General features: G+C 37.7%; 13 protein-coding genes, 3 long non-coding RNA genes, 1 other non-coding gene and 1 pseudogene across 19 annotated transcripts; 6 read left to right on the top strand and 12 right to left on the bottom strand.

Annotated features, from left to right (window-relative positions):
* Nucleotides 1-3,606: 3,606 nt before the first annotated feature.
* LOC124437294 lies at nt 3,607-5,670 on the bottom strand. Of its 3 annotated transcripts, none has more exons than XM_046987283.1 (3): nt 5,368-5,670; nt 5,147-5,195; nt 3,607-3,853 (listed from the first exon to the last, which is right to left on the bottom strand). In XM_046987283.1, the coding sequence occupies exons 1-3, from the start codon at nt 5,604-5,606 to the stop codon at nt 3,725-3,727; spliced, it is 417 nt and encodes a 138-aa protein (XP_046843239.1). In that variant the 5' UTR covers nt 5,607-5,670; the 3' UTR covers nt 3,607-3,724. The 3 variants fall into 3 exon arrangements, 2 of the variants coding, with proteins under 2 accessions (XP_046843239.1, XP_046843240.1); XM_046987284.1 differs by lacking the exon at nt 3,607-3,853 and adding an exon at nt 4,112-4,331; XR_006945636.1 differs by lacking the exons at nt 3,607-3,853; nt 5,147-5,195; nt 5,368-5,670 and adding exons at nt 4,112-4,331; nt 4,717-4,784.
* A 6,460-nt stretch (nt 5,671-12,130) lies between these two features.
* Nucleotides 12,131-13,409, top strand: LOC124436207 (pachytene checkpoint protein 2 homolog). Its single transcript, XM_046986154.1, has 4 exons — nt 12,131-12,205; nt 12,361-12,467; nt 13,130-13,198; nt 13,275-13,409. Exons 1-4 carry the CDS (start codon nt 12,131-12,133, stop codon nt 13,399-13,401), a joined length of 378 nt encoding a protein of 125 aa, XP_046842110.1. The 3' UTR covers nt 13,402-13,409.
* A 7,189-nt stretch (nt 13,410-20,598) lies between these two features.
* On the top strand, nt 20,599-21,442 carry LOC124436205. The gene has a single exon (XM_046986152.1). The coding sequence runs from the start codon at nt 20,642-20,644 to the stop codon at nt 21,437-21,439; it is 798 nt and encodes a 265-aa protein (XP_046842108.1). The 5' UTR covers nt 20,599-20,641; the 3' UTR covers nt 21,440-21,442.
* A 1,382-nt stretch (nt 21,443-22,824) lies between these two features.
* LOC124435915 lies at nt 22,825-23,917 on the bottom strand. The gene is made up of 3 exons (XM_046985845.1): nt 23,744-23,917; nt 23,480-23,613; nt 22,825-23,119 (listed from the first exon to the last, which is right to left on the bottom strand). The coding sequence occupies exons 1-3, from the start codon at nt 23,915-23,917 to the stop codon at nt 22,825-22,827; spliced, it is 603 nt and encodes a 200-aa protein (XP_046841801.1).
* A 6,865-nt stretch (nt 23,918-30,782) lies between these two features.
* On the bottom strand, nt 30,783-31,628 carry LOC124435914. Its single transcript, XM_046985844.1, has one exon. It carries the CDS (start codon nt 31,626-31,628, stop codon nt 30,783-30,785), a length of 846 nt encoding a protein of 281 aa, XP_046841800.1.
* A 7,961-nt stretch (nt 31,629-39,589) lies between these two features.
* On the bottom strand, nt 39,590-40,673 carry LOC124436208. The gene is made up of 3 exons (XR_006945227.1): nt 40,603-40,673; nt 40,068-40,181; nt 39,590-39,625 (listed from the first exon to the last, which is right to left on the bottom strand). It is a non-coding gene; the product is annotated as an uncharacterized LOC124436208 (long non-coding RNA).
* Nucleotides 40,674-40,804: 131 nt separating this feature from the next.
* Nucleotides 40,805-41,905, bottom strand: LOC124436210. Its single transcript, XR_006945229.1, has 3 exons — nt 41,870-41,905; nt 41,032-41,120; nt 40,805-40,865 (listed from the first exon to the last, which is right to left on the bottom strand). It is a non-coding gene; the product is annotated as an uncharacterized LOC124436210 (long non-coding RNA).
* A 1,931-nt stretch (nt 41,906-43,836) lies between these two features.
* Nucleotides 43,837-50,486, bottom strand: LOC124435913 (annotated as a pseudogene).
* A 6,639-nt stretch (nt 50,487-57,125) lies between these two features.
* Nucleotides 57,126-57,522, bottom strand: LOC124436209. Its single transcript, XR_006945228.1, has 2 exons — nt 57,313-57,522; nt 57,126-57,219 (listed from the first exon to the last, which is right to left on the bottom strand). It is a non-coding gene; the product is annotated as an uncharacterized LOC124436209 (long non-coding RNA).
* An 882-nt stretch (nt 57,523-58,404) lies between these two features.
* On the bottom strand, nt 58,405-60,128 carry LOC124436206 (P2X purinoceptor 7-like). Its single transcript, XM_046986153.1, has 4 exons — nt 59,914-60,128; nt 59,629-59,844; nt 59,380-59,551; nt 58,405-58,845 (listed from the first exon to the last, which is right to left on the bottom strand). The coding sequence occupies exons 1-3, from the start codon at nt 60,093-60,095 to the stop codon at nt 59,386-59,388; spliced, it is 564 nt and encodes a 187-aa protein (XP_046842109.1). The 5' UTR covers nt 60,096-60,128; the 3' UTR covers nt 58,405-58,845; nt 59,380-59,385.
* On the top strand, nt 58,505-79,415 carry LOC124435912. The gene is made up of 3 exons (XM_046985842.1): nt 58,505-58,510; nt 74,808-75,899; nt 79,174-79,415. Exons 2-3 carry the CDS (start codon nt 74,900-74,902, stop codon nt 79,413-79,415), a joined length of 1,242 nt encoding a protein of 413 aa, XP_046841798.1. The 5' UTR covers nt 58,505-58,510; nt 74,808-74,899.
* Nucleotides 79,416-79,759: 344 nt separating this feature from the next.
* LOC124435911 (52 kDa repressor of the inhibitor of the protein kinase-like) lies at nt 79,760-80,068 on the top strand. Its single transcript, XM_046985841.1, has one exon. The coding sequence runs from the start codon at nt 79,760-79,762 to the stop codon at nt 80,066-80,068; it is 309 nt and encodes a 102-aa protein (XP_046841797.1).
* Nucleotides 80,069-102,525: 22,457 nt separating this feature from the next.
* On the bottom strand, nt 102,526-103,314 carry LOC124435910. The gene has a single exon (XM_046985840.1). The coding sequence runs from the start codon at nt 103,312-103,314 to the stop codon at nt 102,526-102,528; it is 789 nt and encodes a 262-aa protein (XP_046841796.1).
* A 17-nt stretch (nt 103,315-103,331) lies between these two features.
* Nucleotides 103,332-104,219, bottom strand: LOC124435908. The gene has a single exon (XM_046985839.1). It carries the CDS (start codon nt 104,217-104,219, stop codon nt 103,332-103,334), a length of 888 nt encoding a protein of 295 aa, XP_046841795.1.
* A 171-nt stretch (nt 104,220-104,390) lies between these two features.
* On the bottom strand, nt 104,391-106,952 carry LOC124435907. Its single transcript, XM_046985838.1, has one exon. The coding sequence runs from the start codon at nt 106,950-106,952 to the stop codon at nt 104,391-104,393; it is 2,562 nt and encodes an 853-aa protein (XP_046841794.1).
* Nucleotides 106,953-112,321: 5,369 nt separating this feature from the next.
* Nucleotides 112,322-112,396, bottom strand: Trnaa-ggc. Its single transcript has one exon. It is a non-coding gene; the product is annotated as a tRNA-Ala (tRNA).
* A 7,565-nt stretch (nt 112,397-119,961) lies between these two features.
* On the top strand, nt 119,962-125,539 carry LOC124435906 (putative ammonium transporter 1). Its single transcript, XM_046985837.1, has 7 exons — nt 119,962-119,977; nt 120,119-120,490; nt 122,161-122,375; nt 123,479-123,608; nt 124,348-124,454; nt 124,680-124,818; nt 125,520-125,539. Exons 1-7 carry the CDS (start codon nt 119,962-119,964, stop codon nt 125,537-125,539), a joined length of 999 nt encoding a protein of 332 aa, XP_046841793.1.
* An 84-nt stretch (nt 125,540-125,623) lies between these two features.
* Nucleotides 125,624-127,004, top strand: LOC124437280 (putative ammonium transporter 1). The gene is made up of 2 exons (XM_046987272.1): nt 125,624-125,838; nt 126,769-127,004. The coding sequence occupies exons 1-2, from the start codon at nt 125,646-125,648 to the stop codon at nt 126,906-126,908; spliced, it is 333 nt and encodes a 110-aa protein (XP_046843228.1). The 5' UTR covers nt 125,624-125,645; the 3' UTR covers nt 126,909-127,004.
* Nucleotides 127,005-133,474: the final 6,470 nt, after the last annotated feature.

Genomic DNA, 133,474 nt, shown 5'->3' with positions numbered 1-133,474 from the left:
AAATACTTTACCACCCAAACTATTTCCTTTTTTCTCCTATAAACCCCACCCCAGTGCAAATGCTCTCCCCTCCCCCCGGCAGTGAAAAACCCATCACAATCATGACCATCATATCATTCCATAGAAAAATCCACCCGTGCTATAGTTCATACGCGCACTTAAGTCCATATGATTAATAGTGAGATGTTCACAGATCACTTCAGTAGTTCACAGATTCCATCCAAATTCCGGAAAATAAGATACTATTGAAAATTTTGTTTAACGTTGAGAATAATTACAGCCAAATATTTGTATATCTTGGCAAAGTTCGGTGTTCGTTGATATTTAATGGTAAATTTTTTTATTGATATTTTTGCATTGATGTAAAAGATCCTTTTAGGAAGATTGTTTTCCTCTAGAACACAATACATATAAACCCATATATATAAGGATTTCTGGTTGTATTTCATAGTTGATACATCTTGACATAGAATGCACTGACTGACAACGTCAATCAAAACATGAACGACTTATTATAGAGAATGTAAACGGTCCATATAAAACATCCGTTTCCCAAAAAATTAATGCCATTTCCAACCACCCAATCTTTCTCCAAGAATGAACAAACAGTGAGTTCTTTCAATTGTATTCAAATTCTATTAGTTTACATCGAAGTTTTGAATACTTGGCTTTCATTTGAAAAATTGTTTTGATTTAATCGTTTATATTACATACGTATGATCTTATTTTAATACAAAAATTTCTATGAGAATATCAAGTGTACGCTGCTTGAAATTTTGTGTGAAAGTTATTCCAAAATAGGTGGCAGAAGTCTATTTTGGAATACTTGAATTTCTTTTCTGAAATTCTTCACTAAATTAGTGAGCGAGGGAACTCTCAGTTTAGTTAGAATATTGTAAATAATCTTTTATGTGCATGTTTTTGTGTTTTGTGCATGTTTATGATCATCTGCAAACACCGAAGAATGAAAGTCGAAGATTTTGTCTTCGAAACATGCCTTCTTTAAATTCTAATATTTAGTCCAAAAAAATAAGGAATAAAATTGGTTTAACTTACACCAAAAGCGTTGCTTGACAAATGACAGGTTATAGCAGGGGCGGATCTAGGATTTTGGATACCATAGGTAAACATTATGACGTCATTCAGCTAAACCTATGACGTCATACTTTGCAAAACATACTACACTATTTATGCTTTCGATAAATTGTTTAAATCAAACAGTCTAATCATTCAGCTATGCAGAATCTTGTAGATCTCAATCGTATAAATACATAAAAACATTGTATATTTATACTTACATATCACAAGGTCGTTGATTTTCACTATTCAGAATATTGAATGCACACAAGACTGTTTCGCCCCATATCAGGGCTCATCAGCATGCCTAGGAACACTTTAACGCAAAACAAAAAATCGTGATCCGGCATGGACAGCCCTGTGAGAGCCGAATTAAGCAGACTGGTTATGGCGCCAGAAGTTCGCCTACACACCTTTGAAAAAGGAGTTTGGTTAGAAATGGGTGACTATATGGGATATTTCATGGATGTGATATTGCTCAATTTTTCACACCATCCCAGTCAATTCCAACCCTTTACCCCCCACCTAAAATGTGCACTCTGGTTTTTGAAGGCGCCAGAAACTCGCCTTTCACACCTTTAGCAAATAGCAAAAGGAGTTTGGTTAGAAATGGGTGACTATGTGGGACATTTCATGGATGTAAGATTGCTCAGTTTCTTACACCATCCCAGTCAATTCCAACCCTTTACCCCCCACCTAAAATGTGCACTCTCATTTGCCAACAAATGAGCAGAATGTAAATGTAATGTAATAGTCAAAATAGAGCTTTGTATAAAGAGTCTTTGTGAAGACTAAAATTTGGTGTAAGGAAAAATTATTCTATTTATGCTTAACAATTTTGTGAAAGTAAATTTATGTCGACAACGGCCGAGTACCATACACGTACTCAGCAGTTTTAAGATTGGAATGTATATAGGAAAAAAACCTTTATCGGGCGAGCTATTAGTTTGATGCAAATTCTATTGACGTTACTATTGTGTACAACGCACAATAAATGGTTAACATATGGACATTTCAACAAAATAAAAAACTAGGATATGAATAAATTCATGCAAATTTTAGCCTTGTATTTCCAACAGCAAAAGTATTAATAACCTCACCAATATCTGGTACAATTTCCTGATGAATTTGCATCAAGGCCAAACCATTTAAGCGTTCCCCAACCATGGTACTTCGCTGATAGTTTTAAGTGTCCTAAGGGAAGAAATAGATCGTTCACATTCACAAGAGGTAATGGGAGCGTTCCTAAAATACGTAGTAAAATTTTAATGTTTTCAAATCCGGCGAAATGAACAGATTTTAAAGTCTGGGCAATGTTATCAGGAAGGAGGCCGCAGTGGGTCTCCCAATAAGTGTACCACAACCTAAGTTCAGCATCTAAGGCCAAAGGATTTGGCAAATCATCATAATAAAAGTTAGCCACAGTTTTGAATGGCTCTTTCCAATCCACCCCATCTCTTGTCATGGACATCATTTTCGTCGGTACAATGCTAAGGCCTTTATAGACATTCACACTCTCAAGGTCGAATCGTGATTCTAAAGAAGATTGCAAATGATCTAGTAGAGGAAGAGTAATTGCACGTTTATAATACTCAGAAATGGTTGTGTGGGGAATATTTTCCCTGGTCGTTTGTTTGCGCACTGTTCTTGGTTTCCATTCTTCAATGCCAACTTTTGCTGCCAGTTCAAGCGCTTCGTCATACCAGGTGTCATGATAAAAATCAGAGGAATTCCTCATGTTCACCACCTCAGTTTTCAAAGTTGAAATTAAATGAATACCATCCATTATATCGATACTCTTACCCTGTAATAACTGTGTTACTGGAAGAGTTGAATCAAGAATATTTCTCGTGATAACTAAAGCAACGACGAAATCAAACCTGTCAATAAGTTGAAACAAAGATGAGGCATCAGACTGAAGCGACGGTTTGAACTCACCATCTAGATTTTCAGACATATCGTTAAGGGTGGTGTATACAGGTACAAAAGCTCTTGGAATGTATCTAAACCTTCGATACGTTCTACCCATCTAGTTTTGCAAACGTCTGTTAATCTAGTCTTTTCGAGTTTGTTTCTGAATTACGTATATGTTTTCAAAGGAATATTGCGAGTTTGGGAAATTTTAATAAAATTAGTGGCATTGTTAACATGTTTCAACATATCATTGACAACACGTATACTCAAAGAATCGCAAATGGATAAGTTTAACCTATGACTATAGCAGTGTGTATAAAGAGCCTTTGGGTTAAGCTTTAAAATTTGAGCTGCTAGACCATTAGTGCAACCAGCAACTGAACCAGCCCCATCATAACCTTGCCCCCTACAATCATCTATTGATAAAGTCAGTTCCTTTAGAGCCTCTAAAAGTAGCTTGGCAAGTTGAGCACCACTTAGTCCCCACTTACAAAAAGAAATGAAATGAATTCTTCCCTGATATTCATATCGGTATCAACAAAGCGCAAAACAAGAGACATTTGTTCTTTATGTGAAGAATCAGATGCTTCATCAGCAATAACAGAAAAAACTTACTTTTTGATATCAGAAATAATCTGATTACTGATTACCTGGCCACAACATTTAATGATTTTATTTTGACTTGTTTTAGAAATATAACTTCTATTCTTACCACAATTCTTTAAATGATTTTCTAAAACTTTATCCCCTCTCCTAACTCCATAATTGAGTGTTTCAATGAAATTACCAACCCCTCCAGATGAATAACAACCAACAGTAGGGTGATACTTGGAATCATCACGATGCCCACGAAGAGGTAAACCTAGACGTCCACAAAAAATGACAGAATCAATAATTGGAGATAGTATTTCCTATTCTGTTCTATTTCTTTCTTGATACCAGCATCCATGATCATCTCGATAGGCTGCAGAGTACCTGATATTTGGGAACGCAAAGCATCAAAATTGGTGATGTGGATGCATGCAAACCGACTCTCCTCCCTTTACTTTTTCCAGCATGTTGAGTGAAAGAGCATTTAGCATTCTTCCAATCTTGAAGAGGTTCAGTAAACAACTTTTACTTTACTGGCCTTGCCTGGGAATCTATTGCCAAACAACACACACGATAGACAATACGCACCATTTTGTGAAGGTGAATAGCAAAGCCATTCATGCTGGTCTAGCCAATCATGCCTAAATGATCTGCCATTAGATTTAGGAAAATGATACTTTTTATCTGGTTTATATACATTTTTTATCAAATGACATATTTCAGAATTATCCATACCCTTAACTTTCTCCCTATACAAGGAAACATCAAAATTATGGGTTAAAACAGCAGGTTGCATATCACCAGAAGTTGGAATACCAGGCAATAGTTCCTGGGATGATGTGTGAAGCAAAAGACTATTGGCTTTATTTAATGTCTGAGCAAGAGCTGCAGCAGAAGAAAAACTCTCATTGGGCATCCTTTAAAAGTTGGTTGGGCAGCAGGCCTATTAGTTGAAGTAAAAAATTTGAAATGTCAACTGTTTTGGTGCAATATTTGGAAAAATTTTGACAAATTTTCGTTTCTCTGTTGTTGAGCTGCTAGAATTAGACTGTGTACAGGAATTAGACAATTTTCGCTTCAACCTGTGGGCATGGAAAATGAGAGGCACAAAATGATTAGACTGAAAAGTCTCACCTGGTTGTACAGATCCTTCATGACAAAACAAAATATTAATAGCATCCAAACCTCTTTGGCTTAATAACGGGGCTGAACAATACGATTAAATAACAATTTATATCTACTTTCACCAGAATCAGGATAAAAGTATGAATTTTTCTACCTAAAACAGAAGATAGGCCCAAAATACAAAGAAAAGATGACCATTTCTGGTCATTACAATTTAAAATAGCCTCCTGTTTTACCAGTTCATCTGTTGTATATCCAGTGTCTAAACATTCTTTAGACACTGACAAAGGCAAAAGATTGTTTAAGCTTTGGGCAAAGTAATCACTGTGCTCACTTATAACAGACAAAAAGCATGGGTGTTGAGCATAAAAGCAGCATGAATAAATAGCTCAAGCGATGTTAAAATTCGCAAAGTAGGGACCAATGCATTGTTACCTACCAGAACTAGGGAAGCTGAACTGTAGAGGCAATTGCCAGAAGCTTCAGATCTTAAAAAATATTCAAGAAAAGAAATTAATATTTTGTTTGGTAGATTGATTGCATTGTATGAATGAATTGCTGACTGTAGACAAAGATATAGCCTAGCGAAATTGAGATTTAACCATTTTACACGTATATATAAATACTACAATACGATATATATAATTATAATATATTTACCTTATTGCAGTACAAGTCTTTCCGTCATGAGCGTGCTTTGGCACATATATTTCAGCTCCAAAATTTCGACACAGAGTATGGTCGGGGTCATAAATTCTATCTAACAGCTGCTCGTTAGTAAACATAGGTCGAACGTCGACCAATAAACGAGAATAAAGCTCATTAAGGCATTTTAAATCGTTTTTGGCCAACGCAGACTGAGCAGTCTCGTATAAATTACCACAACACAATGAAGACATTATAAAATATCACAAAACCGTAAACTGAGCACAGAGGCTGTTCAGAAACAATACGAGTGTATGTTAATTTTCAATTGCCTAATTTGCCTAGCTCAACTATGCTTATCAACAGCAATGATTGGTTGGAATTGCTTAGTTAGCAAAAAAATTGACCAATGAAAGCATACGGTTGCAAAAAATTGCCCAATCAGAATACCTATACACGATGTCAAGTTAGGCAAATTCATCTTGTTTAGGCTAATTGCTAACAACCAATCAAATGGCTAGATCGCTTTCTTGACTTAGGCAAAATGGCTGCTTTGCCTAACGACATGGAGCTTTATAGATAATCATACGCATCTGGACTACGATTCATATCAAAATTACGTCGTTTAATTGCACAACATTTCTAAACAAAAGTCAGATGATTTGACTGCGATAAAGTGCTATTCATAGTTTCATAATTCGATAAATTCGTATCGAATCTAAGTCGAAGTATATTTTGGTAATTTCACCATAGGCACTTGCCTATGGTGCCTACCCCTAGATCCGCCCCTGGGTTATAGCAATGTGGTTCTGAAAGAGATTGAAGCAAAGAAGATTTGATGAACGATACAAACAAATACATGCTTACATCTCTGTTCTGCTCTTCTTGATCTTATCGTCCTCTGCATATGAAAAATACTGAGAAAAAAGTTGTAGTATGATGAAGCAAACAAGCAAACAACTGACAAACAAACACATACCGCAGTCTCAATCTTCATCGTTCAGTGCCATGAATAACTGTAAGAATAATGTTAAAATACAATCGTGACAAACTGAAGGAGCATATAAATTTTCAAAAACCAGTGTTTGCAGACGATCTGTCGGAATTTCTATCAAAACTGGTACTTTACGATTATTTCAGAAAACATCATTAAAATGCAAACATTTACAAGAAAGGTTTACTTTAATGGCACAAAAAATTACTGTCAAATTTTTCAAACGAAATCAACATCTGAAACATAATGGACAGACGAGCATTCATGACGAGCATTCAACATAATGGACAGACGAGCATTCATGACGAGCTCTCAAGTTTGATTCGAAAATTTGGAAACAGTTTCCTCTCCCGAGGAATTATCTTTATGATTGCAATAGTTCTATACAATCATACAAAATAGCTATTTTGGCTAAATCATTTACCAAATATTAGAACATCACCAGAAGTTAAATTTTTTACTGCTTTGTAGACGCTGTTATAACATCCCTCAATATTATAACAGTGCAATCATAGGTACAACTAAACCCCTAAATATTCAAAGCAGACGGCTAGTTTGACTGGCTCGTTATAATCATTTCACATAGATGTTGAGTTTAAAGATTTTTGTATTACTCTGCCAGCGTATTGCAATTTCTCTTTTCAACCATGATGATTGATTTAATGTAAATTAGATTTTGTTTTAATTTTATGCAAGATATGAGCGCAAGAAGCACTCTTATATTAACATGCTCTAAAGCATGGTAACTGATTTGTGCTAACATCTACAAAATTACTCCATGGTATATAGAAGCGCCAGTCAGTTGTTGCACAAGTACAACACATCTCTTTACTACCAAATCCCCAAGTTAATGCCAAATCAAGCACGTGTCAGAACTAGGCAATAAGCAAACATAAGCTAGCTCTCTGTTGGTCGGTCGAATTATTGATATGGACAATGAAGAAGGATGTTTTGGGTCGAAGGATGATCTGTTTCTTCCGTTAGCAACATCTTGAAGTCAACTCTGTTGTCTGGAAATATAGAATACGAGAGAAAGGAAATTGATTTTTTCAGTATCGGAAATCATCGCACCATGAACTAATTATGTTCGTTAATAAATCACTGACTATCTCTACCTGCTTTGGTTACTTCTTAGTACTTTATCATGGCTCTCTGATCAAATAATTTAGTATGTTCAGTATCATAAATTCTTGTGACACCCTGGCTCTGGCGTTCACTTCATTGCCATCTTTTATCTTTATCGTCAGTGATTCTCAACCGTGTACACTTTTAAATTATTTGTTTTAAAATTGAATTTCTTAGCCTGTGGTTGTCATAGAAAAATGATTTTCCTCTTTTCAACTTCCAATGGCAAAGTTACACAACTAGAAGGTGCTGTTGGTGCTGTCTTTGGTCATACTAGTCTTACAGCACAAGCAAAAGTGATTATAAATTGTCAAACAAGACAGTATCAATGAAGGATTAGAGTCAACATGAGCATAAACAAAACAATATTCAAAAGAATTTCCGTTTTCCTGGTCTTTTAGGTCTCGCGAGAATACAAAATTGAATGCATGTTACACACGAATAGAATAAGCATAAACGATAAAACTTTATTTCTTTTTCTCTTCAGAGTTTACTGAGAAAGACATGGAAATCTTCTTTCGTTTTTCTCTTGTTCTTTTTGTGTTCTTCTTTCAACTAATGCCTAACACATTTCCTGAAACCTGTGTAATGGGGTAACTTCGCTCTTTTGAGTGGGTGAGAGGAGCTTTAGGAATAAATTTGCCCATAAAAAGCGTGGTGTTTTTTTTATGTTGTTTCGTAAGCTGAAAGAAGTACAAAAGATTGAAAAGAAGAATATGATTTTTGATGTTTTTTTCTGTAAACCCTCGAGAGAGTCTTTAGCACGCTCGTTGCTTATGCTTGTGATTACGTAGATGTTAATGTTCCAACTTTTGCTTATTGTTTTTCTTTAACACTTTATTGACACTTGACAGAACATTCAAAAATAGATATATTCTATACAAATAATTTATGAAAAAAACTATTGCTTTGTTCCTGCAGTGGGATTGGCTGCATTTGAACAGGTCGTTCTATGCGAGACGGGATTACGTTCGTTTTATCCAGTTATTTTGGTGATGATTGACGTATTATCAATGTACCGTATGTCAAGAAGCGTCCTATGGTGATACAAGTGTGCCACCCTCCACCACCCCTCAGATTAAGCTCTAGGATATGTTTGCTACAATGACGGAATCGTTGTAACAAAGTCTTCTGTTCTTACTTCATATGATTCATCTTGTTTTATACAGTTTTCCAAAATGACTCAACTGTAAATATTGTATTACGAGCAATATTAAAAAGCGTGTATATAAACTTGTAAAAATTTAAGAATTGTCAGGAATTTGTCGAAACAATTCATTTTTCGAGAAATTTCCTTCAAATAGGGCATTCTTTTCTGAGAAATTTCCTTAGAAAGAAGGCCACATTTGACCATCATTATCAAGTCAACTACTTCATGTAAAAGCTATATATCGTCTTCCAAGTAAACAACATGACAATTTTTTAATTTTTAAGCCTCACAAGTATTCGTTCTCGGCAAGAATATTTCTTTCCACATATCTGTTGTAAAAGAGTGAAAGACTAATAATATTTTAAAGAACTTATAAAGTTTTTTTATGTAAGCTGAAACAAGGTAAAAGATATATATGTTATTGTTATGTGTGAGTCTTTGACTTTCATAGCGGGAAATTCAAGCGACATCTATTTTTTATTTCTACATATCAAAGATATTTAAGTTTTTTTCCCTACACAGTCAATATTGTGAATTATCTTTTGTATAACATCTCTAACTAAAGCAATATCGTTAAAATGGATCAAGTTCAAGAACTTCTGAAGCACTGCTTTTACCATGTCAGCCATTCTTAAACGTCGAAGTAATTCAATGCAAAGAAAGGTTAGTTCATGAAATGAACAAAGGACTGTATGCAGAAAGATAATGTATTGCATTTCATGTAATAATCTAGTTGAGTGAGTCTGTGTTAGTGAAACCATGCTACAGGTGAAACTAGGTAATGAGCAAATCATGTTTTTGTTTTCTAAAGAAACTTGAAAAATATTAATATGTTACTAGATTGACATCACTAGTCATAGGTTGTGCTTCAACAGACTCACTTCTTCAAATACCAATGTGCTGTCAAAATATGAGAACAAAACCATTTATTCAATTTGATAATAAGCATTAACATCTTAATAGTATTTACCACTTTATTTTAGCACTATCCCGGAGTATAGAATTATAAAGGTTGTCGAAGACTTTCTTATCAACATGAAAACACTTCATGGCGACTCATGTTTCATGGAATTTGTTGATCCTTTTTTGAAGGAACATGTCAAGAGCATAACTATTGTGTGTGACACAGATAATTTTCAAAATATGGCAAGGTTATTGATCCTATTATCAGACAATATTTACTTTTGCATGTGTGAGAGTAGGTTGTTCACACCCCCTGGTACTTCACACATCCCTTTTTGATGAACGCCCCACGTAAAAGATAATGCAAGAACTCTTAGAGGATTGACTTAGTTTGATAATGAAGATATACATGAAGTACATATTTCTGTCAAACCTTCATAATTTTTTTAACAGATAATTGATTTGAAAAGGTTATGCTAAAGTATCATGTCTATCAACTTCATGATGGGGGGCATGGATATGAAGAACTTGAGGATGATATATCTGCTGCAGACAACTGGCTTTTGCCTACAGCTGGGTAAATTTTGCCTACAGGTGGGTAGCATTTGCCTGCAGGTGGTCAACTCACTTCAGTCCCAGGTCTTTTCGCTTTAACGAGTTACAAGTATTAGCAACTAATACAATTAATTCATCATTTTTAGAGGATTTTCAGGGCTTGTGGGAAAGCTTTCTCCTTGACTCGGATGTAAAATATCAGGTTGTTCTTCACAATGAACGTTTAATGTTTTGTCCCGTGAGCGAAGTTTAAATTGTAGCTTGTTAATGACGTCTTTAGCGCCGAAATAAGTTAACGTTTAAACAGTTAGCTGTCAAAACGTCAATTAGATTTTTTAAGGATTTTCCTAGTTTCTCCTATTCTCCAATGTACATTATGTACTCGTTTATCTCCAAGCAAAGTTCAACGGAGTTACTGATCTACTAACTTATTAATCTCTAATGTTTTAAAAGGTTTACGCAAGCGATGACATTGTGTTTTCTAATTTATTTACGAAAGTATATGTCGTGCCATGACTATGATATTTCATGTGTCTCATTTTTATCTAATTTTTTGTTGCTAAAATATGCGGCAACGACACTTCTTTCTCCGACAGGTTTGTCGTGTGAAAGGAAACTATTGAACTGATGACTTTTTAGAGAAGTCAAATTGCAAAATCGTCCGTTTTTCCATCTTTCTAAAATCACTCCCAAACAATGACATTTCAAAGCATATATAAGTCACGTGTTTGAATCATATTTTAGAGGCGTGGATTTCAACATCATCTCGTGGAATAAAGTTATCTTACTGCATTTTGAGTTATTTTCCTTGGTAACCAGACTAGAGTACTTACGTCATCGTCCGTCACGTGTATCTTTTTACGAATCAAATTAGATTCTATTTTTGCGTATGTTGACTTTGTAACAACTCTCATCTTAATGGAGTAAATCTCTTATCACTCATAACATTCAAGATTGAAAAATCACATATCAAAGTATTGATGAGAGTAAGTTAGCTACAATGAGATAGAATAAAACGCGAGAGACGTGATGGTGTTTTAACGAGCCAACCAATGAAATGACGTCGAAGTCACCATGTTTGTGTACCTCTGTGACGTCACTCGAAAACAAACGACGAAGCCAATCAAATTCCAGCATTTACCACTCATAGTATATCATGTTTGTCTTCACATGATATACAGCAAATATCCAGAAGAATGAGTTGAGCTTTTCTTTAAAACTTTCACAGGGCCACCCGGTTCTGGTAAACATCCTTTTGCAAGGCGCTTGCTTAAAAATTATCTATACGACTTTCTAAAAGGTAAAAACACTACAATTTATTTTGATGTTACGTAAATCGCAGTCCATTACTATCCATGTGTGTACTGCAACTAATATTGCCACGTAATTTTATTGTTATGTCGTGAATTATAAATACAAAATATAATCCGAAAAAGGAAATGTTGTAAACTCAACATTCAATTTAGAAAACAAGACGATTAAAAATGTAAATATTACACTTTCAATTGTTTTGCTTTGTAACTTTTATTTAAGTTTACAAGATTTTTTTTTTGCATTATCTTTTACTTTGTTTTTAATGAAATTGTCGTCTGCCTAAGGATTATGAACTATAAATTAAAGTGTGTTTCTACTTTTGAATCCTTAGATTTAACTATGGCCAGCTTATTGAAATAAACAGTCACAGTTTATTCTCGAAGTGGTTTTCCAAATTAGGCATCATTTTGAATAGCTCAAAGCAACATCACCGAGTTCGAAAATCTTCTGGAACCACAAAACATTGCCATAAATTTTCCGTGATTTCAATCATCTATCAAACTGTCATCCACTTTTGTCGTAACCCCCTGTCAATGTAAAATGCACGGCTCACATCAAAATATCAATTTAGAGAACTGACATTTATATACTGACCTGGGATTGAGATGTCGTTCCAGTTAATAAATCTAGTTTCGTACCACAAAATGATCATATCCAATTGAAAATTGCATCTGTAATTTAAAATGTACATTAACATTATCTTTCTCTACAAATAGAGATGGAAGTTAGGGGTGAAAATGTTCCAGAAAATTCAAGAGTTTATTGACGACAAACAAGCTTTAGTTTGCGTTCTTATCGACGAGATAAACTTTGCTTAAACATTTCTTTCTTAGTGCTCATGCTCAGAGAGATGAAAAATCATTTACTATTTCTGTTTCTTGTTTCACGAAATACCCGAAGCACATGTACGCTTGTCGATGATGTTTGAGGAAAATACCTTTGCTATCCATTGCTTTTACTTCTGAAGGTTGAAAGTTTAACATCGGCAAGAAAATCTGCGTTGAACGAACAAGAACCTTCAGATGCCATTCGTGTTGTGAATGCATTTCTCACTCAAATTGACCATATGAAAATGTAAATGCAAAATGTAAGCAGAATATGCATTTCGGCGAACATTGCGTCCTCATGGATTTTTTAGTGAACTAAGAGATTGTATTCGGTTATATGAACGGCGAGGGCAGCCGGCAGCGTTGTTGCGTTATGTATTATTTAATAAAATAGAGACTTTGTCGTGGTGACAAATCTGAAAATATTTCTAAAGATAGAAATACCATAGTAAATGGTAAAAGTAATATAATAAGTTAATGGTTCTTAAAAGAACTGTTATAATTAAAGAGCACTAACCCAATAGTTCCAAATTAAACGACACGATGCATTTCGGCAGACTACTCCTCAGGTGTCAACGTCTGCTAAATGAAAATTTACAATCTACTGATATTTTAATGCCAAGACAACAGTCTTTATCAACTTATTATATTACATTTACCATTCACTATGGTATTTCCTATCTTTAGAACTATGTATTATTTCTTTCTCTACAAAGTTGTCGCTTTTACAGGGAGTAAAAGCACGAAAATATTTATATGACATGAACAAACTTGCTTGATGACAACTTTGCTCAGTCAAATACTTATTATCTATCAATTACGCATTTACAGAAGTCTTCATTTGAACTACATTTATGCGTTTATTTGCTAAACCTTGGCTTCCCCAATGTTGTTTTCTTCTTATTTCAGACATCCTAATATAATTATATTGACAACATCGAACATAACTGGAGCCATAGACGTTGCATTCGTGGACAGGTTGAAAAATATGTTTATGACTCGAAAGTTTTTTAATTCACTTTCTCATCTAACTTCGCTATTTGTTCGCCCACAGAGCCGACATCAAACAGTATATTGGTCTGCCATCAGCCAAAGCTATTTACAAAATTTACCATTCTTGCATCAAGGAACTTGTAAGGGTAGGGTATTCAATGTTTTTACCACAGGATACGAAAATATAGTTGAAACACCACTATTTGTTTGTATGTAACTTATTTCTTCTTGTACACGTGATCAACGAAATGCCTGCGGTCAATTATATTTTCTGACCAAAAGGAACGCCAAAATGGCTTACCCCAACCTTACCGAAATTTTACGGTTTGTGAGAAATTTTTTTGTTCACTTCTATGTTAATGACATCATTTTCTTTTCCGATAGCCGAGTAAGTGAAGTAGATGTTTGTAGATGTAGATCATCGAGGTTAGTGGAGTCCTGCAAAGCACTGTTGATGTTGATGTTGACTGACTTCTCGAGACCTTAGCGGTAGTCATCTTCAGAGTCAACATCAACAACAACAGTTCTTCTCAGGTTTTTACTAACTTGGACGATCTACATCTACAAACATGTAAGGATACTGCCATGTTCAAACCTTTCAATTTAAAGTAAAGTGATGTCACGGAGTAAAATTAACATGTCTTGTCTTAGTTTATGGTAAATATTATGTCACCCAGTTTTCATGTTTTCAAGTTAGTATTCTCCTCGTATTTCAATGGAAACGAAACTACTCCCCGGGGGGTTTTCAGAAGTTGTCTGAACCTTGGCAGTATGTCCTAGTTTCTTTTATGAGAAGAATTCTTTTAAAGAAAAAACCAAATTTTGAAAGCAAAAAAGGCCCGTTTTCGGTCAATGCTTCCCGATACCTTCTTAAGCGTAAGGCACTAGAACGCCGCTTGTTAACGTTTCGGTAGGAGATTTCGGCCCCTCCACGCTATCCTACTTGGGAGATGCAACAGCAAGCTTCTGCCCATCAGACCCCGAGATCACCTCGGGAGAGTGCGGTCGCCACCGAAGTGTGGGCCCCTAAGCCACTGCATACTATATCGCACCCAGCTTCCACTGCTAGTTGACATCTACTATATGAAGTTATGGATTTATATATATTTACAAAAATTTACAGGCTTACGAAAGTTGTGGTATTATTAAAGTCACTATCTTTTTATATTTTTTGTGACCAAGCGATTTAATTACTCAGAAAGCGATGGAAATCGATCCAGCTTGTTGTTGCCATCACTATGAAATTGAAAAGTTTGTTAAATGACTAAATTGTTGTTGCCATCACTTTGTCGTACATGCATGTAATTATATTGTCCCTCAAACCTACGTAATAAGCACAAACGATAATCTTAGAACAGGTTTTGAATAATCTTTCAATGGTTGTCTACAAGCAGTTCAAAGAAAAAGAGAATCTTTGCTCAGTTGGTGAAGAAAAAAGCGTGCAAGCGTGATCTTTTTAACGATTGTATACTTTTTATACATTAATAGAAATCTTTTGGATATGCTTTGTTGAAGGCTGATATGGCTGCAACGTTCATGTATCGACTTTACAATAGGTGTTTTTATGCTACATTACGTACGTACTGACTTCTTCGTTTTCGCGGTTAACAACGAGAAATTTGATGCAACAGTTGCTCATAACAGGATGTTTTTCTGCGCACATTGAAAAAGAAACATAATATCCTCAGCAGTAAAGTGGATTTGTTGCTAGCATTTGTCGGGGTAAGCCTCTTCTCAATGTTAGATTAATTTTAATGAAGTATGCCTCTCCTGTTGTAGCCCACGCATTGCCTCAAACCCTTACAAGCTTGCGAGAATTTTTAATTTTGTTTACTCTTTAAGAGAAGAGAAAATTTTGAAAACAGAAAATCCCGTTTTTGGTCCATTTCGATACCCTATTAATTGAAAGGTGGCATGTTAACGTTTCTGTAGGAGATTTCGACTCCTCCGCGCCATCCAACTTTGGGATGTCAATAGCAAGCTTCTGCCCATCAGACCCTTGCGATAGGCTTTTCTCGGGGTACGATGCTGCTAAAATCGGATTTGTTGGTTGGGTGGCTTCTTGCAATGAAATGCATACTACATGCATGTACGTAATAAATTGGATGGCTGTCTCTTTGAGATCAAAAGAAGTCATATGAATCCGAAATGTGTGCTGTTTAATCGTAAAATCACTTGAAATGTGAAATTAATTTATAGATTGAACCATGAAAATAAGGTAAAGATGTCGTCGACATATCTTTTCCATAGTCTGATGTTTGTGTTGTTTGTGACTGATAGTGGTGATCCCATTGGTGACAAATTTCAGGCACACCAATGGGATCACCACTATCCACCTTCCTCGCAGAAGCTGTCATGCAGCACCTCGAAACACAATCAGTAACATACCGCAAAACCACCCACACAGACCAAATACTCGATTTCAACAGCAATCATCCAACACAACACAAATAAAGCTGCATTCGAACACTTTTCAGCAGGATAAACACTCATTGTAATACTGAAGAAGCCAAAAAAACAGACCGCAACTACTTATACTCCACATTTACTAAAAACAATTACCCTAGAAACTTCATAAACAAAACTATATACAAAATACAAAACAAAACACAAACCGACAAACAACAAAAAACCGGACGAAACAGTAAAAATCGTCACATTACCATACATAAACGGAACATCAGAAATGACTGCCAGACTTCTTCGGCCATTTAATATTAACGTCACCCACAAACCTACACAAAAACTCAAATCATGTTTCACCAAACATAAAGACAAAACTACAATTCATGATACAACTGACGCGCTCTACATGATACCATGTAAAGACTGTTCAAAGCAATACATAGGACAAACATCTAAGAAAATTGAAACAAGACTCACCGAACACAAAAACGCCATAAAACGAAGAGATCCGAACTCACTTCCGGCAGAACATACCCACGGAAACAACCACACATTCGACTGGACAGAAACTAAAGTACTCGGACGCGCACAGTCTAAACACGCACGCGAATTTAAAGCTTTGTGCAGTAAAGACAACGACACAATAAACAGACATATCGACATACCCATCATATACTCACAACTAATGAAAAAGGACAAAAAAACTACAAACAACACCAAAACTAAAACACTACACTCTAATATTTTTAACACCAATCATATTCACAATACACCAAAACCCATGGCAACGCATTTCACCCCATCCAATCACATTAATCCACCCACTAATCCAATTAGACGCTCTAAACGTTTCCAAGATAAAAGCACGTGTAAATAAATATCCTCATTCTGATGAAGGCTCGAAGCATCGAGTCGAAAGCTCAATAAAAATCATTTAAAATCTGGAGAAACTTTTATCGTTTATGGATTTATATATATAGAAAAATATAGAGGCTTACGAAAGTTATGGTATTATTAAAGTCACTACTGCATGCCCAGATAATTTCTTTCATCATTTGCGACTAAGAGAGCTAATTGCTACAAATATTGTTCAAGTACATATAATTAGTCGTTGCCATGACTATGAACAATAAGTCGAGTGTGCGCATGCGCAGATTATTTCTCCATTAAATTGTTACTAACCATGCTTTTACTTCAAATCGGTGCTAGTAGATTCAGCTGGTCGTTGCCATAACTATGAAGTCAAAAAACTGTTAAGTGAAATGCGCATGCTCAGTTGATATCTTTAATAATTTGCTAATAAGCAAGTTATATACTCCTTAATTGATTCTAATAAATGCAGTTGGTCATTTCCATGACCAAGTACTTGAACAATTGGTCAAGTGGGCTTTGCACATACTGCGCATGTCCACGCGTACTGCGCATGCTCAGATGATCTTTCTTACATTTATGTGATTAAGCGATTTAATTACTCAGAAAGCGATGAAAATAAATCCAGCTTGTCGTTGCCGTGACTATGAAATTGAAAAGTTTGTCAAATAGACTGCGCAAGTTCATATGATTTCTCTAATATGTGAACAAGGAGCCAATTACTCTGAAAGCTGTGCAAGCTTGTTCTGTTGGTCGTTGCCATGAGTGTAAACTCGAAAGGTTTGTTGAGTTGTTTGTGCATCTTCAGATGAGTTCTCAATTAATTTGGGGCTTCAGCAAGTTATTTACTGGTTCTTCCCATTGGTTCATCCACACATTAGCGCGTTGTTTTGCTTACTCAAAAAATTTAAAATAAAATTTGAACTGAAGTTTAAAGCCTAGTGCTAAACACTATTATTCCCTCACCCAATATTAAAAGAAAAGATAGTGCAATACATTATGAATAAATTTCTTTAAAGTCTGTAGCAACTTGCAATCTTCCGTAGATTCTCTGGGAAGAGAGTCGTGACGAAAGAGGAAGAAGGTCGAATGTCGGAGTGGCAGCGATTGAAAGACGATGAAAACGAACGTTTACACAAAGAAAGCAGAACTATTTCTGATATTCTTTTTGTTTCAAATGTCGATGTTTACAGAAATCTTCCATCCCAGTTGCTTCAGTTTTTCGCGTGGTAAGAGAATATCTGAGACTTTTTATATATTTTTTCATGCAACTGTGAAATTTCTGGCGATTTTGGCAATGTCAAATCAACTTAAAACGTTATTTTGCCCAAATAACTTGCATTAGTGTATCATTCGTCTCGCTATTATCTCCTTACCTACGACATCAGTCGTCATATGTCATTTTGATCTTTCTTCATCTCAGCTTTTCTTTTTAAATAGGCTCTCGGCGACTTTAAGTTTTTCCTTTGTAATGAAAACTGACGATGATTGTTTTGTTAACCTGGAGACCATCTTACAGGATTTGGAAAGCTCTTCAATAAATAATAGAAAAATACATGTTAGTATCTTGGGAGTTGGGAGTACGTAGAGTATCTTGGGATCTTGGAGTATATCAATCTGGTGGTTTAAGGGTGGTTTTAAAAGTGGTTTATAGGTGGTTTTAGGTTAAGGTAGTTTAAGGGTGGTTTAACCGTAGTCTAGGGTAGCGAAGCGCAGCTTGAAGTCTTGGACCCACCTTTAAAACACGCTGAAGCCACCCTCAAACCACCCTTAAAACACCTTACGCTACACTTAAACCACGCTGTGGAGATGATTTTTACACCATTCCAGACCTCTCATTGAGAGCTTTGGAATGAGCTTCATCCCGAGTGTCTACAATTGCGCATGCTCAGTAAAGAGTCGATTTTAACATTAATTACCTCCGGAAGTATACAAGCTTTACAGATGATTTTCAACTCAATCTAAAGATTTTACTCAATCAACCGATTGGTAAGTGTCTTTAGTTAAACTTTATATATCTAACATTGTACCGAAGAACTTCTCCACTTAAAAAATATTTGATATTTTTAGGAACTGGAAATTTAAAAAACACGTCCAAATTGTGGTGGGGAAGGTGAGTTTAGCTCAACTCCGTCAGTACACAATATACTGAGTACGTGTTTGAGATAGATCATCCAGGTTAGAGTCCAGAGAAGGACTGTTGGTGTTGATGTTGACTGACGTTTCGACAGCGGTAGTCATCTTAGAGTCAAAAATACTACTGCTAAGATTGTTGAAATGTCAGTCAACATCAACATCAACAGTCCTTCTCAGGACTCTACTAACCTGGACGATCTACATCTACAAACATGTAACGATACACCCGGGCTCAAACCATTTACTTTATACTGAGTCCATTTTAAAGATTTTATTTACGTAATGCGAATCCTTTTGAGATATCATGTTTTGGGCACTTGGAATTGCCAAATTTGATAATTTTTTTCAAGTAAAACAGAAACGAGATTGCGAACATACGAATTAGCGTTTTCCATGCGACTAAACTATGAATAAGATATGAAAATATGAGTTGTAGTTATTGCTTCCAAATGCAATTGCTTCTTCATATTTACAGCTTTCGTACTGATTGGTTGATCGATAGACAGGGAAAATGGGCCGAGCCTTAATATCCGGAAGTGACTTATCCGACATTTGCCTGCGGTGCGGGCAGCATTATATCTTCGGATATTGTTCACGGGCTGGCAAAAAACGAGAAATCTCTAAAACGTTATCAGGTATATTAAAACCACGACGAGATTACAATGTTGAAAGTGACCTGTTGATGTAAGGATGTAGTTCTCAGAGTACTAGATATTGACACATGTTTATTTTCTTTCTTGTGTAAACGGGGAGGATGTCTCTATGGGTATTTGGTTATCAGCTATTGCTCCTGAAATTTATAAGGTAAGATCTCCTGTTCTTCCCTGCAAGTTTGTGACAGTTGTTCAACAAGATCGTTTATGGTGATCGTACTCTTATGAGCCCAGGTTCATATGAACCAGCAGCCAAACATGTGACGGTGTTTCCTTTTTATTTTAAATACTTCAGGATGGGCGATGGTCGTGTTTCGGGGATTGTCATATTCCGAAAATTGACCTCCGTCCCAATGTCTTCGGAACACGAAGAATAATCACAATAACAATTTTGGTTTCTTAAACAATTTTTATTCTTATTCCTTAAAGTACCTCGCTTCTCTCCCTTGTCTCGCCCCTCTCACTTCCGTTCTCTGCTCTCTCTACTTCCGTTCCACTCATGTTGTTTGCATTGTTCCCTATCGTACGGTGGCCCACAAGGGACATGCAACTTACATAAGGCAGATGACGCCAAATTAAGTCGGTTGCTGCAAGTCAAGTCTGTTGCTGCAAATTAAGTCGGTTGCTGCAAGTTAAGTCTGTTGCTGCAAATTAAGTCGGTTGCTGCAAGTTAAGTCTGTTGCTGCAAATTAAGTCGATTGCTGCAAGTTAAGTCTGTTGCTGCAAATTAAGTCGGTTGCTGCAAGTTAAGTCTGTTGCTGCAAGTTAAGTCTGTTGCTGCAAGTCTGTTGCTGCAAGTTAAGTCCGTTGCTGCGATTTGCAATTGTCGTATGCTGCTGAATAAATAATAAAAATGGCTGCTGAAGATAACGAAAACGATTTAAGGACTTTAATAGAAAATTATTTTTATTCAGGATATAAATACAACGAAATAGTTTTACTTCTAGACAAGCATCATGCCGTAAAATGTGTTGTAGAACTTTAAAAGAAAACTCAGAGAATATGGTTTCAAAAACGAAAAAGTGATGATTGTATTGATGACGATGGGCTAAAAGAAACTATTAGTCAGCTAATAAATGATGCTGGAAGCTTGTCAGGATATCGAACAATCTGGCATACCCTGCGTCATCGATTCCACGTACACGTTTCACGTAAAAAAGTGGCATTAATAATGAAGGAAATTGATCCACAAGGTGTCCAGCAAAGGAAAACTCACTGTCTCCAACGACGAGTATATCGATCATACGGTCCAAACTTTGCTGGCACATGGACGGTAGGAAAATTGAAATTTACTAAAGTACAAAAGATGGCTACGTTGATTTATTTGGTTTGCCTGTTTTGATTGGTTATAAAACATAACATAATGTTTTATTTCATATTAATCACACCATTGCTAATTGTTACAGGCTATGACAAATTAAAGCCCTATGGATTCCCTATTCATGGGGCTATAGATGGTTACAGCCGACGGATAATTTGGCTTGAAGTGGTAAAATCCAACAACGACCCAAAAGTGCCTGCAAATCTTTTTCTTAAAAGTGTAAAAGAAAACCTCGGATGTCCACTTCTATTATGGAGTGACTGTGGCACAGAGAATGGATTGGCGGCTTCAATGCAATGTTATTTTAGAGATAATGGGACAGATGACTTGGCAGGAGAGAATGCTCATCGCTATGGTTCTTCTCACGCAAACCAGAGGATAGAAAATTGGTGGTCGTACTTTCGTCGTAGTCGAAGCAACTGGTGGATTAATTTTTTTAAAGGTCTAGTTCACGATGGGGTTGTTCTTCTTGGAAACTTAATTCACATGGAGTGCCTCTGGTTTTGTTTCCAATCTGTGCTACAAAATGAACTCAATGATATAATTGACCACTGGAACACTCACTATATCCGACGTTCGCGATATGATACTATACCTGGCGTGCCAAATCTTCTTTACTTTTTACCAGAATTAACTGGTGGAGCTGACTACATTGTCCAAGTGCCAACAGACAAAATTAACGAAATGGAGGAAGAATGTGAGATGGAAGAAGGACTAAATGACTACAAAGAGTATTTCGAACATGTAATGGAAATAAAAGGACTACGTCTTCCAAATAATGCAACTGAAGCATTAGCACTATTTCAATGCTTAGTAGAAGCTGCTAATGATAAGGATTAAATGTTAACGGAAAATCGACAAAAAACATGAGTTTCACGTCATGGACAAACCAGGCACGACGTTTGACTTTGCTGTAAATGTTGTTTACGTACATACGCCTCTCATAACACACTAGAGTGTAAGCGAATAACCATAACATCAACAAAACGATTTCGCAATGATCAAGTCGATTAAAGTATTAGTTTCAATTGTCAGATCTGCTTTTCAGATAAGTCCAAAATCACACGAATCCCCAATGGCAGAAACCATTAATTCTTCCATTTCACATTCCGAAGCTATATGAACAGGTAACTTACCAGCAAGTCACATGGTGACGTAGATGGTCTACATTTGCAGCAATCTTTGCAACCATGGATGAAAGCAACATTGAACTTATTGGGAAAACCTAACGGCGGTACTTCCTTGGAGCCACTGCACCATTGCAGGAAATCTGTCATAGTTAAATTTTGCAAACCTGAAATGCATTAACATTATTACCTCAGTGGCAAAAACATAGCTTATAACACACGCTGTAGATGTTTAAATAAAATTGCACCGCACATATAACATTGCAACTTTATTTGAAACTTTATTTGAATAATGATATGGAACTTTAAGCAATCGTCTCAGGATGAAAATATCAGGTGACTCAACGATCGAGCACGATTGCTTAAATTGTGTAATGAAGCATTTAATTTACACTGCACTGTACAAAACATCTATGACATTATTTGAAAATATGAGTGCATTGACCTGCTTCACCACTGTGACTTCATACAGTGGTAGCACTACAGAGGTCATGTCGAACTTAGTCACCTGATATTTTCAGGTCCTGAGACGATTGCTTAAATTGTCCAGCTAACTGCGAAGATCATATCTCATTTAATTAGCAAATTTATTTGTTAATGAGCTGATTGTTGTGTTGCAGAGTTTTGGTAATGAAAGCGTAGATCGATGCACTCCGAATTTGGTAAATTTTTCTCTTCAAAACATCGAAATGGATCTATAACATCACCATTAAACTTATTTTGTTATCCTTTAAGCTTAGCAACTTCTGCACGGATGAAACATGCTGTAGAATATCTTATTTTTACTCTAGAATACAATTTATATGTGCACTATACATATTGTGTTCCTGCACTGTTTATGTAAGCCTTATTGTATATGTAAGCTAACATATTGTTTATGTAAGCCTTATAAGCCTTATATGCTTATATTGGTATCCTTACCAATATATATTGGTATCCTTATAAGCCTTATGTGCTTATATTGGTATCCTTACCATCTTCAAACTTTTGTATTACATCATTGAAGAATTTAAAGGTATCCACTTCCTTCATCTTCAAACTTCATCTTATGTGCTTCATCTTCATCTTATATGCTTATGTGCTTATGTGCTTATGTGCTTATGTGCTTATATTGGTATCCTTACCATCTTCAAACTTTTGTATTACATCATTGAAGAATTTAAAGGTATCCACTTCCTTCATCTTCAAAGCTTGAAAGCTACTATATTGAGGTTGCAGATGGTCAAGAAACTCATCAGCAGTAAACTTGAAAATATCACTCGGCACAAACACTGCCTTCCATACATGTGGCTGTTTTCTTATCGCGTCAAGAAGATTACAGTTAGACAAGCCTTCTTGAAGTTGTTGCAGCTGGGCTACGCTGTTAGAGATTTGATCTTTTATACAAATAGATCTAGTGAAAAAGAACAAATCAAAAGCAATTAATGCATGTGAGCAGAGGCAAATAAAAGGGTTATTTTCCTCTAAGTGAGCAGCACACTAAGCTAGCAACCCATTTATGCAAGAGTGGAGAGTAAACAATTTTGCAAAAATTCGTCATTTTAACTCCTGATGTAGTTATGACTATCATGCTATGATTATGTAGCAGGAGTGTTTTCCAGCAGCCACTCCCAGGTGTATGAGAATGAAGGTTACTTTGATTTTTTACACGATGCCAATTGAAAGTACATTGATACATTAATACTAAGATGAAGTACTTTTGAAAGCAATTTTAGATAGAAAAATATTAGCAGAATAAAAAAATTACACATACTGCACTATGTCTTTGGATGATTTGATACTTTCTTTTTGAGGCACACCGGTGTATCTAACATTCTGCAAAACATCTAATATCTCATTTGCCAATATGGTTTCATGAAGTACATCATCTGTTATACAAGATGATAACTAAAATACAAAAAAGAGCAATTTAAACTTTCTGTAATACAGAACATAAAACTAAACTTTATGCAATAAAAATGAACATAAGAATGAAAAAGATCAATAAGGTTAGGTCATCTTCTAAAATACTTCATACCTTAATAGCTGCTGATTTAAATGCCTCATTTTGACAATTTTCTGCAGATAAATCTTGCTTTGCAATATATTGGAATATACTTTCATTTAAGAAATTTGGAGCTGGACCACCCTGTATGACAGACATAACCATAGCCTCACCAAGTAGTCGGAAGTCATTAGCCATCAGTGCCATTGTGGAATCATTGGGAAATCCACGAGACATTAACTTCCTTTTCCTGCTTCTAACAATTCTACAAAAGCAACATTAATGAACATAAATAATTTTAAATACCACTGTTTTACAGTGATTGTGGAGGTTAAATATGAAAAACATCAAGTTTACCTGTGAAGAACTCTCTTTTTGGTCCTCCATCATCAATCGCACATTCGCCAATAAACACAACCTTTAAGTTGTCATCAGGTTTGATCTTTGTAAGACGTGCTTGTTTAAAGTCAATCCATAGAAACTTTCTTCGAACATTTATTCTTACTCTGTCTTGCTTCAAAATATTATTATTCATAAGTTTTATAGACTCTTTCAACACAGATTTTATCTCCTCTGGACTTTTGTGTGCTTGTTTTTCTGATAATAATGATAGCTCAAAATCATAATAATGATAACATCTTTTACAGAGCTCTCAATATTGCTAAGTACTGTCTCTTTCTTATGAGAAGTGTCATCAAGTAACCAGCTATTACATATGTCAGCATGTTCAGCAATATCTTTCACTGAAAATGGCAAGAAGCATATTGGACACTGTATAGCTGAACTAGTAGCTGCTGATGCCAATCCATCATCTGCTTCCGCATGCAAGTTTATGTCAGGTTTAGAAAAGTCATCAAATGAAGGAGTAGATGCCAATCCATTGTCTATTTGTGCAGGAAAAGTTAAGCCTTGTTTGGATGATTCATCAAATGTAGGATTATTCATTATTGCAGATGTATTGGTAGAATGATTAAAAGAATCCTTTGATAAGTCAATAAAACAAGTTTCTTTATTGTTGTCAAATGATGTATTGATGAAACATGAAGTGCTACTGTTTCCATACCTACAAGCCCCTTCATTCAAAAAAGAATCGTCAGAGTCAGTGTCTGATGTAAAGTCTTCTGCCTTAGGCAAAGAATCAAAAAGAACATCTTTTCTTGTCGCCATGAACATTGTTATCCTTGAGTAGGATTTTCCTGAAGCCTTTTTGTACTGACTCAAGACAAATGGATCCGAAGTTCCAGGAATATTAACAACTTCAGAACCATCAGGGTAAAGGAGTGCATACTCACAATCTTTGACAAATGACCGCTCAAAAGCACTATACTTTTCAATTGCTGCATTTAAAATTACTGATGATGAAGCACTGGCTGAGATTTCAAGCGCTAAACGGCCACGAGCTGGCTTGAGTTTCTTTGTCTTTCCATCATATTTCATTAAACCTATTTGTATCACATGTTTCTCATCCACACTCTTCTTTGATTTTGATAAAAACGAAGATCTACTCTCGCACTTTCGCTTTTTGTATTCCGTAAATGTCAATACCTTTTTCTCGCCCGAATGAGCTTTGTTTAAGCCTTGTGGCGGGTAGACGTAAGGTGTGCACTGAGTCCTCTGACACTGTTGCTGGAAATTGAAATCCCATCACTGTTACCACTATTCTTCACCTTTTGTTGCTCCTTTCCGCAATGGCAGATAAATTTTGCCCCTTCGGGATTCACGCCTCCACAAATGTGGCAGTACATTAACAAGTATAGCAAATAATATTAAAACGCTTTTGGATGTTGATGTTCTTTACTTATTCAATGATTCAACTTTAACTTAGTTATGGTAATACTTCATGATATATTTGCTAAAGTACATTTATTTTGCAGCAACCGACTTTATTTGCAGCAACAGACTTAACTTGCAGCAACAGACTTAACTTGCAGCAACCGACTTAATTTGCAGCAACAGACTTAACTTGCAGCAACCGACTTAATTTGCAGCAACAGACTTAACTTGCAGCAACCGACTTAATTTGCAGCAACAGACTTAACTTGCAGCAACCGACTTAATTTGCAGCAACAGACTTATGTAAGTTGCATGTCCCTTGTGGGCCACCGTAATTTGCAGCAACAGACTTAACTTGCAGCAACCGACTTAATTTGCAGCAACAGACTTAACTTGCAGCAACCGACTTAATTTGGCGTCATCTGCCTTATGTAAGTTGCATGTCCCTTGTGGGCCACCGTACTATCGTCCCCGAGGTGCTCGAATGTACAATTGAAACCCAACACAACTTTAACACAATTTGCAACACCCTCCCCCACATGCGACTACGAATGAGTCACATGTTATATCACTTTGTCTCGAAGTTTATTTCATTCCTGTTCCATTAGCTCCTGATTTATCGCCTCCGCAACCACAGCAGCTTGTCATCTTGGTATGAATTCTTTGGCGTTCACTCGCAACTTCTTTTGATGGTTGCTGACGTCACATTATAATTCTAAAGGATAGATCAGTTGGATTGCCTCTCAAGAGATATTTTCCCACACTGAAGTTTGACTCCTCTCACAACTCCATCCCTTCCACGGATCAACATAGTTACCTTTCCGATATTCCACATATTTCTGTTTTTCTCATCACCCTTAATTGAAACGATATCCTCCTCTTTCGGATGAGATTCGGTTGCTGATTTGTTAACTTGATTGCGTTGGCGTAGACTTTTTAAATATTCTCGCTGCCATCTGTTCCACAATTGGGTTTTGATTTTGTGCAGATACTTTGCTCGCTTCCGTAATTCACCGTCCTTAATGTGATGACTCTCCACTTCAGGGATGACATTCGTCTGTTGCAGTACGAACGAAGATAGCGTCAGTACGGGGAGTTCAACATCATCCTCTACATAGCTCAGTGGTCGATTATTCATACAAATTTCTACGTCCAGAACAACTTCTGCCAGTTCATCGAATTTCAGAAGTCCTTTACCAACGACTTTGTAAAATGATGATTTGAATACACCGATCAATCGCTCAAACTGGCCTCCCCACCAGGGTGCGCGGGACAGATTGAATCTCCATTTAATGCTATTTCTACTGAGCTCGCTGTGAAAACTCTCGTCTTGCATTGCTCTCTTTAACCATGCCGCTGCAGCTTGGAACGTTTTCGCATTGTCCGAATAGATCAGCAAAGGACGACCTCGCCTTGCTATGACCCGTTTTAGACTTTGCAGGAAAGAAGTTGCCTCAAGACTCTTCAACAATTCAAGATAGACTCTTCGCGTCAAACTACAGGAAAAAAGAGCACAAATAGCCTTTTCCTTCTTGATTTTTCTTGCCTTTATACTTAATCGGACCGGCGAAATCAACACCAATGACTTTATACGGTGTGGTTCCTTCTGTTCGAGTCTTTGGTAAAGGAGCAGGTATTGGAGCTTGATACGGTTTGGTCGTGAATCTCTTGCATCTGCAGCATCTCTTCCTTTGCTTTTTGACTAATCGACGAAGCCGAGGAACCCAATACCTTTCACGGACCTTTGCCATCGTAAGTATAACTCCCCCATGGAGTGTTTCCAAGTGTGCATCTTCCACTAACTTCACGGTGAATAGAGCGTCATCAGGCAAGTAAATAGGGAACTCTCCTTGTATCCGACTGTGACATCTTAAAATCTTGTCATCGTCGGGTCGTACATTTAACTGAATCAGATCCGTTTGAGACTTTGGGTTTTCTGCGACTCCGGCTTGTACCATTTTTATCCATGACATGTGTTGCTCTTCCACTTCTTCAGATGTCAGTGGCCCGTGTCTTATATCATCGCTGTTTTGTCGAGCATTATTAATAAATCGTTTCACCCACGCCCCAATACGAATCGCCTTCCGCAATGGATGTTTTTCAAGAACATCACTCAATATTGCAAAGTCTGACCGCTGGATAGCCGTGCTCAAAACTACTCTCGTCGTTTTTGCTTCACTTTGGGAGTCAATCGACGGTTTGACTGTAAGATCTGGTGGCCAAAGACTACGCTCTGATAGCCAGGCAGGATCTTTCATCCACATCTCGGTCAGTTTGCCACCTCTGCTTCCGAGGTCGGCCAGATTGTCGGTTGTTGGCACATGATGCCACACGATCTCATTAGAAGCTCGGATTTTTGCCACTCGATGCGACACGAATTGTTTATAATCACCCTCTCCTTTAATCCACCATAAAGCTACAGTATTATCTGACCAGCAGTGTTTTCTGTGTGGAATGTGTCTCAGCGCATTGCTAGCATTCGAGACCAAATTTGCGGCCATATGACTTGCAACAAGCTCTAACCTCCGGATAGTCAGTCCTCTTTTGGCAAGTCTTGATTTCGCTGCCAGTTATTCCTGAGTAACTCCAGATGGTTGTTTAGCGACCGTGTAGACGACTGCGCACAAACCTTCACCGCTGGCATCCATGAATCTCTAAGCTACAGTCGGGTTCTTGGAACGACAGAACCGCTCTTGGCACGGTCACTTCGCTTGGTAACGTGCATTCCCACTTCTTCCAGCTCTGCTTCATTTTACCAATTAATTCCTCGTCCTAAGGTAATTTCAGGTCACACACCTCTCGATAGATTTGTTTGCCTTGCAAAAGCAGAGGGAATGCAATTCCCATTGGATCATAAATCTTCGCCAGTCGACTGAAAATGTTGCGCTTCGTTGGCAATTTCCCACAATGTCCTATTTGTACACTTAACGTATCTTTCTCTTTATTCCACGTTGTACCCAGGATCTTCGTCTCAGTTGGCTGCACCCCAAATTGTTGTTTGGCAGCTGTTTGCTCTTCATGATTTTTGTTAACACTACCTTCATCCAACTCCTTTGCATTTGACGCCCACTTATGAAGGATAAAGGTTGCGTCACCCAGAATGTCAATAGCTTCCAATTTCCTTTTTCGTGCTTCATCCATCCACAGTGCATCCTCCTGAAATGATGTCATCAACGTACAGACACCTTTTCAGAGCCTCAACTGCGTCTGGAGCTTCGCCTTTCCAGCAGGCGCGGATCCAGCTCCTTAGCTGACCGATGCATTGCGAGCGCCGAAGGCGCGAGCCACCGCTAGGGGGGTCTGGGGGCATGCTCCCCCAGAAAATTTTTGAATTTTCACTATCCGAGAAGCATTTTCCAGCGATTTGGGAAAGGTGACAGAAAAATCTTAAGCGTAAATTTTATCGAAAAAATAACATGAGCCGTCTTTTGTTAGATAACAGCATTGATAAAAGCAATGTTCAAAGGTGGTCTTCCAACGGTAAAAAAGATGAAAAGTTTAATGAAAGCAATGTTCAAAGATGGTCTTCTTCTAACGGCAGCAAAGATGACAACAATTATAAAAGCAATGTTGAAAGATCGTCTTCTTCCAACCACAGCAAAGATGAAATGTTTAAGAAAATCAATGTTTAAACGTGGTCTTCGTCCTCTCAATAACGGCTGAAAACAAGATAACTCTCAAAGAAAATGTAGGTTGTTTATCAGCATTAAGAATTTCTCATGGAGCTCATCGTCAAGCATCTGTTTCTTTATCCTCCAGGATATCAAGAAATTGCATCCTCGTTGGGTTTTGTCTAGCAAAGGTATTAATCACTTCTTCGACATCACACTTAATATCATCATTAATATGCATTTGGGCTAATCCATTTAACCTTTCGTTGATCATTGTGCTACGTAACCAAATTTTCATTCGACGAAGGGCAGAAACGGATCTTTCACACTCACATTTTTAATGTAATCCATACAATACATAAACTAAAATGCAACTAAAATCGCACCTACCCCTGCATATTACAGTTTGTATTATATTACATATGAATACAAGTATAAGTGCTGCATAAGTAATATGACATCGTGTATATTTTATGATGATTGTTCGTCGTTATCTACACGACTACACTCTGAGTCTGAAATGAGTACACTATTTACATTTAAAACATGCAAGCATAAAGGTAAATTTACTTACTTTAAAGCTCTTAGTTCTCCACTTTGCCAATGAACTGTCAAGTGCTTAGGTATTAACATTTCACTTGACATATCTCTCCCATTTTTACCCTTTGAAAAGGGATTCCAAGGAGAGGATTTTGAAATAAAAGTAGCAGCTCTCGTTTCATAGGTTCGACGCACTCCATTAATATCAAATGACTTCTCTTCTCGAAGCAGAGTACACAGATCGTGTTTGATATTTTCGACAGCCATGACTTCGATCGATGATTGCGAGTTATATCAAGTGATCAAATAACAATGCATTCAACTTTGAAGTTCAAAGTTGAATGCATCGGTGCCATGTGCCCACAATCACAAAATTATGGAAAATGCATCGCTCAGCCGCAAAATCTACCGTGACGTGAGGCCCTAAAACAATGGTTTTGCTGATGTCACAGTAGATTTCACGCGGAAAAGGACTCGGGACCGATGCATCGACCGATGCATCGCAAATCTACTGTGACGTGGCGATGCCTCTTCCATCTACCGTGACGTGCTGGCAGAATACTATTAAATTACTTACTAATTATGTATTCACGACAAAATTTCGCTAAATTTTATCGACTTTTCTTTCGCTATTTGTGTCATGGAATACGACAAAATTATCGGAGAACACAAATGTTATTTCTAGAACAAATTTTAGCTTAAAACTGCTAAATCTATAAGTTAACTAAACAATATATCACTGTCAAATGTGCGTTTTAAATAACTCGAAAATAATATTTGCTGTTTATTTCATTAAAACGCAAACTCGCAGATTTTAATAGCTAAATATTTTGACCGATGCATTCGCATCGGTTGCATCGGTCTAGATCCGCCCCTGCTTTCCAGTGATCCAAATGCGTTTCGAGAACTCCCCCAAGTAGGAATGGAGAAGAAACCAATCCAAACAATACTCTCGTGAACCGTAGTATTTCTACATCAGCCTGTGGATTTGGTCGCCAGTGAAATCTTAATAAATCCCGTTCACTTTCGAGTACACGAATTTGGAGAAATGCCTTTTGCATATCCCCAGTGATTGCAACAGGAAAACTTCGCGCTCTTACCAGCACTTCCCACAGCTTGTACGTAGGTCCCGCGTACAGGAATTCGTTTCAAGAAGGACTTTCTGGTGAAGCTTTTGCTGATGCATCGTACACCACTCTCAGTTTAGTGGACTGCGCTGACTCGCGTACGACTTCTTTGTGAGGTATGTACAATTCATTACCTTTTGCTACGTTAGTTGCTGGTTCAACTATGCCATTGTGCTTTTGGTCTTGGATTACTGTGTTGTAATCTTCAGTTAATTTCTTTCGCTGTAGTCGTCGCTCTGAAGATTCCAACCTTCTGATGCTTCCTGTTTTGTTCGATGGGAGAGGTGGATGATTTCCGCGCCATGGAAGACCGGTCTCGTACCAGCCCTCCGGTGATCGCGTTAATTGCTTTTTGAATTCGTTATACACCATTGATTGGTCGTGTTGAGCAGTGTCTGCTAGGCCCAGCACATCCAACCTGCAGAGATCTTCATAATCCTTCTGCGAAATTTGGGTAAGCAACATCCTTTTACTGTTTGGTTCCACACCAGGGCTCATGGCAAACCATCCGAGTTTTGTTTTTTCTGCAATTGGTTGCCCCTCAGTTTCCACTAGAGGATTCGTGCGAGTTTTATCCGCGCATATTCCCGCTTCACAAAACCATATGTATAGGTAATTGAGCTTTTGATCATTATCAACAAATTTTGCATTCTTCAGGTGTTCAAACTCTCTTTGTAAGTTTTCAAGGTGTGGATTGTCCACTGTGAGTAACTCTTCTTTCTCCACCTTGATCAACTTCACCTTCATTAAATAATCACTGTCTATTGCTTCAACTACCCCTTCATAGATTTCCAGTCTTGTTGTTTTTGAAGTCAAAAGCATGTCAACTTTAGTGGTTTGTGTCTCAATTGGTTTCACCCTCAGCATAGATGCAGGTTTACCAGATATTTATGAACTTCCAGCCCCTGAGTCGATCAATGCACGACATGTAATTCCATTTATCTTGACAACAAGAATGGGGAAAATTCCTTCACCAATACATTCATCTGTAGTCAACACAGTCTGACCTGTTTTTGGTGTTTCTTCTCGATTGGCGACATCACATATGCTCGTATGGTGTCGTTTGTGGCAATTTCTGCATGATGACTTGCTGGGGCAAGCGTTAGCATGGTGCTGTCCTGCTGTACAGTTGAAAAAAAGTTTCTTTTTGACTAAAATTGCTTTTCTCTCCTTGACAGTACTGATTACTTTACATTCCCCCGACTTATTTCTGACTGCTTCAGTAAGCTTGGAAAAGTCCCAACTTTCCCATTCTGGATCATTTCTAACAATGTCCCCACGTATGGCTGGGAGTTTGTCTAGAGTCATGGAAACATTTCCTTGGACATCTTTCAGTTTACCCAGCGTTTCCAAAGCTTGGACACTGTGACTTAACTTCTCACTAAATTCGGCAATCTTTCTTGGGTTTGCTCCGGAGATATTAGGCAAGTCCATGATCTCTTTTATGTAAGCTTTTATAATTTCGGAATTCTTCCCATGCTGATCTTTTAAAATTGACTTCACTCTATTGTATCATTCGGTGGTAAACGGTAATGATTCTACTCGTCGCTAAACTTTGGGCCCAAGGAAACCACACAGATATGTGAATTTGTTGATGGCAGCTATATTTGACTTGTGCACCGTCTCCGTAAATTGCCCCCAAAATCTGGGCCAATCCATGTATTCCCCTCAAATTTCGCAATATTTATTTTGGTAATCTCACCGACATACCTTCATCACTTATTTTGAGTCCCCGGACTTTGAATTTTGAATTTTTGCATTTATTTGAGCCTTTGTTTCTTGAAGCTTTTTTTCAAATTTAAGTTGCTCCTCGCGAGCGTGATTTTCCTCTTCTAATTTCCTATTGTTCTGCCGGTGTTGTAGCTTGTTTAGTTAGTCTTCGGCTTTGCTTATTTTGTTTCGATTGCCGCATTCCAATCGCTGATTTCTTCAAGGTCGTCTTCTCTTTCGATTTTCGCTGCTTCTACAGCTCTTTTAAAATTGTCAGCCTCGTTTATAGTTGTTTTGAGTGCGTTTAGTTGTCGTTCGATAGTTTCTCGCTTCCCGAATCTAATATTTTAGCTGTTCTTTGAGCAGATAACTTTAGTTGAGTTAATTTTATATTGAGTTTTGCTTCGTCGTTTGCCATGCTTGTATGGGACGCGTAATATCTCGTACGAAATTTTCACAATTTGTCACAATAACAATCCTTCGTTGGTAGGTGCCATGTATTCCGAAAATTGACCTCCGTCCCGATGTCGTCGGAACACGAGGAATAATCACATTTACAACTTTGGTTTCTTAAACAATTTTTATTCTTACTCCTCAAAGTATCGCGCTTCTCTCCGTTCTCTGCTCTCTCTACTTCCGTTCCACTCATGTTGTCTGCATTGTTCCCTATCTTCCCGGACGTACTCGAATGTACAATTGAAACCCAACACAACTTTAACATAATTTGCAACAATCAGATGGAAATGTTTACTTTGCCCGAGCAGGATACCGATGGGTGGAGAAGAAAAATTCCAAATCCACACAGAAAGATAGAAAACTACAGCTTGAATTAAACTTTTTATCTTTTTTTCCACTTAATTAAACCTATTTTCTCTATGTTACAAATTTAATGTTTTGGCTTTTTACGAACGACATTAATTTAAATTGACTAAAATCTATAGCTCGGTGTAAACGTTTTTGTATAAAATGGTTATTGCTTGGAATATCGACATTACTCCTGCTATGCAAATATGTTTGTGTTCATTAACTGCAAAAACAATCGAAATAATTCCGAATAATTTTGCTGAAAAATTTGCCATGCAGGTGTAAAGGTTTTGATTAGCCTCGCTTATGCCCTCGCGTACTTCATGTAAAATATTTATTGTAATGCTCATTGTGTGATTTGTATAAGTACAGACTTGAGTGTTGCTGCGATCAAATTACGTCATTAGCGACCAAAAACGTCATAAAATCAGAGATCAGCATAAAATGTTTCACATTTTCTAAACGAAATGCATGTCGTTTTTTTGCGTTTGAAGATTTTCTGTGGGAGAGGTTTAGAAACTCAATTCGATCGTTTATAATTAACTGTCTTCTCGTAGTAGTTAATCTTTATGTGGAAACATCTTCATGGTAGTCAAGTTGTACCACAGTTCATTGTCAAATCTCATCTTTCCTGAAGCAGGATCCATAAATATTCTCTTCAATAAAACACACGGCCATATTCCTCCAACAATCTTTTTTCAACATCACGAGGATTCAATAGAAACGTTTGACATGACCGTTAACGTTTCTTCATCGGAAACGCTACTACCGTTTGGTAGGACAATAAAAAGATCAGCGTTTTTAATATCTTCTATTAAACTTCCACCTCTTTCCTCGCTACCGTTGCTTGTCAAGCTGTCGGCAACGTTCGACTCCTTTCGACCAATTTTGTCGGGAGATCCCGACTCCCGACCCCGAGCGCTCTCCGTCTCGCTGTTGAATCTGGAGTGACGAGTCTCGCTACTCGTGGAAATGTGGCTGTTCTCTTGTGGACTTCCTTGTTTTCGTCAAATCACGTATTTCTTCCTGTGAAAAGTGTAAGGATAATGATTTTAATATAGGAATGTCATTAATGAAATATCAAATCGGCTTATTTCATAAGTGTTAACGGATTCTTTGCTACAATTTCAATGGTTTTAATTGAGGATAATTACTCTATATTGAAGATGATAATCTCTCTAAATTGAGGATAATAATCTCTCTAAATTGAGAATAATAATTTCTCTAAATTGAAGATGATAATCTCTCTAAATTGGGGATAATAATCAACTATAAGTGATAATGATGACTTTTGCGTGTTGCGTGAGTTGAGATTTTGACAGTTGTTTAACAAAAGCATATTTTACACGTTGTTTGACGTGCGCCTATAAATGGTTTAATGCATTATGTGCCGTCACAAGGAGCACACATTCAATTTTCAAGTTTTGAGAAAGAGAAAGACTGTAATTGGACGTGAATACCATTACAGGGACCAAAGTTCAACATATTTTCCCCATACCTTCCCGTCAGACCCTGGTGCATCTCACGATCGACTCGTTCTTTAGCAACTCTGCGATGCTCTGACAAATCTCCCCTAACCATCAAACCTAGGCCACCCACTTTGCAAATGGAGAGTCGTTCTTTGTATTTAAGACAATAACCGTTGACATTGTTTCATTGAACATTCTTCGAAAAATCCTCGTTTTTATCTGTACTCAAACAGTATTCCCAAACATCTTACCCTCAGTTGTATATTCTCAGTTTAGTCCCTCGCGGGTTTTCTCTTCATCGTTTTCGCACACCAAAGTACCTTCCTCCAAACGGTTAAGATGAAATGGTGATTTGCGAAGATCCGTCATCGTTGTGGCTATAGACGAACTACCCCGAGAACGCCTTCTTTGATTTACATTGAATTTTTTCAAGAAGTTACCTTTAAAACAGACAGGAAAAATTTCATATTGAGAAGGGCAGTTATAGGTCAGCAAGTACCCAGACTGACTTAAGCATTAAATGTTATGTACTGGAATACTTGAGTATGCTTCAAAACAGAGAAATGTCCTTTGAAAAAATGCGTCAAGTAGTTTTATAACATTCATACTTCCACATTAGTCAATATGTGTCGTAATGTATCCTAAAACATTTCATAATTTAATTAAAAACGAATTCGCGTGACCTAAAGTATAACAAAGAGATAAGTATCTTTGCTGCTGCATGATTCCTTTCGATGAGAGAATGTAACCCTTGGCTAATCTCTTTTGATATTTGAAACGAACGTCCAAGACATATTTGGCGATTTGTTTTCGCTAATTTGTTCACCATATGGTGTTTCAACGACAATATTCAATTTAAAGTTTTGAAAAATAAAATTTAATGAAGAAAACATAAGGCATCGAGGATAATCTGATGTGTTTATCTTCGAAAGCTCTTCAAGTTGGGCTTGGCCGTTCTATTAAAAAGCTTTTGTTCTATTTTCTTTTTGGGCTCATTGCCAAGCGCATCATAACAAACTTCATAATCAATCGTAAAATGCTTACTTGTTCAATGATGGAAAGCCAAAACTCAACGAAGAAAAGGTCCAGTAGATAGACGTATGGACAAAAACCCGAAGCTCTCTAGATTACAAATTTCTGCTTTTTGAGAGGTTTTAAGATCCTCTTTCATCGGCAGTAATTAATACTAAGTTAACAATACAACCATTACCTTGAAAGCAAAGAGCAAAACCAACATAACAGTGGCAATGACATGCGTTGATAGTTATATATTTGAACATATTCATATTCATTATTCATATTCATATTATTCATATTAATGTTCATATTCATATTCATTTAACATATTCTATATTCATTGACGTTAGAACATTTTGATAGTTATAATTTTTGTTCTAATTTGAAAAAATATTAAAAGTAGTAATTTTTCTTTTATATGTAATGAATACCATAGTAACACAATAAAAATGTTAAAAAACCTAAATTTGGAATTTATGTTGACCTTAACCCTTAACCCCCAAAGAAAACCACCTCTAAACCACTTTTAAAACCACCAGATTGATATACTCAAAAATCCCAAGATACCTCTACGTACTGCCAACTCCCAAGATACCAACACGTATTTTTCTATTATTTATTGAAGAGCTTTCACAAACCTGTAAGATGGTCTCCAGGTTAACAAAACAATCATCGTCAGTTTTCATTACAAAGGAAAAACTTAAACTCGCCGAGAGATTATTTAAAAAGAAAAGTCGACATGAAGCAAGATCAATATGACATGTGACGACTGATGTCGTAGGTAAGGAGATAATGGAGAGATGAATGTTACACTAATGCAAGTTATTTGGGCAAAAATAATGTTTTAAGTTGATTTGAGACTGGCCACTTATCGCCAGAAATTTCACAGTTGCATAAAAAATATATAAAAGTGTCAGACATTTTCTTACCATGCGAAAACTAAAGCAACTGGGATGGAAGATTTCTGTAAACATTGACATTTGAAAAAAAAGAATATCAGAAATAGTTCTGCTTTCTTTATGTAAACGTTCGTTTTTATAGTCTTTCAATCGCTGCCACTCCGACATTCGACCTTCTTCTTCCTCTTTCGTCACGACTCTCTTCCCCGGAGAATCTACGGAAGATTGAGAGTTGCTACAGAAATTTATTCATAATGTATTGCACTATCTTTTCTTTTAATATTGGGTGAGGGAATAATAGTGTTTAGCACTAGGCTTTAAACTTCAGTTTAAATTTTATTTTAATTTTTGAGTAAGAAAACAACGCGCTAATGTGTGGATAAAAACCAATGGGAAGAACCAGTAAATAGCTTGCTGGAGCCGCAAATTAATTGAGAAGTCATCTGAACATGCACAAACAACTTAACAAACCTTTCGAGTTTACACTCATGGCAATGACCAACAGAACAAGCTTGCACAGCTTTCAGAGTAATTGGCTCACTTGGTCACATATTAGAGAAATCATATGAGCCTGCGCAGTCCATTTGACAAATTTTTCAATTTAATAGTCACGGCAACGACAAGCTGGATTTATTTTTATCGCTTTCTGAGTAATTAAATCGCATGGTCACATAAATGTAAGAAAGATCATCTGAGCATGCGCAGTACGCGTGGACATGCGCAGTACGTGCAAAGCCCACTTGACCAATTGTGCGAGTAAATGGTCATGGAAATGACCAACTGCATTTATTAGAATCAATTAGGAAGTATATAACTTGCTTATTAGCAAATTATTAAAGATAGCAACTGAGCATGCGCATTTGACTTGACAGTTTTTTTGACTTCATAGTTATGGCAACGACCAGCTGCATCTACTATCACAGATTTTGAAGTAAAAAGCATGGTCAGTAACAACTTAATCGAGAAATAATCTGCGCATGCGCACACTCGACTAATTGTTCATAGTCATGGCAACGACTAATTATATGTACTTGCACAATATTTGTGGCAAATAGCTCTCTTAGTCGCAAATTATCAAAGAAATTATCTGGGCATGCGCAGTAGTGACTTTAATTATACCACAACTTTCGTAAGCCTCTAAATTTTTGTATGTATATATAAATCCATAACTTCATATAGTAGATGTCAACTAGCAGTGGAAGCTGGGTGCGATATAGTATGCAGTGGCTTAGGGGCCCACATTTCGGTGGCGAATCGCACTCTACCTGCGTACCCCGAGCAAGGCCTATCGCAGGTGATCTCGGGGTCTGATGGGCGGGAGCTTGCTAATGCATCTCCCAAGTAGGATAGCGTGGAGGGGCCGAAATCTACTACCGAAACGTTAACGTGGGACGTTCTAGTGCCTTACGCTTAAGAAGGTATCGGGAAGCATGGACCGAAAACGGGGTTTTTTGCTTTTGAATTTTATCTATTTGTTTATCTCATAAAAGGAACTAGAACATCCAAGGATACTGCAAAGGTTCAAAAACATCTGCCTTTTTGAATTATAATTTAAACCAACTCTAAATATGTCTAAAAGCTTTTTACATGTTACCTTTTACAATGTAACTTTCTCATAACTCTCTCATGATGAACGACAGCCTCCTCACACAATATAACTCTCTCATGGGTTCGAATCCCGTTGAGTCACCTGAATTTTTCAGGTTCATGAGACAATTGCTTAAATTGTCCAGCAAAGTGCGAAGATCATATCTTCATTTAATTTCGAACACCGCACTGCATAAAACATTCTTCATATGACATTCCTTTCACGAGAAAACATGAGCCCAACAAAATTGACCTGCTCACCACTGTGTTACTTCGTATCTCAGTTGGTCAGAGCACTTTACCGGCACCGCAGAGGTCATGGGTTCGAATCCCGTTGAGTCACCTGAATTTTTCAGGTTCACGAGACAATTGCTTAAATTGTCCAGCAAAGTGTGAAGATCATATCTCCATTTAATAACTCTCTCGTCATGAACGAAAGCATCCATGGGCTTCATGGAGAAAAAGGATTATCTACTTTTTTATAATACTTTTTACGAAGATAGCATTTCATAAGCCATGCCATTTGTGTCGTTAAAATTATACCCTTATGTCATAAATTCATTTTAGATAATAACTTTCTTTTTACCTTATTTTCACGGTTCAATATAGAAAGTAACTTCACATTTCGAGTGATTTTACGAGTAAACAGCACACTTTTCGGATTCATATGACTTCTTCTGATCTCAAAGAGACAGCCATCCAATTTATCACGTACATGCATGTAGTATGCATTTCATTGCAAGAAGCCACCCAACCAACAAATCCGATTTTAGCAGCATCGTACCCCGAGAAAAGCCTATCGCAGGCGTCTGATGGGCAAAGCTTGCTATTGACATCCCAAAGTAGGATGGCGCGGAGGAGTCGAAATCTCCTACAGAAACGTTAACATGCCACCTTTCAATTAATAGGGTATCGAAATGGACCAAAACCGGGATTTTCTGTTTTCAAAATTTTCTCTTCTCTTAAAGAGTAAACAAAATTAAAAATTCTCGCAAGCTTCCAACGGAAGACTCACAGCTTGTAAGGGTTTGAGGCAATGCGTGGGCTACAACAGGAGAGGCATACTTCATTAAAATTAATCTAACATTGAGAAGAGGCTTACCCCAACAAATGCTAGCAACAAATCCACTTTACTGCTGAGGATATTATGTTTCTTTTTCAATGTGCGCAGAAAAACATCCTGTTATGAGCAACTCTTGCATCAAATTTCTCGTTGTTAACCGCGAAAACGAAGAAGTCAGTACGTACGTAATGTAGCATAAAAAAACCTATTGTAAAGTCGATACATGAACGTTCCAGCCCTATCCACGCATCTAGCATCAGGAACTGATTCCTCAACTTCGGGAAGGACGGCGAACTCGTTGCTAATCCGTCTTATCTAGGAATCAAGATTAGGTTTGGGTTAGTATTCACCATAGATTTGTAATCGTAACCAACAAAACATAAAATTCTAAATCAAATTATTTAACATTGAATTGGAAAACCCTTTATATACGTTCTAGTAAATTTGTAATGCTTACAACATCGATTAATTAACGAATTGTTTATTAATTCACATGAATTTGCTACATCAAAAGCGAAATAAAGCCTCGTGCTTAAGAATCTGTTGTAAAATAAACAATAAATATCCATCGAAAAACTTTTAATTAGCAATATTGTAAAATGTCAATAATTTAGTCCAAATATCGATAAGAGGGCACCGAAGAAAAACATTTATTACTAGATAGTAATTCTTTAGGAAAAAACCGCTTCACTTGCTCTAAATCATAACAATTCACCTCCAATTGGCTATGACATAAAACTTCTTTATGGTTTTATACCTTGTGTACATTGAAATAATCCTCTCCGTTTTCAATGTTGGCAAAATACTCGCATTTTCTGCATTGAGAACTTGAACATTTTACGTTTTCAGACACGACGCTGCCCTTGAAGTCCTATAATGGCATTTGAAGCGTACCAAATGTTCAAACTCTATCGAAAAGGTCAAAGTCATAATTAACCTTGTTACTTATATATCTTACATATCTGTGGATGTAGATCGTCCAGGTCAGTAGAGTCCTGTGAAGGACTGTTGGTATTGATGTTGACTGACGTTTGGACAACTTTAGCGGTAGTTATCTTCAAAATCAAGTGAGGAGTAAACGTCAAGCTTGCCATATTTGTTATCTGCTTACAGACGTTTACTCCTCACTTGACTTTGAAGATGACTACCTCTAAAGTTGTCGAAACGTCAGTCAACATCAACACCAACAGCCCTTCTCAGGACTCTACTAACCTGTACAAACATGATAACGATATTCCCGGGCTCAAACAGTTTACTTGAATATTTTGATAAATTATCGACTTGTTACTAACCTTAGGCAAAATAAAGTTTTCAATTGCTTTAAACGACGAACCGTTTTCTGTTGTACCAGCGTCTTGGAAAGAGAAATGAACAGATATAATTTTGGTCTGAAACGAGATAAAAGAATTTAGATCAAATTACTTGTAAACGGTATTTATAAACTGCATGGTTTAACCTAAGTTGTTCTGTCGTAGAGTCGAACAGAAGAGTTACTTTTTGAATTCAACGATGATAAAGAGATGCCAAGACGAGTCAAAATAATGGGACGGATGATCTGTATAAAAATAATTGTATTGTATTGCCAAGCCAAATTTTTAGTCATGAAGCCAAACAGCCACTTTATGCAACAGGCTTCAGACTTTCTTCAGAAGGTCCCAAGTTCGATGCAACAGTGCCGATGAGCAGTTCTTAATAGCTACAAATAACTAACTAATACTCACATCAAAGTCCAATCCGATACATCCACTGTGAAAATATTTAAAATTTTCTTCATTTGGTCGTTTGTAAGCAATGACTTCATTTTCGTAGTCTAAACATCAATATGACAAACATATAATCACGTTTGATCATGCACTCGTTCCAGCCTCTATGAAGGTAAAATCTCTATGAGAGATAGGAACATATATTTTCATCAAGACTGTCTGATCTTCGCTACAAATACATACAGCAATGATAAATTCGCAGCAGTGGCTATTTAATAATTACGGAGCATGTAGGCTAAGACAAAATTACGAGGCCTGGTGATATTTAATCCCTCCACTAAGCTCAGTCTCTTGACAACGTTTGCGTTCTTTACGCTCCTTTGCCTTTGCATTTCCTAGCTTGCGTTTGTAACACATAGTGTGAACGATACAAAAGAAATTAATAGTTCAAGATAAATTTTAAAAATTATCAAAACGGTCTGCAGAAATTGGGAAATCCTCTTGAGTTCTTATCATCACGCATTTAAACACTAGATGGTACGAAAGTCTTTTTCGTCAATATTCAATCGCTCTTACGGTTTTCAACATCATAAATGGTCTAAAACAGGCACTTTTAGCAAGTTCCAAGCAGCAAAAAGTAAAAACTAACTATGTTTTGGTTTACTTTTCGTAATGAGTAATCCGCAACTGATTAATTTTGAATATCACAAGTATAGTTGGTTTTGTTCGACGTTGGTAAATATGTGCCTCGTTAGTTTATTGCCTGCATCGGAATTCCAACGTCATATTGGTTTTTATCGGCTTTTTCCAAGCGCCAAACCTCACAACTATCAAATCAAATGTAAATTTTAAAGACCTGGAGATTCGATGTTCTTTCTTTCGCATTTGTAAGGATTAATCCTTAACTATGGAGGGACATAACATGCATTATTTGAAACGACGAACTTCACCAACACTCTAAAACAACAATGCAATAGTAACCAACACTTTATTTTTTCAGATTTAGTCATTGTGCTTAGTTATATCACTGGTACTATTGTTTTTTTGCGACAGAAACGGTTGTTGGAAACTCTAGCCAAGAAAACCACAGCAAAGAAAGTGATATTTTGGGCAAGTGTACCGTGAACCGTTATTTCTTGTGAATATTCGAGTTTAGCCTCAATACAATGACGTTAGTCAACACAGTTAAATTTATCATATGACAAAGAATGTAGTTTGCATAAGTTGTTCCTGTGTAGAACAAAACTAATAAACGAAACTAAAGACCTTGTTGTCGGTATATTCTATAGGCCATCATAGAAACGCACAACGCTACACTACTTAAAGAATGGCGGTCAGCCAAAAATGTCCAATTCGATTCTACGTAGATCTGACAATTGCTAAAACGTTGCTTATTATGGTAATCAGATTATTCTACCAAACATATCTCTGGTATTGAAGAAATACTTTGTAAACGTTCTCTTGTATTGAAGAAATACTTTGTAAACGTTGACTGGTATTAAAGAAATACTTTTTAAACGTTCTCTGGTATTGAAGAAATACGTTGGAAACGTTCTCTGGTATTGAAGAAATACGTTGTAAACGTTCTCTGGTATTGAAGAAATACGTTGTAAACGTTCTCTGGTATTGAAGAAATACGTTGTAAACGTTCTCTGGTATTGAAGAAATACGTTGTAAACGTTCTCTGGTATTGAAGAAATACGTTGTAAACGTTCTCTGGTATTGAAGAAATACGTTGTAAACGTTCTCTGGTATTGAAGAAATACGTTGTAAACGTTCTCTGATATTTAAGAAATACGTTGGAAACGCGACAGGCCAATATGAAACACTGTTCGACACTTTATCTTCACAAATATTGTGTTTGCTAAAACGTTTCACACGCTAAGTAGCTCTAATTGAACACAAAATACACTACAGCTACCCTCAATAAGAAAATTAAGTGTTTTCCTGTGCTTACCTTTTATTGAGCGATGAATGTCGTCTTGCATAGCCAACCCATGATTCACGTAAACTTTGCCTCAAATCAAAGTTGCCGCGCGATGAAAGTATTCCAACGACCAAATCATAATGAGAATAATTTTCTGCTGTCAAGAAGAACACTATCTTAAAATAGTAAAGAAAACAAGTGGAAACCCAAATACAAAAATGGACTATGGAGGATAAAGTTTTTAGATAACATGGTTAAATAACACTGGCGAAAGTTTCAATAAAAAATCACTCCTGACAAAGACATAAGACAAGAGCATATAGTGACTCAAGTTTCAACATTAGATCACTCCTGATGAAGACACTACGCTAGAGTATATGTAAACTTATCTTTCAACAACATATCGTTCATGCTCAAGATATTAGACTGACGTACGACAATCTCTAATGTCATATAAATCTCGATAAAAAATCTGGTCCCCGGAGTTGACATGCTATCAGATAGGCAACAAACAAAGATGAGATAGCTGTACAAACTTGTATTATCGCAGCAAAGCTTCAAATCTTTAACAAGATGATTATAGATGTATAACACAAAAATAGCGATCAATATTTGTAAAGTTGGCTTAAGGATGTCATTTAATGTAAACATAAGTTGAAATTAAACAGTTACAATTAACTATATCGTATAAATATCCTTCCCTATTTAAAATAATCTACACATTATCCTCAATAACGAACTATACACATTGCTGCATTTTAATACATAGGAACTTTGACCTCGGGTGTGTTGCGGAAACGTCATGTAAGGAGTCTCAAAGTACCAATATAAATTAGCAAACTTTGTGATCTATTTTACCAAATGCACTTAAATTGAGCAATAAAAAATCTTAATTTTCAACAAAGCATATCAAAAAGACTTTTATGAATGTACAGCGCATGTGCAAGGAATGCTAGTTTACGAAGAGTTCGACCACTTAGTTGATAACTTTTTCTAAACAAGAAAATGAGAGAAAGAATACTTCGTAGGTTAATCACAGTGAGACGCTTGACTGCTCCTAGCAATTTCGAAAAGAGAAAGGCCTCCCAAAGAAACCTAACCAAAAGTTAACCAATATTCGTGATTATTTGAGAGTGGTCCATTACTTGATAACTACTGACTACGATAACAAAAACAAAACATCTTTTCGCCTTAAATGTAGATGTAATACAAAGTTAAGTTTTGATTATGTTGCAAGTAGAAAGACGGTATAATTTAAACCTCAGTCCCAAATTATTTGAGAACTCATCTGAACATGCAAAAACAACTCAACAAACTGTTCGAGTTTACAATCATGGCAATGACCAACAGAACAAGCTTGCATCTTTCAGTGGTTCACTTAGTCACATATTGGGAAATCATAAATTTCAATCATAATGAGAAATTTAGTCACTTAACAAATTTTTCAATTTCATAGTGATGGCAACAACAAGCTGGGTCTATTTTCATCGCTTTCCGAGTAATTAAATCACTTGGTGACAAAAATATAAGAAGATCATCTGAGCATGCGCAGTGCGCTTGGGCATGCGCAGCACGCTCAAGCAAGCAAAGTCCACTTGACCAATTGTCCGAGTTGATAGTCATGGAAACGACCAACTGCATTTACTAGCATCAATTAGGAAGTATATAACTTGCTTATTAACAAATTATTACAGAAATCAACTGAGCATGCGCAGTTAAATTGATTGCTGCCCATGTACATGGTCATGGCAACAACCAATTGCATCTACTAGCCCCGATTTTGAAGTAAATAGCATGTTTAGTAACAATTTAATGGAGAAATCATCTGCGAATGCACTCGAGCATGCGCAGTTTACTTGACTAATTGTTCATAGTCATGGCAACGACTAGTTAGATGTACTTGCACTACATCTGTGGCAATTATCTCACTTACTCGCAAATTATCAAAGAAATCATCTGAGCATGCGCAGTGGTGACTTTAATAATACCACAACTTTCGTAAGCCTCTAAATTTTTGTATATATAAATCTATAACTTCTTATAGTAGATGTCAACTAGCAGTGGAAGCTGGGTGCGATATAGTATGCAGTGGCTTAGTGGCCAAAACTACGGTGGCGACCAAACTCTCCCTGCGTACCCCGAGCAAAGCCTATGGTAGGTGATCTCGGAAGCTTGCTATTGCATCTCCCAAATAGGATAGCGTGTCGGGGCCGAAATCTCCTACCGAAACGTTAACATGCTGCTTTCTAGTGCCTTACGCTTAAGAAGGTATCAGGAAGCATGGACCAAAAACGGGGTTTTTTTGCTTTCAAAATTTGTTTTTTTTCTTTACAAGAATTCTTCTCATAAAAGAAAGTAGAACATACTGCTAAGGTTCAGACAACTTCTGAAACCCCCCGGGGAGTAGTTTCGTTTTCATTGAAATACGAGGAGAATACTAACTTAAAAAGATGAAAACTGGGTAACATAATATTTACCATTAACTAAGACAAGACATGTTTATTTTACTCTGTGACATCACTTTACTTTAAATTGAAAGGTTTGAACATGGCAGTATCATTACATGTTTGTAGATGTAGATCGTCCAAGTTAGTAAAGTCCTGAGAAGAACTGTTGTTGTTGATGTTGACTCTGAAGATGACTACCGCTAAGGTTGTCGAGAAGTCAGTCAACATCAACATCAACAGTGCTTTGCAGGACTCCACTAACCTCGACGATCTACATCTACAAACATCTACTTCACTTACTTGGCCATCTTCTTTAATTCAAGACTACAGTGTGTTGCATCGTTGTCGACAAAGCTACAATGGAAAATAGGGAGGAAAAGTTGTACATCGGAAATGAAAACGATGTCATCAACATAGAAGTGAACAAAAAAATTTCTGACAAACCGTAAAATTTCCAGAGCTCTACATACACAATTAAGGACAAATATAAGAAGAGAGAAAACACCGCGAATTTTCGTCAAAATAAAATTTCGTGGATTTTTTCAGTTGTACCTTAAATTCAAAATTTGAGTGGCTGGTGATATGATACTGGTCCGTGATGAAAAGATAGCATTAATTTTGATTATTAAAAAATTATCTACAATGCAATTGTTTGCAATCAATTTCTATACAGCTGCACACCTCTCTATTTAAGCAACGTGTTGGTATAACTTAGTTTACTGCACAAACGACAATATTTTGGTATGGAGTTAAAGCAGTAGACGTAAAGGTACAAAGTACTGAGAAGAGGGGATATATTTCACGAGGCAAATTGTTGTTTCATATTGTATATGATGACAGGTTGCGGTAAGCCATTTCGGCGTTCCTTTTGGTCAGAAAATATAATTGACCGGCAGCCATTTCGTTGATCACGTGTACAAGAAGAAATAATTACATACAAACAAATAGTGGTGTTTCAACTATATTTTCGTATCCTGTGGTAAAAACATTGAATACCCTACCCTTACAAGTTCCTTGATGCAAGAATGGTAAATTTTGTAAATAGCTTTGGCTGATGGCAGACCAATATACTGTTTGATGTCTGCTCTGTGGGCGAACAAATAGCGAAGTTAGATGAGAAAGTGAATTAAAAAACTTTCGAGTCATAAACATATTTTTCAACCTGTCCACGAACGCAACGTCTATGGCTCCAGTTATGTTCGATGTTGTCAATATAATTATATTAGGATGTCTGAAATAAGAAAACAACATTGGGGAAGCCAAGGTTTAGCAAATAAACGCATAAATGTAGTTCAAATGAAGACTTCTGTAAATGCGTAATTGATAGATAATAAGTATTTGACTGAGCAAAGTTGTCATCAAGCAAGTTTGTTCATGTCATATAAATAATGTTGTCATGTCGCTTTTACAAGGAGTAAAAGCATTTTCGTGCTTTTACTCCTTGTAAAAGCGACAACTTTGTAGAGAAAGAAATAATACATAGTTCTAAAGATAGGAAATACCATAGTGAATGGTAAATGTAATATAATAAGTTGATAAAGACTGTTGTCTTGGCATTAAAATATCAGTAGATTGTAAATTTTCATTTAGCAGACGTTGACACCTGAGGAGTAGTCTGCCGAAATGCATCGTGTCGTTTAATTTGGAACTATTGGGTTAGTGCTCTTTAATTATAACAGTTCTTTTAAGAACTATCAACTTATTATATTACTTTTAACATTTACTATGGTATTTGCTATCTTTAGAATTATTTTCAGATTTGTCACCACGACAAAGTCTCTATTTTATTAAATAATACATAACGCAACAACGCTGCCGGCTGCCCTCGCAGTTCATATAACCGAATACAATCTCTTAGTTCACTAAAAAATTCATGAGGACGCAATGTTCGCCGAAATGCATATTCTGCTTACATTTTGCATTTACCTTTTCATATGGTCAATTTGAGTGAGAAATGCATTCACAACACGAATGGCATCTGAAGGCTCTTGTCCGTTCAACGCAGATTTTCTTGCCGATGTTAAACTTTCAACCTTCAGAAGTAAAAGCAATGGCTAGCAAACGTATTTTCCTCAAACATCATCGACAAGCGTACATGTGCTTCGGCTATTTCGTGAAACAAGAAACAGAAATAGTAAATGATTTTTCATCTCTCTGAGCATGAGCACTAAGAAAGAAATGTTTAAGCAAAGTTTATCTCGTCGATAAGAACGCAAACTAAAGCTTGTTTGTCGTCAATAAACTCTTGAATTTTCTGGAACATTTTCATCACTAACGTTCCACTTTATTTGTATGGAAAGATAATGTCAATGTACTTTTTAAATTACAGATGCTATTTTCAATTGGATATGATCATTTTGTGATACGGAACTAGATTTATTAACTTCAACGACATCTCAATCCCAGGTATATAAATGTTAGTGTTCTAAACTGATATTTTGATGTGAGCCGTGCATTTTACATTGACAGGGGGTTACGACAAAAGTGGATGACAGTTTGATAGATGATTGAAATCACGGAAAATTTATGGCAATGTTTTGTGGTTCCAGAAGATTTTCGAACTCGGTGATGTTGCTTTGAGCTATTCAAAATGATGCCTACATCGGAAAACCAATTCGAGAATAAACTGTGACTGTTTATTTCAATAAGCTGGCCATAGTTAAATCTAAGGATTCAAAAGTAGAAACACACTTTAATTTATAGTTCATAATCCTTAGGCAGACGACAATTTCATTAAAAACAAAGTAAAAGATAATGCAAAAAAAAAACATCTTGTAAACTTAAATAAAGTTACAAAGCAAAACAATTGAAAGTGTAATATTTACATTTTAATCGTCTTGTTTTCTAAATTGAATGTTGAGTTTACAACATTTCCTTTTTCGGATTATTCTTTGTATTTATAATTCACGACATGACAATAAAATTACGTGGCAATATTAGTTGCAGTACACACATGGATAGCAATGGTTTGCGATTTACGTAACATCAAAATATAATGTAGTGTTGTTATTTTTAAGAAAGTCGTATGGATAATTTTTGAGCAAGCGCCTTGCATAAAGATGTTTTACCAGAACCGGGTGGCCCTGTGAAAGTTTTAAAGAAAAGCTCAACTCATTCTTCTGGATATTTGCTGTATATCATGTGAAGACAAACATGATATACTATGAGTGGTAAATGCTGGTATTTGATTGGCTTCGTTGTTTGTTTTCGAGCGACGTCACAGCGGTACACAAACATGGTGGCCTTGACATCATTTCATATTTGGCTCGTTAAAACACCATCAGGTCTCTCGCGTTTTACATCTGATTGCAGCTAACTTATTCTCATCAATACTTTGATATGTGATTTTTCAATCTTGAATGCTATGAGTGATAAGAGATTTACTCCGTTAAGATGAGAGTTGTTACAAAGTCAACACACGTAAAAATAGAATCTAACTTGATTCGTAAAAAGATACACGTGACGGACGATGACGTAAGTATTCACGTCTGGTTACCAAGGAAACTAACTCACCATGCAGTAAGATAACTTCATTCCACGAGATGATGTTGAAATCCACGCCTCTAAAATATGATTCAAACGCGTGACTTATAAATGCTTTGAAATGTCATTGTTTGGGAGTGATTTTAGAAAGATGGAAAAACGGACGATTTTGAAATTTGACTTCTCTAAAAAGTCGTCAGTTCAATAGTTTCATTTCACACGACAAACCTGTCGGAGAAGAGAAGTGACGTTGCCGCATATTTTAGCAACTAAAAAAATAAGATAAAAATGAGATACATGAAATATCATATGCACGACGTATACTTTTGTAAATAAATTAGAAAAACACAATGTCATCGCTTGCGTAAACCTTTTAAAAATATTAGAGATTAATAAGTTAGTAGATCAGTAACTCCGTTGAACTTTGCTTGGAGATAAACGAGTACATAATGTACATTGGAGAATAGGAGAAACTAGGAAAATCCTTAAAAAATCTAATTGACGTTTTGACAGCTAACTGTTTAAACGTTAACTTATTTCGGCGCTAAAGACGTCATTAACAAGCTACAATTTAAACTTCGCTCACGGGACAAAACATTAAACGTTAATCGTGAAGAACATCCTGATTTTTCACATCCGAGTGAAAGAGAAGGCTTTCCCACAAGCCCTGAAAATCCTCTAAAAATGATGAATTAGTTGTATTAGTTGCTAATACTTGTAACTCGTTAAAGCGAAAAGACCTGGGACTGAAGTGAGTTGACCACCTGCAGGCAAATGCTACCCACCTGTAGGCAAAATTTACCCAGCTGTAGGCAAAAGCCAGTTGTCTGTAGCAGATATATCATCCTCAAGTTCTTCATATCCATGCCCCTCATCATGAAGTTGATAGACATGATACTTTAGCATAACATTTTCAAATCAATTATCTGTTAGAAATATTATGAAGGTTTGACAGAAATATGTACTTCGTGTATATCTTCATGGGGGTTCATCAAAAAGGGATGTGTGAAGTACCAGGGGGTGTGAACAACCTACTCTCACACATGCAAAAGTAAATATTGTCTGATAATAGGATCAATAACCTTGCCATATTTTGAAAAATTATCTGTGTCACACACAATAGTTATGCTCTTGACATGTTCCTTCAAAAACGGATCAACAAATTCCATGAAACATGAGTCGCCATGAAGTGTTTTCATGTTGATAAGAAAGTCTTCGACAACCTTTATAATTCTATACTCTGGGATAGTGCTAAAATAAAGTGTTAAATACTATTAAGATGTTAATGCTTATTATCAAATTGAATAAATGGTTTTGTTTACATGTTTTGACAGCACAGTGGTATTTGAGGAAGTGAGTCTGTTGAAGCACAACATATGACTAGTGATGTCAATCTAGTAACATATTAAAATTGTTCAAGTTTCTTTACAAAACAAAAACATGATTTGTTCATTACCTAGTTTCACCTGTAGCATGGTTTCACTAACACAGACTCACTCAACTAGATTATTACATGAAATGCAATACATTATCTTTCTGCATACAGTCCTTTGTTCATTTCATGAACTAACCTTTCTTTGCATTGAATTACTTCGACGTTTAAGAATGGCTGACATGGTAAAAGCAGTGCTTCAGAAGTTCTTGAACTTGATCCATTTTAACGATATTGCTTTAGTTAGAGATGTTATACAAAGATAATTCACAATATTGACTGTGTAGGGAAAAAACTTAAATATCTTTGATATGTAGAAATAAAAAATAGATGTCGCTTGAATTTCCCGCTATGAAAGTCAAAGACTCACACATAACAATAACATATATATCTTTTACCTTGTTTCAGCTTACATAAAAAAACTTTATAAGTCCTTTAAAATATTATTTGTCTTTCACTCTTTTACAACAGATATGTGGAAAGAAATATTCTTGCGGAGAACGAATACTTGTGAGGTTTAAAAATTAAAAAATTGTTATGTTGTTTACTTGGAAGACGATATATAGCTTTTACATGCAGTAGTTGACTTGATAATGATGGTCAAATGTGGCCTTCTTTCTAAGGAAATTTCTCAGAAAAAAATGCCCTATTTGAAGGAAGTTTCTCGAAAAATGAATTGTTTCGACAAATTCCTGGGCAATTCTTAAATTTTTACAAGTTTATATACACGCTTTTTAATATTGCTCGTAATACAATATTTACAGTTGAGTCATTTTGGAAAACTGTATAAAACAAGATGAATCATATGAAGAAAGAACAGAAGACTTTGTTACAACGATTCCGTCATTGTAGCAAACATATCCTAGAGCTTAATCTGAGGGGTGGTGGAGGGTGGCTCACTTGTATCACCATAGGACGCTTCTTGACATACGGTACATTGATAATACGTCAATCATCACCAAAATAACTGAATAAAACGAACGTAATCCCGTCTTGCATAGAACGACCTGTTCAAATCCAGCCAATCCCACTGCAGGAACAAAGCAATAGTTTTTTTCATAAATTATTTGTATAGAATATATCTATTTTTGAATGTTGTGTCAAGTGTCAATAAAGTGTTAAAGAAAAACAATAAGCAAAAGTTGGAACATTAACATCTACGTAATCACAAGCATAAGCAACGAGCGTGCTTATGATTCTCTCGAGGGCTTACAGAAAAAAACATCAAAAATCATATTCTTCTTTTCAATCTTTTGTACTTCTTTCAGCTTACGAAACAACATATAAAAAAACACCACGCTTTTTATGGGCAAATTTATTCTTAAAGCTTCTCCCACCCACTCAAAAGAGCGAAGTTACACCATTACACAGGCTTCAGGAAATGTGTTAGGCATTAGCTGAAAGAAGAACACAAAAAGAACAAGAGAAAAACGAAAGAAGATTTCCATGTCTTTCTCTGTAAACTCTGAAGAGAAAAAGAAATAAAGTTTTATCGTTTATGCTTATTCTATTCGTGTGTACCATGCATTCCATTTTGTGTTCTCGCGAGACCTAAAAGACCAGGAAAATGGAAATTCTTTCGAATATTGTTTTGTTTATGCTCATGTTGATTCTAATCCTTCATTTATACTGTCTTGTTTGACAATTTATAATCACTTTTGCTTGTGCTGTAAGCCTAGTATGACCAAAAACAGCACCAACAGCACCTTCTAGTTGTGTAGCTTTGCCATTGGAAGTTGAAAAGAGGAAAATCATTTTTCTATGACAATCACAGGCTGAGAAAATCAATTTTAAAACAAATAATTTAAAAGTGTACACGGTTGAGAATCACTGACGATAAAGAGAAAAAATGGCAATGAAGTGAACGCCAGAGCCAGGGTGTCACAAGAATTTATGATGCTGAACATACTAAATTATTTGATCAGAGAGCCATGTTAAAGTATTAAGAAGTAACCAAAGCAGGTAGAGATAGTCAGTGATTTATTAACGAACATAATTAGTTCATGGTGCGATGATTTCCGATACTGAAAAAATCAATTTCCTTTCTCTCGTATTCTATATTTCTAGACAACAGAGTTGACTTCAAGATGTTGCTAACGGAAGAAACAGATCATCCTTCGACCCAAAACATCCTTCTTTATTGTCCATATCAATAATTCGACCGACCAACAGAGAGCTAGCTTATGTTTGCTTATTGCCTAGTTCTGACACGTGCTTGATTTCGCATTAACTGGGGGATTTGGTAGTAAAAAGATGTGTTGTACTTGTGCAACAACTGATTGGCGCTTCTATATACCATGGAGTAATTTTGTAGATGTTAGCACAAATCAGTTAACATGCTTTAGAGCATGTTAATATGAGAGTGCTTCTTGCGCTCATATCTTGCGTAAAATTAAAACAAAATCTAATTTACAATAAATCAATCATCATGGTTGAAAAGAGAAATTGCAATACGCTGGCAGAGTATTGCAAAATCTTTAAACTCAACATCTATACTATGTGAAATGATTATAACGAGTCAGTCAAACTAGCCGTCTAATCTGAATATTTAGTGGTTTATTTGTACCTATGATTGCACTGTTATAATATTGAGGGATGTTATAACAGTGTCTACAAAGCAGTACAAAATTTAACTTCCGGTGATATTTTAATATTTGGTAAATGATTTAGCCAAAATAGCTATTTTGTATGATTGTATAGAACTATTGCAATCATAAAGATAAATCCTCGGGAGAGGAAACTGTTTCCAAATTTTCGAATCGAATTTGAGAGCTCATCATGAATGCTCGTCTGTCCATTATGTTGAATGGAGATGATTGACTTCGTTTGAAAAATCTGACAGTAATTTTTTGTGCCATTAAAGTAAACCTTTCTTGTAAATGTTTGCAGTTTACAGCTGTTTTCTGCAAATCATCGTAAAGTACCAGTTTTGGTAGAAATTTCGAAAGATCGTCTGCCAATACTGGTTTTGAAAATTATATGCTCCTACAGTTTGTCATGATTGTATTTTATCATTATTCTTACAGTTATTCGTGGCACTGAACGATGAAGATTGAGACTGCGGTATGCGTTTGTTTGTCAGTTGTTTGCTTCATCATACTACAACTTTTTCCTCAGTATTTTTCAGATGTAGAGGACGATAAGATCAAGAAGAGGATGACAGAGATGTGAGCATGTATTTGTTTGTATCGTTCATCAAATCTTCTTTGCTTTAATCTCTTTCAGAACCACATTGCTATAACCTGTCATTGTCAAGCAACGCTTTTTGCTGTAAGTTAAACCAATTTTTATTGCTTATTTTTGGACTAAATATTAGAATTTAAAGAAGGCATGTTTCGAGAAGACAAAATCTTCGACTTTCATTCTTCGGTGTTTGCAGATGATCATAAACATGCACAAAAACACAAAAACATGCACATAAAAGATTATTTACAATATTCTAACTAAACTAGAGAGTTCCCTCGCTCTCTAATTTAGTGAAGAATTTCAGAAAGAAATTCAAGTATTTCAAAATAGACTTCTGCCACCTGTTTTGGAATAACTTTGCACAAAATTTCAAGCAGCGTACACTTGATATTCTCATAGAAATTTTTTGTAATTAAAATAAGATCATACGTATGTAATATAAAATGTGATTAAATCAAAACAATTTTTCAAATGAAAGCCAAGTATTCAAAACTTCGATGTAAACTAATAGAATTTGTATGAATACAATTAATAAGAACTTACTGTTTGTTCATTTTTGGAGAAAGATTGGGTGGTTGGAAATGGCATTAATTTTTTGGGAAACGGATGATTTATATGGACCGTTTACATTCTCTATAATAAGTCGTTCATGTTTTGATTGACGTTGTCAGTCAGTGCATTCTATGTCAAGATGTATCAACTATGAAATACAACCAGAAATCCTTATATATATGGGTTTATATGTATTGTGTTCAAGAGGAAAACAATCTTCCTAACAGGATCTTTTACATCAATGCAAAAATATCAATAAAAAAATTTACCATTAAATATCAACGAACACCGAACTTTGCCAAGATATACAAATATTTGGCTGTAATTATTCTCAACGTAAAACAAAATTTTCAATAGTATGTTATTTTCCGGAATTTGGATGGAATCTGTGAACTACTGAAGTGATCTGTGAACATCTCACTATTACTCATATGGACTTAAATGCGCGTATGAACTATAGCACGGGTGGATTTTTCTATGGAATGATATGATGGTCATGATTGTGATGTGTTTTTCACTGCCGGGGGGGGGAGAGCGTTTGCACTGGGGTGGGGTTTATAGGAGGAAAAGGAAAATAGTTTAGATGGTAAAGTATTTCCTATACAGTAATTGATAGCTAAATTCTTCGCGGAATGATGGATGTATGGAAAATCTTATAGGCAATATGAATCCATGTCTATATTTAATTATTAATATTATAAATTCTGCCTGATCGGAAGACAAATAATAGTTTATGGTAATAAGCTCTTGGGAAGGAACAGCCACCTCCCCACCGGGAGCGTGAAATTATGAATAAAAATACTTACATGAAGTATCGACCTGCATCATTGTGATGTTTGCAAATGGAATGCTCGAATAAATTTATCACATTAAAGTGATAATAATTAATGCTCGAATAAATTTATCACAATTAAAATTTGCTTGATATTTGGTACAGGATTCTCGTTTTCAACCTCTGACACAAAAAAATATGAAAAATATAGTCTTTATCGACATTCTCCCTCGAAAAAAATTTTCTAAGTTAACGGCACCCCCTGTCTAATTTTTGCCCTTTTAATAACCCCACCGTATATTTCTCTATCAATAAAAGTACACCGACATATCTATTTATGATAGCAAAATACTGCTCTCCTTTTCATATGTGAACTTTCATTTAAACCTTAGCATTGATAATCCTTGGCTGGCTACAAAATCGAAAGTCTCCTTAAAGCTGAAAACGATCTCTCACACTAACAAGAGGTTACGGGAATGATTCCTACAATTCTCAACAAAACTTTGATATACTCAAACCCCGGAAAGTTAATGGCTTTTTAGGGTTGAACTCAGGGGCGGATCTAGAGTATGTCAAATCCGTCGCGCGACTGATGTTTGAAATTGAAAAATTACCTATTCATATTAATTAAAAATCATTAATTATTCTTACTTTATTATCGCATTTACTTCGTGATAAAATCCAACTTTATTTGTTATTGAAAACTAATGACTAATCCAATGAATATCTCTTTGTTAACCAGATCAGTTGAATTTTAATTGACCTGGAATAACCGACTGATAAGCGGGGTGACTTGACTGGTTCGACTGATAAAGGAGTCTATGAACGCCGAAAACGCTTATTTCATTGGTCAATAGCCAGATCAGTGGACGATCTGGAATAATCTCAAACGATAAGCGGGGTGGCCGGACCTGTAAGGGAGTCCAATTGCTATCGTGTAATTGGCTCGTTTAAAGGTCACCTGAAATGCAAAATTCATATTTCTGTTTATTTGACATATAAAATGTATATATTGCGTAGACTATTCAAAGAAAATTTGAAAACAATCCCATGATTATTTTAAGAGATATCAACGTGTGAATTTGTGTTTTTTTGAATAGAAGTAAAAAATATTCCGTCGGTTTATCGTCGGAAAGTACTCGGCGTGACGTAATAGTTGCCATTGACATTTTGATCGGCTATTTTAAGATGGTTTACTGTGTGGCATTTAACTGCAAAAACAGTTCTTCTAAGAACCAATCTAAGGCGGAAAAAGTTGGGTTTTTCAGTTTCCCCGCTAAAAATCCTTTACGCCAAGCATGGGTCGATAAACTGAAAAGGAAAGATTGGAATCCTTCGAAAAGGTCAAAGCTCTCTTCGGCACACTTTGAAGCCTGCTGTTTTGTCCAAAACCGCGGAGTCCTGAAATCTTTAGGATGGCGACCAACCAGGTTAAGGTTAAAGAAAGACGCAATACCAACGATCTTCGACTATTCGTTTTCGAAAGTTGGTGATAAACGGAAACCGGAGGCAACTAGAAACGCGTATGCAAAGCGCAGAAAATTAGAGGTAAAGTCTTGTAGCCAAGCAGTTTTTAAGTAATAGTGCATTACTTTAAAAAAACGCATATACAATTCAGATAATAAAAGAAGCTCTTGAGAACTCCGTGGAAAACATTGAGCAGCCTGACGAGGACGAAAATACATCAAAAACATGTTCGTTTTTTTTGAGTGGACAACTGGACTCAAGAGATAAATGTAACATAAGTGACAATGGAACACAAACTGACAAAGTGGTAAGGGAATGCAATGCAGTTTTGTTTTGTGCAAAAGCCTAAACTGTTGCTTGATGATGTAGAAACGCAGACATGTAAAGTGTCAATCTGATATAAAAATCCCAGTCGAAGCAAAAAGCAAACGCACTCAAACGAATGCACAAGTGACGTCTCAAGGTTAATTTTTTACATGAACTCAGCGGAAAATAAACATTTTGAAAAGTGTTTCCTTAATTATGTTATTCCGTTGCACAGGGACAGAAACCGAAATTATCACGACAAATGCAAGAAGCACTCAAACGGAAGGTAGTTTATCCGTAGATGAAAACGACAATGATGATGATTTCCTATCAGATGCTGAAATAAGCACTTCGGAAAACAACAGTACCGCAGATGAATATCTTAGTTTCAGCGAATTTGAATCGTCAGATGATGAAGCATCAATTGCCGAGTAAGTTAGTCTGCATCATTTTGAAATAAGATAACCCAAAACATAAGTTCATTTCAAGTATTTTACAGAGCAAGATAACATTCATATAAAAAATAAGTAATTTTCCATGTTATAGGGAAAATGATGTTTACTCAAAAAAAATACATAGTTTTTGACAGCTGTCTAAGAAAGTTGTTCTCTCAGTGTCGACACTGTGGTGGTCACTGCAAGATATCAACCAGAAACATTGGAAGCATGGTGAACATCATCGCTAAATGCTCATGTGGCTTTCTTAATAATTGGAATAGTCAACCTACTCATAGTCAGATGCCATTGGGTAATCTCTTGCTATCTGCCAGTATTCTATTTAGTGGTAACAGCCCATCCAAAATCCTGCAATATTTTCAACAAGCAAATGTACAGTTCATTACTGAAAGGTGCTACAACTATATACAAAGTGGATATCTTATTCCAAGTGTTTTGAATGTTTGGAAAAAGCACCAGACTATTATGATGACAGAGCGTCAGGGAAAGCAGGTTGTTATTGGGGGTGATGGACGATGTGATTCACCAGGCTATTGTGCAAAATATTGCTCATACAGCTGCATGGATTTAGAAAGCAATTAAATTCTAGACACACAATTAGTTCAGGTAACTAGCTCAATTCATTAGTTTATAGTATTGTATTCAAAACAGTATTGTATGCAAACACATTTTAGGAAATGCGTAATATGTACTTATACAACATGAATACAATGTGTGTAACTAAATCATATGATATACACCAACATACATGCATACTTGCAGACATACATATCCCAAACACTGTATGATTTTACTTACATTAACATATCTATTACAGTCAAATGAAGTTGCAAATTCAGGGGCAATGGAATTGGAAGAACTGAAAAGATCTTTTAAGCTTATTCAGTCACACAATCTTCAAGTGAGTCATCTTATCACAGACAGGCATTGCCAAGTTAAAAAATACATGAAAACCCAACAGCCAGGAGTGAAGCACTATTTTGATGTTTGGCATGTGGCAAAAGGTAAAATTAAGGCTAACAAAAGCTGCTCAAAGTACAGCAATGGGTCTTAAAATAAAGTACTTCCTGATTTGATCAAAGAGTATCTTTATAATCATAAATTACCAAGTGATTAAGAGGTTTTAGAATTTTTCTAATTGCATTTAATTTCATGATATTTTGATCAATTATTGCTATGTTTTGCATTACAATTTTTTAACCAATGTACAGTGTCTATTTTTTCTACAGGTATCAAAAAAGGTAATGGCAGCCGGTAAGAAGAGTGGATGTAGATTGCTACTTGATTGGGCACAGTCAATATCTAACCATGTCTACTGGTGTGCTGCAAGTAGTGGTGGTGATGAGAAACTACTTAAGGCTAAATGGCTATCATTGCTGAATCACATTTGCAACATTCATGATGGTCATAGCGAATTATTTCCAAAATGTGAGCATGGTACTCTTGAGCCTCGCTTATGGATAAAGAAAGGTACAAATTAATCCTAAATGCTCTGGTATAAGACATAATAGTTATTTACAGTAATTGATACTTTCTTTATCAACAAACTTCAATTGCCAGCCAATGCCACAATGTGGTGTTATTTGTCAACATATGACATAAATGGGCACCATAAAATTTTCTATCTTTTTTCCAAGGATCTAGAGCATTTACTGAATTGGCATCGATTGTTGAAAGCAGGTATCTCATGAAAGATATTGGGAAGCTCAGCCATGAGAAACAAACATCAGCTCTTGAAGGTTTTCATCGAGTTGTTATACTATATGCACCAAAGCATACACATTTCTTTTACAAGGCAATGCAAGCTAGGTAAACAAACAATAAACAATGTTGTTTTCATACTGAAAATGATTGCAAGGTGGCACACTAAAAAGTAAAATTAAATTTTTAGATTACTGATTGCTGCTCTCCATTTCAATGAAAATGGAAGTAAAAAACAAAGGCATACAAAAGAAAATGGGGAATTAATGTGGAAAGTGTCTCACCCCAAATCAAGACAGTCATGTGGAGTCATCAAAGGTGTTAAAATTGATAGTACTTATGGTAAGGACAAGTTTTAGCACTCAAAAGCCAAATAATTGTTCTACTGATGGTACATTTCTTGCACTTCTCAGTTTAATTCTTCTCCCCTTGTTTTACAGACTATGTGAAACAACTAATGGAGGAAGTGATAAGGTGCAGACATGCTAATTCCAGTTTAAACCAAGCAATTGCAACAGAAAGACAACAAAAAATACCAGATCCACTGACTAGTAGAGTTGAAAAAGTTGATAAAGTAACAGCAGTGCAACAACATACTTCACGATTCAATCTTAACTAAACTGAAGTCTAACACTCACAGGTATTTATAAATGCTGTGCATATTCAAAGCCTTTATATATGCCAGAAGGTGAAGGAAATGCTTTCCTTATTTCTTTAACAGCACAGGATGGTATAGGAAGTCGATATTTCTTGCCAAGCTTTCCATGTATCCATGCTGTCCATTGCCTATAGGCAGTGTAACGCAAAGTTCTGGGAAACAAAACAAAATCAAACATAAGCAAATTATTGTCGATATATGAGGAGATATCAAAAAAGCTGAAACTGACTCGGTTTCTGGAGCGTCTGGTATTGCCCCGTGATCGTGAACGAATACAACCATAGCTGTTCTAACGACTGTTTCGTTGATGCAGGCCATGTGAAACTCTTGTTCTTCTGTGATGCATAAATGGTCACCATGAATTTTAGGGTCTGTCTTCGGTTCTTCATGGCAACAAATGCTTTCCCGGACGGTTGTCATCGCCACACAGTGTCCACACTCACACCTGCCATTAAAATGAAGAAAAGAATTTTATGACGCGATCTGAAATGTTAATCATGAAAAAGCAACGCACCAGTTTGTATTTCCAATCCTGTGAGTATATTCGTCAGATGAGCTGTCCGTTGACGACGACGAAGACAGATCTTCGTCAGTTTCAACATTATTGCTACTAGCTAGCGGTTCAAACATGTAAGGCTGGACCTCCGTAGCAATATATTCGATGTCAAATTCGACTTCTTCCTCCGTTGAAGACATCGAGATAAACACGCATTAATAGTAGCAGCAACAACAAAAGAAAATTGGCGAAATTTAATTTTACTGCTACTGGCTGCACTGAGCAAAACATGCAATGGCAACTATTACGTCAAACTCGCCCCAGCTTGGGTAATTCAAATTCGCTCGCGCTATTTGAATTCGGCCTTCGGAAATCGTTAATGTCATGAATTCAGAAGACCATATCTCATAAAATATAAAACATTGGACTTTCAAATTTGGCGAATAGGCTAATCATTAGCTAAGCTTTCATATGAAGCAAAGTTATATCAAGCATTTCAGGTGATTTTTAAATTTTTGTCTAACTGTGATTGGTTTGACCGATTTCGACTGATAGCCAACTGAACTAACATAGTCAAGCTCACTGTCTGAATTGAATGTTTGATCGTTTCATAGTAATTTTTATAAGCATGATAGAAACTAAACTACAATCAGATGTAATTTATGGAAATCTTTCACAAATTCATATAAAGACGATCTCGCGAGCGACATTTCAGTCATTGATGTTCAAAAGCAAGCCAACATTGTTTTGAGTTTTATCAGCAGAAATATACATCCAAAATCGTAAGTAAAGGACAACTGAAGTGTATGCATGAATGTAATATATCAAAGTCAATTTATGCAAGTGTGTGATGCGATTTATGTTAATATGGTAAGCAGATTGATGCTTCTAAAATTGTTGTTGCCAAAGGACTTTTAGCTATGATTTCTTTAGTGCTTAGGGAATCGTGACCGTATATGGCAGCGAAATCCTACATTCCTGCAAATATATTTCAATGGACAAAAAATCTGTAGCCACAAGGCGCCATACTGTTATTTACTTTATCATAAACAAATGTTTGGGGCTTTTCAGTTTATGATCAGTGATCATTCAATCATTAGACAGTTATACTACTAGGCCGTATTCTGTATCAAGAAAATGTGCTAAAAAATGATTTATAAATACCGAAATTCATGACTACATAAAAATCACAGAAAACTACTTATTTTTACTGACTGAATATGATTTAAGTTGTTTGCATCTCTTGAAATTGCAATCTTTGGTGTTTCAGCACTCCAAAGTTTCATAATATTCGTTTAAAATTTTACCTGTCGCCATCTTGTTTCATTTGTGAAACTGCTGACAATATAGCAAAAATTGCGGGTGCACTGTTACATGATAGCAACTATTATCATGTAATATCATTTATCATGTAATATCATTTATTATTATATTATATTATATTACTAAGCATTCCATATTTTTTATTTTAACATATTTAACACATTATAGCAAAATGTTGTTACATGATAGCAACTACTATCATGTAATATCATTTATAAACTATTATTATATTATATTATATTACTAAGCATTCCATATTTTTGTATTTTAACATATTTAACACATTAAATAAAAACACATATTTAACACATATAAAACACATATTAACACGTTTAACACATTACATATTTTAACACATTTTTTAACACATTTTTTTTTAACATTAAAATCCATTTTGCAATGTCATTACTAATTAGGACATTATCTAGAAGCTTGCTTACATGCGTAAACATATTTTAGAACCGCAACCGCATTTGTTGTTATTGTAGTTAACTATATCTTGCTGTAACATACTGTATAGCGTATGGGATGTAGGTCACAAAACCACAATACTTCCCATTAGATATTATATATATATGAGTATTTTACACCACTGAGTACAACCTACGAGGACAACCTACGAGCACAAGCTACGAGGAGACAAACTTAGGAGGCATAGCCTACCGAAGTAGGTTGACAAGCTACAATCTACCAGACAACTATCTTGGCTTTTGTGCCATAACTATCTTTTGGCTTTTGTGCCTTTAATCAATTTGGAAAACTATTGTGAGTCATTGTTGGACTCACGAACGCTCAAGAATAAAGACTCACGGTTGTACTCAGACAGAGGAGATAAGTTTTACTCTTATTGATATTATTATTAAGACACTTATCTACTTTAATATTTACGCGTTAATTAATAAATTGTTTGATAAATGTAACTGGTTCACACTATTTTTGTTGCGTGTGGAAATAGAACTAAAATTAATAGTTATTCTTTCGGGACCACGCACGTAACTTGCACAATGATCAAAACAACAAAAAGGTGAGCTTGCGGGGATGTGTAATCCATTTTAAAGGTGAAAATGGGCCATTGACTGATTTTACCGAGACATCTTTGAAAAAAGTTTTAAATTGGCATGAGCTTTGGTTACTATACAATGGTGAGCAGAATGACATCGCTGAAAAGAACAAAAATTTGATGAAAACAATTCAGTCCATGAAAAGTCCTTTGGCTGAGTACCGTGGAGAGTTAAAGTACAATAGAAATTGCTATGCAAAGTTCACCAGTGTCGGCCCGATTAGACGGGCTGAAAAAAGAATGAGCAAAAAGTTTGAAGCTTCAGCAGCCACTGTCAATGAAAACTATATACAAGAAAATAAGTCGACAGATGTAAATGAGACTCACACGAAACTGCTACGATCATCCTCGTTTTGTCATGACAGTTCTAAACCTCCGATCAGAACTAAAGCAGTTTTACCATCAATATGCATAATATGCAAGCAAGAAAAGTCCTTCGTCACTCAATCGGTATATAATGTAACAAATAAACCAACATTTTACAGGTATTCCAATACCTGTTTTGTAACAGCGTAATGTTCTGTACTTAATCTACCTACAATATGATTTTACTTTTGTTGTCTTACTGATGGTGAGGAATGTGCAATTACAATTTTTCTTTCAGGAAACTAGAAAACGAGTTCTAGACAAACTAGTTACCGCAGAAACGAAAGATGGCGGAAAACTACGTGAAGCTGCAACAAAGAAAGAGGACCGCAGAAACGAAAGATGGCGGAAAACTACGTGAAGCTGCAACAAGGAAAGAGGACCGAAGAATACTGGTCCACATATTAGACAAGGAATGTAATGCACTGGAAGTAAAGTATCATAGTAAATGCTACAAAAGCTACACGTCATTTCTTTATAATACTACCTGTGCAAAAAAGTTAAATGAATGTAGTTCTGGTCGCAAATACTTATATGAAGAGTCATTCGTAGATTTTTGCAAATTTATCAAGAAAGCAATCATAGAAAATCATGGAATCTATTACACGAATGTTCTTAAAGATAAGTTTGCAATCGCACATTAATGTTCAACCTTCTGTTAGCCATGGATGGCACATGAAAAATGGTCAGTTAGAGATTCTTTGAATGACAGGACCTTCTGCTCCAGATACACTTATTGAGTGCGTGACATGCAAGTGTAAAGCTGGTTGCAACTTGGAAGAATCTTCGATGCTCGTGTGTGAAGTCTGGTTTGCAATGTACTGACATTTGCGGTTGTTCTGACTGCAGTAACTACGCCTCTGAAGATGACGTCCCAATAAAAAAGCCGGATGAGTGTGATGATAGCGATTACGATGATACCGACGATACACATGAAAACTTCATAAACGATTTCAATGAAATGTTCTATTAAGAATGCACTGCTCAGCAGTGTGTACAGCAGGAGCTAGATGGTGACCAAAGGCTTCTGAGAACGCAATCTCATGTGCCAATTTATTATCGTTATATTATTTACACAAAAAGATGAAGGACTCTTTCGCAATTCAATTTCAAGAATTGTTTTTTCATTTTTTAGTCTTTTTGTCCATCAAGCAGCTATGGAAGATTAATAGCTAAACATATCATTTCAAATTAACTTAGATAGATTGATCCTTAATCATTATTTAGCACCGTTTTTTGACTATGAGCCAGCAAATTCAGCGAATTTCACACAAAACAATATGGCGGATATAGAAAATAAATGTCGAATTTTTGATGGCTCTAGCTCTCTTGATTGCAAGTTTTCGGGGTGTAAACAGGCAGATTTATATTAAGTGAGTACATATTAGTACATCTATGTTGTTTTTACTTAGTCATGAATTTCTGCAACTCAACCTGAACAATAATCCACCATAGAATACGGCCTAGATTGCAGGTTGGAATTTACGAACATATTCCACATATTCCGAGCATATTCATGGCGTATTCGGCAAGATTCGAGACGCTTTCGGTGATTTTACAGTTCAGAGTTTAACTGGATGATAATACTATTTTAACAAGACGTTTAATTTGAAGTTTTTGTTCTGTTAACACAAATTTTTGACAAAAAATTACAAAATTCATTCAATTTTGCTTTTGATCGAATTTTGCTGTATTTGAGCAAAATTTTTAATCATGAAAAGTCAATCCTGGAAAAACTAAAGTGGTAAAATTCTGACCGTGGCTCAAGCCACTTTCGCCATGGCCTAGATCCGCCCCTGGGATTAAAGTAATATTTGGTCACGACTACTCCAAAAACAAGTCATTTACTTCACTTGATTCACTAAATTTTGAAAAAATTAAAGCGATGAGCAACTAGAACAAATTTTCAAGAAAAATAACCAGCACTGTTACGTCACTGCATAATTAATTTGGTACTAACAACCAAACACAGTTTACTACTTTTAAACAATTTAGTAAAAAGTGAATTGTATTAATAATTTTTTGTTCACTCTCTAGATTTTGGATGTATTTAAAAAATTCTACCGCGTAGTTTTTTATCTACAGGCCTTTGTTTAGCAATGACTTGAAATTCTCAACTTAATTATATAAGATCATATTACGCGCATTCGTGTCATCCGACTTTGTCGATAATTTTCTACAACTTATTTTTTTGTGCCACCTCCAGATTTTAGATATGTTATAGACAATAAGAATATCTACAATATGGCCAAGTTTAAAAAAATTCTACCGTGTGGTTTTTTATTTACAGGCTTTTGTTTAGCAATGACTTGAAATTCTCAACTTAATTATATAAGATTATATTACGCGGATTTGAGTCATCCAAATTTGCCGATGTTTTTCTATGATTTATATTTTTGTGCACTTTCTAAGTTTTGGATATATTTTAGAAAATATAAAATGCTATAATATACTTGAATTAAAAAAAAAATTCTACCGTGTAGTTTTTTATTTACAGGCTTTTGTTTAGCAATGACTTGAAATTCTGAACGTAATTATATAAGATCATATTACGCGCATTCGTGTCATCTAACAATGTCGATGATTTTCTAGAACTTGTTTTTTTGTGCCACCTCCAGATTTTGGATATGTTATAGACAATAAGAATGTCTACAATATGGCCAAGTTTAAAAAAATTCTACAGTGTAGTTTTTTAGCTATAGAGCTGTTCGTCGAATGTGGTGCCAGCTTCACAGTTAATACCAGAGTACATTCTCAAGGAATATTATTCCTTTTATATTTTTGTGCCACCTCCAGATTTTGGATATGTTATAGACAATAAGAATATCTACAATATGGCCAAGTTTAAAAAAATTCTACCGTGTAGTTTTTTATTTACAGGCCTTTGTTTGGCAATGACTTGAAATTCTCAACTTAATTATATAAGATCATTTTACGCGCATTCATGTCATCCGACTTTGTCGATGATTTTCTACAACTTATATTTTCTTGCCACCTCCAGATTTTGGATATATTTTAGACAATATAATTATCTATATTCTGGCCAAGTTTAAAAAAATTCTACCGTGTAGTTTTTAAATTATAGGCTAATTAAGAGAAATGGAAAGTACACTGTGATATAAATCTTAGTGTTTTCTTCAATTTCTTGACTTTTATACATTTTTTGTGATGGTTAAGGACAGTAAAATAGTAATAAACAGTTAAGAATTGTTTTTACTGTTGTATTTGATAGAAAACGTGTTTTAAAGACGATTTTTCGATTTATCATTTTGAATGTTAAATTTTAGTTGAATGTGGTGATGAATGTTGTGATGAGTGTTGTGTTGAATGTGGTGCTCAATGTGGTGCTAATTTCACGGTAGTATATACACAAGCCACTTTTATAGCTTACATGCAAGTATTGAGCTGGTTATTTAAATTCTGTTTTAATAGAACGGTTTCACATCCATAAAGGCCATTATCGCACAGTTTCCGCACTACATATAGAATTTAAATATCGATTAATATTATTTTTTAAAAAATACGAAAGTTTATTTGTGTGGAAACTGTGCTGTAATGCCGTTTGCTTCGTTTGCTTGTCCTCCGAATTCAACCTTAACAACAGTTTCTACTGATGTGAAACCAGTCTATTGCCATGAATAACATTGAATAATAAAAAAACATGGTTGTGTAATTTAGATTCATTATGGTTAGAAAATAATCCATTGTAAAATTAGCCTTTCGTGTATAGAATTTAGGTGTAGTTTCTTTGACGTAAAGTATGAACTTATAGTTTCTAATTATTTGTACATAATTTCCCTTTTTAAGTCACACTTGGGACAAAATTGCCAGTGCTATGAAAACAAACACCCTCATATTGATCACCAATATGATGTGTGGCATTTGTCTAAATCTGTCACAAAAAAACTAACAAAGGCTAACATTAAGGGAAATGATGACTTGACCCATTGGATTAAGTCCATTTCTAATCATCTTTGGTGGTGCTCTGCAAGTTGTAATAAGAATGCAGAAGAATTGGTGGAAAATTGGAAGTCTATCCTTAACCAACAACAAGCATTTCTGGAGAGGGAACACATATTTTCATAAATGTTGCTACCATCAATTAACAGAAAGACAAACAAGCAGAAGTGGCTATCTCTTACTTCACAAGCATATATTTCTGCAGAGAAGGTGATTTGTGACAAGAGGCTTCTAAAAGACCTGCGGAAGCTATCTGAGTTTTGTCACACAGGAGAGTTGGAGGTTTACCATTCCCTTTTACTGAAATACTGCCCAAAGCGAGAGCATTTTTCATTTCCTGGAATGGTAGCCCGCACTCAGTTAGCAGCATTTGATCACAACAACAATATTAACTGTGATAAAGCAGTCATTAAGTCAGGGACAAACAAAGGGCAAGACCGTTACAAAATGATTTTTGCTAAAACAAAGAAGAAATGGGTTGTAAAAGCAATGAAAGAAAAGAAAGAGTACCAGTACGTTGATGTACTACTTGCCGAGGTTGTGAATGCAAGCAAAACTGAGGAGATTGAACTTGTACATCATGGCGAGAATCTTCCAAAGAACAATTCTAAATCATGTCCACCCAGGAAAGAAGTACTTGTAAAGGAGCATCAGTCTAGACTTGCATAAAATGTCAGTGGTGATGTTAGCTATGGCAATAGGTTTTGCCATGCATATATAATATGATGTTGAATCAGTAAAGACAACTTTTGTACATTCATTCTTAAATATTAATATATTTTTGAAAAGCTTAGAACCTGCTCTATTATGTGACACTCTGTAATTTTCATTTAATATCTTAAATAAAATTTTAGAGTGAAATTTAGAACTTTTTCAGTTATTGCACGTTTTTATTGCAAACATTTGAAAGAAATTTGGCTTTAATTCATTAAATATAAACAGCATTAAAAATTCAAGAGTGTCACATAATAGAGGATAATATAGTTAGTAAGTATGCCAAATATCAAGCCTCTGCATCAAATATTTACAAATTTATAGTGTCACAAAAATCACTGACTATTGCAAAAATGCGAAAATAAGAAAATCCAATGTAAAGTTTCTTCCAGTTCATCTGCAACTTAGAAGGCTTAGAAGCTACCTGCTTCATAAGTTACCCCTTCCAAGTCCTCAGCATTGTCCAGAAACTTCTTTCTGAGATGCCTCAGTGACTTCCTCCTACTTTTCACTTGCTTGGAATTCTTTTGGACTGATAACTTTATCCTGGCTTTGTCTGAGTCTTGCGCACCTTTGGTCGTAAATACCCCAAGCATTATCTCTAAATCATGAAAAATGTTAATATAGGAGATGTCTCCATCATTAAACTTCAACACTGCCAAATATGTTGCTTAAGCGACAGTTTCTTGCTCAACATATGTAGTCTTGGAGATCTGTCCCAAATGAGTCCATTCAAACACTCGTTCGGATTTTGTGTCAATCCATGTGTACATTTCTTCAACAAATCTGGGTCAGTTAGATCATTGAATATTGGCTCAATCAGTTCTACTACGGGCCCAGGAATACCAGTCTTGTGTTGGTAGGTGGTGTGATCTCTTAGGTAGCCACACCAACTATCTTTTCCTTTTGGACACAGGTGATGCTGAGGATTCTTCTCTGAGGAGGCAACATGGAAAAGAGATGCCCTACAGCCCTAGCAGCTTTGGCCATTTCTTCAACACTATTAAGGTTTCCCCTTATTGCCAAACCATAATAGTTTTGAGGAATGTCCATCTTTTGCGTAGTTAGCCGACCTTTTCCAGACAAACCTTAACCATCCGAAAGTTTTCTCCCTTTGTTCGAGGTTTTTAGTTTCCGCAGTCTGCTTCCGAATGTGAGTTCATTGCTTTCCCACAGTCCGTACATTTCAGAATCTCATTTAAGACTATAAATATAACTGATAAGTCCATAAATATAGTACCTTCTGTTATAATGTTGGAATGGACAGCAAAATTTGCTGTCTGATTACCAATTTTCGCACCGGAAGATCCAACCTCTTTGTCACAAGGTTCGCCATTTTTGCATTTCTTTGCCATTTTTTCTGACCCGTTTTCTACCTCTATTTTGAGGATTTCCCATCATTTAACTTCAAATCCCCCAACAAAATAACAAAAATAATAGTTGGGAAATAAAAGCAGCAAATTTAGCACTTCAAATGTTACAAAAAACTAAGAAATTTGTAGACAATTTCGCCAGAAATGCAAACGCATCGATCTCGAGACAGACAAAAGACTTTCATTGCCATGGCTCCCCAAAGGAACCAATTAGAATACAGTTATGTCAAAAGACTCTGAACTCATTGCACCAAAAGGAGAAACAAAAATGACAATTTTTTGACCAATATCTCGACCAAATTTTGAGGAAATCTCAACCTAAACGTGTTGCTAGGCCGTTGCTATGGAGTTAATTTTTAAACAACATAGCTTTGAAAGCTTTTTGGCCGTCGTTTATAATGTTTTTCAAAATATAAACGACAAAGTCTTAAAATTAAATAGTTAAGGCTCCCAAAAAATTAATAATTTTTTTTTGAAAATTTGGTCAAAATACAGTTTATAAGAGGTGATGACCACCTTAACATAGCAAAACCAGCATACTACTATGCCTTCAATTTAAAATTCCTCTCCAGGGCCAGGTGGAGGAAATGTTTCTCTAATGCGAGTAACTGCACATGATGGCAAGACGACTCTTACTTCTCTACCCAAGATACCCCAGCACCATCTTGTCAACTGTCTATATGCAATATGGCGGTACAGTTTGTCTTCGGGCCCATCTGTGACATTGCATGCCTAATTATATTTATATACTGTAATGACGTAGGTAATTCCTTATCTAATATGCATGTGTAATGTATATAAGAACCTGTGTTTATCTAAGCCTGGCATTAAATACAAGACTTATTACATGGTGGTAGCGATTAGGAAAAGTTTGTTCTTATCGAATGGCAGAAGGATTTTCCAGGCCAACACGACTCTCGTTTGAAGGCAGCGTTGCTGAGAATTGGCGTCGCTTTAAACAGAACTATGAAATATACATTGTTGCTGCAGGACATAGTCGGAAATCAAAGAAAGAAAAGTCATGCATCCTCTTAAATCTAGCTGGCGAAGATGCAGTTGAAAGATATAATTCTTTTACCTACAACGAAGAGGAAGACAAAGACGATCCAGAAATTCTAGTGAAGAAATTTGAAGAAATTTGTATGCCGCTTAAGAATTTAACATTCGAAAGACATTTATTTCATACAAGGAAGCAAAGTCCGTCAGAGTCGATTAGTTCCTTTGTTACAGATTTGAAAACATTGCTCGAAAGTGCGAGTTTGGTGACCTCGAGAGCGAACTTATTAAAGATCGTATTGTGTGTGGGATTAACAGTGATGCAGTAAGAAAGATTCTCCTTCGCGAAACAAGTTTAACTTTAGACAAGGCTCTAAACATATGCAGTGCAAACGAATTGTCGGAACAACAAGTAAAAGATCTTACTAATTATCAAGATGTCGATGAACTGAAGGCTAGGAAGAATTTGAAAACCTCAAGAGGAAGTTACACAAACTTAAGTCAAACAAAAGAAGATAAACATCGAGGACAAAGATTCGTATTAAAGAACAATTGCAGAAACTGTGGAGGAAAACATCTTCCAAAGCAATGCCCAGCTTTTGGAAAAATTTGCCACAAATGTCATAAGAAAAACCACTTTGCTCGGGTGTGTCTAACGTCTACACAAAAGTCACAAAGAACAGTTCATGAAGTTAGTGATGAAGAATTGTTTATTGGTGCTGTTAATGCAATCAAACCTACGCAACAACGCACAAGCTCGAAAGTCGACTATCGAATGAATATTGAAGCTGTAGAAAAAAAGCAATGACGAGTGGTATTCTGAACTCAAGTTTGGCAGACATTTGGTGAACGTGAAGGTGGATACAGGCGCAAAATGTAATGTGCTTTCTAAAAAAATTGTTCGATAAAGTCAAAGAAGCCGAGCAACAAGTTACCAAAACAAATACAAAGCTAATGTCGTATAGTGGAGATTCAGTTCAAACCTTGGGACAAGCAGTGATGACGTGTTCTTACAAAGACAAACGATACAATCTTCTTTTCTACATAGCGACACACGATGTAAAGCCTATTCTTGGTTTACCTGATTGCGAGCGTTTGGGTATGGTGAAAAGAATTAAAGATGTCAAACCTATTTTCACTAGGGACGATATTCTCAATAAATATGCAGATCTCTTCGATGGCAAACTAGGATGTTTACCCATTAAACATCATATCAGTGTCAATCCAAATGTAAAACCTACAATTCATCCTCCTCGACGCGTTCCAGTAGCTATGAGAACGAAAATTAAAGAAGAGTTAGAACGAATGCAACAGATGGGTGTCATCGATCCTGTAGAAAAACCTACGGAATGGGTTTCGTCAATGGTAACAGTGGAAAAACCAAACAAGTTACGAATATGTATTGATCCTAGACATCTTAATGAAGCCATTCAGCGAGAACATTACCCTCTCTTAACAATAGAAGAAGTCGTATCAAGACTACCTGGAGCTAAAATTTTCTCCGTATTCGATGCAGCCTCTGGATTTTGGCAGATACCTCTAGATGAAGATTCCAGTTATCTTACAACATTCAATACGCCTTTTGGCAGATACAAATTCAATCGTCTCCCATTTGGTATATCCTCAGCACCTGAAGTGTTCCAAAAAGCTATGCACCAGCTGTTTGACAGAATAGACGGTTGTGAAATTATAATGGATGATATCTTAGTATGGGGAACAACAGAGAAAGAGCATGATGAAAGAATTATCAATGTGCTGAATAGAGCTCTTGAAATCAATCTCAAATTAAAGAAAAAAAACAAAAGTTAAAGTAACAAATGTAGATTACATGGGACACAAAATAACATCAGATGGTCTTCAATCCGATCCTGAAAAGATTAAAGCAATATTAAACATGCCAATTCCTAAGGATAGGAAAGATCTTCAAAGATTTCTTGGAATGGTTCAATATTTGGCCAAGTTTATTCCTTATCTTTCAGAAATGGCAAGTCCCCTTAGAGATATGTTAAAGAAGGAAAATGATTGGTGCTGGTTAGATCAACATCAAATAGTGTATGACAGAATCAAGAAATCCTGTGGAGAGCAACCTGTATTGCAATTGTACGATGTATCAAAAGATGTGACATTATCCGTAGATGCAAGTATGTCAGGTTTAGGAACAGTTTGTCCTCAAAATGGCAAACCAGTTGCTTATGCATCGAGAGCTTTAACTGAATGCCAAAAGAAATATGCACAAATTGAAAAAGAGTTACTTGCAATTGTATTTGGATGTGAAAAATTTCATGATTACATCTATGGAAGAGATGTCAATGTTGAAACAGATCATAAGCCCTTAGAGCAGATTTTCAAGAAGCCCCTTCATCAATCTCCATTGAGACTCCAGAAAATGTTGCTGAAACTTCAAAAGTACAGTTTGAAAGTCTCGTTTAAGAAAGGAGCAGAACTTTATCTCACGGATCAATTAAGTCGAGCGTATATCCAAGAAGAATCAGATGATCACTTAGAAGATTTTGAGATAAATGTTGTCTTGCCAGTAAGTGAAGAGAAAAATGAACCAATTGAAGGAAGAGACAAAGAAAGATAAAGTAATGAAAATGCTACAACAGTACGTAGAAAATGGATGGCCAGATCTACGCAGTAAAGTCGATTTGGATGTTTTGAATTACTGGGTCTTTAAAGAGACTCTTTTAGTATAAGATGACCTATTGTTTAAAGGGGATCGAGTAATAATTCCTGAGTCATTAAGAACTGATATGTTGAAAACTATACATCAAGGACATTTTGGATCTGAATCACGCAAACGTAGGGCTCGAGAGTGTTTATATTGGCCAAAGATGAGCTTAGAAATAGAAGCAGAAGTTAGAAAGTGTGAAATCTGCAATGCCCATAAGAGACATCAACAAAAGGAGCCTCTACAATCACATACTGTACCACATCGACCGTGGAGTAAAGTTGGAGCAGACCTGTTCGAATTGAATGGTAGAAGCTATCTTCTTATGGTAGACTACTACAGTGTATTCTTTGAAATTGGTTACTTGTTAAATACAACATCAAAGACAGTTATCACAAAGATGAAATCTCAAATTGTGAGGTACGGAATTTTCGAAGATCTTATAACAGATAATGGTCCACAATTCAGGAGTAAAGAATTTCGTGCATTCTCGTCACAGTATGGATTTAAACATACAACAAGTTCACCTGGATATCCAAAAAGTAACGGCATGTCAGAGCGTGCTGTACAGACAGCAAAAGCAATCATAAAGAAAGCAAAATATGATAACACCGATCCTTATTTAGGACTCCATAATTATAGAAATACACCTAGAGATGAAATTATTGGCAGTCCAGCTCAACGACTAATGGGACGAAGAACTAGGACATTACTACCAATATCAGAGAAGTTACTTGACTTTCAACCATTAAACCCTGTTAATGTTCAAGAAAAATTGGGAATGTATCACAAGAAACAAAAAGAGTTTAATGATCGCATTGCAAAAACGCTTCCACCATTAAAAGAAGGAGATAAGGTACGTATAAAAACAGAAAAAGGCTTCCAAAAGAAAGGAATCGTGGAAAAATCGTTACTTGAGCCAAGATCGTATTTGGTTACGTCTGATGGTACCTACTATAGAAGGAATAGAAATCATTTATTAAAGATTAATGAAGAATCGAGAAGTCAAGATACAGATAAGTCTTATAGTGAGAACAATAGATCTTATAAAAATTGTAATGAAAGTACGAACAACAGTAATATAAGAACTCGGTATGGACGTCTAATCAAAAAACCTAATAGATATTCTTATTAGATAAAAAAAAACCGAAGAAAAAGAGATGTGACATTGCATGCCGAATTATATTTATATACTGTAATGACGTAGGTAATTCCTTATCTAATATGCATGTGTAATGTATATAAGAACCTATGTTTATCTAAGCCCGGCATTAAATACAAGACTTATTACACCATCAAATGCTACCTCATATTGCTGCTTGTACTGGTACCAAGCTGTTTGTAAAATCCACCTGTTAAGACAAACAGGCTCAAAACTAGGATGTTGTGTTATGCACAAAGGGACTTCGGTGGTCTCATTCGTTTCTACTGCCTCTACATTTTTTGTCACAAATATTGGAAATCTTTTTGCAGCATAAACATTCCTCGTTATTGTCCATTATTTGGCAGTTACCACATTGACACCTGAATATGTTAAAAGAAAGGATCTTGAAAAGTAAATGTCAAAATTTCAATAAAAATTGTATCTTACAATAAAAACTTTAAAATCTGAAGTATTATCTGAGAAGCGGCAAACGTTCTTTCGAGATCGAAACAATGGTCTAGAATAATATAACATTTTATTACTCACCATTCAAGATTGTCGCGCCGAGATTCATCCTCAATATACACAAATTCCTGTTCTTCGTTGTCCTCAAACTGGTGAGCTTCTTCGTGTTCATCAGCCGGCCATTTGGGCTCAAACTGATATGGCCGAATATTGTTTGCTGGATTGTCTGTTGTAAATTGTCATGTTATGTTATGCAGTGGGTGACTGTGTCATACTTTTGATTATAATATATAACGGATATTATGTTGATGTAAAATAGTATAGTCATGGTGAGAGAACACTTCCTCACCGCAATGCGTCATTGCGGAAGGATGTAGGTAGAAACGGGATGGCAAAGTTGTGCGTCATATGCAAACGCCGAAAAACCACTTCCGAATAATTACACATAAATATAGCTTGAAAGCGTTGGTACGGGAGTTCGGAAAAGTTGTAGTTATTGGTGTATGAACTGGTCATACAAATTTGATGAATTAAGAGTTGTATTGCAGAAGGCAATAAATTTCGAAAACGCAGTTCTAGGATTGACGGTTGTCCGTAATCTTAACGAGATCAAATTTAATCATTCCGTATCGCGAAGAACCAACGCTTGGAACGTAAAGTCGTGCACAACACTGTAAATATCTTATTGAAGTGTTAAAATTATATATTCAAAATACAGTCCCATCGTTAGTGTGAAGTTTTAGAACAGTGAACCAGCACTTTGCGCAGATTGTGCGAAACGTGGTCCTTCGAGCCGGATCTAGTAGAAGAATTCAAGAAGAACACAGAAATAGAATACAGGGTTGTTCACGATATCAGAGCTGACAAGAAAGCGACAGTCGAGGAGTGGGCACAAATCGTACGCCACAAAAGTTGTGAACAAGGTGAGAAGTATGGTAAACGATAATGCGCCAGTAAGGAAAGTCGAACTGGAACAAATGCGGCTTGTACTCGTACAGAAATTAGATACAATTTCGAAGTTGGACGATGAGATTCAGAGCTTGTTGGAAAAGGATGAAGATATTGCAGCAGGTATTGATGGCTCATCGGAATACGGCTGCGAAGTTTTGGGCGCGTTGGCCGAAATCAACGAAGCGCGGAGCACGATAGAGACAAACAAGCGAAATGAGGAACTCGCCAATACATCGGCAAGTACGGTATCTAGTGGAGCACGCTGTAGAGTAAAGCTGCCTAAACTAGAGGTGAAAAAGTTCTCGGGCAAGATACAAGATTGGCGTGAATTCTGGGACTCTTTCGAAAGTTCAATTCACAACAATGACGGATTGTCTGAGGTCGACAAATTCACCTATCTGAGGGGACTGGTGGAGGAGCCGGCCAAGTCAGCAATTTCGGGATTTGCTCTGACTTCGATCAACTATGCAGAAGCCCTGAAGGTGCTAGAACGGAGATACGGGAGCAATGTGATGGTGCAAAGGGCACACGTAAATGAAATGATGAACCTAAAGCCCGTGTACAACGAGAATAATACGACGAGGCTGCGCAAGTTCTTTGACGCCGTGGAAACAAATTATCGAGGACTCGAGGTGCTCGGTGTAAAGGAGGAGACGTACTGCGAGATAGTCTTGCCCAATCTTCTAACAAAAATACCGGACTCATTTAAACTGACGATTACCAGGGGAAGAGACTACTTAGAGTGGGGCATGAAAGATTTTGTCGACGCGTTGCAAGTCGAAGTGGAGCTGCGGGAATGCCACAAATTAGCAGTTGGGGAGAAGGAAGAAGATCAACGAAGAAGACGACGGGAACCAGGAACAGCTAGCGGGTTGTTTGCCAGCCGCAACAACCGATTGTTTTGTGCTTTCTGCTGTGGGGAGCACAAACACGAGGAGTGCAAGAAGATAACAGGACGGACAGAACGTATGCAACTTCTTCGTAAGTTTAAAAGATGTTTTATTTGTCTAAATAAAGGTCATTTAGCTAAAGATTGTCGTGCACGTATTAAATGTAGTGTATGTGGGGAGGGTCATCATGTTTCTATATGTGATAAGATTAATAATAACCAGAAGGGAGGAGGTTATCAGAAAGATGAAAGAAATAGTCGGGAAGAAAGTGGACAGGTTAGTGTAGGTAATGTCCATGTTAGTACTAGAAGCAGAGTGGCTCTTCAAACTGCGCAGGGAGTACTTATAGGAAAGACAAGAGTGCGAGTGCTTTTCGACTCAGGAAGTCAGAAATCCTTTTTGACGTGTGACGCGAAGAGGTGTGCCAAGCTTAACATTGCTAGGCGAGAATGGTTGGAAGTTAATGCATTCGGTGGGGGGAGTAACAAAGGTAGAATGACAGAGGTTGTTAATTGCGAGGTATCGGCAGTTCGAGGAGATCGTAAAATACGCGTAGAGGGGTTAGTAGTACCTCATATTTGCACGATCAAAAATGAGCATCTTGAGGTAGATAAGAACAAGCATTCGCATTTGAAGGATTTGTGGTTGTCAGACGTTAATTTGAAGCAGGACACGTTAGATGTTGATGTTTTGATAGGTGCGGATAACCTTTGGACATTTCAACAAGGTGAGATAATTAGGGCAAGGATGACGAACCCGTTGCCATCAATACTTGTTTAGGTTGGGTAATAAGCGGTCCACTGAAAGGGAGCTCGAACTTGAAAAACGCACACGTTAATTTAGTTTCGCAGATTGCAACACAAAACGCAGACAGCATTAATGGGGATGTGAGTAAATTGTGGGATTTAGAAACGCTTGGAGTAAGAGAGACTAATGACGTGCATGAAGCATTGCTTGACAAAATAGAGTTCAATGGGTCAAAATATGCAGTAAAATTGACCATGGAAACAGGGTCATGAGCACTTACCGTCAAATTATTCAAATAGTTTTGCACGCATGAAAGGGCAGATAAAGAGGTTGTCGAATTAGAAACGGGTGTTATAGAAAGGGTAGATGAGTTTGAACCTGGGGTAAATGTTCATTACCTTCCCCATCAAGCCGTAATACGTAAAGAGGCCAAAACAACCAAATTGAGAATCGTTTATGACGCATCGTCAAAAGAGGGTAAGAGAGGGACTTCTTTGAATGACTGTCTTCATGTAGGACCACCACTAACGCCGTTGTTGTTTGACATATTAATTATATTTAGGGAAAGCAGAGTGGCCTTGGTAGGAGACATAGAGAAAGCCTTTTTGAACGTAGAAGTAGACGAAGCAGACAGGAACTATTTGAGATTTTTGTGGGTGAGAGATGCGACTAATGGTAATTTAGAGGTTGTAGTGTATAGGTTTTGTAGAGTAGTGTTTGGACTAAATGCCTCGCCCTTCTTGCTACTCTTAGACATCACATTGCGCAATTTGCAGAATCAGATCCAGTGCTTGCTCAGAAATTGAATGAGGGGTTTTACGTGGATGATCTAGTTTAGGGGGGCAAGAGCGCACAGGAAACAATCGAGTTGTACGAGAAAGCGAAATTTAGGATGTCCTAAGGCGGGTTTAAGTTAAGAAAATGGCTAACGAATGATGGAAACGTGCGAGCGCTTATAAAGCAACGTGAATGTGGAAACAAAGTGACGACGACTACAGATTCAGACGACGAGACATTCACACAATGGAGTTTGGGGGCTCTAAATAACAATGACTGCGCAAAAGTTTTAGGTATAGGCTGGGATTGTGACAATGACCTGTTTACGTTTGATCTACGAAAGTTTGTAGAAGACTTAGGTGATAAGACGAAACTAACAAAAAGAAGCCTGCCTTAGCGCATTAGCAAAGATATTTGATCCGTTGGGTTTAATTAGTGCCGTTATCATTTTGATGAAGATTTTGTTTCAACAATTGTGTGTTGATAAGGTTGATTGGGATGACAAAATAGAGGGTAAGCATGCAAAGATATACTTAGAGTGGATTGAGGATTTAGTTAGGGTTCAAAGAATTAAAATTAAAAGATGCGTTTACAGTGAGGTAATCGAAAGGGTCGAGTCGTGCGAACTCCATGGATTTGGCGACGCAAGTGAGAAGGCTTATTGCGCAGTAGTGTATTTTGTTTGCAGCACAAGCTCTACCGTTCATGTAAAATTATTGGCAGCGAAAACTAGAGTTGCACCCCTTAAGAAACTGACGATTCCACGCTTAGAGCTTATGTCTGCGGTTATGTTAGCTAAATTGGTAGAGTCAGTAGGGAAAGCTTTAGAAGGGCAGGTAGGAAAATTGAAGTCAAGATATTGGTTAGATAGCATCACCGCTTTGTATTGGATTCAGAATAGAGGTGAATGGAAGCAGTTTGTGAGACATAGAGTGAATGAGATGCCTTAGACGATTTTCAGCTAGAAGGGGGACCCCATCATTAATGGTATCAGACAATGCAAAAACATTCAAAGCAACAGTCAAGACTTTAGAAAACCTCTATAATAATGTAAGTGTGCAAGAGTATTTGGGAAACAATAGGATAGAGGGGAAATTCAATCTAGAAAGAGCTCCCTGGTGGGGTGGATTTTTTGAAAGGATGGTTAGGTCATTGAAGAGGTGCTTAAAGAAGGTATAAGGAAATGCTAGATTGACATTTGACGAACTACGGACAGTGATGGTAGAAGTTGAGGCAACATTAAATTCTAGGCCATTGACTTACACGTACGATGAGGTGGGTAGTGAACCCCTAATTCCGTCGCATTTGGTGACGGGAAGAAGGTTGTTGTCCATGCCAGACGAAGTGTAAAATGAAATCAATTATATGGGGTTAGATTCTAATTTAAAAAATAAGATTTTAGAAAATCGTCGTAAACTGGCTCCTGTAGTTTGCACGGTCATTCTTTCTGGTCAATTAAATCTGCCTCTACGCGGTCATTGGGATGATTCCAAATATCACCCTGAAATAGGTAAATACTCGTGTCCAGGTGTAGGAAATTTTGTAAGGTTGCTTAACTACCGTGTTTGAGGTGGCGATGTTACTGTAGAGGTTCACTTAGAAGACCACCCTAAGAATGCTTCCTATGTTTCCAAAACCACTCAAAATGAGTTCAGAATCAGATGCTGTGGACAATACATAACTGAACAAGTTTTCTCTGAGGTTAAGAAAAGCAAGTATTATGCGATCATTGCTGATGAGACCTGCGAAATTTTTCATAAAGAACAAATGTCACTTGTGCTTCGTTTTATTGATTCTGAGCTCAATATCAGAGACGAATTCTTTCGTTTTATTCGTTGCAGGTTTAGCTGGAAAGAATCTTGCCTCTGTCATTTTAAAATGCTTTAACGAGGATGTTTTCTTCGACATAAACGATTGTCGTGGACAAGGTTACGATGGTGCTGGTGCTGTTTCTGACCACATAAACGGACTTGTTGCACATATTATAACAAGATGCTTCGTCGACCTTACTCTTCCTGTTACCCAATTACTCCAATCTTCTAGTAACGATATTGCAGATGGTTTGCATTTGATAATTCTTTAAAAAATCTAGGTCGTGCAATACGTAATGACATCGATAACTATCATACGAGATGGTATGAAATTGCTTTAGCGAAGGTCAATGTTGAAGAAGGTGAACCTCGTACATGTCATCGACAGATAAATCGCAGCAAAATCCCTGCTGACTGCACTTCAGATTACTATAAGAGATCTATCACGATTCCTGTAGTCGATCATTTAAATTTGGAGTTAGCCAGAAGATTTGAAGAATCTTCTACTAATGTTTACTATGGTTTATATCTAATTCCATCCAAATTAATTTCTTTTCTCTCTCATTCCAAGTCTGGATCCGCACGTTGGCAGGATAGGTTCACTTTATTTGCTACCATGTTTACTGATGATCTTCCAAATCCTATTGCTTTGGATGGTGAGCTTGAATTGTGGGAAACATATTGGAAATCTAAGGAGCAAGATTGTCTTCCTGATAATATTAGTTCAACCCTAAAAGCCATTAATTTTCCGGGGTTTGAGAATATCAAAGTTTTGTTGAGAATTTTAGGAATCATTCCCGTAACCTCTTGTGAGTGTTTGAGATCGTTTTCAGCTTTAAGGAGACTTAAAGAGGAAAGTCGAAGTAGGATGGTTAAGACTTGTTTAAATGGTTTGGCGTTGCTTTACATTCAGAATGACATATAGTTTCATATTCAAAAAGTTATTAATTTGTTTGCAAAGGATAAGAGAAAGATTGAATTGGCTTTTAGCTGAAAGAGAAAACCTTTTTTTATTTCACTCCATTTCATTCCATTACATAAAACATTAACTTATATCGACAGCTCTCACTTCTAACAATGTACATCTTGCTTGAAAATAAATTACTACCTCACATACTTCAACCAGCATAAGCGTTTACTATTTTACTCGAAGTTTATTTCATATGAAGTATTGTACTGGAAAATCTATACTTTGTTTTGCTTAAAGATGTAGATTGTTTTTTCTTCTATTGTTGCAAGATCTGTGTACTACATTCCGGGTTTGTCATGGACTTAAGCATGTTTTGTGTTTTGATGGTGTGTCTTCAGTAATAATCAGCATGCTCACAACTGCTTATTATCGTGGCTCATCATAAAGAATTTTTTTAAGGTTTGGTTTGCAAAGACCTGGCAGTCCATGTCGGATGCTACAGTGAATATAAAGTGCATTGATCAACTGTATTCTAGGCATGCTGATGAGATCTGATATTGAGCGAAACGGCTTAAGTTCTATAGTCTTAAGCTATTTTTGGAAAAACTCCTTTTCAGGGGGTGCATGCCCCCGGACGCCCCTAGGCAACGAACGCCTTTGGCCATTTTGACTAACAAGAAAAAAATCTTGGATCCGCCCCTGTCCTTTACTTACGATTTTGGATGTAAATTTCTGCTGAGAAAACTCAAAACAATGTTGGCTTGCTTTTGAACATCAATGACTCTTTCGCGAGATCGTCTTTTACGATTGATATACGGTCACGATTCCCTAAGCACTATAGAAATCATTGCTAAAAGTCCTTCGGCAACAACAATTTTAGAAGCATCTATCTGCTTACCATACGCCATATTAACATAAATCGCATCACACACTCGCATAAATTGACTTTGATATATTACATTCATGCATGCACTTCAGTTGTCCTTTACTTACGATTTTGGATGTAAATTTCTGCTGATAAAATTCAAAACAATGTTGGCTTGCTTTTGAACATCAATGACTCTTTCATGAGATCGTCTTTGCCAAGCATTTACAATTCATCCATAAATTTTCCACCCTCTTGAAAAATTCACAGTCAGCATTCATGTCAATATATGAATTTGTAAAGATTTCCATAAATTCCATCTGATTGTAGTTTAGTTTTTATCATGCTTTAGAAAATTACTAAGAAACGATCAAACATTCAATTTAGACAGTGAGCTTGACTATGTTAGTTCAGTTGGATATCAGTCGAAATAGGTCAAACCAATCACAATAAGACAAAAATTTAAATGAACCAATTACACGATAGCAATTGGACTCCCTTATCGTCCGGCCACCACGATAATCGGTCGAGATTATTCCAGATCGTCCACTGATCTGGCTATTGACCAAGGGAATGGCTTAAATAAGTATTCTTGAACTCCGTTATCGGTCGAACCAGTCGAGCCACCCCGCTTATCAGTCAGCCAGTTAATGTAATTCTAGATATGCTTTTATCTACTGATCTGTTTACTAAGGTGGTACTTGTTTAAGTTTTTATACATAACACAGAATTTTGACGATGAAATCCAAACGATTACAGAACGAAAATTTAATGATCAAAAAAATTGTAATCATTAAATTTGGTAAATAATTTTTTAACTATAAACTTCAGTCGTGCGACTGCTTTGACCTAGATTGCAAGCATACCTTTGTACGATAAGTGAAGACGTTTGGGTGAGTATTTTAAGAGAAGCTGCTGGTAAACGTCAAGTTCCCCAGTGTGGTGAAATTCTGTTAGTTTGTTAAGTCTTTAAATAGTTTTTCGTTGTGAAGCAAAGGGTGTGATGTACAATTTTAGTTATGATTGTTGTTGCACGTTGTTCTTACTGTAACCTTGCTGCCAGTTGTAGATTTTTCAATATCACAAAGAGAACTGCATGTTTTGCAATTGATAAACAACTGTTCAACCATACCTTCAAACACAATAAATGTTTTCTCATTGTGTCATATTCATTATCAGTGCCAGTTTTGGGGCATATATAGTCCTCATCACTTTCTGATGACAAACAACTTTCTGAAAATGTTTCATCATTGTTAACTTTGTTGAGTAATTCTGCTTTTTTACGTTCAATTACTTCATTTCGGGCCATTATTTTTTCACATTTTAATTAAGTGTTTAAGCTCATATAGTGATTTTTTAAGTTTTAGCACAAGCTTAGGCCTATTTTCGCGTGTTTTGAAATATTTTTTGTTGCTCAATATATATTTCACGTTCAAGTTGAGCATGAAGGAATGCAGTTTTAACATCCATTCGATGTATGATAACATTATAATGTGATGCAAGTTGCATTTTAACTCAACACTTGCGGATGTTATTTTTGCAGTAGGAGAGAAAGTTTTTTCATAGTAAAGCCCATGGACTTGACTAAGCCCTTTAGTAAGACAACGAGCTTTGGATGTGTCTCCACCCTTGCTATTTACATTTATGTTATATACATCCATTTCACCTCTACTAAATTTTTACCCTCCGGTAGGACTGTCAATTTAAATGTGTTCATCGACTACTCCAATTTAGGTGCCTTTTTAGATTGCATTGCATCAGAAAAAGTCTTTGATAAACCAAACTCTTATAACAATAGTCTACATTTACATGGCACGCGGAGTTATTGTATCTAAAATATTCAGGGAACTTACTATTCCTGTATGAGCAAGTCCTAATTGGCTACTCATTTTCTTCTCTCTTGTCATTATAATCAACGGAAGCAGAATCAGAGTCATTGGTAAACTTCAACTCATACCAAGTTTCTGATGAATCTATAACTAATAATGTACATTTGTCTCAGTTTTGGAATCTACAGACATAATCTCATTTGTTATCTCAAAATCAGTTTGTGTAGCATGTTTTATACTTACATATTTTACAAACTTCACAAGCCTATGTCTGAAAGCCTTTCTACTAATAGGGTTGTAGACAAGATAAGCAGGACTATTTTGTCATATTCAACAAATAACCCCTTTGAAAATTGTGAATCTAATTTCTCATGATTGTGCTCATAAGAAAAATATTCTGAACCGAATACCAACATTTTTGCTAAATTTGGTTTGTTACCTGTGAACGCAGATCACGGTGTAGTTTTGTTTCTATTGTTAATTGATCTATTTCAATATGAGCCGCTTTTTGAACAGCATATGGCCATAATTATATTGGTAACTCTGTTGCAAACATTAAACACCTAGTCAATTCAAATAATGTAGGCCATTGCCTCTTAGCTGTGCCATTTTGATGTAGTGAATCAGAACAACAAGTTTCAGGTTTAATTCTTCTTTCTCTCAGCAATGATTTGAACTTAATACATGTGAATACTATACCATTGTCATGTCTTTAACATTTTATTTGACCATACGCTGCTATAAAACATGAAGTTTCTTTGTTACAACAAGAGTTTTAGTCTTCTCTTTCAGGAACTACACAAGACACAACCAGAGTAATTGTCAGTGAATGCAGTACAGTATTTAAAGGGGTAGTCAGGCCTTAACACAACTTTCGCTCATATGAAAGTGTATATTGTTCTTACCTCTCTCTGAAATCCTAGGTTTCCAATTCAAATTTAACTCGAGAAACAATGCCTTAAATGTGTGTATTTTGCCTGTTCGATCGCCATTGTGTACATGCAAGCGAAGCCGCAGTCCAGCAGCGGTTTTCGTCGTGACGTCACTGCGCGGTGATCGTTGTCAACATTAGACAAAATATACTAGCAAAGTAGAAATTACGCATAAGCATATTCATCGTTGCATTTTATTTTCTAAGTTTTTAAATTATTTTGCGCAATGGATACGGATTACTCAAACGATTCCTCTAGTAATTATTCTGGAAGCAGTGTTTTAAACTACGAAGAAATGATTAACGATCAAAACATGATTCAACCATATGCTTATGAGCCAATTGAAACAGACTCTAGCGACGAGCCTATGGATGACTCCGACGAAGTTCAGCTGTTGTAACAATGAATGAAGACTCAGCACAATTTGAGGGAATAGATACTCCGGACTGTATTACAGATAATCCTGTTTTTCGAAATCTTTGTTTAAATTATTGGGTATTACGACTGGCATGGAGTGAGTACAAACAACACTATGGTTCAAGAGCTGAAGAAGGACCGGAACACAAAAGACAAAGACATGTGGCTTACAGGCAACTGGTTCGATGGTGTTGGAATGTATTGGGCAAGGAAATTAGAGTACCACTACCATCTTTTGCTGTTAGCTACATTCGAGCACATTTCCAACCACCAGGTCTAGAAGAGGACTTTGTCTTTGAGGGTTTTAAATTCGCTGATGAATAATAATGGTAATGTAAACTATTATAGCCATATTTATAAGTGTCGTTAATCATGAATTGCTAATAAATAAAAACATAAATTGGATTTAGTAAATGAACAATAAATACAAATTATAATGGCAAAGCCAAACCAATTCTTTATTTGTGCTATGCAAGGATTTTGGTGTACATAATTAAAAGTGCCTTTGCTAATGAATTTGCAAACAAAAAATTGTGCTACTTTACTATTAGAGATTCTCTATTATTAATTATAAATATTGATATATACATAACTATTTTTGGGGACTGTTTACCCATTCTTGATTTGTGTGCTTGTAAAACACTTTCTTTGTTTGGCTTTTCTATCGATACAATATTTCTTGGAATGTTTGCTGGTAAAGAAATCTTGTTATGTACATTTTTTACATTAAAACAGCAGACATCTTCCATCATACCTTGCACAAAAGAATATGACTTACTCACCATAATTGGCTTGGCTACCCAATTTTTTTCGCCCTTTTGGGAACACGATAAGCACAAGTGGAAGGAGGGAAAATACTTTATTAAAAGTGCTTTTCGTATAAAGCTATGCTTGCAAGAACCAAGTTGGCAGTGATAGACCACAATGTAAACACTGGCAGAAAACAAGCACAAGTTCAATGTGGAAAGCAGCAAGGGGAAAAGTGATATAATATCGTGTTCCCAAAAGGGCGAGAAAATTGGGTAGCCAAGCCAATTATGGCGAGTAAGTCATATTCTTTTGTGCGAGGTATGATGGAAGATGTCTGCTGTTTTAATGTAAAAAATGTACATAACAAGATTTCTTTATCAGCAAACATTTCAAGAAATATTGCATCTATAGAACAGACAAAGAAAGAAAGTATTATACAAGCACAATAATAAGAGAATCTCTAATAGTAAAGTAGCACAATTTTTTGTTTTGCTATGCAAATTCATTAGCAAAGGCACTTTTTGATTATGTACACCAAAATCCTTGCATAGCACAAATAAAGAATTGGTTTGGCTTGTCCATTATAATTTGTATTTATTGTTCATTTACTAAATCCAATTTATGTTTTTATTTATTAGTAATTCATCATTAACGATACTTATAAATATGGCTATAATAGTTTACATTACCATTATTATTCATCAGCGAATTTAAAACCCTCAAAGACAAAGTCCTCTTCTAGACCTGGTGGTTGGAAATGTGCTCGAATGTAGCTAACAGCAAAAGATGGTAGTGGTACTCTAATTTCCTTGCCCAATACATTCCAACACCATCGAACCAGTTGCCTGTAAGCCACATGTCTTTGTCTTTTGTGTTCCGGTCCTTCTTCAGCTCTTGAACCATAGTGTTGTTTGTACTCACTCCATGCCAGTCGTAATACCCAATAATTTAAACAAAGATTTCGAAAAACAGGATTATCTGTAATACAGTCCGGAGTATCTATTCCCTCAAATTGTGCTGAGTCTTCATTCATTGTTACAACAGCTGAACTTCGTCGGAGTCATCCATAGGCTCGTCGCTAGAGTCTGTTTCAATTGGCTCATAAGCATATGGTTGAATCATGTTTTGATCGTTAATCATTTCTTCGTAGTTTAAAACACTGCTTCCAGAATAATTACTAGAGGAATCGTTTGACTAATCCGTATCCATTGCGCAAAATAATTTAAAAACTTAGGAAATAAAATGCAACGATGAATATGCTTATGCGTAATTTCTACTTTTGCTAGTATATTTTGTCTAATGTTGACAACAATCACCGCGCAGTGACGTCACGACGAAAAACCGCTGCTGGACTGCGGCTTCGCTTGCATGTACACAATGGCGATCGAACAAGAGGCAAAAATACACACATTTAAGGCATTGTTTCTCGAGTTAAATTTGAATTGGAAACCTAGGATTTCGCGAGAACGGTAAGAACAATATACACTTTCATATGAGCGAAAGTTGTGTTAAGGTCTGACTACGCCTTTAAATCCACTCTTGGAGACAGGTGACCCAGGACCAGTTAATTCAACATGAACCTTTTCTAAAATTTCTAGAGCTCTACTTATCTGGCTTCCTATTCCTTATATTTGTAAATTTTCCTTTAATGCAAGTTGTACATTCTAACTGGGATCTATAAAATTTTCATGAAATTTTCATTCTCGTCACTTCACTTTCTAGTTTAATAACATTATCAAAATTACATTGACCTTAGATTTCGTGCCATTATTTGATAATGAATTCAAGGCTCATCTTACTTGAGCTAACATTTACATTACCACCTTAATTCTTCTATTTGAAACGTGATGCCATCTTGATGCTTTCATTGACTTTCAGGGGTTGAGAAATCAAATTGAGCCCCATTTGAAACAGCTGCCGTATCAGACTATGCATCTTGTGGGTAGGAGGGAATAAATAACGCATCTCTAAGAATAGCTTTCACATATTGGTCATTGTTATCGTTAAGAATAATTTTAGCATCTCCACGTTTTTGAGAAATATTATTCTGCTTGGTTCCATCAGCCAATTCCATGTAGGGTTAAGTTTGAACATTTTGAGCGTATTTGGTATACTTTAGTCGTGGCAAGCATTTCTGGTGTAACAACTTGCCGATCACATTCACATTAATATTTTGTGATAAAATATGCTGAAACGGTACCTCAAATGGAAACCATTGAGGCAATTAGAACAAAGCGCCTTTCCTTAGATATATTTGCAATCATTTAAGCGCTTCTTTTGTAATTTATAGTTTTTATTCGGTTGAAATGTTTTTGTTTATTCAAAACGCAGCTGACGCGACGTGTGCGCAATGTTTGCGATTTCTGGCCATGAACTTAAAACAATGTTTAAAAAATCCCATCTTATCAAACATTTTAACAATCAAAACTAGATTATCAACTTTGCAACTGTATATGAACTCAGGAAAACCAAATATTAGTTGTAAATACGTCAGTTTTGCCACCTTTCAAGATGGCGCCTTGCATCACTTCATTATTATACAATTTTCGCGAAGTCAAATATCTATAGTAGATTGGATTCCAGGTTATTGTATAAAACCATGTCAGGATAAGTATTGTGAATATTCACCGTCCCATTTACTGTTGAAACATTTATCATTTTGATTTAGAATCTTCTTGCTTCCGAATTGCCACTCATAAGTCCAAAAAAATTAAAATTTTAGTTTATGTTTCAAGATATCTTTGAAAATTGAAGACTTACTGCAACACTACTACTGCATGAAGCCATGTTTTTTATGAAATCTGACTACAAAAGACAACAATTGCACGCGCGCTCAAGCCTATGTGACGTCATTTTGCATAAGGCCTATTTATGATTTATGACACACAACAATTAAAGTAATTTAATTTTGACATAAATTTTTCATTATAAGAGTTGGCGTAAGGATTTTTGTTTCATTTTCATTTAATCAACATCAATTCGAAATTTATAGAAAGCCTAGTGTGAACGCGAAATGATGTGATCGAGCTGTTTTATGAATCAATTGGGTGAGTTTGAATTTGAAACTATATTTTACTAAAATGATAAGGTAAAATCACAACTAGATTGTACAGCACTGTTTAACCATTGCTTCTTTCTAACTTTCTATAACTATCACAAAAGACTTGAATCTTTATTCTTGACTGAACAAACTGAAAGAACTCATACCAACGACAGTAAGTGACACTTTACTTTCTACCATACAAACTATTGCAGAGAAACGAGCAAACAAGACTGAGCCACAACACCAAATTAAAAACAAACAACAAAAACTTAAAAGTTTAAAACGCACTAAAACACTTACAAGACATAAACATGACGATAACTGGGTGAAGAATATTTTTTCCCGCTCATTAGAGAAACTGAAACACGACTACTGTCTTACGGACAAAAACATTCCACAACACCTAATCGTATCCCGACTGAGACGATGGTATCAAGTGTCGCGGCTGTCCTAGCGAATCAAAGAGACTTGTCAGAGACAACCAACAACAATATTAGAAGCAGGGTACCCTTTGCTTCACAATCGGCCTCTATAAGTGACAACAACTTGACAAAATACGAGTAACAAGTAAACTCAAACGACTAAAACACGACAACAACATCATCATTTTATCAGCAGACAAAGGACGCGTGACTGTGGTCATGGACTGGACTGATTACTTCCACAAAAGGGATACCGCTGACGTCTACTCCTCATTTGACTCTGAAGATGACTACCACTAAGGTTGTCGAAACGTCAGTCAACAACAAAGACAGTCCTCTGCACTATAGCAACCTGGACGATATACATCTGCAAACATGTAAAAATGAATCAGTAGTATAGAGACTACCGGCTCTGGCGCACCTCATACCTTGGGACCTAGTATACGCACATTTAAGCGCACCAGCAGTAGTTCGTTCACAAAAAGACGTATAGATGTATACATGTGTATACATGGGTCCCGATAAAAAAATCGCACCGGTTCTGGCGCACTTCACAGTTTGAGAAGGAGTATACACAAATCTAAGCGCCTCAGCCCTAGTTCGCGTATGTGGTTCACATACATAGTAAGCACATAGTAAGCACATAGGTCGGCACAAAAATCACAAGACAGCGAAGGCTAAATCCTGGAAAACGGCATGAACCAAAGACGGCCGGCCCACCCCCCGCACGGCCGGCCGTCGGGGGTCTATTAGTTCTGATGTGATAATTAGGTAGTTAGTGTTCGTCAAGAGGGCTCCCTCCGCCGGCTGTGGGTCATTTGAAGAAAGACGATTCACAGCGTATATCCAAACGTTCGACAGCCATGAGGCAGGGCAAGAACAAGTGCGCGTGGGTGAAGGTCCACACCGTGTGGAAAGTCATGTATGGGGAAGTATTGCGGAGTGCATCTGCAACAAATCCGGCCTGGCTCGCCGGTGCCGGTAGCATGTCGGGGTTGTGGTATCAGCACGCAGGCAGAGGTGCAACGATGCGCAGATTGTGGCCAGCAAGCCGAAAAAGCTCGCCTTGGTAGAAAAGAGGCCCGAGCACGAAGGCAGATTAGCCTGGTCCTCGGCGATGTGGAGGCCGGGAATTACTATTTAAAGAAGGGCGTATGGTAGGTTATATGCTAAGCTACATCCATTTAGAGAATAGCGTATGATAGGTTATATTAACTGAATTTTCATTATATGCTAGACTACATCCATTTAGAGAATAGCGTACTATAGGTTATATTCACTGATATGGATACTGTTAATAAACTTCTGCAACTATATGACCAAGGTGTAATCAGCGGAGACGCGCTGAACGCCTCTCTTAAGGCTCTTCAACCGCCCGCTGCCTCAACACCCACACCAAGAAATGTCACTCCGCCAATCCCCAAACCGCGAAAGCGCAGGCCTATTCTAAAACCGCGCAAGTGCAGGCCTATCCCCAAACTGCGCAGGCGCAGGCCCGCCGAGCCTACCGATGATGACATGGACGCATACATCGATGAGCTTCTGGCTGGAATTAAACCACAACGCCCCGCAAGGGCTCCTCCCTCACCACCCACGGAGCTTAAGTGGGATGAAACAAAGGCCTTCAGCTGTCATCTGAGAGCCTGGAAAATGCAGGTGCCGAAGGGACACCCTCTGAACCCGATTTGATGGCTTTACTCAAAAGCGCTCAACCCTACATCAAACGCAAACTCGTTGAGGAGCTACTAGCTCTACGAGGAGTTAAGTTCCAGTTGGCTGTAGAGGTTGAGTTCGGAAGGATGAAGGAAATGGTACTGAAATGCTTCAAGCACCAGTGTTCCCGACAAAGCAGATCACGCTGCTACATGCGCATGAGATTCGGCAAGCCCTACGTGAAGCCTTCCCAACAAACCTGGAGAGATTGGAAAAGTTCACTCGGAAAGGTCTTGGTGGATAGGGGATCGTGTTAAAACACTCTGGCTTGACATCGCTCACTACCAGCCTTTACGTGGAGGCTCATACCTTCCTCTTCACCGTGGTCAAGAATAAGAAGGCGATCGTCAAGGTGAAAAACAAAGACGATGACTGCCTCCGCTGGTTTTTAAGGGCTGCGCTATTTCCTGCAGCTAAAGACACGCAACGGCCGGGCAAGTATTCCACTGAAGACAGCCTTAACTTTGCGGGAGTGAGCGCACCCACACCACTCTCCCAGCTTGAGCGAGTAGAGCATCAGAACGACCTGGCTATCAACGTGTATAGTTGGGAAGGCGCCCGCAAGACCGTGAATCTCTTCCTCATCTCGAATCCGGAAATCCCCGAGAGACCGTGAATCTCTTCCTCATCTCGAATCCGGAAATCCCCGAGAAGCACCACTACACTTGGATCAAGGACTTTAACCGCCTTCTCAACCGGGAATTGAAGGATATTCACCGGCTGCACTTCTGTGAGCGTTGCCTTCAGGGTCCACCAGGCAGGATTTGCTAGAAGAGCATAAGCCTGAATGTCGAGGCATCAACCAGGCCGCGGTTGCCATCAGAATGCCAACCCCCGGAAAAAACGACAAAATCCGCTTTGAGAACTACCACAAGCAGCTCAAAGCGCCCTTCATAATCTACGCCAACTTCGAGAGTCTGGTCTGCAAAATCGAGGGCCCAGCGCTTAACCATGAAAAGAGCGGCACCCAGCAAACCTCCAGGCACGAGGCATGCGGCTACTCGTACATAGTCGTTTGTTCTGACGGGGAAACGCAGCCGCCGCATCTCTACCGAGGGCCTGACGCGGCAAAGCATTTCCTTGAAGCGCTCCAAAAAGAAGAGCGTAAGATCAAGACGGTGTAGCCTAACTCCGAGCCTATGCACATGACAGGAAAGGACTGGGGGAGCCACAAGAAAGCCGCAAATTGCCACGTCTGCAGCAAGCCCCTCGAAGGCGATTCCATGCGAGACCACTGCCACAATGAGTGCAACCTGAAGTTGCGGCTCATCTCAAAGACGACAACCATACCGGTTGTCTTTCACAACCTTCGGGGCTACGACAGCCATCTCATCATGCAGACTATCGCAGAGACTGAAGGGAAGGTCACCTGCGTCCCCAACAACGCTGAGAAATACATCTCTTTTAGTATCGGCCATCTTCGATTTATTGACAGCGCCCAGTTCATGCTCTCAAGCTTGGATGGCCTGGTGAAAGCCAGCGACCCGCGAGACATGCGCATCACAGCAGACTACGAGCCGAACCTCCAGAGGCGTACCCTCTTGCTTCGGAAGGGGGTCTACCCCAACGAGTACATGGACGGCTGGCCCCGATTCGACGAGGAGGCCCTTCCCGGCGAAGGAGGCTTTCTACAGCAAGCTCTCTGGCGAAGGAAACACCGACGGCGACTACGCCCACGGAAAAAGGGTCTGGGACGCCTTCGGCTGCACAAGCCTCGGCGACTACCAGGACCTCAACCTCCGGACCGACGTCCTCCTCCTCGCCGACGTCTTCGAGAACTTCGGAAAACTGTGCCTCGAGCGATATAAGCTAGACCCGGCCCACTACTACACGAGCCCGGGCCTAAGCGGGGACGCTCTCCTCAAGCGCACAGGGGTTGAGCTCGAGCTGCTCACCGACATTGACATGCATCTCTTCATCGAGAAGGGCCTGCGTGGCGGGATCAGCATGGCCAGCAGGCGCTTCGCCAAGGCCAACAACCCCAAGGTGCCAGACTACGATCCGGAGAAGCCCTAAAGCTGGATCCAGTACAACGACGCCAGCAACCTGTACAGCTGGGCGATGCCGCAGCCGCTGCCGACAGGCACGTTCGAGCGGGTCGCCCAAGAGGAGGTGGCACTGAACCAGCCTGTAGATGCAGAGAAGGGCTACATTCTCGAAGTCGATCTGGAGTACCCAGAAGAGCTGCATGACGAGAACAATGCATATCCGTTAGCGCCAGAACATCTGAAGGTGGACAACGCGTGGATGTCGGATTACCAGCAAAATCTCTTCAAACAGATGTATGGGGGTGCGTCTCACGAGGTCGAAAAGCTGGTCCCCAATCTGCGCGACAAGAGCCGATACGTCCTGCACTATCGGAATCTGCAGCTTGGCATGCGCCTGAAAAAGATCCACAGGGCACTCCGCTACGATCAAAGCCCATGGATGGAGCCCTACATCAGGAAAACACCGAACTCCAGAAGAAGGCAAAAGTGACTTTGAAGTCAACCTCTACAAGCTGCTGAACAACAGCGTATTTGGCAAGACGATGGAGAACCTCCGAAAGCGTGTCGAGGCGAAGCTGCTCCGGCCAAGCGAGGACGAGAGACTCCGCAAACTTATCGCCAAGCCGACATACAATCGGCATCTCATCTTTGGCGATGAGACCTCGCAGCCGTTCACATGAATAAAAGCAGTCTGCTGCTCAACCGGCCGGTCTTCGTGGGCATGAGCGTTCTCAACCTCTCGAAGCATCTGATGTACGACTGGTACTACAACCATCTCAAGGCGCAGTACGGGTCGTCAGCAGAGGTACTCTACTCCGACACCAACAGCCTTGTGCTGGATATCCAAACTGAGGATGTGTTCGCCGACATGAGGCGCGACGCCGGTCAGTATGACACCGGAAACTGTCCCAAAGACCATCCGCTGTTCAGCACAGTCAACAAGAAGGTGCTGGGGAAAATGAAGGATGAGTGCGCTGGGTTGCCTATTGCTGGGTTTGTGGGGCTCAGGCCCAAGATTTACTCTATCTGAAAGCCGATGGTCTGGAGGAGCGCAAAGGCAAAGGTGTTAAAACGGTCGTCGTAAAAAGCATATCAGTCATGCCCAATACAAAGAGGCGCTCTTCAAAGCAAAGCGCTTCCGCCATGGTATGGATATGCTGCGCAGTCGCGGGCATCAGATCGTCGGCGAGCACGTCAACAAGACATCGTTGAGCCCGCTGGACACGAAGCGCTGGATCGCGGCTGAGGGAGTCTCTACCCTAGCATACGGGCATAGGGAAGCCGATGCGCAGGTGAATATCACATCAGAATAACAGAAATAAATGCCTTCCACGGCTAAGCCGGTGGTGTTACGGTACCTTAGGGCACCACTTGAGCTCCTCGCGCACAAACGTGCGCTTGCACCAATCGCTTAAATAATACAACACAGGCTTCCTGCCCTCAACTACAGCCCGCTCGACCTGGTGGGAGGTCACGCTCCAGATAGGATCTGTCGCCTTACGCCCTTCGCCACACTCGAGTTCTCTAGGCGCATACAAATACCGCCACAAACATCCGATGGCAAGCGTTGCTCATTGAAACTAACTGGACAAAGCGCCGGCGCATCGGATTTGGCATTAACGCTCTTCTTCCGAATCGCAAGGGAGGGCTTTTCGCCCGTCAAACGAGTAGTTTCATTATTTAGCGCTTTAACCACCTCAGGTAACCGTGATACCCATTCTTTGTTCCGAGGTTCCGGGCTCAGCCAGCTCGCGATGATACTGGTAACCGAGCAATCGCTCCGCCAAAATTCGGTTGAATCTTTCTACGATCCCTAATCTCTATGAACCCCGACCTTACCCCGTCGAATCATGACACCATTTTTATCACACGTTGTTTGCACAGCCCCGCGGAACTCCGAGCCAGGGTTGACTTGTAAAACTTTAGGCCATCGAAGAGGCCCACGGGCATCAATAGACTCTAACGCCTTCCCAACCTGGGTCGCTGTCTTGTCTGCGATCGCCTGGGCCTACTTATATCGACTTGCTACGTCGACGACCATCAATGCGTATTTGAATGTGCGTCTTCCGACTCACTCGTGAGGCAGGTACAAGAGATCGGCCTAGTGGACCTCATTCGGGGTGCTGATTTTAAACTTAGGTCGGGGGATAGAACTTCGTGCTGGTGTGGGCAAGTAGATCTTCCAGATGGCCTGTTTTTTTAGCCATTCATGAGCCACATCTTCGCCGACGCCAGCCTCTTTAGCCAGCTTTGGGATAGCAGCACGGCCTCGCCAGTACCCCGCAGGACTTTAGTACGCCTTTGCGAGGCGTTCCGCAACGGTTCCGTCTGTAGAAACGCGACCATGATTTGTCGGGGCGACGGCTTTGTCACTAAGTGTCTTAGGCGGCTTCTCTTTAGCTTCGAAATCGTCATGACCACCGCCAGTGGTCAGAGGCACAAGGTCGAGCACCTTCTGATCATTGGCTAGAGTGTCTTCGCCGAACACCCCTTAATCTTTTAAAAGCCCTCTACAGAACCCTCTTCTATAAACAACCGCCCGCCAGGACAGCATGGCGCCCGCAGAAAGCCGTTGCTCGACTCTGCACTGCAAACGTATTCGTAACCATGACCACTCGGGAAAGGCCTTCAGAAAATATCTTCGTAGCTGGGGCTTTGTATATGCTTCCTCTATTTCAGCGAGCGCACGTCCAAAGCTATCGAAGACAAGCACATGCGTTCCAGTACAACAAACAGTTAGCCAGTGGTGCCCCCTTCCACCGGATCATGGAGGGGGTACATGTTGTCCGTGTTGCTGATGCAAAACTGCCCATCGTAGAGATGTGGTAGGCTGTCGTAGCTGCATACCCCAACGAGCCGTCCTCGGTCTCGTTCGTCATTCAAGAGGCGTTCGATGTCAACGCTCGAGAGGGGGTAATCCATCTTCCATTCCTTATACTGTAATTATAAGCATAATTACAAGAAGCACAGCGGGAGTCTAAAAAAGGCACAAGGGTGCTTGCTGTTAATTTATTATTTAAGCAGAAACAAAACGACATATATTTAATTGTTTAAGTTACACAGTGAGCGTTGTTCTAAACCATGCGGTGTCGAGCAGAACAGAAGATAAAGAGTGAGTAAGTGTAAAATTAGCATACAATAAGTAGTGCTTACCAGATCATGTGACTAGTACTATGATCAGATATCTTATACTTAGTTTAATACACATATAATGTCTCGTCATTCTTAACACTTGCCAGCGTTAATCAGTTCTCGATGATGCGCCTGTAAACATTCTTGAAGTGTTGGAGCGCCTGTACAGTAAGTGGGCAGCGGCCGCAATGGGCAATGCCGCCTTTTGCCGCACCGCGCACGGTAGGTTCTTCTTCCCCATGTCGACGAACGCTTCCCGAGACATTGCTCTCCATACCTCCAGCGAGACATCGGCAATATCGCCGAACTCCAGAAGTGGGAAACCTCGCAGACCTTGACCCCTGAGATCATGGCGAGCTGTTGCAGCAACACCATGGAAGGCCCATCATTAGCTTGATACGTTGCTCATATCATCTTTTGGCACATTAAATCTCTGATTAAAATTAATCGATATCAACGGTTCTTAGATCCAGAAAGATCGGATACCCTTTGGAAATGTACTTTCCAGTGTTGAATTTCAACCAAAAGGACACCTCATTAACTTGTTCGTAGGGGCGTAGACGCCGCAAGTCGGCCTTAGCAAACACATAATTGTTAAGTCCATCGAGTGTCTGCACGAGAAAGGTTTTGAGGACCCGGCTGTCAGAGTTGCCCTCATACTCCACAGCGGGGTAGATCAGATCCGTGTAAAGGAGGACTGCCCGCCGACCCGCGCTCAGGTCTACTGCATAAGGGAGGGTTTTCACGATTCCGGAGAAGCCACTTGGGGCCTCCCACGATTTACCTGTCGCAATCTCGCCTAAGCCGAGGATGAGGGAGGGGCTATCTTTTTTCATCTTCAGGGTCTTACCAGCCGGCACCCTGACCTGAACTCGGCTCTGAGCCCGCTCGTAGCTGAAGACTATACCGTCATGACCGGCGTTGGCCAGAGTCTGGTTTATAACTTTGATGAGGTGCCCGACCTTTGTGTATGTCCCCGTGAGGATGCTGAGCGCGGTCTCGCTGTCACCAATAACAACGTACAGCTTGTTGCTTTCAGGCCCGACATTCAAATAATGGAGCTCAAACTGGGCACTTTCGACGAAAATCGCCTTTCCCGCAGTGTTCAGGTCCTTAACCCGGATCGTAAAGTTGGGCTGGAGGAGACAGCAACTGACCGCCGGCGAGTTATTCACCGCGGATAGGACTACGCTTGTTGCGGCTGCCACGTTTAAACATGACCAAACAGCCCCCTTCCATCCAATTGGAGGTACAAGCCACTGACGCATTTACCTAAGGTGAACCATGGCGACGACTCTAGACACATCCCAAATCCCCGAGCCCATCCGTGGTCTCCTGACACCTTTGAAGGTAGTCCAGGATGCGACTACCTTCTCACTCCCACGAGCCCAGCCTTTAGTTGGGTAAAAAACATCCGTGGGGAGCTCAACGGACAAGAGGTCACGCAGAGTGGCGTCGTGGCTGATATGTAGCCGGTTCAGCACATCCTGAGTCTTATAGAGAGTTCGATCGGGAAGTTGCAATACGCGGATAGTGACTTATTCGGCTTACAGAAGCTGGATCCCAAGAAGGCTTTGAAAGCTATCCCCATGCAGACCTACGATGGAGTTGGACGGAGCCGGAGATCCTGACTTTGATCGTAACCTTAAAAGAATGCCTGGTGTCCAGCCTGCATCAACCAAAGCCTTCTTGAATACGGTGCAAGAACATATCGTCCGTGTCCTCAGCGGGAACTTTCAGTATAAGTTTCGCCCATTCCTCCCCGTCTTACCCAGTGGGGATAGTTGGCTGCCTCCGGGCACAAAGGTGAATAATCGTGTCGACCTCCCAAAGGGCGATCTCAGTCGCTACATGATAATTTCTTACAAAGGGGGCGGTGTGGATAACGCAGACGCTATCAGCAGAATACGTAAAGAACTGCTAGAGCTCGACTTTTTCTACCCCACCTATCGCATGGAAAAAGACTACAGACACCAGGTTTCGATCGCTAAGGAGCTGTATTTTCACACCAGGTGCCCCAGAGTAGTTCAGAAGTCGTTGAACGATGACGCTGGCACTCGCGCTCCTACACAATGCCCCGATCCCCTGGAAGATGATTCTCTTCACCGACTAAAGGCTCGGAGACGCACCAGGACTTACTCCAAATGCCGCCGCCGACTACAGCAACCGATTAGCTATGATCCACGCCAACTCAAGCCAGCTCCGTATCATCGTGAACGAGCAGAACCTCTTTGATCATCCCCTGAAGTTCTCGTGGCAGTGCAGCGCGGCGAAGATAACCAAACAGGAGTCACTCACTTCTACGACCCCAATAAAAGTTCCTACCTGAGAGGCTACAACTTGGTCCAAGAGTTCTTCGGAAAGACGTACGGCACGGAAGTGCCCATCACGGCCGAGGACTACTGCAACAAGTGGTTCATGATCCCGATCAATCTCAATCTGGACCCTGTCACAGACAACGCAAAAGCGCAAGGCAATCTCACAGTCGATTATTAGTTCACGGCAGTGGCGGACAGTCGTTTGTGCTCTCCTCCGACGTCTCCACGTCAATCAAAGTGAACCTTCTGTGCCTCGATCAGTATACGTACACGATGTCGAAAGAGTAAGGCATCAGCTGAAGTGTCGTCTGAGATATACAGTAATTACATATGATAGCATAATTACATTTGAAGTGTGAAGTTTTTATCGTTAGCAACATGGAAGGTAGTGATCTGAAAATGAGCAACCACCGTTATCGCGGGGGTGACCTCGAGACGACAAACCGCCAATATGGCGGGTTTCTTCCCCTCCCACGAATGTTAGGCCTGGGGGCCGGTGTGTCGCCGTCGGAGTTGCAAAAAGCGATGAGCGACCCGATCAAGTCACAAATGCTCATGCAGCGTGGAGGCTTTCCTTGGGCGCTGGCGGGGTTGAGCCTGCTCCCCATGCTGATGGGAAAGGGGGCGGGAGACTGGATCGCCAACCAAATGAAGACGCCTCCGCCTGAATGGCAAACCACAATCATGATCCGCTGAGGATCGGCTTTTCCCCCAAGGCTGTTGGGAGCCGCCACTAGGATGGCCCCTTACGCGAAGAATTCCGCTATCCCCTTCGCCTCGGTGCGCTCACCTCGCTGGGGAACAACGTCGTTGACAGTATCTTCGGCGTTGGTATTCTTAACGGCGACATGTCTCATCCCTCCGACGACTACCGCGTGGAATATATGCCATCTCGCGATCAGACGATTGGCGGTGCTGCGAAAAGTTCGAGGGATGGATAGACTCGCACGACGACGGGAACAGTTCGAAGAACACGCGTAGCGCCAAGGTCGACAACAAGACAAAAGACGGGGGCGTTGAAGCGCGCAGCGCCTAGAAGAACGGCAAGGACACGACGGAAGACCACGGGGCGAGCAAAGAATAGCGGTTTGGATGAATTTAAGAGCATGCTCCTGGATGCTGCAAAGCGCACGGGAAATGGGAGCAGTGAATCGCGCAAAATCGAGGGCCATTTCTAGGTTGAAATCGTCAGCCACAAGTTTGGCACACAATATCCTTGCTTTGGCGCCCGCGACGGCTTCACGTTTCCATCACCCCATCAGCAACAGCATCTCCCAGGCCCTGCGGGCAGCGTCCTCGATCCAGACGAGCGCCCACATAGGCCAGTCGTTCAACATTCAGAGCGGTGCATATCTTTCCGAAATGGATTTTCGGCTGTTATTCCCCTCACCCAGATCAGTCGTCCCGACGCCATCAGTCGTCCCAATGGGATACTAGCACTGGTGGCGGTAATTACCCCGCTATCCCCGGGCTTGACTTTCACAAAAAAGAATGGTTTGACGAGCTTCTGCCTTCACTCAAAAAATGGGGCAGAATGTTTTGCTCTTGGGTCAGAGCAATATGGGCAAGAGCTTCTTCATGAAGCGGCTCCTTGCTCACGTTCGTCCGAAAAGGCTGTACATCATTTCGAACACCTCCGCAGATCAATATGTCCAACCAAATACGGTCTTGAAGCATTATTCCGTCATGCCTGAATCAATCTAGGATACGAGTATAGAACCGGAGTCCTACGTCATCATCGACGACATCCGCGTCATGAATCGCAAATGCGGAACGCAGAGGGAATGCTTCTATAAGTTCTTTACGATGTATAGCCATCATCTGAAATTGAACGTTTTCTTCCTCTCCCAGAGCTTCGACAACATAAAGGACATGAAGGTTAACACAAACTTACTCTATCTCTTCCGATTCACGGATAAGTCGAACGTGAAGCGGTTTCTTAATACGCTCCTCGGCGGCACGGGCAATAAACCAGCTGTCATCTTCAAACTGTACGAGAAACTCTTGACCCGCTGCGAGCAACCGATCCTCGCTATGGACTGCACCAATCAGCGATTTGCCTATTATTGCGACGAAAAATCTATTGCGGTGGACTTTCAGTGAAAGCTTTGCTTTCTCCGTCATTACCAGAAAAATCTGAACAAAATTAAAGAAAGAAGTTCAGGAGGGATATCACCAGATTTTTAAGCGTATGTTTGAAGAAAATGGAACATATTCGAGTCCGGATCATCGATGGTCTCCCATAGTGGCTTGAGCGGGTGGCGGATGGTTATCCGTCGGCCTCCCTCATCCCAAAGGCTCGGCGGCTGGCGGTCCTCCAGTTTATCGAGAGCCAACCTGAGCACATTATCAAACGCGCTTAGTGCTTTATGGAGGTCTTGGGTTATCTCCCCAAAGGGGCCCGAGCAAAGGGGGCTGGAGCACCAAATCGCCACCGAGACTTCATCTCCTTCCTGCGCAAAGCATTGCAGTATATACCAAGCTACCCCCATGCTTAGTTGAGCTTGCTGGAGCTAAAAAAGCACCCAAGCGTAAAAGAGCTCTATGACTTGTTCTAGGGTCACCCTTAGCTTCTCAATGGAGAGTCGGTCCTGAGTGCAGTCAAATCCAGGTTGCTGAAATATCCTGAAGATACAGATCAAGTTCGCGACAGCGTCGCTGATGTCCGTTTGAAAAACCAACTACCGGAGGTCACTACAACCTCGCCTTCTCTCCAGACTCGGAAAGAGAGGGAGTTCGTTCGCTTGCTGCTGCTCGTCTTTGGACGCTTTCTGGCGGGCCAGAAGATTCCCGAGGCCTTTCTTAAAAGCAACTATTCCCCTCCGCGTGCGCAGCTGCTACAATTGTTTACGGAAAACCCTCAAGGGTTTGAAGCAAATCTCAGGGAGCCCCAGGTGAATCAGGATATGCGTCTTGCCTTTGTGGCTGACAATAGCGTGCTTTTGAACATCGTAAACCAACAGTTTGTCCGCAGGTATCTTTTTGAGGTGGTCGCTAACACCGTAGTCGACTTCGGCCATCCCCAGTTTCGCCTGGCGAGGCAAAAGTTGCAGGAGATCAGACAGCATGCTCTTGCGTACCGGGGTCAGGGCAGAAGTTCGGTGATTTGGCGGCCTTGCTTGAGACCTACTCCAAAATACCCGAGAGCAAACTTATAAATTATGATCGTCATTTTATGCCTGGAGGCGTCAGAGGCAAGATGACTAAGATGGACATGGCGTTTTGGACGACCACTTGGGAGAAGACGGTGGCTGCTTCGGTGATCAGTGATCAGGAGGAGCATCTTGCTCGTTTGCAGGATGATATGGTGCAAAACAAAACAAAAATTGGGAATGAGGATATCGAGGGCACTCTCTCTTATACTGTCGCGCTGCTGAAGGTAAACAAGCTCGAACTCCATGGCGTTGGTGATCGTTTGGGTAGTTTACTGAAAATTGCTACAAGAACGCTGCCTGATCTCGTACGACAGGACATTGTGGTGGTGCGGTTTGGGGAGGTGCGAATCTGAAGAATGGCAAGGTACAGATTCAGAGTCTCTGGTTTGAGCGGGCTGAAAACCAGTGGTATCATGAGAGCAGCGGTAAACTGCGAGAGGCTTGGGGTTGGAACTTCCATCTCTTCTGGCGGGGTGATGGCACATCTCGTCTTGTTTTGATTCTTATTTTGCAATCTCATGATGTCTTGCTTCTTCGGAATTTGTTTTATATTATACAGTATGACCTTTTGTGAGCCCTCCGCGCCCCCTGTCGCAGAATTCACTGAGTTCGTCCAGAAAATTGATCTGCACTCTGATTCGGTTTGTTTTATGGAGTTTATTAGCAATGAACAATCTACACAATCTCTTCGACTATTACAAATTTGAGTCTATTTATATGTTTACATTTCGTGACTTACGTGCACTATTACAACATGAATTAATTAAGAGAGAAAATACTTAGGAAGTGTTAAGTATATACACCCTAATTTTTAATTATAATTTTGGCACACATAAAACTCTGCATGGGAACTTATAAAATCTGGCATGCAATAAAAAATATAAATGAAATATCCTAAATTATACAACACTCTCCTCCCCTTGACTCACTCAGGAGTCAAGCATCGCCCTAACCTTCCACCTGGCGTCCAAAGCCGCCTTTCTCTTAGTCTTCTCCTTACATCCGCTAACCATATCCTCCTTAACAACCCCTTCAACCTTACTCTCGTCTTTAACCTCAACTGGATATAAATGCTGAATCGCTCTATTCAACACCTGGCGACGACCGTTTGTCATCACGCAAACCTTTGCACCACGAACGACCTTATCCTTGCCACAAATCAATTCCTGAATCACACCTGTCTTCCACTCCCCCCTTTTCTTACCCTGCTCAAACACAATGACCACATCCCCTGGCTTAATTATCGCCGACTGTTTGTCTGCCATCCCAACCTTATGAAATTCCCGAAGATTCGTGAGATACTCCCGTTTCCACCTGCTCCAAAAATGCTCCAGTATGGCACTTAAATGTTTGAATCGTGTCCTAGTGTTTGTTCTAGTCGAATCTTGTCCTAAATCATTAATTTTTGAGTCCTTGCTATCGGGTAATGTCACGATGCGCCTACCATAGACTAAATGTGCAGGAGTAAGTACTTCACTATTCACTTCCTCGTACTCATACGTTAAGGGTCTAGAATTCAATTTAGCTTCAGCTTCAGCTAGAACAGTTGTCAGTTCGTCGAAAGTAAGTTTTGCATTGCCCAAAACTTTCCTTAAACAGACTTTCACTAGCCCTATCATCCTTTCGAAAAACCCTCCCCACCATGGGGCCTCTCTAGGTTAAATCGCCACTCAATGTTCTTAGCGCTAAGGCAATTATCTACTTCTTCGCATTGAAATAAGTCGCGCAACGTCTTTTTTGCGGCTTTAAATGTTTTGGCGTTGTCAGAAACAATAAGTTTCGGTGTTCCAAACCTTGCAAAAAATCTTCTTAAACAGCGCAGAAATGTCGCTGCACTCAAATCGTGCACTAACTCTAAGTGAACCGCGCGTGTCACACAGCAGGTGAACAGCGCAATGTACACCTTGCTCATACTTGCCTTTGTTTTACGTACAAAGGTCCTGCAAAATCTACGCCTGAATTTTCAAATGGTGCGGCTCTCCTAACCCTAAACTCTGGTAACGCTGCTTGCTTTATTTGTGTACACGGCTTACTGTTCCATCGTTTACAAGCTACACATCCACCGCTCACTCTCTTAACTTCCTGTCTGCCCTTGGGTACCCAATACTTCGACCTCAGTTGCGCCAACGTGCTCCGAACTCCCCCATGCATAACAGATTCATGACACTGCCTAATCACTAGCTCTGTGAAATACTGTCTCCTAGGCAAAACAATCGGCTCTCTAGCTTCTGCCTCCAAATCTGATTCACCCAATCTTCCCGTACAATGCAGTATCCCGTTCATTTCTATCAGTCCGTACTGTCTTTCTAACTGCTTAAACTCGGGTTGCTCTCGTAACTCTAGCTGGGCTGACTTTATCCACTCGCATTCTCCATCATTCATTTCGCTCGCTTTTATTGGTCCGGTAAAAATTTCTAATCCTAGTCTTTTTTGTTTCAAATTATAGACGAATCTCTTCACCCACGCAGTAACTCTTAACAGCCGTGTAAGTGTGCTGTATTTACTTATGCTAATGACATTGCCAATTCCAAACAATGACCTTGCACTTATGATTAGGTTAACAACAAATGACCTTTTCTCTTCAACCTTGCTGTCTACTGTGGGAACTATCTCCTTCACCATAGGATAATGCCTTGGACTACCCCGCAACCAAGACGGTCCTGACCACCAAACCTCCGCGTTCTTTAACTCAGTCATCAAGACCCCTCGCGACCCTAAATCTGCAGGGTTTTCCTTACCTGGACAATGACTCCACTCTGTTTTGAACTAAGCCTTAATATTTCGTCAACTCTATGCTGAACAAATTGCTTCCAATTGCCTGAGTTGACTATCCAATACAAAACAGTCATACTATCAGTCCAATACTTAACGCCCTCAAAATTATACTCTGACTCTAACGCTTTCCTGACTGCAGACATTAAATGAGCCAATATTCTAGCTGCCATTAATTCTAACCGCGGAATACTAAGTTCTTTCATCGGGGCTACTCTTGTTTTGCTGGCAATCAACTTAACACGAACATCGTTACCGTTCAAAACTACTAGATACACAACCGCACAATAAGCTCGCTTTGACGCATCCCCAAATCCATGCAAAAAATATCTCTGCTTTGATTCTGAGCCAGATGTGTCAGTCACGCCGCTCAAGTACCTGCCTATTGAAACACTCTTTACCTCCTTTAGATCTCTCAACCACTTCTCCCACTTCTCTTTCACACTTTTAGGCAATGTATCGTCCCAATCCACGCCACTGTAACAAATATCTTGAAAGAGAATTTTAGCTTTAACAATCGTAGGACTCAAGAGCCCTAATGGATCGAAGATACAAGCTAACAGACTCAACACATTTCTCTTCGTCGGTTCCGTGTTTTCCGCTTTCGCACTCAAATTTTCGAAATCGAATATTATTACGTCCCCGACGCTATCCCATTCCAACCCTAATACTTTACCAAATTGACCCTGTACTTGAGCAAGCGTGGTTTTCGCATACGTTTGCTCATCAACGCAACTACTTTCCACGTCACGCACATCTTCTTCAATTTGCGATCTTAACGCACTATCATTAGTCCGCCATTTGCGTAACTTAAATCCGCCTTCATTCATGCGTTCGTTGGCCTTACGATATAGCTGATACGCTCGCTCTGTACTAGATTCACCGCTGGCAAGATCGTCCACGTAAAAGCTTTTAGCAGTTTTTCTGAAAATTCCCTATCGCACTGTAAATATTTGCTAATATGATGCCTTAACGTCGAATTAAGCAAAATGGTGACGAATTCACCCCAAATACGACTCTACAAAACGGTAAACTACAAGATTCAAATTGTTGCGCAGTACATCATCTACCCACAAAAACCTTAGGCTATCTCGATCCCTTTCGTGCACTTCAATGTTTAGGAAGGCCTTCTCTATGTCCGCTATTAGCGCTATTCTTTGCTCACGGAACCTAAGCAGAATATCAAACAAAAGTGGATTAAGTGAAGGTCCGATATGCAAACAATCATTCAAAGAGACACTTGACTTGAGTACTTTAGCGCTTGCGTCATAAACCACTCTAACCTTTGTCGTCTTGGCATCCTTTCGCACGACAGCTTGATGAGGCATGTAATGTATTTTGGCATGAGAATTAATCACACTATCTTTTCCTACCCTCTCTATGATGCCTAACTCTTCTTGGGCCTTAATGATAGTGTCATATTCCTTCAGTAATTCTGGGTTCTTACCTAGTCGTCTGATTTGTCCCTTCATTCTCTTAAGACTTAAGTCATAGTTAGTAGGTAAAGGATCGTGACCCTCCCTCCAGGGCAACCCCACTGAATAACGCGTACCGTCAAAACTAAGATCGTTTATGACCGATTCATGCACATCACTTACTTTGTCCTTAATTCCTAGGCTTTCTAAATCCCAAAAGTTTTCTACGTTGATACAAGTTTTATTAGCGGAGCAAAAATTTACCTGAGCAGTGGCGGGTTGATTCTTATCCGTGCTTCCAACCGGCCCTGAAACTACCCATCCAAGCACCGTCTCGATAGCCACAGGCTCCCCCTGCTTCCCTCGCATAATACGACCTTTCTGCAACGACCACAAGTAATCCGCACCCACGAGTACGTTTACCTCCAATTCCTCATTTACCTTACAAACATCAGACAACCACAACCCCTTCAAATGTTCAAAGTTATTTCGAACCACCTCCAAATGTTGATTACTAATTACTGATATTTCTGGTACAACATATGCCTCGATAGATACGACTTCACCACCCGACAACGAACTCAAATCCAATCGCACAACCCTTCTCAACTCGTTCTCTAAAGCCCTTTTCCCAAACGTTCCTATTCTCAGATTTTCTTCACGAACGACTTTACATCCCAACGCTTTAGCCGTCCTTTCAGTAACAAATGATCTCTGACTCCCAGAATCCAACAAAACCCTTACTCGTCCCGACTTACTACCAACCAGTTTTGCTTGTGCAGTTTGCAAAGCAACATTGCATCCTGCTTTTTCACAACTATTCTTAGGACTTACAAATAGAGTATTACTACTATTGGTATCTACATTCCCAACCTCCCCTTGTCCAACAGTTCCCTGGGGCTTACTTTCCTTTCCCGAATCACACAGAGCCTTGTGGTGATTCTTCTTACATATACTACATTTAATATTGTTGTCACAGTCACGAGCCTTGTGGCCCTTTTCCAAACAAATATAACAACGACCGTATTTCTTAATAATATTCTTACGTTCCTCAATTGATTTGATCTTCTCACATTCTTCATGCCGATGACATCCCAGGCAGAATGCGCAACGAACCGGTCCCAATTTTGTCAGGAGGGCGCTTGCTGTTTTCGTATCGTTCCGCCTGGCTCCATTTGACGACTTCTCAGGATCACCATGCCGTTCTCGTTGCTCTCTCTGAACTCGATGCTCTTCTCGCAGCTCAACTTCGCACTTTAACGCTCTTAACATATCGTCCATATCCCACTGATGGAAGTTTTCGCCTCTCGTGATCAACAATCGAATCGATTCCGGTATCAAGTTCAAAACGTAAGGTACCACGATTGATGAATACGTAGCGCTGTCCACTCCCAATGCATCCAAAGCTCGATGATGTGCTTCGACACTATCACACAAGTGACGAAGAGACGTAATATCTCTCGGATCTTTCACTCTATCTAAGTTCAAAAGTTTTTGCATGTGCGCTCGTTGGACCGATTCTGGCTTCCCATAGCGTTCCTTCAACGCGTCTATTGCAGCGTTGTAGTTCGCCGAAGTCAAAGAATATCTCGCGATACATGACTTCGCTGGTTCGCCTAAGAGTCCCCGAAGATAATTGAATTTGTCAACGTCGGACAAACTTCCATTTCCGTGAATGGCGCTTTCGAAGGAATCCCAAAACTCCTGCCATTCGCAAACATTTCCATTGAACCGTTTAACGTGCAGCTTTGGTAATTTTGCGCAAACTGTTCTATTGGTCACCGACGCTCCTCCGTCAGACCTTAACGAACTGTTCATTCTATTTTCCGAAACGCAATTGTCGTCAATCTTTTGGCGAAGCTTCCTCGCCATCGACTTTGCTTCAGAACTTATTTTTCCAGCTTCCTCGACTTCGCTGACAATGTCAAGTTCTGACGCTTCTTCGTCCCCAGCAATCAAGTTAAGGATGTCTTCATCCAGGTTTTGGAACATAGCGACTGTCTCCAAGATTTTGTCGCGTTGCTCTTCCGCGTCATTCTTTCTTCGTTCATCGAATGCGTCGACTAAGCCTGCTGCCGACGCCACAACTTTCGTCAGGTAACCGCGATGAACTGCTCGTACTCTTTTCTTTCTTGCTAACTCCTCCATACTATCCGGCTCGAAGGACCACTTGTCGCAGAATTCACTTAGTTCGTCCAGAAAATTGATCTGCACTCTGATTCGGTTTGTTTTATGGAGTTTATTAGCAATGAACAATCTACACAATCTCTCCGACTATTACAAATTTGAGTCTATTTATATGTTTACATTTCGTGACTTACGTGCACTATTACAACATGAATTAATTAAGAGAGAAAATACTTAGGAAGTGTTAAGTATATACACCCTAATTTTTAATTATAATTTTGGCACACATAAAACTCTGCATGGGAACTTATAAAATCTGGCATGCAATAAAAAAAATATAAATGAAATATCCTAAATTATACAACACCCCCTTCTTCACCTCCGGTGTCGACGGTGCCTCTCTATCCTACGCTGCCTACTGCGAGCGATGCTGGAAATACGTATCGATTACAGAAGATTTCAGAGGTCGAAGCTCGCTTGCACACGGAAAAGGAAGCCCGCCAAACGCCCTACAAAATGTACAAACGAGCTGTGAACAGGTTAGACGGTGCGGGCAATGCCCTGTCTGCTATCACTGTGGGCAGCTCTGTTAGCTGCGTGGCTGTACTCAGTACCGTCGTCTTAACTCCTTTCGGAATCGCACTTGAAGGCCTAGCAGCTGTTTGTGGCACGGCCACTTTCGCTGGTCAGGTTGTTAGCCGCAGACTGGCCAAGAAAGCTGAAAAACACGATCGCATTCGGACGTCGCCGTGACCGTGCTCCGAACAATCTTGCTGATCACAAGCCGATTGCTTCGAGATAGCAATTGCAACAAAAGTGAGTACCAGCTCTTTTTGGGTGATGCAGAGCGCTCCGCTTCGTTGAAAGACGACAGTAGAAGCCAGACAAAGAGAGCTCTCCGCGAACAGACGCGAGAGCTAGAAGCACAGCTGGAAGCTGCACGTGCGGGCGGGCGTGAGGAGGGCATTCAGCTCGGGCGCATGGACGCTCTGAAAAAAATCCAGCGTCAAGTGGCGGATGGCGATTCACGCTAGACATAAACTTTGTGCGTCGTTGACAGTGTTGCATCATCTTGGTGTGATAGTTTTTATCACCCCACCCACGCCAGGGCTTCAGACCGAAGCTGTGATCATAATAAATCACTGCAGTGAACATCTCTTTTGTTTACGAGGGAAAACCAGTAGTTGAATAAAACGGTGTGTATGAAATAGCGTCAGTGGTATGGAGTGTTTGGCATGTCAAACTGGCGCTATGAGCATCATGAATCTAACCGGGCATTTCAATGGTCCGCGGCATAATCGTGCGTGGTTGGCTGGTAAAGCTATGAAATTCGTTTGCCACTTGTGTGACGACAGCTGCGGGGATGTGGAATGGCTATGTAAGCATGTCAAGTCGCCTGGGCACCGAGAAAAGCTAGTTGAGGAGCTGATGTGATGTAGGGGATGGCCTCACCGCTTCCTCCTGGCTGGTCCCGAGGAATTGCAACGGCAAGTTGTGCTTGCCAGGTAGCGAGTAGATGCCCACCTCTGCATGCTGGACTGGGTCCTCGAGGGGAACCCTCTCGACGAGTACTAACTAATTATCACATCTGAACTATTAGACCCCCGACGGCCGTCTGCGCGGGTGCGGGGGGTGCGTTAGCCATCTTTGGCTCATGCCGTTGTCCAGCGTTTGGCCTTCGCTGTTATGTGATTTTTGTGCCGACCTATGTGCTTATTATGTGCTTACTATGTATGTGAACCACATATGCGAACTAGGGCCGAGGCGCTTAGATTTGTGTATACTCTTTCTAAAACTGTGAAGTGCACCAGAACCGATGCGATTTTTTATCGTGACCCATGTATGCACTGAACCCTCTATACATCTATGCGTCTTTTTGTCGGGACCCATGTATACTTCGTACTGTGTAAACGAACTAGGGCTGGGGCGCTTAATTTTGCGTATACTAGGTCTCAAGGTGTAAGGTGCGCCAGAACCGGTAGTCTCTATACTACTGAATCCCTTTTAATGACAGACAAACGTACGAACAACTAAAACTAGACCAATCACCATCATTAGTAAGCAAACTTATCAGCAAGATCTTCCCTATGAGAAAATCTAACATTAGTCTCAAGAAAAGCTACAGTCCACTGAAACTTTCATTAAAAACTAAGCACTATACAAATACCGGACAACCATACAGTAGTGTCTTTTGATGTGAAATCATTGTTCACCAGTATTCCACTTAATCTGGCACTTACTTTTAAAAAACCCTCATTACAGACACCACGGACGTACTGCCATTACCGACAGAAGACATTATGCAGCTGCTGGAGCTCTGTCTCATCTCGACTTAATTCCATTACACAATACAAAACAATTACATGGAACAGCAATGGGCTCACCCGTTTCTGTTGTAGTTGCTGAAATTGTAATGCAATCTATAGAGGAACGGGCGATCACGACTTACAAACATGCACTGCCTTTTTGGTTTCGCTACGTAGATGACACAATCACAGCACTACATACAGACGAGATGGATAACTTTCAAACTCACATCAACAAGCAGAACAATCACATACAATTTACCAAAGATGTCGAGGAAAACGGAACTCTTCCCTTTCTCGACTGTTTGGTAAAACAGGATAGTCAAAAACTACGAACAGCAGATTATCGCAAACCAACACACACTGACCGACTACTAAACCAATCATCTTACAACCCTACATCATACAAAGCCACAACAATCAGAACATTAACAAGACGTGCACAAATCATATGTGATTCACCGGACGCTCTACACAACGAAAGCACGTGTTTTTGACAAAAACAACTATAACTTTGACTACATCAAACGCAACACTTACAAACCCAACAAACACAACGAAACGAACAACTCAGCGACAACCGCAGCGATAGCATACATCAAAAGTACGTCTGAGACTATCCCGCGTATCTTACGACCATACAACATACGTGTCGCACATAAACCAATCACAACGCTACGACAAGTACTAACCAACATAAAGGACAAAGAGCAATCCAACGAACGACAAGGTGCAGTTTACAGAATAAACTGCTCCGACTGCCACGCCTCCTATAGCGGGGAAACTGGCAGGAACTTAAACATAAGACTTACTGAGCACAAACGAGCTACTAAGAAACAAGACAAAACTAATCACATTGCCGAACATCACCGAATCACAAAGCACAACATTGACTGGGACTCGGCAAAATGCACTGACTATGGACAACGGCGTACATTAGAAAATTGGTATCCAAATCTGAAACAAACCCCTGAACAGATCACAGCAATTAATGGCACCTTATAAACGACTAATTCACAATACAAACAAACGATTAACTAAAAACATTACACTTCACACTAATCCACAATGACAATACACATTTCCTGTACACACAATACAATGACGTAAGAGCAGATAACAATACGGCTAACCTGACGTTTACTCTTCATTTGACTCTGAAGATGGTTTCCACTAAGGTTGTCGAAACGTCAGTCAACAACAACAAAAAACAGTCCTTCTACTAACCTGGACGATCTTCATATAGAAACATGTAATGATACTCTCTTATTATTGATGTGGCAGCAAGGGTTTTTTTTCTACCACCAGTGACTAAATCATCCATATGACATTGTTGTGTAGTTTCTAAAATGTAAAGATAACTTAAGCTGTGTATCTGTCATTGGGATTAAAGTTAAAACTATGCTTCTGCTCATCGAATTTTTCAGAGGATCACATTGCTAACCTGTTATGTACAAGTTATGGAAAATATCATGTGATCAGAAATTATTGATCGTAAATTCTATTTCAAATATTTTCATTTGCTATAAAGAGAATGTGCGAAATTTATTGATTTTGCAAAATAAAGAGAAAGTGCAAAATATACTAAAATTTAACGTGCTGGAAACGTTATGGAGCATTTTTTTGATGGCAACTGACGGTTTGATTTTACATACATTGTTTTAGAATTTCTGCAATCGTTAATTTTATCCCAGCCCCCCTCCCACATGTATCAAAGTTCGGCAGCTATTGTTACAAGGCTTTCATTTTTGCAGAAGTTGTCTCAGAGCTAAAACTCCTTTGAAAGAATAGAGAGCAGAAGAACTCAATTGAAGAAATTTGTGCAGTTGGTTGAAAATGCCAAATTCAACCATTCCAACGAGGACAGTCCTTCATGACAACATGGATCAATTTTTCCTAATGGTGAATGGATTCGTAGTTGTCTGTAAGTTGAGCTTCAACATAAATAAACACAAAAAACAGAATAGGGATGCAAGTTGCTTAAAGCTATAGGGTTAGAGTAGGGTTAGGAAACTTTTAATGTTTCTAAAAACACAAAAATAGATTAACTTTTATAAACTTGATTTGATTGATCGGCACTTCAAGATTTATTTTAGCTAATGTTTTGCTATGTATGTAGTTCTGACAACATGTCGGTGAAAATTTAGCCAGGCTTGCCAATTCCTCTCACAAGGAGGAAAGTATTTCAATCCCTTTTTCTCTTTCTTAGCCTGGGTAGCTTTATTAACTGCTCGTCTTAATGTTTCATTGAAATTTGTTTATATCTTCGGTAGTTTGGTTCTACAATATGTGATGCCAGAATTCCTCTTGACCATCTTTCATTTTTTAGGTCGTACTAAAGTTAAACTTATAATAAATGGCTTTGACTTCTGCCTTTTGGACATATTTGCTTCTTAAATAGTAAAAAATTATCGACGCACGTTTTTATGTTTTAATTGCACTATCTAATCAATGCGTGCTTACTGCATGACGTTTCTCATAAGGAGCTAGTTAAAATTCATGGTGGGTTCGTTTCTTGTCTTAAAATAACCATAAAACATGGCGACTAACTAATTAGAATAAAAGCGGAGCCGGTGATGTAGTTGGAATCATCCCTTAAGTAAGCCCAAGTTTTTCAACATGCGAAATCATGTTGAACAATCTTTAAACTATAGCTACATTTAATACAAAATGTTTCAAAACTGTTTCAAAAACCCGTAAGTGTTCAGTATCTGTTTGAGTAAAATGGATGCTTTATTCCATTATATTTGAGTTGGGGTTTCCGGCAATATTTTTGTCCAGTTTACGCTCTGAAAGCCTTCCATATTATAGAAGTTTTGTTAAAACTGAATTTCATGGTAATAAACGTAATAAGACATTGTCAAAAATATTGGAGAGATATAGTCTTAGTAATCATGTTGTTTGCAATGAAATACATAAAAAATAAACCTAAGTAATAAAAAATTAAGTTAAACACGATTTTGCTGAAAAGGACAGCGACTAAAATAATAATTGTTTACTGGAAGACAAATATTAAATGAAGATATGACCTTCGCACTTATCTGGACAATATAAGCAATTGTCTCATGAACCTGAAAAATTCAGATGACTCAACGGGATTCGAACCCATGACCTCTGCGGTGCCGGTGCAGTGCTCTGACCAACTGAGCTATGAAGTCACACAGTCGAGGGCAGGTCAATTTTGTTGGGCTCATGTTTTCTTGTGACTGGACTGTCATATGAAGAATGTTATATGCAGTGCGGTGTTTGCAATTAAATGAAGATATGATCTTCGCACTTTGCTGGACAATTCACGAGAAAACATGAGCCCAACAAAATCAACCAGCTCTCCACTGTGTGAATTCATAGCTCAGTTGGTCAGAGCACTGCACCGGCACCGCATAGGTCATGGGTTAGAATCCCGTTGAGTCACATGAATTTTTCAGGTTCATGAGACAATTGCTTAAATTGTCCAGCAAAGTGCGAAGATCATATCATCATTTAATTTCAAACACCGCACTGCATATAACATTCTTAGGAAGACAAATATATTGGTCACAGCATTATTTGCGTTCAAAATTTCATGTTGTTTGCACTACGTTGAAGCCTAAAGTAATGACGCTTCATTGAAATGATTGAGAGCTTAAGATTTCTGGGACGTGGTGTTTGACGACGTGTTAATAAGGTGCATAAAGAGGGCAGAGTGTAGCATACGCATAGAACCTTCCAAAAGAATATAATATTTCCTCATTGAAAGTGACAGATCCAGTATTATGTGAAGTCAACTGGAGATTCAAAAGAAGTGATCTTGCCCGGGTTATGGATATTCTTTGAAACATTTACTTGCCCAAAAGGAACAGTTTGTGATGGAATCAAGAGCTTATGCATTTTCTTAGTCGGTTTTTTCATGTAACAATGCATATACAGTGACATAATTCAACTTTTTGGTAGTTCCAGAGCTAAGTATAGTTTTTAATAAAGCGTCAATTTCATTTGGGAAAGACGTGGGAAAGGATCACCCAATTGGAATTATCAAATACTGAACCTTTGGCATCTTTAGCAATATACTGATTCAGTGTGCAGCAAAGGAGGAGCATAGGATAAATGCTTTGGCTTTATCATAGGAAAGTGACAGCAATTACTCGTCCTGGTGAAATGCAATGAACTGTTTATAATGGACATACGAGTGTACATAATTTAATGTATCAGTCAAAAGCAATGCCAAATGACCTCAGTCTTTGGACCTGCTGGTAAGTTAACAGTTTAGAAATGTTGGTTTGATTATGGTATCCCAAACTTTAACTTTATTGTTTCTCTGGAGGGAGCTGATGCTTCAGATATAAAGTTAAACCATATAGTAGGGTTAAACACGCCTATTTAATTTATTTCCTATTTAAAGCAAGGAGACTTCCCACATAAAATTTGGTTATAACTGCGTTTAATTGTGCTTACAATAACAATAGTGATGCAGTTGTATTAATAGTACAAGAGATGTATTAAATAAGTTACTCTATAACATCTGTGAGTGCTGATTATATATGTTAATATATAATAAGTTGCAATATTTCTTCGGTTTAAGTACCAAAAGATTTAAATATGGCTAAAGCCCGACGGCCCCTATATACTTTACGCTGATCATGCCAAGCCTGTAATATAGTACAATAAAAATTTTTAACTGCAAAATACTTGTACCTGTACATAAAACATTCAAAATGAATGATTTTTGCAGAAAGAAAAAGATATGATTCAACAATGCTTGTTGATTCTTGCCAGTTATAGAATTTAGAGCAATTTGCCTAAGTGAATGGATTGCTTTGTGTATGTATGGGGATGTTACTTACTCTCAGTATTTGCATTGTAAAGTATCATTCAAAATCGTCAATATACTTCAAAGATGGAGGTTTAACAATTCCATTAGTAGCTAGTGTACACAAATATCTGTAGAAAAGCTCTTTAAAGACTTTGCAAACTATTTTCAAAAATATATGTAGGGTTGGAAAAACTTATGTAGTTGCTAAGATCTTAACAAATGCCCTAACTACTGTGCAAAGAAACAATACTGTAAGGTTTTGAAATAAAGTCACCATCTATTGAGGAGTACTTTTATTCAAAGAGCAAGTGCAAATTTCAACTTGATACAAGTTTTAATACTTGATCAATATATTAAATATTTATCTTCTTTATTATAACAACTGATAAATATTAAAAACTTAAACCAAAATTCGTGGAACTACCACTTTACCAATATTAGTCTTACCGTTCACGATTTAAATCTTAGAGAAATTCTTGTTTTTCGTGGTGAAAGTTGGCAAAAGAAGATTCTCCCTGCATATTGTGTGTTGAAAGACGCCTATACAGCCTTCAATAAGCTGCTTAAGTATTTTGTCTGCCCCTGTTTGCTAAAAGGGAAGCACCTGTCCCCGGCAATTCGCTATAAAGCTCAGCTAATGAGCCAAGAATTCCGTGAGGTTGTATGTTTTCTCAACTCTTAACAATTTAAAACAATTAATCAACTAGATTTAAATATATTTCACAGAATTTAAAACTATCTATATTTCCGATTTGGATTAAATACTACCGGGCTGTTTTTGTTGAGTTGGATTGATTGAAACAAGTTTTGGTTTAAATTTAGAGAACTTTGGTCTAGCATTGTAGAAAAAGTATCAAAAATTAAAAAATTCCTCAAAGTTCATAATTATTTCTAAATTTTACTCAAATTTCAACCCAAGCTCCCTGCAAAATTCTTCTCATGCGTCAAGTCGATAAAGCATGTTTTTGCACAATTTCTGGGAACTTGCTCTTGTTGTGATATTGGAGGAAGAAGATAGGCAAGAAAGATGAATGAAAGTACTTACAGATTTATATAATCTTCTCAAACCTTTACTTTAGGTCACTTCAAAGTTGTTTTCAATTCAACCGAGGTCTTAAATTTTTTCTGGGGACTGTTTCCAGGAAAGTGACAGGAAAAATATGGATATAGTACATGACCGAAATAAATAAAATACACAATTTTTGAAAAAAGCTTTAAACAATGGATTAAATTTCTAGCTTTACTTCTTCTTGGATCATTTCAAACTACTGCATAGAGAGCCTCCTGGATAGGAGCGACTGACTTGTAAGGCATGAAACGGATTTATGCCAAAAAATTGTAAATCATAGAATTCTACAAAAGCAATTTTGTAAGAAATTTCAATATAGTTAAGGTAACATTTCAAATGATCCACGAAAGCCTCCCGATGACTTATCAAAGCCTCCTAATTTCAAAACTAGCACCCACACCGGATATCAAAGTCATATCCATTCCACTTGACCTTTTTTAAGTACACCATTATGTTCATTTGTAGCATCTGTATCTTCACTAACATTTCATACTTTATATTTTTTCTTATATTTTTTGCTTTAATAATCACACGAAACTCCCTAAGTCTTATAGCCACGTTCCTAACATGTAAATCTTTAATTATGCATAGACGAACATCTTTACAATTTTTATTTATTAGTCTGATGATATCTTGTGTAAAGGCGAAACATTACTTGAAATAATTTGTACTTTCTTACAAAATGGTTATCCTTAGGATTTTTTGTTAATCAATTTTTCTAACACATGTTCTTGGATGTCTTCGTCAGACTCAAATGTAAATATTCTAGTCCTTTGCAAATTTTGGATGAAACCTTTAGAATTAGATTACCTGTAAAAACTAAAAGCGTCTCTCTAGTGGACAAAGTTAAGAAAGTCTATTAAGATAGTGAACACTTTCTTTATTTTGAATATACAAAATTAAAGCATAAATACCCCATCATGATTGGACACGGGTAAGATGCGGAAGCGATACTATTGTGCTTCAGCGAAAACAACAATCTTGCCTCTTATACAAAGCATTTTTCTTTTTCAGCGGAATCTCAACAAAGCTTTTAATTTACGGCAATGTAATCAATATATCTCCTCTTGTATACAATTCCTCATGCCCTTTTGCCAATCCGTTTTCTTTTACTGATTTCTCCAATACTAAAATATGATAAATCTAGGGTGTTTTTTAAGTATTCAATTTTGAAAGATATATTCGAGCTAAATTAACATGATGGAAATACAGTATAGAAAAATTTCTCACTTTTTTGGCGTAGGGTCTACACGTGTATTTGCATATGTAGAATGCAATGTGCTGACTCGTAAAGTTTCCGCAAGCTAGTTGCTTATATAAAGTATAACTTTCCTGGCCATGCAGGTGAAGTTTCACTAAGCAGTGTACATGTTTTGTAAAAAAATATAGTATAATTGAATTCGATAATGTTCGTTTTACAGTTGTACTTATGTTTAGGAACTCGAACTATTTTAGACTATTTTACTGCCCGGCCTGTAGTACTAAAATTATGAACAATTTTTGCAGGTGCTGGATCTCTAACCTAATTAACTAATAAAACTATTTCATATTAAAGGAAAAATGCAATAAATAACTTTTTTGACAGTGCCTGGTGAGCCGGTACCAGTTACACAGTAATATTAACATGAAACCTGGTATTCAATACCCGATACCTGCTACATAGTTCCCACTACCAAGCACTCGATATCCATTAGCTGTCACATTAGTGATTATATTAGATCACTTGCAGAATTTGTTCATTTCTGGACTACTAGTGTCAAACAACACAAGTAAAAGATGCTTATTTTATATCAGATTAAGCTTATCGAATTAAAAGACTGAAAAAAGTATCAAATAAGCTGCATTAAATAAATCCAAGCTTAGGAAAATGCTTTCATCAACTTTTAATGACATAGTTAAATGTGAAGCATATTTGTGCAATGAAAGACAATAAAATATTTTACAAAATTTTTATTTTTATCTTAGTTATGCAAGCCGGTTTTGCATTTCTTGAGGCTGGATCAGTTCGATCAAAAAACACCACAAATATTTTGCTAAAGAACACCCTGGATTTATGTAAGTACACGTAAAAGTATATTTTATCGGTTGCCGGTACAACGTGACGTGTGTAAAATTTCAAAGTCGTGAGTTTTAAGAATTTTGATCTGGAGGAAGCGGATGTTTATTAATTATGAAATACCCGCTCACCTATGTAGATTTTATTTTTTCCTGGGCATAGCACAATCTCATGGTAGAACGTGCAAAGTGGAGACATACAGAGTTAGGTACCTTGTGCACAGTTTAATCCGTAAGTTGTGGTACGATTTCGTTCAGCATTATTTGGCACATCTTAGAACTGAATACTTTTTTCAGCTTGCTATTTTCGACAACGCTGAATCAATAGTGGAGTTCCCAAGTCGTGGACCCGAACCTTTTTGTAATTCGCAGTTTTTATCATCACTCAATCATAATAAAAAGCTGCCATCTTTATTTTATCCGGAGAAACATAGAAAAACTTTATTCGTAGCACTATATAGAATAATAACAACCATAAGGTTTATAAATCTAAATACGAAGCCTAAGTCCTAGCCTTTTTGCGCGGTTTGTACGTTAGTTTCAATCCTTCAAAGTTGAACAGTCACAAGATTTATATCTCAGTTCCTGATTTTCAAAGTTAAATACACTCGAAGTTTGTACGTCAGTTTTACTCTCCTGAATGAAAAACCTACTCGGCAACAATAAAACTAGTAAGCAACGCCCTGAAAAACTTCAGACAAAGATCAACTCTTCACCAAAGATTATTTTTTACAGCTGAAAATTTACTACTTTGGATTCGTTGTACCTTGCAACTTGCAATGAGAAAAAGCAACTAAAAATTACATTGTCCACTTAAAAGACTGTATAATAAGAAAAGATGAGAAGAAAAAGTTTAATCAAAAAACTTTTTTCATCGGAATGTAAATTTACAGACAGTATCGACAGTGCTTGTCTTTTTTTGCCATTTCACTGGATTTAAATTCTTTTTTCTCAAGCAAATTCATGAAAGAAAAACTTCAATGTCCAATTTCATACAAAGTGTTGAGTCCATAAGACCTAGTTTATATGTCAAATTTCTGTCTAGTATAATACGTCGAATCTGAAAAGTTTCATTCTATGCGACGGAAGGGGGAAGGCTAAATTGATTGTTTTCGATGGATTTAATTAAATACGATCTTCTTGGTTATCTGAATCACAGTTTGATGATTTTTCACTTTGTGCAGCCTAAACGTATAAAGACATTGTAAAAAAGACACATCCAGTAAAGTAAATACAAAAACCTGCTTTTAACAGATGAATAAATGACAATTGAAAGATTCGTATTAAAAAAGATTCGTATTTTTATTCTGAACAATCAAAAGACTAATAAAATAAGTATTACATGATTTAATCTTAACGTCTACCTCTTCATTTGAACTATCATCACTCAGCAAACAACTATTTTCTACTGCTCCAAATCTCGCTGCGTGACTGTTAACAGAAGTGTCGTCGTCAACAAATAATGGTTCTTCAATAGCCACACAAAGTTCCACTTCTTCGTTTATATTATCATCTACCATTGCCTCAAATTCTGCTATTTCATGTGTACCAGACGTGTTGTCTTCAATAGTAAACGGATTTTCTGAAACAGCACATGACTCCAACTCCTCTTTGTTTTTTTCTTCATACACAACGACAGCTGTTTCATTTATCTCGTTAAGGCTGGTGCTGCTTGACTCTAAAGACGTTGTACTTTTCTAAACGTTAGTTTAAAACAGACTTTATAAAACAAGTCCTTTGTTACTGCACTTTTATGAATTTCAAAACAAATTTTAACTTACATTGCACGACGCAAATGAGAGTCTTTTTGTGACGGATCAACGATATTAATAATTTTGCTCTTTCCTTTGTGAAAGAAACAAACAATACGATATTAAATTACGATATTGTTATACGTAATTGTTATACCAATATTAATAATAATTAATAATTTAATAATTTTAAATAAATTATTAAATAATTAATAATAATAATAATAATAATAATAATAATAATAATTAAAATATTAATAATATCTCACTTAATCTTTACTTAATTTTTGCTTAATCTTTGACAGAAAAAAATTTTGAGTTTTTTCTCAAAAGGTTAATTTGCTGGCATTGATGTGGAGATGGGTAAAGGGTTACAATAAACTTGCATGGTTTGAAGTTTGAGCTTTTCTATATCTATGAACTGTCACTTGTAGTACCAAATTTCTAACTTAACTCATTACATAGAGGTTTGAATGGGGTCTCTATGGGGTCTATGCCTGACAACTTGGTAGAAATTTTAAAAGACTATATCTTTTTTGGAATAGATTTATTGTAAAATAAATTTTACGTTCCTAACCATGCTAATGAGCCATATAATATTTGGAATCATAATATATGATATTTGGCATCATAATGAGCCTAAATATTTGGCAAAAAACATTGAAGTATTGTTTGTTTCACAAACAATATCGTGAAAAATACGGTAACAATACAATATAATAATTAATATTAATTATTAATTACTATTAATAAATAATAAATAATAATTTTAATTATTAATTATTATTATTATTAATAATAATAATAATCATAATAAATTATTATTAATTATTAATTATTAATAATTAATATCGTTTTACGATATTGTTATACGGTGTTAAATTCGAATGGGTTGAGGTATAATTTAATTAAGTTCTACTAATGAAATTTTTTCTTTATCCTTCGAGTAAATTGAGGATCACACTTTTTATTCTTAATGAGTCACGATTAAAACTGCGAATTACAAAAAATCTGGGTCTTCGACTTGGGAACTCTTCAGATTTGAATTCAGCGTAGTAAAATGACAAGTTTAAAAAGTTAGTAAGTTCTAAGAAATGCACAATGAAATTTTTTATTTTTTTCCCATTTTTCTGGTCATAGCATACGGAAGAATTACACTTGCTTATTAATTAAATTTCGGTTGATCAACTACGTGTGATGCATATGAGCAATTACAGTTTTAAAAAATGAGAAAGCTGTGTTAGCTTTAGCTTGGTCTCTCTGCTTCATTAGCTCAGAAAACATTTTTTTAGAGCTTATTTCACACGTTACATCAGAAAAACATTGTGCTTCTTTAGTTATTGGTGCTATAATCTATTGGTTATTTGGTTTTGCTTTTGCGTTTGGTGGCAACATGAATGACATCAAAGGAGAAGCAGAAAGGTTTATTGGTCATACAGATTTTGCACTAGCTGACCTTAACAGTGACGCATACGCATTCTGGTTTTTCCAGTTTGTATTTGCGGCTACTGCTGCCACAATTGTGAGTGGTGCTATAGCTGAAAGAGCTGAATTCATGGCATATCTAATATACTCAGGATTAATTACAGGTACAACATTAAAAACTTCTAGTCAGAAAAATGAATTTAAAAATGTATCAAAAATAAAAGTGAATTTACAAATATTTCATTGTTTTTTGGAAATCAACAAAAAAAGATTATTTATATTTTCTATGATGAGTACAAATGTAATGATAATAACTAATTGGCTGATCTTATTTTATTTTACTTTATTTTATGGATTCGCTATAAAAAACTTAATTCGAATAGTTACTTTAACTAAATGTAATTACACATATAATTTCAATACAAATAAAAAAAATTTCCTATAACAAAATAACAACTTCGTTCTTAACATTTAATAATTCAGTTTTAGTCAACAATTTGTGTATGAGCTCATTTGTGATTGAAATGTGTAATTCCCTCCCAATCTTGAATACTGTTGCATTGGTAAAATTGCTAGGCTGAGGGACTTTCGGTATTGAATATGGGCTGAGCAAAAAAGCCTTGAAATTGCATCCATTGCATGATTTTAATATGATAAAGTCTTTAGAAGGTGTTTGTTTCTGTCTGTCGAGACATCTCTGCATTTTCTTGTATAAATTCTAAAATATCTTTGGTGCCATTATTTTCAATCTTTGTTTGCACAAGTTTTAACACTTTACTGACTGTGACTCAGGAACACTGCTGGTTCTTTTTCTTTTTTTTACACGGGCAAACATGTTTATAGAGTGTTCTTCAAGTTTATTATGAGTTGTATCAACATCTTCACCATCCTTACCATTAAATTTTATCTTCATTAAAAGGTGAACTTATCAAACTTTAACTTGGGCCTTCTGATGGTTCTAAGCTTGTTCTGGCTGACATAAATCTCGGCTTTCGATGTATGGAAACTGAGCGCAAAACCACTTTTTGTACGCTTTTTCTTACATAAACGCTGTATGTCAATGGCAATTCGAACAGTTTTTTTGCAACTTTTTTTGCAACTTTTTCGCACATAGAACAGCAACAGTTGAACTTGCTTTCATTTGCTGTGCTGTATAGGAAATGGTGATTTATTCTAACAAGTATCTTTATAGTTCAGTATTTGTTGCTCTTTTGTTGTTTGTGAACGAAAACTCTCGTTTTTGCGTAGTCGTCATTACTAAAAATAATGTCCAGTTTTCTTCTTGTTTCGTCTTTAAGATGTCTAATATCTGAGGATTCTCTTCTTTGACTTCGGCTGAATTCTCTTAAACAGATCGTGCGTTGATCGAAGAAAAACCATTAGAACTTAACATTCTGTTTCTAGCCTAAAGAATTTTCATTTACTTTAGTAACTGAGAACATGAAATCAATTCATCTATGCGTTAAAATACTAGAAAAAAAGCTGAGATTTCACTTTGCAAGAAAAACTTTTTGAGGTATTGGTCAGTTTAAGTGACAACCTCAAATCGAACCAATTTATTCATCGAATTTCCGTAAATTAAACCATCGAAATGATCTTTGACGGCATGATTTCGATGTCAATGAGACGTATAAACTATACCTTTATAGACATGTTATTCTTGCAAAGTATTCTAGCAACACTCAATGATAACATTTGGATGGGCGTTATGTTGTTTCGTAGTTTATGAATTATCTTTAAAACAATTAAAGTGTATTTTGTTACATTGTGTGTTTTGTATCAGTCATTCAATCTTAAAATGTGATGTAATTCTCTAGTCTCTCTCATTTAATAGGATTTGTGTATCCTGTGGTTACACATTGGGCGTGGTCTAATGAAGGTTGGCTTGTTGCAGGAAACAGCGACGTTGCATACCTAGATTTTGCAGGTAGTGGTGTTGTCCACATGGTTGGTGGTATGCTTGCCTTAACTGGTGCGATATGTATTGGTCCACGTATTGGACGATTTGATAAGACGAATGACCAGTCTATACGTGGGCACACAGTCCCAGTAAGTGATTGGAATTATCTAATGATTACTTTCTTAGTTATTTTCTGAAAGGCTAACGCCGTTACAAACATTGTTCTTTATTTAAATTAATGCGCAAGAAATGAATTGCTTGGAAATTTTGGCGAAATTGAAATTGAATATTCTGGCACAAGTCCGAATCTATTTAATCTTTTAGAAAAAGTGAAACAACAATAAATGGAGTAATTTTAGGGATTTCAGAAATTGTGATTGCTGTGTAGACAGTCAATAGAAATAAAAAAATTGAACGTTTAACTATACCAAAAATGATACTGCAGAATGTGAAAGGAAATTGATAATCACATACGTTCAATGTTACATATGTAGAGTCACGACAAAATCAATTAGGCATTAACTGTAAAGTTTAGGATTTCAAAAATCTTTTTCTTTGACGGACTCCACTTTTCTGGAATAACAATGACACAATTACAAATAAAAGGATTTTGTGGGCAATGCTGTATAGTTTAAACTGACTCTTACTGAGCTATTTTTGAAAACTATAATTATTTTTATGGGGCAAATGTTTAATGATTTTTGTGGGTAGCCACTGCACATGCACGGCTAACCACCATGCAACAGGGAAAAGTGTCTGTTTGTCTGTCGTAATCGTATGGGATAGTCGGCTATACATATGACGTTGAAAAATGCCTCTATTGCAAAATTTTCCGGTGAAGCAACATCAAATACATCGAAATACTTGCTTTATGTGGAATGTTCATCCTCGTTTTTTGCAATCGAAAAAACTCGTGGGATGCATCTCTATAGCAATATTAATCAAATTTTAGTAATTAGTCCAGTTTAGTACTTGTTAACATTGTTTATGTACTGCTTGGTTCACATGTCACCGTAGTGTTGGCCAGCCATTTGACTAGTCAGGGAGTACATAGCTCTTTTCATAATTTTCGAACAAGTTTGGTGCAATTATTATTTAATATATAATATTTTTGAGCTACATGTTTATTAATCTACTTCATTAATAGCCATATACTTCATCGGCTAACCACATGTACGCAGGTACTTATTTTTTAAATAAAATATTCAGTAAAACTCTTTGTTTTTCAAGGTGTTCTTAACTTCGTTTTTAGATGGTCTCGTTAGGTGGTTTCATCCTTTTCTTTGGATTCCTTGCTTTCAACGGAGGATCACAATTAACTATTTCCTATTCGGGCGATGCAAGTGTTGTTGCACTTGCCATTGTTAACACGATTCTATCAGGTTTTTGAAACTTTTGGTTTCATTTTCCTAATGAAAAGAAGTACGCATTTAGTTAGTAGCGGATCTAGTATTAGTAAAATATATTGCAGAAGGTCATTTTAAATTCAAAATTCGTCTGTTAACAACGCTGTTAGTTAGAAATTTTACTTATTATTTCTTGCTAAAACACATTAGGATTAGTTCAAACATTTTTAAAAGGAAATGTATTCTCAGTAGTATATACTGACCTAATCCAGATCCGCTACTGCCTTTAATATTTGTTTTGAATATTTGACGTGAGTTTCTTAAATCAAATAACCTGATTTTCCTCATAATGCTCGTTTGCTGTACAATTCAAATGTAATTTTTCCAGTCATTCTAGCAATGAATTTAAATTAAAAGGCAGCACGACACAAATTTTTGTTCTTTGGAACAAGCACTGTTAAATAAAATTACTTAAATCGCTTATTTGAAAATTGAAATTTGCATGGAATTATCTGTTTTGTTTGGTACGTGTTTGCAAATAATCTCTTGTCTTTATGCATGCAAGTTTTGATAAAGAACATTACATTTTAAGCATTTAAAGATTTTTTAGGCTACAAACTAAATTTTTATAGAAATAGCAAGAAATGAACATGCACCAAATGTAAAGGCATAAAATGAATTTGTCAAAAGGAATTATTTAAAATGAAACTAGCTCGTATAAATGTTTTTGCTTATAAAATTAGACTGTCACATCAACTACTCTATCTTTTAATAGGTGCTGGTGGAGCTGTCACAACCATGTTGATGAAAAGAATTGCGACGGGATTGTTTGATGGACACTGGAGTTTACTGACAACTATTAATGGAGGACTTTCAGGCATGGTAATATTCAATGACAAGAAAATTTATTTTTATATATTATAGTTTAGATCTAATAATGTTCACTTTTTTCAAAAAAAAAAAAACGCTAGAAATGATTTCTAGATTGTGCGATCAAGTAAATGGAATAAAATAGGTTAAATAACTGTAATGAAAAGTGCGTAAATGCGAATATGATTTGTAGTAATATATCTACAGTGCAGAGGTGTTAAACTACCTTTTTTGAAGGTCTCCATATGTGCTGGATGCAACTCTGTTGAAACCTATGCTGCCTTCATTACTGGTCTTATTGCTGGTATGGTCTTTATGTTATGGAGTTTTGTCCTTGAGAAACTTAAAGTTGACGATCCACTTGATGCCGTTGCAGGTATTAGTTAAATGCTAATATAGTGCAGAAATATAGAGCAGACAATAGTAATTTAATTTGCTGCCAGTATGCCTTGTTTTTATATGTCTAGTTTTAAAGTTCTCGTTAACAATATACTTAGTTTCTTCTTTGGCATAATGGCGATAGAAAACAACATTGTGCATGCTTGTGAAAACTCTCTCCAATTAATACGTTCGATAAAATGTCTTGATAGGATAATGTAAAACCGCCATAGATGTCCTTTTCTTAGAGGTTTAAATAATGCTCGTATTCTAAACATTAATTGGCTCTTACTATTTAATGGCAATTTTTTTCTCCATAAATGGCAAAATTTTTGCAAAATAATTCAAACTAAGTAACCAGTATAGTAAAAATAGCCATCACAAGATTATAAAGCCTACTATCTGACTGTGAGTGTCAGCTTTCACAATACGAATGCTACAAAGGCGTAAGTCTTGCATCATTTCACTCTCACGTTTAGTGTTGTTTTTTTATATAGCTTACCGTTATAATTTTTAAATGTATTGATGACCATTCAAAAAGCGACAACATAGAAAGCTGCTTGTAGTTCTTTTGTGTTCCTACAAGGCAATTTTACAAGCAGATCCTCATTTGCATTTGATGTAAAAGTTTTACTTATATTCTATTTTATTGACTTGTTAGATGCAAAATTGTTCAGAAATATCTTTAATGTATTTTAGAGTTGGAAGATAATGATTAAGAATTTAAATTTGAGTTTCGCATTTCGTCTCCAACATGAGAAACAAATTTAAATATTTGGATTTAATTACCCTTTAGTACACTACGGATGTGGTTTATGGGGAGTAATGGCTGTGACGCTTTTTAACACAGACAAGGGCGTTCTTTATAAGTGGAGCGATCAATCATTTAATCAGTTTGGTTGGAACCTTCTCGGGGCATTTGTCATTACAATTTGGTCAGCATTTTGGGGATTTCTGATTTTTGGATTGTTACGCATTTCTGGATTATTACGCGTCCCCCGTCATATTGAGCTGAAAGGTATATTATCTGAAAAATGCAGACACAAAATCAAGTAATTATTTTAAGGGGCAAGAATAAGTTACTCGTTTGTGGATGAAGATCGTCCAGGTTAGTAAAGTCCTGAGAAGGACTATTGGTATTGATGCAGACAGACGTTCTGACAACCTTAGCGGTATTCATCTTCATAGTCAAGTAAGAAGAAAACGGTCAGGTTGGCCGTATTTGTTATCTGGTTCTTACGTCATCGTATTGTGTGTTTAGGAAATGTGTGGGTTTGTGGCTTTCAATTGTGTATTGTTGTCGTGGATTAGTCTAAAGTAATGTGTTAGTTGCTTGTTTGTTTGTATTGTGAAGGAGTCGTTTGTAAGGTGCCGGTAATTGTTGTGATCTGTTCAGGGGGTTTGTTCTAAGTTGGTGTACCAACTTTCTGATGTAAGTCCATGTTTAGTACCTGCCAGCCTCCCCGATAGAGGAGGCGTGGCAGTCGGAGCAGTTTATTTTGTAAACTGAGCCTTGTTGTTCATTAGGTTGTTTTTTGTTTTTGATGTTCGTTAGCATTTATTGTAGCGTTGTGATTGGTTTATGTGTGACACGCATGTTGTATTGTCGTAAGATACGCGAGATAAGCTCACATTACTGTGACATTACTTTAGACTAATCCACAAAAACAATACACAATTGAAACCCAAACACCAGCACATTTCCTGTACACACAATACGATGACGTAAGAAACAGATAACAAATACGGCTAACCTGACGTTTACTCCTCACTTGACTCTGAAGATGACTACCGCTATGGTTGTTGAAACGTTAGTCTACATCAACACCAACAGTCCTTCTCAGGACTCTACTAGCCTGGACGATTTTCATCCACAAACATGTTACGATACTCTCGGGTTCAAACCATTTACTTTAATAACTTACTCATAGTATTGTATTGTCCACAGGACTGGACGTGCCCAAACATGGCGAACCGGCATATCCAATCGAAAGCTATGGTGATGGGTGGTCTCAAACGGCAGCTGTGAATGCTAATATCCACGACGCTATCCAGCAAGAAATCCCACCTGGTGCACTGCAAAGTTAATTTCGCACATTTAATTTATTGACTTCCCCTAATTTTGTTCTCTAAAACACAGCATATTTCTCATATATCTTTATCACACCTCTAAAAAAGAAATTTGTATGGTTGCATTATATTACCTGAAGTAAATAAGAGGGTTTCGAAGTGCTAAATAAGACAGTAGAAGACTTTTCTTCACGTAAATGATATACGTAATGATGTTGCGCTCCATTTCGACATTTTCTCATCAGTAAATAATGTTATGTATTTTTTGCATGTTTGATGTTTCAAATTTCATATTTCTACTAAACATCGCGTTGCGAACAAGATGCGTGAAATTTTAAAATATGTGGAATAGTAAGTGACTGACTGATAAAAGTAGAATGGATTAACTGATTGACGCATAAGGAAGACAAAGAACGCTCATATGCATCAATTCAATGTTCAATATCCAGATCAGTGGATGCTTTTGACTGATATGGAATGATCTTTACTGGCAAGCCAGCTGCGTTATGGATAAGAAGTCCAAATTCTATCTTGCAATTGGTTCGTTTAAGTTTTTTTCTTATTGTAAATAGCTTGACGGATTTTGATTAATAGCCTACTGAGCTAACATAATCAAGCTTACTGTCTGAATTGAATGTTTAATAGTTTCATAATAGCTAATTTGCAAAAGCCTGATTAAAACTACAATCAACACTGAATTTTGGAATATCTTTCACAATTCCAAATGTCAATATGTATGCTGCTAACTAAAGTGCGATTTTTTCAACCAAGCAAAACTATCTCGTCTTGAGAAAAATAAATTGATGTTGCAAAGCAAGCCATCTGGTGTAGAGATTTCTCTGCAGAAATTTAAGTCAATAATCATAAGTAAAGGATAAATGAAATGCAGGCCCGTCTGTAACATATCAAAGTCAATTTGTGCAAAAATATGATGCTCTTGCCAAGAATTTTAGCAATGATTTCATTGGTAATTGGGGGGGAACCTTAGCCGTCATATGACAGCAAGTGCAAGATCAATTGCGCAACTGCATGTATGGAAAATAAAGCATGGAATACTTCCAATGCTTAAGTGAAAAATTACTTTTATTTCTTCAGCAATTACGTAATTGCTCCAAGTGATAAATTTAAACAGACACTTTATTGTTTCAGGATTTGATGCATTGATATATCTTTGAAAATGTTGCAGTACTTCATCTTGAAGTTTTGTTAACTCACCGTCGACAACAGGTCGGATAAGAGCAAGTACTTTTCTTGAAGTAGGAATAAGATCAAGTCTAATATATCTTGGCTAATATATCTTGTTATACTTGTACTTTCAATAAGTTGGCTGGCCATCTCTACAATTCCTTTGCAAACTTTCCCAATAGATCTACTGACTTTCTGTAATAATTCACACTTTGATGTGCTCATTATCATAGATTTCATTGTATTGGCTGTGGGCAAAGTTCTGATACAATATTGACGCAAGGTATTCCAAAAATTCTTCTTGTACTTTTCTTTTCAACACTTTATTATTAGCGTTTTGAAGCCCATGTCGAAGAATAGCCGCTTCGTAGTCAAAGACGTACTCCAAAAATCCATCCAAAACATCTTCATGACTTTAAAACGTCGCATTTTCATGTGCCGAATATAATTCACAAATTAACTGCATGAAAATGCAACTCTGAGACAATTAAATCCGGCAGACTTGAATCAAGTGTGGCATGTGTCGAATATTCGACAGCACCTGCTAACTAATCCACAAAACTTCAATGTTGTTCCAAACGTCGAACTTCTGTAGCAAATAAAATGCATAAACTATAAAAGGTGGAGCAAGGACCTATTGTTCAGCAGTAAACTGCTCTAACAGCAAAAACTCGACCTGATATAAACTTCTCTCGTTTTCCGCGTTATTCACTGAGGTAAAATAAAACGTTCTATATTTTCAGTGTAAAGCAAACTTTACAACTTCTTATGACTATCACATGACCTTAGATCAAAAGAATGGGTTCACAGCACATGATGGCAGGACATGTTAGACAAAACTGCAGATTATCTTTATAATAACTGCACATAGTGTGCAGAGCATTTTGAAGAATGTATGTTTCTCAACTTTGAAAAATCATGCTTAAAGTCCAGACTAAGCCAACCTTGTACAATATTTCAAATCCGCCACCTACAGTTGGCCAGAAAAGAAGAGCAATCCATACTGAAGAAACAGGTAATTCTCAACCAGGTATTTCAATACATTACGCAAGTAAACACTTAAGCAGAGACCTTCATCTTCAGGTGCTAAAAAAATGTAGAAAAGAGATATCAAGTGCGACAACACATTTAACAGTTCAATCAAATGTCAGTGAGGAAGATGAACAACATTCACAAAATAAATAAGGTAGATGCTACAAGCCTTAAGATAAACTTAGCAAAACAATTTAAGATTTAATAATTTTTAATAAATTCAGTTTTAAAAGATGGGCTACAGACAGAAAAGAAAGACTTCTGTAGTCAACACCTTCCTGACTTTCAAATGACACACCAAGAAAAAAAACGTCAAAGATAAACGATGAAAGCAAAACAGTAAACAGTTGCAAGGCTAAATAAAAGAATAAATAAATTTGGAAGAAAAAACACAACAACAAATGAGTCACTGAATGCTGAATTGGAAGAATTATCAACTGAACTAAAAAACTTTATAAAACAGCAAGTAAAGCTACATTCAGCAAAAGAACATGGAAGAAGGAACTCACCAGAAATGAAGTTCTTGGCAGTTTCATTGTATCACGCTAGTGGCAAAGCATATAGTCTCCTCTCCAAGCTTTTTATTCTGCCAACAAAACTTTCAACAAGATAGCAGCAAGTATTCCACCAGCAACCTAGCAGCTGTTGAAGGAAAGGGTGTGTTACATGGATGACATGGAAAAACTGTGCACACTTTGTGTTGACGAGATAACATTGAAAACGCAACTGTACTACAACATCACAGAAGAGAAGACTGTTGGTTTAGAGGACTTTGGGGGATATCGGACGAATAAATTGGCAACATCATGTCTTGCATTCATGCTGCGAAGCATATCTGGAGGTTAAAAACAACCTATGGATAATGTACGGGTAAATGAAGCTTGTCTAGTTGATGTTTCGCAAGACTCAATCAAGGAAGTGATTGAGGTTAATTCTATTGAGTTCAACATTTGTGTGGTGATATCAGATATGGGGGTCTAACTTCTACAGCATATCACTAAAACTGAGTTTCACTTAGCAAAAACCATGGTTTTTTCAAAATTATACAAAATATTTCTAATGTATGATTATCCCCATTTGCCGTAGTGCATTCAAAACAATTCATGAACAGCACTTTTCAATTTGAAAAAAATTCTGCTTGCTGGAAAGACATTGAAAAATGTTAAGAAAAAGATAAGTCACTGTCAATCAGGGCAGCACCAAAACTTACTGATAAGCACCTTCACCCCACCAATTTCCAAAAAATGAAAGTTAAATACGCCACAAATTTTAGTCACACTGTTGTTGAATTTATTTGCATATATTCACCAATTGAAGCCTTGCCGCCATCAGCCTTGGGCACAGCATAGTTGTTTTAAGTTTGATTCACTTTTGATTGTGTCAACAGTTCCTCAACTAAAATTACTTAAAGAATGGAGGAGTGCCATTACAAATAACTCTACGCACATTTCTTTCTTAAAGAAGTCATCTTCATCCATGGAATCAAAGTGCTGAAAGATAGCAAACACATAACAGGCAGAATAAAATCATTGAAGGGATGGGCCTGTATCTATAAATGCCTTGTTTGTCTCTGGAATTATCTGCATGTCTCACACAATTTTACATTCTTCTTGACTAGAAAATTTAACACCGATGCTCTTGAGAATTTTTTTGGAACCATTTGTCAACATGGTGGAAATAGTGACAACCCCATGCCAATAAAATTTATCAGAGCTTTTACAAAACCTTTTTTTAGTTCACTTTTAACATCCTCGAATGGAAACTGTTTCAAAGATATGGACACTGTTTTTTCTCAATTTTCAAAAGAAAAGCCCAAAGCAGTTCGTATACAACTTACCAAAGCAAAAGCTTCAAATAACTCACTGTTGATTGGTGAGAGTGATTATGGAGGACAATATTTACCAACAATATATTGTTAGAAATGCTGTTGCCTATGTTAAGGATATTTGCTAAGCAAAGCTTTTAAAATAAATAACTGCGTCCAATATAAAACAGCTTTGGTTTTAAACACCCTGGACAGCGATAGTAAATTGTTTTGCTATTTCAAGGCTTGTAAAGAGTACAACTTTGGTGGATTGAATGCTCTTTTATCATGCTATTTAATATACATTGTCCAAATTGAGGATACCTTTGTGGAATGCTTTTCAGTTTCTACCAAAAATCTGAATGTTGGAAAGAGCATCTTAAAGCATCTCAACACAATCCCTGTGCTATTCCGTACATATTAAAAATTTCCGATACAGTATTTGGTAAAGATTTTCTGAAGAATGCGAATTTATTACAGTATTTGAAGGTCGCGAGTGTTTCTTCACTAATGAAAAATCGCGAAAGCACATTAAAGTTAAATTTTGGAAACTTCTTATTAACTACATATCAGAGAAAAACTTGCCAAACTAGCATAATAAGCTACCAGAATTGAATGAGAAGTTAGCAACAGCATCCGAACGAGCGTCCGTGCCAAACACAACAATGAACTTAGAACTAATAAGTTATATTATCGATGCAATTAGACTTAAGATTTTTAATACTTGTTTACGGCATACACAAAAACCTCCAGAAAATCAATGTCAATGCCATTGAGGTGCCGAAACTACTTTTAGTTACTATAATTTCTATTACGCATTGAACTATAAGTATAGAGTGTTTGCATGTGACGTCAAAGCCAGGGGCGGATCTAGGATTTTTCAAACATCAGTCATAAAACGTCGGAGGCGCTCCGCACCTGGAGGGGTCCGAGGCATTCTCCCCCTGACAAATTTTGAATTTCAGAGCCTTGGAAATGCCATTTTCAGCGTTTTAGTGCAATACAAAATGTATTTTGTGAGCATTGTTTTTGCGTAAAAACAACCCATTTTGTTTACGTTTTTTTCAAAACAAAATAAACAAACAATACTTCACTGTTTGCCAAATATTTAGGCTCATCAAATATCATATATTATGATGCCAAATATTATATGGCTCATTAGCATGTCTAGGAACGTAAAATTTATTTTACAATAAATCTATTCCAAAAAAGATATAGTCTTTAAAAATGTTACCTAGTGATCATAAAAAATACTTTGTTTTGCCAAATTTCAAGGTTTATTTGCATACATAGGAAGACATTTTTACTTTATAGAAAATGCTTTTCATACATCAATAGCCCTTTCGAATATATAGCAAACAATCTGGTATGAGCTGTAGATCAACACAACTTGACATCTCTAAATGAGGTGTTCAGTTAGAAAAGGACACATCATGTGAAATGGGATAACACTTTATGTATGTGAAATACCTAGGTTTAATACCATTCCAGTTAATTTGCCAAAATAAAACGCTTCATGGATCAGAAAAGACTCAAAATCACAGGTTATAGTAAACAGCTTCTCGTGTAATCAATGTTCATTCTCTCAATTCTTAAACAATGTGTAGTATAACTGTCCAATGATTGAATGATCAATGATCATAAACTGAAAAGCCCCAAACATGTGTTTATGATAAAGTAAATAATAGTATGGCGCCTTATGGCTACAGATTTTTGTCCATTGAAATATATTTGTGGAATGTGAGATTTCATTGCCATAAAACGGCCACGATTCCACAAGCACTAAAGTAATCATAGATAAAAGACCTTCGGCAACAACAATTTTAGAATCATCAATCTGCTTACCATACGCCATATTGACATAAATCGCATCACACAATCGCATAAATTGACTTTGATATATTACATTCATGCATACACTTCACTTGTCCTTTACTTACGATTTTGGATGTAAATTTCTGCTGATAAAACTCAAAACAATGTTGGCTTTCTTTTGAACATCAATGACTGAAATGTCGCTCGCAAGATCGTCTTTGCCAAGCATTTACAATTCATCCATAAATTTTTCACCCTCTTTAAAAAATTCACAGTTTCGACAGCAGCATTCATGTTAATGTATGAATTTGTAAAATATTTCCATAAATTCCATCTGATTGTAGTTTAGTTTCTATCATGCTTAAAAAAATTACTATGAAACGATGAAACATTCAATTCAGACAGTGACCTTGACTATGTTAGTTCAGTTGGCTATCAGTCGAAATAGGTCAAACAAATCACAATAAGACAAAAATTTAAACGAACAAATTACACGACAGCAATTGACTCGCTTATCGTCCGGCCACCCCGCTTATCGGTCGAGATTATTCCTGATCGTCCACTGATCAGGCTATTGATCAATGGAATGGCTTAAATAAGCACTCCATTATCGGTGGAACCAGTCGAGCCACCCCGCTTATCAGTCAGCCAGTTAATATAATTCTAGATATGTTTTTATCTACTGATCTGTTTACTAAGGTGGTATTTGTATAAGTTTTGATACATAAAACAGAATTTTGACGATGAA

Source organism: Xenia sp. Carnegie-2017, unplaced genomic scaffold (assembly GCF_021976095.1).
Source record: "Xenia sp. Carnegie-2017 unplaced genomic scaffold, XeniaSp_v1 HiC_scaffold_16, whole genome shotgun sequence".
NCBI classification, from domain to species: Eukaryota; Metazoa; Cnidaria; class Anthozoa; order Malacalcyonacea; family Xeniidae; genus Xenia; species Xenia sp. Carnegie-2017.
This window is presented reverse-complemented; position numbering and strand designations above follow the sequence as displayed.

What these genes read in the sequence shown, in the direction of transcription:
- LOC124437294 (XM_046987283.1), bottom strand. Translation starts at nt 5,606, where the DNA reads ATGTCTTCATTGTGTTGTGGTAATTTATACGAGACTGCTCAGTCTGCG. An exon ending in AAGACTTGTACTGCAATAAG is followed by an intron (nt 5,196 to 5,367) that starts GTAAATATATTA and finishes ATATTTTTTAAG; the next exon opens with ATCTGAAGCTTCTGGCAATT. An exon ending in GTTCAGCTTCCCTAGTTCTG is followed by an intron (nt 3,854 to 5,146) that starts GTAGGTAACAAT and finishes GTGGACGTCTAG; the next exon opens with GTTTACCTCTTCGTGGGCAT.
- LOC124436207 (XM_046986154.1), top strand. Translation starts at nt 12,131, where the DNA reads ATGTTCCAGAAAATTCAAGAGTTTATTGACGACAAACAAGCTTTAGTT. An exon ending in CAAATTGACCATATGAAAAT is followed by an intron (nt 12,468 to 13,129) that starts GTAAATGCAAAA and finishes TTCTTATTTCAG; the next exon opens with ACATCCTAATATAATTATAT. An exon ending in GACGTTGCATTCGTGGACAG is followed by an intron (nt 13,199 to 13,274) that starts GTTGAAAAATAT and finishes GTTCGCCCACAG; the next exon opens with AGCCGACATCAAACAGTATA.
- LOC124436205 (XM_046986152.1), top strand. Translation starts at nt 20,642, where the DNA reads ATGTTTTATTTCATATTAATCACACCATTGCTAATTGTTACAGGCTAT.
- LOC124435915 (XM_046985845.1), bottom strand. Translation starts at nt 23,917, where the DNA reads ATGGCACTGATGGCTAATGACTTCCGACTACTTGGTGAGGCTATGGTT. An exon ending in TTAAATCAGCAGCTATTAAG is followed by an intron (nt 23,614 to 23,743) that starts GTATGAAGTATT and finishes TTTGTATTTTAG; the next exon opens with TTATCATCTTGTATAACAGA. An exon ending in TCATCCAAAGACATAGTGCA is followed by an intron (nt 23,120 to 23,479) that starts GTATGTGTAATT and finishes CTTTTTCACTAG; the next exon opens with ATCTATTTGTATAAAAGATC.
- LOC124435914 (XM_046985844.1), bottom strand. Translation starts at nt 31,628, where the DNA reads ATGCTGAGGGTGAAACCAATTGAGACACAAACCACTAAAGTTGACATG.
- LOC124436206 (XM_046986153.1), bottom strand. Translation starts at nt 60,095, where the DNA reads ATGTCTTCAACGGAGGAAGAAGTCGAATTTGACATCGAATATATTGCT. An exon ending in AGGATTGGAAATACAAACTG is followed by an intron (nt 59,845 to 59,913) that starts GTGCGTTGCTTT and finishes TTTTAATGGCAG; the next exon opens with GTGTGAGTGTGGACACTGTG. An exon ending in CCAGACGCTCCAGAAACCGA is followed by an intron (nt 59,552 to 59,628) that starts GTCAGTTTCAGC and finishes TTTGTTTCCCAG; the next exon opens with AACTTTGCGTTACACTGCCT.
- LOC124435912 (XM_046985842.1), top strand. Translation starts at nt 74,900, where the DNA reads ATGGTAAACGATAATGCGCCAGTAAGGAAAGTCGAACTGGAACAAATG. An exon ending in AGAACGTATGCAACTTCTTC is followed by an intron (nt 75,900 to 79,173) that starts GTAAGTTTAAAA and finishes TATTCGTTGCAG; the next exon opens with GTTTAGCTGGAAAGAATCTT.
- LOC124435911 (XM_046985841.1), top strand. Translation starts at nt 79,760, where the DNA reads ATGTTTACTGATGATCTTCCAAATCCTATTGCTTTGGATGGTGAGCTT.
- LOC124435910 (XM_046985840.1), bottom strand. Translation starts at nt 103,314, where the DNA reads ATGACTGAGTTAAAGAACGCGGAGGTTTGGTGGTCAGGACCGTCTTGG.
- LOC124435908 (XM_046985839.1), bottom strand. Translation starts at nt 104,219, where the DNA reads ATGAATGAAGGCGGATTTAAGTTACGCAAATGGCGGACTAATGATAGT.
- LOC124435907 (XM_046985838.1), bottom strand. Translation starts at nt 106,952, where the DNA reads ATGGAGGAGTTAGCAAGAAAGAAAAGAGTACGAGCAGTTCATCGCGGT.
- LOC124435906 (XM_046985837.1), top strand. An exon ending in TACGTGGGCACACAGTCCCA is followed by an intron (nt 122,376 to 123,478) that starts GTAAGTGATTGG and finishes CTTCGTTTTTAG; the next exon opens with ATGGTCTCGTTAGGTGGTTT. An exon ending in TGTTAACACGATTCTATCAG is followed by an intron (nt 123,609 to 124,347) that starts GTTTTTGAAACT and finishes ATCTTTTAATAG; the next exon opens with GTGCTGGTGGAGCTGTCACA.
- LOC124437280 (XM_046987272.1), top strand. Translation starts at nt 125,646, where the DNA reads ATGGCTGTGACGCTTTTTAACACAGACAAGGGCGTTCTTTATAAGTGG. An exon ending in CCGTCATATTGAGCTGAAAG is followed by an intron (nt 125,839 to 126,768) that starts GTATATTATCTG and finishes TATTGTCCACAG; the next exon opens with GACTGGACGTGCCCAAACAT.